Source organism: Amphibalanus amphitrite, unplaced genomic scaffold (assembly GCF_019059575.1).
Source record: "Amphibalanus amphitrite isolate SeventyFive unplaced genomic scaffold, NRLGWU_Aamphi_draft 000039F_arrow, whole genome shotgun sequence".
Taxonomy (NCBI): Eukaryota; Metazoa; Arthropoda; class Thecostraca; order Balanomorpha; family Balanidae; genus Amphibalanus; species Amphibalanus amphitrite.
The window spans coordinates 698,356-836,339 of NW_024881535.1; the positions used below are offsets into that span (position 1 = coordinate 698,356).

General features: G+C 47.6%; 14 protein-coding genes, 2 long non-coding RNA genes and 1 other non-coding gene across 27 annotated transcripts; 9 read left to right on the forward strand and 8 right to left on the reverse strand.

Annotated features, from left to right (window-relative positions):
* Positions 1-471: 471 nt before the first annotated feature.
* Positions 472-1,389, forward strand: LOC122374010 (histone H1-like). Its single transcript, XM_043352510.1, has one exon. It carries the CDS (start codon positions 571-573, stop codon positions 1,171-1,173), a length of 603 nt encoding a protein of 200 aa, XP_043208445.1. The 5' UTR covers positions 472-570; the 3' UTR covers positions 1,174-1,389.
* Positions 1,390-2,526: 1,137 nt separating this feature from the next.
* LOC122374016 (thioredoxin, mitochondrial-like) lies at positions 2,527-6,223 on the reverse strand. Its single transcript, XM_043352523.1, has 3 exons — positions 5,762-6,223; positions 5,385-5,508; positions 2,527-3,820 (listed from the first exon to the last, which is right to left on the reverse strand). The coding sequence occupies exons 1-3, from the start codon at positions 5,965-5,967 to the stop codon at positions 3,704-3,706; spliced, it is 447 nt and encodes a 148-aa protein (XP_043208458.1). The 5' UTR covers positions 5,968-6,223; the 3' UTR covers positions 2,527-3,703.
* A 56-nt stretch (positions 6,224-6,279) lies between these two features.
* LOC122374025 (zinc finger protein 112-like) lies at positions 6,280-12,599 on the forward strand. Its single transcript, XM_043352534.1, has 10 exons — positions 6,280-6,633; positions 6,835-6,980; positions 7,345-7,408; positions 7,810-7,914; positions 8,346-8,424; positions 8,902-8,999; positions 9,361-9,525; positions 9,982-10,371; positions 11,272-11,530; positions 11,900-12,599. Exons 1-10 carry the CDS (start codon positions 6,506-6,508, stop codon positions 12,164-12,166), a joined length of 1,701 nt encoding a protein of 566 aa, XP_043208469.1. The 5' UTR covers positions 6,280-6,505; the 3' UTR covers positions 12,167-12,599.
* A 389-nt stretch (positions 12,600-12,988) lies between these two features.
* On the reverse strand, positions 12,989-34,634 carry LOC122374037 (far upstream element-binding protein 2-like). Of its 5 annotated transcripts, none has more exons than XM_043352551.1 (10): positions 34,474-34,634; positions 31,878-31,953; positions 30,622-31,179; positions 30,203-30,333; positions 20,272-20,394; positions 18,603-18,920; positions 17,979-18,210; positions 16,189-16,532; positions 15,494-15,695; positions 12,989-15,089 (listed from the first exon to the last, which is right to left on the reverse strand). In XM_043352551.1, the coding sequence occupies exons 1-9, from the start codon at positions 34,561-34,563 to the stop codon at positions 15,525-15,527; spliced, it is 2,043 nt and encodes a 680-aa protein (XP_043208486.1). In that variant the 5' UTR covers positions 34,564-34,634; the 3' UTR covers positions 12,989-15,089; positions 15,494-15,524. The 5 variants fall into 5 exon arrangements, with proteins under 5 accessions (XP_043208486.1, XP_043208502.1, XP_043208479.1 ...); XM_043352567.1 differs by having other exon boundaries at positions 18,081-18,210; positions 34,474-34,632; XM_043352544.1 differs by having other exon boundaries at positions 15,494-15,698; positions 34,474-34,632.
* Positions 19,060-19,131, reverse strand: Trnae-uuc. The gene has a single exon. It is a non-coding gene; the product is annotated as a tRNA-Glu (tRNA).
* A 551-nt stretch (positions 34,635-35,185) lies between the features above and the next one.
* Positions 35,186-38,819, forward strand: LOC122374066 (zinc finger protein 354A-like). Of its 2 annotated transcripts, none has more exons than XM_043352585.1 (4): positions 35,186-35,228; positions 35,758-36,468; positions 36,662-36,723; positions 36,891-38,819. In XM_043352585.1, exons 2-4 carry the CDS (start codon positions 35,805-35,807, stop codon positions 38,367-38,369), a joined length of 2,205 nt encoding a protein of 734 aa, XP_043208520.1. In that variant the 5' UTR covers positions 35,186-35,228; positions 35,758-35,804; the 3' UTR covers positions 38,370-38,819. The 2 variants fall into 2 exon arrangements, with proteins under 2 accessions (XP_043208520.1, XP_043208529.1); XM_043352594.1 differs by having other exon boundaries at positions 35,197-35,228; positions 36,264-36,468.
* Positions 38,820-39,515: 696 nt separating this feature from the next.
* Positions 39,516-41,481, forward strand: LOC122374497 (ras-related protein RABF2b-like). Its single transcript, XM_043353296.1, has 4 exons — positions 39,516-39,710; positions 40,038-40,162; positions 40,489-40,621; positions 41,459-41,481. Exons 1-4 carry the CDS (start codon positions 39,668-39,670, stop codon positions 41,479-41,481), a joined length of 324 nt encoding a protein of 107 aa, XP_043209231.1. The 5' UTR covers positions 39,516-39,667.
* A 598-nt stretch (positions 41,482-42,079) lies between these two features.
* LOC122374508 lies at positions 42,080-43,306 on the forward strand. Its single transcript, XM_043353306.1, has one exon. It carries the CDS (start codon positions 42,080-42,082, stop codon positions 43,304-43,306), a length of 1,227 nt encoding a protein of 408 aa, XP_043209241.1.
* Positions 43,307-43,569: 263 nt separating this feature from the next.
* LOC122374519 (ras-related protein RABE1d-like) lies at positions 43,570-46,490 on the forward strand. Its single transcript, XM_043353317.1, has 4 exons — positions 43,570-43,577; positions 43,918-43,931; positions 44,540-44,695; positions 45,220-46,490. The coding sequence occupies exons 1-4, from the start codon at positions 43,570-43,572 to the stop codon at positions 45,414-45,416; spliced, it is 375 nt and encodes a 124-aa protein (XP_043209252.1). The 3' UTR covers positions 45,417-46,490.
* LOC122374077 (FAS-associated factor 2-like) lies at positions 46,152-59,272 on the reverse strand. Of its 6 annotated transcripts, none has more exons than XM_043352607.1 (11): positions 59,220-59,272; positions 52,811-52,916; positions 52,511-52,645; positions 51,378-51,537; positions 50,818-50,975; positions 50,270-50,445; positions 49,870-49,926; positions 49,507-49,593; positions 49,086-49,227; positions 48,541-48,684; positions 46,152-48,025 (listed from the first exon to the last, which is right to left on the reverse strand). In XM_043352607.1, exons 2-11 carry the CDS (start codon positions 52,898-52,900, stop codon positions 47,849-47,851), a joined length of 1,326 nt encoding a protein of 441 aa, XP_043208542.1. In that variant the 5' UTR covers positions 52,901-52,916; positions 59,220-59,272; the 3' UTR covers positions 46,152-47,848. The 6 variants fall into 6 exon arrangements, with proteins under 6 accessions (XP_043208542.1, XP_043208552.1, XP_043208566.1 ...); XM_043352617.1 differs by lacking the exon at positions 59,220-59,272 and adding an exon at positions 58,539-58,623; XM_043352631.1 differs by lacking the exon at positions 59,220-59,272 and adding an exon at positions 58,413-58,623.
* Positions 59,273-59,404: 132 nt separating this feature from the next.
* Positions 59,405-63,484, forward strand: LOC122374104 (single-strand selective monofunctional uracil DNA glycosylase-like). Its single transcript, XM_043352658.1, has 3 exons — positions 59,405-60,132; positions 60,367-60,705; positions 63,254-63,484. Exons 1-3 carry the CDS (start codon positions 59,452-59,454, stop codon positions 63,326-63,328), a joined length of 1,095 nt encoding a protein of 364 aa, XP_043208593.1. The 5' UTR covers positions 59,405-59,451; the 3' UTR covers positions 63,329-63,484.
* Positions 63,485-69,698: 6,214 nt separating this feature from the next.
* On the forward strand, positions 69,699-75,882 carry LOC122374108 (single-strand selective monofunctional uracil DNA glycosylase-like). The gene is made up of 3 exons (XM_043352667.1): positions 69,699-70,133; positions 70,349-70,675; positions 74,573-75,882. The coding sequence occupies exons 1-3, from the start codon at positions 69,762-69,764 to the stop codon at positions 74,645-74,647; spliced, it is 774 nt and encodes a 257-aa protein (XP_043208602.1). The 5' UTR covers positions 69,699-69,761; the 3' UTR covers positions 74,648-75,882.
* Positions 75,883-76,406: 524 nt separating this feature from the next.
* LOC122374115 (apolipoprotein D-like) lies at positions 76,407-84,384 on the forward strand. The gene is made up of 6 exons (XM_043352680.1): positions 76,407-76,568; positions 78,185-78,336; positions 79,412-79,628; positions 80,109-80,278; positions 82,017-82,136; positions 82,647-84,384. Exons 2-6 carry the CDS (start codon positions 78,214-78,216, stop codon positions 82,785-82,787), a joined length of 771 nt encoding a protein of 256 aa, XP_043208615.1. The 5' UTR covers positions 76,407-76,568; positions 78,185-78,213; the 3' UTR covers positions 82,788-84,384.
* Positions 84,385-87,125: 2,741 nt separating this feature from the next.
* On the reverse strand, positions 87,126-90,336 carry LOC122374119. The gene is made up of 2 exons (XR_006255158.1): positions 90,249-90,336; positions 87,126-87,914 (listed from the first exon to the last, which is right to left on the reverse strand). It is a non-coding gene; the product is annotated as an uncharacterized LOC122374119 (long non-coding RNA).
* Positions 90,337-92,387: 2,051 nt separating this feature from the next.
* Positions 92,388-100,027, reverse strand: LOC122374144. Its single transcript, XM_043352732.1, has 4 exons — positions 99,916-100,027; positions 97,323-99,344; positions 94,556-94,731; positions 92,388-93,139 (listed from the first exon to the last, which is right to left on the reverse strand). Exons 2-4 carry the CDS (start codon positions 98,040-98,042, stop codon positions 93,094-93,096), a joined length of 942 nt encoding a protein of 313 aa, XP_043208667.1. The 5' UTR covers positions 98,043-99,344; positions 99,916-100,027; the 3' UTR covers positions 92,388-93,093.
* A 10,090-nt stretch (positions 100,028-110,117) lies between these two features.
* Positions 110,118-129,487, reverse strand: LOC122374135 (stress response protein NST1-like). Its single transcript, XM_043352720.1, has 5 exons — positions 129,256-129,487; positions 123,764-124,056; positions 118,726-120,319; positions 117,870-118,045; positions 110,118-110,898 (listed from the first exon to the last, which is right to left on the reverse strand). Exons 3-5 carry the CDS (start codon positions 120,151-120,153, stop codon positions 110,670-110,672), a joined length of 1,833 nt encoding a protein of 610 aa, XP_043208655.1. The 5' UTR covers positions 120,154-120,319; positions 123,764-124,056; positions 129,256-129,487; the 3' UTR covers positions 110,118-110,669.
* A 1,440-nt stretch (positions 129,488-130,927) lies between these two features.
* Positions 130,928-132,772, reverse strand: LOC122374154. The gene is made up of 2 exons (XR_006255164.1): positions 132,596-132,772; positions 130,928-131,235 (listed from the first exon to the last, which is right to left on the reverse strand). It is a non-coding gene; the product is annotated as an uncharacterized LOC122374154 (long non-coding RNA).
* Positions 132,773-137,984: the final 5,212 nt, after the last annotated feature.

A 137,984-nucleotide genomic window follows, 5' to 3' on the forward strand; every position in this document is an offset into this window, starting at 1 on the left:
CACTTTGGACGGTCTCCAACGGAAAGCGTCAAAATCGGCCCGAATGTGCTTGTGAGAGGGTCAACTTAAACTCGTATACGAAAAGATTGAGGAAGGGTAACATGACGATACTCGGCGATTATATAGATGAATATTTGTTCTTGCACATGGCACCAGTCATTTTCGCCATAAAACCCCATAAGACGTTAATTACACCTTTATCTTCAATGTTATGATTTTTCACCCGCTAACTGCTTGTGTTCAGACCGTCCTTACAGCCGACTCAGGGCACCGCTAGTCTGCAAATTTGGCCCACGTATACCCCAATATTCTGCCAACAATCGTAGGCCCAAAAATCGTATCCCAAATTTCCAATTGGTGCTAAATGGGCGCTTTTCCGTAATCAGAAGCACAGTTGGCAGCGAGCGCCGCCGCCGGCGGCCGGCCCGCCTCTCGCAATCGATGCCTCGTCCGCGCCGTCCGCGCCGAGGTTATAAAGGCCTCCGCCGCCGCGCCGGACGTAAACGTACGCCAGCCGCCGCGGTGAGAGGGTCGAGCTCCGTCCGTGTCGCATCGCTCAGCAAACCAGTCATGTCTGACGACGCTCCTGCTGCAACTGCTGCTGCCGCTGCGCCCGCGGCCACGCCAGCGAAGAAGGGACGCAAGCCCAAGGAGGGAGGTGCCGCCAAGAAGAAGGCGTCCAAGCCGACCCACCCGCCGACGCTGGAGATGATCACCAAGGCGATCGCTCACGAGAAGGACCCCAAAGGTGTATCAGTGATGGCTATCAAGAAGTACATCCTGGCGCAGTACAAGGTGCAGCCGGTGATGCTGCGTCACATGCTGCGGCGTGCCTTCGACGCTGGACTGGCTGCCGGTAAGCTGACCCGACCCAAGGGCCAGGGCGAGTCTCACCTCCTGTCTGGACGCTACCGGCTGGCCGGAAAGGAGCCCAAGGCCAAGAAGGCGGAGGCTGCTCCCAAGCCGAAGAAGGCTCCCAAAGCCAAGTCCCCTGCCAAGAAGCCGGCAGCGGCAAAGAAGCCCAAGGCGAAGACCCCGAAGAAGAAGCCAGCGGCTGCCGCAGCAAAGAAGGCCAAGTCGCCGAAGAAGGCGAAGAAGACGCCCAAGAAGCCAGCTGCAAAGAAGGCTCCCGCCAAGAAGAAGACCCCCAAGAAGGCGGCGAAGAAGGCGTAAAGTGTTTCCCAGTGAGTCTATGTACAAATCCCAGTGTATATATCATCATCATGCTTGGTTTTTATTGCCTCGTTTACCAGTTGCCCAAAGAACGGCGGGCGTTCGGGGCTTGTGGATCTCACCAAAATGGCGAAGAAGCTGCCTGCTTATGTAACGTGCATAGCTCGAGTCAGAGCTGATGTATTCATCAAAGTGTACAATAAATTATGAGGTATGGCCGTGCATTTTTGGGATGATTGGGATCAGATTCGAATCAACTGGAGATGGATTGGCGAGATCGAATTTCACCTCATTCTCAATTGAAATACGGCATGCGGTTTCACATAAAAAGAGTAGCAAGCTTCAATAGACGATAGCACGAGCTATATGAACGCAGAACAGAACCACACGCTTAAAGGGACCCTCCCACCTTAACATTAGTTTTGAGTTGAGATAGCCAAGTTTGCGGCCAGGCTCAGAAACCACCATTTATCCTGGTCGCAACCCCCGCAGCTTTATGGTGTTCAAGAAATTTCTTCCCTTTACTTGCAGGGTGGGACCAGCGTGGTCCCTATCTCTTAACCATTACGGGAATCTGATGACGTCATCAGGATTTCGAACGTCCGTTAAATGTTTGACTAAAACGTTTTGTAGCACGCGGTGGTATATGCTGCGTTGCGCGCAACAAATGCCGCACTTTTAAATAAAGTCGCTAGGAACAGCGGAGATCCCAAAAAGTAAACAAAAGTAAAAGTCTAATATCTTGAAAACCGGTGAATATTTTTCGGTGAAATTTGGTAGATATTCGTTTTCGCTCTTTCTGAACCGAGCGACATCACTTTCATGCCAATTCATAAACTTTTTTGAAGGTGGGAGGGTCCCTTTAACGAAAAACCATCAAGGCTCTGCTGCAAGACAAATCGATAAAGCAATTTAGCACGGTTATTTTCCTACATTAGGTACGCTTTATCGTTTTGCTGTTCATTGTTGTCTTCTTATGAATTTTCGTAAATGTTAGCTCTAAGCAATAGCTCAATTTTTATCAGAATCAGGTAGACAAAATACTGTCATGCATGAGCCACGATGAACACCAGCTGCCTGACCGCAGCTACAGTTTGCAATATGGGTCACAAGGTCACGGAAACTGCACGCTAACGTAGATGGCGCTGGATTTGAACGTTACAGATGGCAATACTAGCAGTCGAGACATCGTAGATGGCAGCACAATCCGGTTAGGTAGGACCGAGGCAATATATACCCGGTGGGACTGAAGAGCCTGCGGCTGCCGAGGATGGGAACCACCCTCAAGCTCTTCCCATTCTACTCACTCTGGTCTTCCCAAAATTATTTTTCTATTCTAGAAACGCTTCCAACTCAATTCCAGTGGCTGTATTGACCCAAAAGGGCGAGCAGGCCACTTCACACACCGACTCGTCCAACCCCGTCCTGGCGAAACTCGCGGACCAGTCGATACAGCGAACCACGCAAACACCGGCGTTTGATATACACGCTCCTTAAGACGATCACTGGCAACGTGACATCCGCTCATCCCACATACGCTCCTATAGACACTCTGCATTGGCGATTCCTTATCAGTTCTCCACGGGGTAAAGTCTATGTGATAGTGCATGGGTGACCCAGCCGCCCGCCGCTGTGCAGTCAGAACATCAGGGGTCGCTGCAGTCTCCGAACGTGGACTCCTCCCAAGGGGTGCGATGGGTGAGACGCCGCTGGGGGAAATCACGAACGGGACCTCGAGCACCTCAACACTGGCCATAGCTGTGTAATGACCCCTTCCCAGGCACCAGCACTAACGCGCGCACTAGTCCAAAGGGCGTTAGAGAGTTAGACTCTTCTCTTCTGACTCCTGACTGAGTCAGGAGTTTGAATCAGGAGTCAGACGAGTCACCTTAGCTAGATTCGAGACTTCCGGGATCGGTTCAACTCAAAATCAATCATGCGAGTCCGGAGTCACTTCCCGACGAACAAATCGCTTTTCTCTGACCTTCTCATGAACCTAGGCGAGTCATTCCGAAAGACTCAAAGCCAGAACGGCTCAACATTCTCCGTTCCTAACCCTGTTTGTTTCGTTCACCTCTCCTGCGCGGAGGCCGTAACTCCCAATCCTTCCCAAACGTCCCTTACCATCAGGGCAGTGCAGAGGACCACACCGCCCCTCCTGAGACCCGATACAACCCTCGGTAGGCCGCCCCAGTATACCCAAAAGACGCAACTGCTCGGCTATAGGTCATTGCACAAGGGATGTGACGCTGCTCGGTAATATGAAGTGAAAAGCCTCAAATGTAGGTATGTAGCAAGAAGGCCTCTGAGCTAGACAAAAATATACACTGTACGTATTGTTAAATGCCCTCATTCTCCCAAAAACCTACCAAGCTCTCTTTTAATTGAACCCATTCTTTCCCTACTGTGCCATCATACTTCACATACTTCACACACACACACACATCATCACCATTGACCACACAGTACACAGACCGCACAGATGACGTCACTGGCCGTTTGTGACGTCACCTGAGTGTACAGACGGCGCCTACTTGTCGAGCAGACTGCGGATGAAGGAGGTGATTCTGTCCAGTTCCTGCAGGCCGATGAACTTGTCGGCAACGTTGCCGCCCTTGACGGCGAATACCACCGGCACGGCACTCACCTGTGAGCGAACGATGACGTCAGAAATGGAGTCATGGTGCAGCGATGCTGGAGTTACAGTGTGGGAAACGGGAGTCAATGCGATGGAAATGGGGCAACAGAATGAGAACCAAGTTACGGTGTAGAGAAACGGTAGTTACGGGAAGGGAAACGAGAATCACGAGATGAAAATAGCACATTACTGAGAAGATAATAAGAGAGGAATTTCGATTAAGCTTGCCTAGCGACAAGGGATGTGGGAAAGGAGCGACACAACTTGGAGACGATTAAGTCACAATGTGGAAGAGGTGCAACATGCAATGAGGATTGGGTAATGGGTGTAAAATGTAACGTAACGTAAAAGGAAGCACTTAAAAGGACATCAGAGCACGGTAACGGGGTGTATGCGTCGGCCCGGAAAGAGCCGGAGCACATGGAGAAACCGAACGAGGCGCTACAACGTCAATTAGTAGATCGACAAGTTTTTCGTTCTCATTTAAAAACGATGGCCCCCTGCAAATGCATCGCTGCTCTTTATCTTGTCTTAGGTCAGAACAGCACGCCTCAAAGCGCAGATATACGGTGAGAACTTAACGTCGTAGAAGCGTACTGACATTTTATCAAGGTTATTAGGTATATCACAGAAGAGTAACGTAAACAGAACAGAAATGCACGGGCCGGGCGAGGTCGCCGGGTACTCTGTGAGACCGCGAGGGTCCAGCCGTTTGGCAGAGGCCGGTGCGGCAGCCCTTGTCTGTTCCCAAGGCCGTGAGACATAACTGAGCCATAACCGTGGGCATAAACGAGCCGTAACCGGGGAGGGCTGCGGAGGAACGACCATATCAACACTGAACAGAGACCAGGAGGAAAACATAGCACTGGTCAGAAATAGGGTGGCATGCGGCCTTCTATTAGGTTGGTTAAATTGTGAATCTGAACTTTCGTATGGCGTTAGCGCGGTGAATGGTATCAGCACGGTGAAGACGAATCCAACCAGCAGGACATATTCTTCTGCTTTCGGGACTTGGGGAGATGATGTACCGAGCAGAAGTAATTGGTATTTGGTTATGATAAGGGAGAACCTTGGCTAAAATATATTATTTGTTAATAAGAGATAAACAATTTATGATCCAGGAGCTATGCAATTAAATACCAATATCAATATCCAGCATATCAGACAGCTTACGTTTTAAAGGCAATGTTGCATTTTACAGGATGTCAGGTTTTATTAACTTGATATGCATTTTAGAATGCAGAACATTCATTCCTGAATTAATATATATAAATGCAATGAAAACCATAAGCCTCATGCTAATAATTGTATTCAAAATAGGGCCAAGAAAATGAGACAACTGTTTCGTGTTTCGTGCACTGTTTCGTGCAATTGCTAATACAATTATTAGCATGAGGCTTAGGGGTTTCATTGCATTTATATATATAATCATGAGCCTTAAAAACGCACTTTCTTTCATCATTCCTGAAATAAGTCTAATTCTGCTTGATCCACATTGTAATCCTTAAGTCCTTAATCTTTTTTTCTGGCATTTCTTGTGTCCTGACTCCCACCTTCACCACCAAGGGCTTACCATGTACTCCATAGCCAGGTCATCATTCTCATCAATGTCAACCTTTGCCAGGTGAACGTCATCCTTGAACTGCTGCAGGGCAGTCTCCAGCCGTGGCGTCAGCTGCTTGCATGGGCCACACCACCTGGAATCAGGAATGAACATTTCAATGATTATTCAGGATAAGGAAATAATGCAAGCAACTGTTCGGTAGGTAGCTCGACAAATCTACATATTAGCCTATGAGAGGGAAACGAGAAAAAGAGCAAGATTCATGAGAGGCTGAAGAGTAACTTGAATGAATATAATAGTTTATTCATGCTTCAAATCATTTGAATTAGGTAGGCATCTATTCATTAAAAGTCAAAACCATTGGTTGACTGGAGACATCAACATACTTGGCATGAAAGTCGATCAATACAGGTTTGTCACTGTTAAGAACACGCTGCTTGAAATCTTCCTTGTCTTGAATGTTAAAAATATCTTGTTTTACTCCAGTTGCGTGCAGATTCCGGTGAAGCTCACCAACAGCCCTTGAGGACGTATTTGAGAACAGTGTGGTGGCCCGTGCAAAGTGGCGAAGATTCAGATAAAGTTTACTCATTTTGGTACAATATCTTCAGAAAATCAAGTTCCAATATTTCGCCACCAGTCCACACAGCGCTGAAGAGTGCGCAAGAATGCTTACGACACACGCTCTTCCAGCGTTGAAAGCTTTTTTGTAATTGTATTCGAAGTCTAATGCTTAAATCAGCTATTTTAGATCAGTCTCTGGTTGCTAGGCAACCACATTCCATTAACACTATTTCTGCGTTATGGAGTGAGACTGCCATCTCGTGAGTAAATTTTAAGCTCATCAGTGAACAGGGTATGTGATGATTTTTTCCTTCAAGTTTGAAGCAAAAGCGTCGAAACTGACTTCTTAAGAAAAGATAAAATTTTTGTTCAATAGCAGAAATTATCGAAAATTTATCTCCTTGCAACGAATCACTGTATAGACTACCCGCAAAAAAGGCTGAGCCTGCTCTTCGTTTTTCACCCCTGAACAAGAGGAAAATTTACTTTGCATTCAGCATATGAAGCCGAGTTCCTTGGCCGAGTTGAATGATCGCTAAAGTATAAGAGTTATTAGTACAGCAATTATGAGAAAACTATTGGCGCAATTGCTTGGAAATAATTTTACGAAGTGGCAGAGACTGAAAATAGCTACTGGTGTGGTCAGCGATGAAGATCTTCTAATAAATTTGATTGATTTTTATGCTGAATCAAAGTGAGTGGCTCACACCTTAGAAGTACAATAGAACCCACCTACCTCCTAGAGAATCCATTTTTTTCTAGTTTCACTGTTGCATGACTCTTTTTTCATTTTTCATCATTTTCTTTTTTTGCTTTGCTACCGTGGATCTTCTTTGCCCTGAAAAATAAGTTCAGCAGCCCTCCCTTTTACAACTGCCTACCGTCTTTTCCACAGAGGCATCAGACTGACGGAGCCCGCATTTCCACCTCTGGCGCCTGTCAATACACAGCTTGTGAATGTGCAACTGCGACCGAAGAAGAAGGATGACACCAGCTCCTACATTGTCATCCACCAGGAGGAGATACAAACAGAGGGTGAAAGTGAGTTCATCTGAGGAGGAAGGACTGGTTGGCCTGTTTTGTTGGGTGATATCTTTTTCATCTCTTTCTTTGGACAGTTTGAATTGTGAATGCCCTGTGGGCCCTTGTGTCTTGTGTGTGCTCAGCCCTGGTGACAACAGCTAAAGTCAATGAGCTGCAAAAACAACCACCTTGGATGGAATTCACACCATTGGCCAGTTGGAGCTGTGGATCAAAGTTCAAATGAGTTCCTACACATGACTATCGTTTTTTTTTTTTTTTTAGTGGCACTGACATTTCAACATGGGATACGATTTAGGAAGGAAATGATGAATTAGATGAATGGCAAAAGCGTGCCATAACAGCATTAAACCGTCTTTTTCAGACCAGATGGACAACATCTATGTTGTGGAGGAATCAGCCGAACAGCAGACCAGCGGTCAAACATGGTAAGCCACGTATTTATTCCGTTTCCAGGTAAAGCGAGCCGGGTTCGAGTTGCTCCTGCCCTGGATCCTATTGAACTCCTGACGGGGATAGTCTGCCGTTGGGTGGCAACTGCGGCCAGGTGGTTAATAGGGTGGATCGTGCCGAGATTCGATGGGCGCGCCAAACTTTGACATCTGAATAAGTCTGACGCAATCGGGGATTGCACGGATTCCGACTTTTTCGGAAGAGCCTTTCTAGCTTGTAATCGGTCCTAAAATGAAATATTCAATGATTTTGATATCAGGCAAGCATACCTTCCCATTTTCACACAGCATATGTTGTATTTCAAGTATATGGATTTGTCTATGGTCGGTGGGTTTGCATTCAGCATGTTTATGCCGATGTTTCTGACTCTCGCCAGCTATCCCATGATGATGCTGCGTGAAGACGAAGAGGAGGCAGAAGAGGATGACGGCGAGAAGTACGACCCGACTGCTGATGACTATAAACCCGAGTTCTTTGACAGGTATGCTATTGTTTCACTGAGGGGTGGAGAGTGGTCGTATCCTTATAGTCTTATGAATTTGTGTTCTGTCAATCATTGATCAATGATTTCTTGGCTTGCCGTTACGGACTGTGAAGGTTGTTTTCATTTGAATGAAAAAAACTGCAAGTTATTTGTAATTTCAATGTTTGCCTGCTGTTGAAAAACGATGCCTTTACTGTAGTGTGGCTGATGGCTATCCCACTTAAAATTACGGTACTTTTTTACCGGTTCTTATTGTTTTTAGCAATTACCGTCCCAAATTCACGCAGAAAATTACGCTAGGACGTATTACGCATTCCATTCAACCCTCTTGTGCACAAGTGCAGTGGTAGTAGTGGTATCCACCCGTTGCGTCTGAACGATGCGCCGAGTCCATGGTTCTCATCTCTATGCGTTTGGCATGTTTGCAGGCCTGTGGACGAGTCCAAGGGAGTGTTTTTCCGTGAACCAGTTCGTCCCAGGATGAGATTCCGATGCCCCTTCTCTGCGGTAAGTTCACTAGGTTAATTGTCAATGTGAGCAATGCAATGAGCATATACATGTTAGCTGCAGCCTGCAGCTGTTGGAAAAATGGTACGTTTCATTATGAAATGATAAGGTGGATAAGCAAGACAAATTATTTCACGTTTCGCGTTTAATTTCATATGTTACATGATAAGTGTCACGTTATTGACGGTATGTTTCGGCTATGCCTGCACCCCTTGCTATATAGTTGCTAGTCTTTCATGGCTGATGTATCATTCAGCGCGGTACGTTTCAAGTTGTAGCCTGTAGTTTGTCGTACGATTGCGCGGTCCCCGGCACGATCACTTGCGGGCTGTGTGCGACTGATGTACGTTTCACGTCTCATTGTGGTTCTGTAGTCCCCAGGACGAGCAGTGAGTCGCATGTATTTGACTAGATGCTGTGCGTTTCACGTCTGTCAGTGGTTCTTTCGCGTCTGACGGTCGTTCTTTGATCCCCTAGGACGGAGACTCGCGTGTTGTAGACGGTATGCTGTGGAGGGAGGCCGTGCTTCGCCTACAGACGATGCCGCTCGAAGGTGTCCGCCTGGTCAACTTCTGGTGAGAAGGGAACGAAACGGCGGGATAATCCGAAAAAGGAGAAAACGTTGTCTGGCTGGTCATTGGACGGTTATGAAAAATTGGAATTTTCTCACTTGTCTGTGTAGATAGGAAAAACGAATTGTTAGATCTATCAGGTTCACATAAAAATAACACTTCCCTCGACAGTTGTTCAATTAACTAAAAATCGCACTGTAGGCTTATTCGTACTCACCATTACCAAACATGACTCAATCTGTCCTTTGCGTATCCCCGTTGATGATTATAGGAAAAAAATATATTTCTTTCTGGCGATGCCTCGCCCTCACCTGACTGGTGACCCCTCTGTGACCCTCTCTGGCCTCTCTCCGCTCCCCCGCAGTGATCGGCCCGAGTCGATCGCGCCGGCCCCTCTGCCGTGGGACGAGGTGTCCCCGATACCCGACGTACCCTCCGAGGCGCCCCTGCTGAAGGAATGCGGCTGCGCCCTCTGTGATAAGATAGGATTCAGCAGCAGGACGGAGGTGGCCGCCCACTTCTGGCTGGAGTGAGTAACCCAGTGGGGAGTTTCAATGTGGCCAATGTGGGTGCTGGGTAGAGGCTAGCAGAAGTGGAAAGGCTTACTGGTGTGCTGATGTCGGGTTTCTGAGAAGAGAATCTGTGAATAAGCGATGCGGTTAATTATCGTAGTTAGTGTGCGTATAAATATTTACATCGTCTGCGATAGATTCAGGACAACATTTGTCTTGTAGACAAGCGAGAAGGCTGAATTTTATTAGTAGGTATGATGAATGAATGACTTCTGAATGACTTCATCCGTCATTGGGTGTGTGCCTATGGATGATTGATGGAATAAACAAAGAAACAAAAGGTACACTACATGACTGAACTACAAATAGGTAACATAGGTTTAACCATTGCGCTGACTATGGTCGAAATTCGACAACGAACCGCTTTTTTTGCTCACAGCTCGCTCCCCGCTCTTTCTCTCTCCTCCCCACAGGCACCCAGACACCCGTCAGCGCTCTCCTACCGCATGCATCACCACCAAGCGCGAGCCAGACTTCGCACACTGCTCACTCTGCCAAAGCGTGGGCTCCGTGAACGAAAACGCCAAACGTAACAAACTGACGCTGCACGTGGCACGTGCGCACGCCACGTGCCGGGAAGGTTCGGAGCGGGCGCCGCACGTGTGCGACGTGTGTGGCGCGGAGCTGCCGTCGGTGCTGGAGCTGGAGTGTCACGTGACAGAGAAACACCCCGGCTCGATAATGCCCAGCTTTGAGTGTCCGGTGTGTGAACTTGATGTGCGGGGACAGCAGGTGTATATCAGACACCTGATGATACACTACACGGAGTACGTGTACGCGTGCAACGTCTGTCCTAACTTCAGGTGAGAAGAGTGGGGGTTGATCGAGGTGAGCGGGCCTTGTAGGTGGGTTGGATGGTTGAGACGTTAAGGTTCTGTGGGTGTGACGCATTCCCAAACCGGCGAACGGGCGCCACGAGACGTTAGTCATGACGCTTCCGTGTAATTATAGATCGTCGTTTTTTCTGACATGTCCCGAACCCGGTCCCCGCCCCTTCTGTCCCACACAAAGCTCCATTCTTCTCCGCCTCACCTGTCCCCCCCCCCCCCCCATCCCTCCCATCTATCGCCGCCCATGACGCCCGCTGGCAGCCTGCCACCGCCGTCCGACCGACCGGTCCATGTGTGTTATGGACAGCTACTGACGGGACGCCAAATGGCCGTTGACCCGCGCTGCCGGGGTCACCGGAGTTGTTTGGGCTTGGAGGGAGTGTTGATAAGATAGCCTATCTGAGACTGCGGTGAGTAAGGAGGAAGTTTGCGTCAGAACAAAGCCAGGATTTCGTTTGGGAAGCCATGCGGCCTTTGTTGAATGAAGAGATTGAACGTTATTGGACAGCTGAGGTACTTTCATTTCACGTAGTTTTTTTTTTTTGTCTACACCCGTAGAGTGTTGGTCTGGCGAATCCTCCACGCCGTATGGGCATCTGGTTGGCACCATGTGTTTCGGTAGCTGCGCTATGTGTTTGTCCGTCGTATGAGTGTCTACTGAACGCAGCGTGCTAATGTGGCTAACTACAACAAGAGGCCGTGTAGAACAATATTGACCGGTGTGCTGTGCTTGATTTTAATGGCATCCCGCTGCAACAATCGAAAGCTGACCTCCATGTGCATCCGAATATCTTACTCTCCCTCTGGTAACTCATTTGTCGGGTGTGGATGTGTGTATAAATTTGACCCGTCATCTCCCCTCCCCTGCCTCAGGACCCGCGACGCGCAGTCGATGGCGGAACACACCGAGCGCCACGACCGGCGCACGTTCCGATGTGGCCAGTGCGAGCTGCGCACCAGCACCTTCCGCACACTCGTGGATCACGTCAGGGGCCACCTGAAGCTGCCCAGCCACGTGTGTTCGATCTGTGGCTACAAGGCGTACACGAGCAGCCGGTACCATAACCACATGGACAGTCATGGAGGGAGGCGGCACCGGTGTGAACTGTGCGGCTTGGAGTTCAAAAGTTTGGTGAGTGGAACGGACAGGAAGAGTGAAGGGTTGGAGGTCAGGGGAGGGCAGGCACCTGCGGATGCCTACCATCAAACCTACGGATGGTTTGAGGTTACGAGGGGATAAATCGCTATAACAAGTTGTGATTAAATATTGCTTTTGCCGCTTTTTGTTCTCGACTTTTTCGATTTATCACGTAGCCCAGCGTAGTAGATAGAAGTAAAATATTTGTTCGGCCAATGTTTCAGTAGCCTGAGATTGCAATGGTTTTCGATACATCACTAGTGTCAGTAATTTTAATGAGCATTGTACTTTTACGCGGTGCTAGCCGTGTATTTTCTGTCTCGCACTCGGCATTACCTGTCCTCCATCCCACCCTGTCCCCAGCTCAAGAAGTCCCAGCACAAGATCGTGGTACACCGTCGCCCGGCCAAGTTCACCTGCGAGCGCTGTGACGTCACCTTCAAGAGCAGCAGCCGGCTGCGGCGCCATCAGGCCAGTCATACCGGCTACAAACCGTTCAAATGTGTCATGTGCGGCAAGGGACTGAGCAGCAAACAGTCGCTGAGGAACCACTCGAAAATCTGTCCCGAGGGAGAGGTGTATCCCGCGGTGGCGGGGGGTGTGGTGCAGTGGGGAGACATGCTGGTGTAACGGGGAGGGGAGGGCTTTCAAGGGGGGGGGGCAGACGTGTGATGTAGGGAAGTGTGCTGATAATGGCATCCCCCACAAAAGAGCGAGCGGTTGTTGGAACGTGTCCCCAACCAGTGTGTAGCTCTGCCGATCGTCTTGAGGCATGGATGCTTGTGCGCCCCCGTCCACTCCTGATCAGTTACCTGACGCGTCAACCAATTGGTGTTCGTGTACCACGTGTGTGGAATATTAAGTGCATGTACCGGCGTACCGATACGGCGGCACGGTTAAGTACCGGCGGCACAAACATTTACGGCGGCAGCCGCCGTCAGGGCATTGTCGTTCCGCGATACGTGTTCATCTGGGTCATCATGATCAAACAGTTTACATGAGCCAGTCATTGTGTTTTGTTCTCAAAAGCATGTAGGAAATGAATACATCGTTCATTGTCATCGCACGGGATTGTTGAAGGGCTACGAGCACCCATGAAGCAACGCCGCTACTTGGCACTAATTTTGAACTCGCATTTAGCAGAATAGCGGTATTTCCCTGAAACTAAATTTGACGCGGAAGAGTATTCGCCTTGTCCGATGCCCAAAGCTTGAAATGATTCCCGCCCTTCCTCATGGATATCACCCGTTGCTAGCTACCGCCGGCTTTGATCTTCGTTCACGAACAGAGCTCCAAGCCCCCCCCCCTCCCCTCAAAGGAAAGCAGATGGTCTCACCTCTGCTCACTCTTCGGATGGAACCAAAAACACGCATTAGCTCTTCACAAGTGTATTGATATATTACAGTGCCAATGACAACGCACGGTCGCCTTCTCAGTCACGAAAACTCGGAATATTGTCGTGATGGAGCTTTATTACCAAAGAACCTCCTGTATTTCCGCGCAAGGCAAACCCTACCCAGCAACGACCAACATAAACAGGCAATTACAATTTCCGTGTATGAAAGACTCCAAATAAACGGTCGAAAACATACGCAAGATGCATGAAGCGACGACAATGGTTGTTACACTGATTAAACGAACACGCCAATTACATTCCAAGAGACACGAATTCGAGCTAAGACCGTAGAAAACCTCGTCTGAGCGTGGTTGTCAGGTGCCAAGCATGTCATCCTCACCCCAGGTCACACATCGGGATCAGGTCAGGTCAGGTCACGGGACACAATATACACGGCTGATTACATACACAGGAGCGACACAAGTCCAACGAACCCTGGGACGGCAGGAGGCGGAGTTAGGGACAGTCGGTCCGTTTTACCTGACCGGGCGACGGGTGCAGGGTGCCTGCCGGTGGCCACTGCGCCCCTGGCTCTCTCTCGCGCTCTCTGTGCCGCGGGCGGGCGCTCTCTCTCTCTCCGGAGATGTGCTCGGCGTCGGTTATCGGTCAACAGACAGACAGACAAACGGCGGAGTTCAGACAGTGAGCCAGGCTCGGAGCTAGCCGTGCCCGTGCGGCACACACCCACACCGGAGCCAGGATCGAGGGGGCATGCAGCGAGGGACTACGTACACGGGAGAGGAGCAATTACAGAGCCAGAGAAGGGGACAATGCAAGTACCTGACTATAGAGGAAACCAGCGAGTTTGGAATACAGCAGAGAGTATGAACAGTAGCGAACAGTGGCGAACCTGAACACTAGTGAACAGTAGCGAATTTGGACACTAGCGAACAGTAGCAAATCTGAACACCAGTGGACAGTAGGCAAGTTGGGACAATGGCAAACAATAGCGATTTTGAACCCATTAACAGTGGCGATTTGCGATTGGCAAACGGACGACTTTTGGACACGAGATCAGTGGCGAATTTGGACACCAGTGAACAGTGGCGAATAGGGGCAGGCAGCAGCGATTTTGGAAATCAGCAAACAGTGGCGATTGGACACCAGCAACAGTTCATGGCATGGCGAACACTGGCGATTTTCAAATATTCAGCAACCATGGAAAACACTGTCGTGTTTCAACGTCAGATAGCGAGGCAAGCAGACGACTTTCAGACGAGCAGGGGGGCATTTTGGATGAGCAGTGACGGTTTTTATGAGTGACGTGTCATTCAGATGGAACAATGCGACGTGACATACTTTACCGGGCCCTGCCGTCGACCAGCCCGGAGTTCTGGAACAGACGGACGAGTGGACACGATATACGGCACTCCACCAGACATGTCGGGGACCGTCCAGCACCCGTGTACCTCTCTGAGTAGGGCAGGGGGTGGGGATTCTGTCCAACAAGGCCTGGGACGGGCGAATGTCTGATCCCCACACCCCCTGGCCACCCGGAACCCGATACGAGTCCGGCGGCCGTCCTGCTGACGATTCACAAAGTCTGGGAGGGCGGGAGATGGCCCAGGCGACGCCTCGGAATTGTCGGGATGTCGGGGCCGAGGCCGGTCGGTCCACACCAAAGGACACACACGGGTGACATGCCTGACGCCCCCCAACACCCCGCACCGACCTCCACCCTGGCAGAGGACGGCATCCTGCACAGTCGACAATCGAGCAGCACTCACTCCAAACCAGTCAAACGATAATAGCTAGCGGCGGCACCCGACAACCACGCTGGAACTTCGTCGCTCGGCGCGCGGCGGTCCCTCAGTCTGTGGCCGGCTGGGACACCCCTTCTCTCCCGTGGCGCAGGGCAGCCGCAGCCGCCGCGCCGAAGGTTCTGCTCCGCTCCCGAGTGGGCGACAAGTTAAACAAAAACGGAACATTGCGGCGATCAGTAGCAGAGCAGCGACATAGCAGCAGCGTACGCGCGGCGTCCAGACACTCAGTTGTACAGTTTGATACACACACGCATGTGACGATGGGAGGCGGCCGGTGACGCTGCCGGCCGGCCGGCCGGCCGTCTGTCCTTCTCAGCGGCACACACCAACAATGACACCTCAGCAGAGACAAGTGAACGCACGCTCATTTCGATCAGGGCTACACGTGGCAAATCTGAAAGCAGAGTGAACAGGGTTTATAGCGGCGCCGCCGGGCCTGGAACGCCTGGAAGAGGAGGGTCAGAGCCGCGCCGCGGCGGGCGGCGGTCACTTACCGATAGGCCGGCGGCGGTGCCCGACTCTGCTGCGCCAGAGGAGGCCGGAGGACGGACGGCGCCGGCCGCTGTGGCTGTCCCTCCCGCCCGCACACACAAATACGAACAGTTCATTCGCGACGAGAAACCCCTGAAGATATCAAGCAAAGCGTGGCCTCATGACTGCCAATCCCACCCCTAATTCCCATCCAATTACTCTAACAAGGCCCACGCTGCACGTAAACTTCCCTCATCCGCCTCTTGTTACGTTACTTTCCTCCCCGTTACGTTACCTTTCCACCCATCCCACCCCATCATCACTCACCGTCACAAAGTCACGGTCTCGGTCCGGGCGCCTAGTTGTCTCCTGCGCCGGGGTACCCGCCGTACTGTCCGCCGTAGCCGCCCGCTCCGCCGTAGCCACCGCCGTAGGCGCCGTACTGTTGGGGCTGGCCGTAGCCGCCGCCGGCCGGAGCGCCGGCTGGCTGCTGCGGCTGCTGGGGCTGCTGCGGCGCACCGCCCTGAGCCTGCTGGAAACGGAGGGGAGAGACGTTATAACGGCGCGCAGAATACAGCAACAAGACAGAGGAACCGCATGGAACAAAACACAAGGCAATCAGTTCAAATCGTCCACAAACACCCATAAAATCTGCCCCAACATAACATACTATGCTAATCGATGGTTATCAAACATCTGGAGAACAATCGTAAGACTTCAATTTGTGGTAGCTATGTTCTGATTAGATTTCCGGCATCCGCTGTGACGCAGAAACCAGCGAGTTCAACCAGAGTTAATATAGCAGGGGTAGAGTACCAGAAATCCTGTGGTCAGAAGCCTGGCTCTATATTCTGCATAGGGGACATAGGGGCGGGAGAAAATAGAAAGCAAGGAGGGAGGGAGAGGTGAGAGAGAGAGAGAGGGAGAGAGAGAGAGAGAGAGAGAGAGAGAGAGAGAGAGAGAGAGAGAGAGAGAGAGAGAGAGGCGAAAGACCGGACGTGCATTCCGCCGCTCCCACTCACCTTTGACGATTTGATTTGCTGTTCGAGTTTCTCGGCCTCGGCGATCATGCCCTGTGAGCGGTAGTACTCCACCCACTGTGCGCTGTAGTCGGGCTGGCCGCCGCCGGCCCCGTTGGCGGCCGGCTGCGCCTGCGGCTGCTGCTGCTGCTGCGGCTGCTGGGGCTGCGGCTGGGGCTGCTGGCCGGGCATCGGGCCGCCGCCGGCCGCCTTGGCCTTGCTCTGCTGTTCGATGGCGTCCGCCTCGCGGTGCATGCCCATGCTGCGGTAGTACTCGGCCCACTGTGCGCTGTAGTCGGGCTGTCCGCCGCCGGGCGCGCCGCCGCCAGGGTTCATCGGCTGGTTCACTGCCGGGGTGCGGAGAGAGAGCCGAGTTAGAGGAGGGAGGGGGGAGAGGGAGGTGTGCGTAAACTGAGAGAAAATGAGAGCGATTCAGGTCACTGACTTGAGCGTCAACGGCGAAGGCTGAACGAAATATAAATACTACGCATGCAAATCAGTAAAACGAAACAAAACTAAAAGCTTACAAAGCGGGACAGATTTACAAGTGCAACGCCGATGAATGAATGTAGGAGCGGAGACAGATAAATTAAGCATGAGGACAAACCCTTGTAAAACATCCTTAGAACACAATAATACACGACAACAAAAATCGAATGCCGGATACACGCGTGCATGCACTTACTTTCTGCCGCGACACGAACGCCAAGAACAGGTCACAGTACACTGAAACGTCATTGAAAGAACTGACCTTTTTGGAGGCCTCAGCAGCCGACGATACCCAGTCGATACTGGTGGAAGATGAGCCGACATTTTACACTTACCTCAATGATGCAATAAGGCCCATGCCGCCACTCCAACCCACCAACCCAGTTCGGTGTGGAAAGGTGACCGAAGATGTTGTAACCCCACGCCAGCCGGAACACCAGAAAATGCCCGAAGAAACGGCTATTTGCCCCTTCATCCACTAGCCACGGTGTAAATCGCCCGAGGCCCCACGCCAGCCTTCTGATCTTCTTAGATTGTAGGCTGAATCGTCCAACTGAGACAGCATCGACAATGCTATAGCCGAGAAGGAGAAGAGAAATAGAGGCCTCAACTAGCTGGACTACAAGACTGGCGCTACATAAAGCAGTTTTTGCGTACTGTTAGAGCGTGGGGGAGAAATTGACTAGTGTTATTCGGGTGAACTATTTACGGTTAGGCAATATTGCTGTACATTTTTTTTTTTGACTTGTTCGATTTATGTACATGTACATTCTATCGCATGCCATTAAATGAATATGGAATTGGTGCGTCTGTACTGTGCACTGTGTATATGACCTTTCGGACAAAAAAAAAACTTAACTTTTTTCCTTTTATTCTCAACTTTTTTTACGAAAGAGGGCAAGGTAAAGCTTCTATTAATTGAACGTTGTTGACCTTGCTTTGTGTTTTTGTGCATTTTACGGACGGAACAGTGGGAAAGTATTCAGCAAAGTTGAAAAATGTCGAAAATCGCTTCAGGCTGCTCCCTACGACTGTCATTCCTCTGAACGATTATTTTGTCCCTACAACTTTTAAGTGTATCCTAAATTTGCATCCATATGTCACTGCAGCTGTCTATCGTTTGTGTTTTTATATGTATCTGTGCGCCCGGCGCGGCTAGCATCTGTGGTACCAGTTAGCCACGTCGGCCTGCCTGCCCGTCTGCGTAAGTGTCGTGTGCCTGTCTATGTCTGTCCTGTGTATCTCTGTATCTGCGTCTGCCTGTGTATCTGTCAGTGCATGTGAGTGCGCCCGGCGCGTCTAACCTGTCCCGCTCTGGGAGTGCGGGGTGGCCCCTGCTCCGCCGTAGTACTGAGATCCGTAGTAGCTGTTCCAGCCGCCGGTGTCGGCGCCGGCGCCCTGTTTACCCGGATCCGGCTGCTGCGGCTGGCCCCAGACGCCCGGCTGGTGGAAGTTGCCGCCCCAGCCCTGTGGCGGGTACGGTCCGCCCGGGCCCGGGCCGCCCGGCCCTCCGAACGGCGGCCCGCCGGGACCCATCTGCCGGCACCGAGAGGAGCGGTCACACAGCGGACCGGGAGCGGGCACCAGGCAGTGTTCACATCACTCATAGTGACAGCATCTTACGATAGTTGTTCTTAAACGACAGCTAAGCTATCTAAGCGACAGCTATAGCCTATTCATGTTATCTACCAAAGTCGAATAAGGAGCTACGAAATTGACAGACGTAACGCGCGGTATAAGAAGGGTAATGTACTGGCTTCACTCTCAGGTATTCGAGCCCAAGCTCGTATACACGCGAGATTCACATCAGTTTGATATAGCAGGGGTAGAGTACCAGAAGACTTGTGGTCGGAAATCTGGCTCTATATTCTGCAGCGCTCCGAACACTGCCAACACTCAACCCCTTCACCGTCGCGTGTTATACTCACGTCTGGTTTTCCGTCGCGGCCCATGGGACCGCCTGGTCCGCGGCCGTAGCCCCCCGGTCCACCGGGGCCGCCCCAGCCGCCGCCGCCGCCGCGGCCTCCCATCTGGTCCCGCTTCATCACACTCTCGATCAGGTCGTTGATGATGACCTTAGCGTGCTCGATCTGGTCCGGCGTGCCGGTGACCGTGGCTAGACGCTCGTTACGGCCAGAGATGTTCTGCTGAAACTGGATGTTGGCGCCGGTGTCGTTTTGGACTTTCTTGATCATTTCGCCGCCTTTGCCGATGACGACGCCGACAGCCGCCTGGGGCACGGTCACCTGAGGGGAAAGAGGTCAGGTCAGAGGTCGGATTACGGTGATCTGAAGGCGTGTGAGGTCATGAGCCGGTGGCGATGCGTCGGGCCGTCCAGGAAAGCAGTCATTTTCGGTGAAAGGGTTGAGAGTACAGCGAAAATGACTCCCGCGCCGGGAATCGAACCCGGGCCTTCTGGGTGAAAGCCAGATATCCTAGCCACTAGACCACGCGGGACCACGCCACCCATCCCTCGATCAAACGTTCACCCTAGTGGTCAGTGGAGTGAGCGGAGCTATGAAACTGATGACGCATACCACGGTATAGCCGACTACATAATGATGTTCCACTTTCCACTGGCAATTATTTGCCTGGAGTGGCAGGCTGTGCCGCATCACACGGGCTGAGTTCACAAATTATAGCTATGTCCCAATGCTCACAATCGACAGTCGACACGCTTAATTGCGTGATAAACGGCACAACTTAGCGCTCCGGTCAACTGACAGCTTCTGAGGAGTGGAACATCATTCTGTAGTCGACTATACATAAATGATAAATCGTAATGTACTGAATCCACTCTCAGGTATTCGAGCCCAAGCTCGTACACACGCGAGATTCATATCAGGTTGATATAGCAGGGGTAGAGTACCAGAAGACTTGTGGTCGGAAATCTGGCTCTATCTGCATTACAAATATCAGGCATCTACATTTATGGGGAGGGAGGGGGGGGGGGGGCTTCAGTAGACCGCGCAAGTTCCAGGCCGAAAACCTGATCTTGCTCCACACAGATCCCTTACACTAAGCAGTTTAACGTGCTCTCCCATACTTCCCTTCCCCGCCGCTCGCGTTCAGCTCCCACCATCCCCCCCCCCCTAATAAGGACCGGTTGCAGGTGTCAACGACCGCTCTGCTCCACCGGAGCCATAACTGGTCCTGGGGGGCCGGTCCTCCGCCGCCGCGGAGCGTCCGTTTCACCTCGGTCCGTCCCTCTCTCCTCCTCCCATCCCCTCTAGCCGACCGAGGCGGGAGGCGGTAGGGAGGGGAGAGATAATATCGGCCGTCCGACCGGACCGAGACAGCCCCGGCAGACCAAAATGGTGGCACACAGAGTTCAGAAGGGAGGGAGAGTAGAAAGGCAGCGAACGAAAAGCGCTGAGGAAGTAGAATGCCAGCTGTGATTTCACTATTTTTACCTCATCAAATTGAACAATACTACGCAAAATGCTTAGCTTATGACATCAGACTGTTAAACAACACAATCTGATTCCAAAACGTCAGCCTGACTCCACTGCACCCTTCTCCTCCAGCCGGACACCCAGAACTCAGACGGTTCCCCATCTCCCTCCCCAAATCTCCCACACCTTCCCCGACCCGTACCTCCTGCGAGGTGGTGCCGAAGCCGCCGCCTCGGCCGAAGTTGCGTCCGCCACCGCCGCCGCCGCCACCGGGACCGTAGTTGTCCTTTTCGGCCATCAGGTCGAACACGAGCTGCTTGGCACGCTGTGGGACAAACGAGGGGGCACGTTATTTTTCTCCTGCTATGTGGGTGATCAAAAATAATGAGGAATGTTGGAGGCTGGAGCTTATAAACGTTATGCAAAATGTTAAAACGGGAAGAAAGGTTGGGAGTGAATGCAGGTTGGAATGTCCATTTTAACCCTCGCCCGCACATGCCATTTTCCCATCCTGGAACGCACATGGGGGGGGGGGGGGTTGCCACCCCCCCCCCCGCGCCATTTCGTTCCTGTTGGAGATAGAGCTTAGCGGTAAAGACCAAAAAGATTCTTTGGGAAGAGACAAATCCAATGATACCCAGTTTTACCTTCTCAGGTCAGTCCTTGAACTTCCAGGTCAGGTCAAACTAAAAAATGGTGCTGTTTTGGGTCACCGTTGGATATCAAGTGCACTGCTTATCATATACCGATGACGATGCCGTATTCTGGTGCCAAGCCAGCTAGAACCTCTTCGTCACACTACCCGACCAGGTTTTTGCTGCTGAGGTCATTTCAGGTCAAGTTAGGTCAAGGTCAATTATATGTGTTTGTATGTCTGTGTGTGTCTGTCTGTATACTGATGTGTGCACCGATTGTTTGTGTCCATATTGCATGAAATCATGATCTGAGAACAGGGTTGGCAACAGACATGTGCTTGGATCCGGAAAAATGGATCTGAGATCCGATCCCATGGATCCCGATCCGAGATCCATTCAGATCATAGATCCAACCCCTCAATTTTGTCGAGAGATCTACTGGGATCATAGATCTGACCCTTCAATTTTGTCGCTAGATCCACTCGGATCATAGATCTGGCTCCCCAATTTTGTCGTGAGATCCATTGGGATCATAGCTCATAGGTGCTCAAAATGTTAACAACTTTCTTTCATAAGAAGTTATGAATACCAAAGTATGGTTAGAAACAAACAATCTTATACAAAGGCCATATTAGTAAAGGCATCCAGTTTCATTATACAGAATACAAAATAAAGGAGGCTCATGACGGTCACAACTTGAGAGAATTGAGTGACATGAAGATTGTTCACATACCAACAGAAAAGTTTGCATTAACAATTAACATAGAGGTAAGTCAAAGTAATGACTAATGAACAATACATTACTAATTACCTACCACATCACAATTTATGTTAGAATCTACATAATGATATTGATAAGACAATCTTGCATTAGACAACCATGAGGGCCTCATGGTTGTCTAATGTGAGGCTTTCCAGTTTCCAGCTAACACAATTGATTGATAAACAATAAAAGATGATACTGACACATGTGGCTTGGTTAGTTAAAGGCATTTCAATCTATTGAAAGAAATATTTGATAAAATAAACTGAGATATACCCCGCGTTCGATGTCTCTCAGACGACGAAGATTCTACGCCGTCCGGCCAATCACGTTCCATAACCGCAGCCGAGCCCCCGCTGACCTTGGACGGGATTGGCCAGACGACGTAGAATCTTCGTCGTCCGAGAGACATCGAACGCGGGGATAAACAAAAGTATAAAAATATTCAACAGCCTGCGGAAGCGATGGGAAGCGAAACATCAATTGTAATTGCCTTGGATATTTACCGTAAAATGATTATTCAGTATCTAAATAGAACTCGTGACGTCATTTCAAACAACAAATGAGCTAAGCGTTCTACCTTCGAGTATAATGAAAATAAATAAAAAATCAAACTGGAAATTCAAAAGTCTGGAGTTTCTTCAAAAGTATGTTCATTTTTTTCTGCCTCACATAATTTTACGATACGATTGTTTGTGAATATCATCTTTGTAGCGTTGAATTTAATGACGTAAACGTAAGCTGAAACGGTATTATATGGCCCTGAGCCGGTTGTGTGCCTTGCATCTTTATTTTATTCACTTTTCAAAAGAATCACAATATCTTACGTCATTAGTTTGAAGGGCCTATTACGGGGAATCTTTAGAAATCATTACGGTTTTAGTCAAATTAAGATTTTTCATTGGTCAAACGATAATGACGTAATAAAACAATATTACCAAAACGTGGGCTGTGAATTTCGTTTGTCTTTTTTGGGAGGCTCTCTCATAACGAAAGCACAGCATGGCACCACACGTGGCACGATGCCAAAAGCGCCAAAAGTAGGTAATCTGAAGACGTTGATGCCATTTTTGAACTTGTAATTTTTTTAGGTAAGTATTAGAGGTTGGTTGCTATTCTTACTAAATCGAAATTGTGTTGCACATACTCATTTCAACATTCTGGATTGGGATTTCATACCTGGCAAAATTGGATTGCTGGATTATTTTTAACAAAACTGACCTATTTGGCTTCCAGGTTTGATTTCCTAACATTTGTCCATAGGCGACGGAACAGGGGGGGGGGGGTGGCACCAGGGTACAGTGCCCCCCATAGATTTTGGCATTTTAACATAAGCCCTACTGGCGTTGCATGGAAAGAATGGGACCAAAATGAAAATCTGCAGTGCCCCGCTGCCACTGCATCTGTCTGTACTCTGTACTGTTTGTTCATTGAATTAAAGTGGCTGTAGCTTGTTGATAAGATTGTTATCAGTGCCGTAAACTGGGGTGGCTTTGAACTTCCGGGTGACTTTGAACGCCGTTCACTTCTTGGAGGGAATCACAAATATCTTAAAAATGTTAATTATAAATGCAGCCATGTTTTTTGTTAGATAAGAATGCACATTTTTGAAAATGTACATGACATATTGGAAGATATATACCTTAGTACACAGGAGTAAAAAATCAAAAACTAACTCAATGATTTTAGCTTTTTGAGATATACCCGTAAACTTTCATATGGCATAGGCTAGTCATTATGGTCATGGAACGGAATGACATATTTTTGCCATCCTCGATGGTTGGCCTATATTGCCCCATCATAATTTTTTAGCTTGCTTGAGCATGGCCAATGCTGTGAAGGGATTTGTAAAAGCATGACATTTTTGGAACTTCGCTGGGGTGACTTTGAACGTGTTCAATGTAGCCCCGGTGACATGCATGCCTGACTTGTTGTTCAAAAGACTTGTTGTTCAAAGTAACCCTACCGAAATACACTGCATACATTCTGCATACACTGCATACATTGGCCAGAGAAGCAAGATAGGGATGTAACAGAGATCGACCAGCTGGTGTGCAGGCTAAGCCAGCCTGACATGGACAGGAGGGGCAGGCTCCACTTCAAGAGTGAGGAGCTCTCACCATACAAACTGATGCTGGGGTAAACTCATGACTGACGTGTTCTGACGCTAGCAGGTGTAACCTAGTGTTAACCCTATTAGTGGCAGGGGGGGTTGTTTTTATCCACCCCTCAGGTTTTTCGGGAATATCTCCGAAACCGCTGAAGCTACGATGCTGAAATTTTCTGACTTTTTCTAAAACTAAATTGGGCACATTCCCTGAAAATTTCAAGTTCATAACTTTACCAGGGGCGGCTCCAGAGCACTGGGAATTGGGGGTCCTATTCGTGAAGCGAGTCATTTGGGCGAAGATCACGATGCTGCACCAGTTTTACGAACAGTGAATGAAAGGTATCATGTGATAACATATACAAAGTTATTGTGCATCCTCTTTTGACACGTTTTTGCTATAATAGGCGGATCCAGGCGTCCAAAAAGGGGGGTTATTTTTTACCTCCCAACATAGGTGCCCTGACACCGCCTATGCATGACCAATACAATTTAAGTCGTTCTCTCATAAGAAAATTGTAACATAACAAGACCATTGCCACCCTTTTTAGAAACAGTACCAACAAAAACCTTATTTACTATACTTTTTGTGTACCCCCAATCTCAATGATCTGTATCCGCCTATGATTTTTGAAAATGCATATTTTTAGGATCCATGTGAATTCCTGGTTCATTCTCTATCGATCGGCAAAAGTTGCGTTAAGATTGGTTCAGAAACCTGGCCGTGATAAACAGTCTAAAATGTATCTGCAATTTGCCCGTTTTTACCCCCCTCTACCCCCCTATTGACATTTTTAATTTTATTTTTTTTAGAAATGTAGATCTCGTTGAGCCAAATCGAATGCCGTTTGAATTTTGAAAATCGGCCGGTTAGATCTCGAGATATCAAGGGGGGGTCGTAAACAGCCCCCCCCCCCCTGCCACTAATATGGGGTAGCCAGGAGCCTGCCACTAATAGGGTTAAGTGTTAGTATTAAGGTGTTAAGTCGGGTGTCAAGTGTTAACTGTGTCCAAGGATACTCTGTACTCAGGTGTTCTCAGGTGTATTTCATGCACAGACCTAGTCGAGTGCATGCATTACACTTGAGTTGAGTTGAATCGAGTGATTTCATATCCTGTGAGTGTTGCTCCACAGTGCCTATGCAAGTGTTAAGGTGAGTAAGTAAGGTGTTTGCCATGAAAGATGCTTCTTTTTACTCACTGTCTGTGTGCTAATTTCTGTGAATATGGTGTTTGATTCATCAGCAGAGACTGTTACAAGAAGTTGTGTTTTTTGCTTGATGAGCTCGCCTTGTTTTGAGTACTACCCCCAGAAGGACTTTTGGAGGTATAAATTGTTTTTGGCCTCTTTTTTAAAAAGCATCAGGGTGTTCAAAGCCACCCCAACCGGCACGAGGAATTGCACACCTAATGAGATAAATGATGAAAAACACAGACTGTTCAAAGTCACCCCATTGCATAGTGACTTTGAACACCAGACATTTTTTTAAAAAATAGGGAAATGGTTATACCTAATTTTTTGTTGACACCATGGATGGATAAGGCCAGACTCAGCCCACAAAATAGTCCATGTTTCACATTTCTATCTACAGTAGTTTTCAAGATATTCACCGATAAGTCTCAAAACTGTCCAAAGTCGCCCCGTTTTACGGTGCTGTCATGAAAAAGTTACAATTGGTCACAAAAAGTAGCAATGTGCATGCTCTTGGTTTATTTTAAATGTAGTACAAATGTTGATTTAAATTCAAATTTAATGATGATACCTAATGATTACAAACTGGTCTTAACCGTGTCCACAAGTGACAATTCTCAATTGTATTGCACTGTAAGGTGTACAATTATGTAGGATAAGGGTTTCATTGGCTACATGTTGTCGTGAGATCCATACAGATCATAGGTCCTCCACAAATCTTTGCCCGCTGGATCCACAGAGATCATAGATCTGACCCCTAAATTTTGTCGAGAGATCCATTCGGATCATAGATCCAATCCCTGAATTTTGTCGAGAGATCCACTCGGATCATAGATCCAACCCCTCTATTTTGTCGAGAGATCCACTGAGATCATAGATCCAGCTCTCGGATCCATGCACATGTCTGGTTGGCAAATTTATGCCAGCAGCCGGTTTAAACCGGTTTAATCCAAGGATTAAACCGGCTGGCATAAACTAATTTAAGCCACCCCGGTTTAAACCAGTGTGCACCAACATAACATACAACATAAATGCCACTTCCGTTAACTTGTCGTAACATCACTTGGGTTAAACTGCTTCTTCTCTTCACATTTTCTATACACACCTTTCAATTATACATGCTAACTTGTAATGTTTTTTCCCCTGGGGGTTAACTTGATGTCATTCATTACTGATCTGTATCACCCTGTATCAAATCTTTATTTTGATTTGCAGTGTTTTACACAACTAGTTGTTTACATGGGTGGTTCATGGAATGAAAAGTCTTGGAGACAGCTTCAATAAAGAAACCAATTTCAATTTTATGAGAAGCTGTAGCAAACATGACCTAATGCCAAATGCATGGTGCAAGGATCAGTGAATGGTAAGGCCTAAGAACTATCATACAGAACATTGCCTATTTACTAGGGAACTGTCTATTGCTTAAGCAGTCAGTGACACTAAACAAAGGAATTGACAGCACGGCAACCATTATAGGCTCCAAAGTTCATGTAAAAACAACAATAAGTGTGATTAGTTAGGGACACTGCTATACCAAGAAAACAACATGCACTACCTGAAAAAAAAAACATAGGAACATTCCAGCAGATTTATAAATGATGAGTTGTTACAATTATTTCCTGTGCAATTAAAAAAATCACAGGAAGGGTGATACCATGAAAAATATTTAACCCGCGCCCGGCTGGGGGTCCTGGATTTCCACGCCCTGCTGGAGGGGGGGGGGGTGTTTGAACACACCCCCCCTTCTAACTCGGCTCCTGGGCCACGTAGCGATACGCGGAAGGCGGCGTTCGAAAGAGCGCCAAAAATAATGAAGAAATCACTTCGGTCACTTTTTTGGTCAGGTCAAAGGTCAGGTCACCAGAGGTCATTGAAGGCAAAATTTCGCCGATTTTCAGGTCGAATGTCGACAATTTCCAGGAAGCCAACGCATAACTCGGGAACCAATAAAGCTACAGCGCCTCGGAAAAGCGCATTCGATAGCCCTATTAACGCCCTTTCTGAGTAATTCTCTCAGATTTGACCTAACGTCAACGGTTTTGCCTGCAGGGGGCAAAAACTGCAAAAATAACCGATTTTTTCGGAAACAGTTTTTCTGCAATAACTTTTGACCCAAGCCTTGTACGAGCTTACTTTTACCGGCATCGTGTTCCTCTCGTCAAGACGCATCGAATGAACTATAACTTGACCTTGAAAGGTCAACTTGAAAATTTGACCTCAGGTCAAGGTCATGACCTGACCGGAAAGGGTCATGTTGCATATCAATCAATCCGTATCGTCAAGCCGAGCACATCTAAGGCGTTTTTACCGCTCTACCATGCCTCTATCAAAAGTTATTTGCGAAAAACTGATAGACACCATTCGTGACCTGAGATGACCTCAGGGGCATAAATAGGGGTCACGGACACCATTTTCATGTTCAGTGTGTCTAAACCACTTGTAATTCAGTGTTTGGGAGTGTTTATAATGTCTTTCGTCCAAAAGAGGCGCATTTTAATTTTCTCCCATTGACTTATAATGGGGAGGTCGCAAAATTGACCTGACCTTAGGTCACCGATATCAAAATTCCGAGATATACATTTGATAGATACTGTTACCCTTATCAATCGCTGAAAGTTTCAATGCGATCGGTCACTCGGTGTAGCTATGGCAGACATTGAAACTTTTTATGAGGTGAGGTCACTTCAAGTGACCTCGTGACCTGACCTTGAATGACCTTGGTCTGAAATTTTCACAACATGTGTAGAATTGATGTATGATAAGGTGTACCAAAAACGGCCCGTTTTTGAGATATTCGCAAAAAAACACAAGGGGGGTGTTCAAACACCCCCCCCCCCAGCAGGGCGCGGGTTAACCCGCGCCCCGTAGGGCTACCGGCGGACCCTACCATCCGTAGGGGGGGGGGGGGCCGTTTCGGCCCCCCCTAAGATCTCGGAAAGTTACCGGCCGATTTTCAAAATTCAAACGGCGTTCGATAGCCCCACCCGGGAACTACCTTGTGACCAAATTTCATTGACCTAGGTCAAACCGATGACGTCACAGGTCAGGTCAAAGGTCAGATTTTCACCGTTCACAGGCAACTCAAGAAATGTGCTGTGAAAGCGAGTAAATTGGTAATTTGTTGAAAACCATCGATGGTACATTGTTCGCCAAACACATACTTTGCTATCTGAGGTCACTGATACCAGGTCAGGTCACAGCGAGGTCAGGTCACCGGGGTCACAATATGAATGTGTCGTGTGATACATGTTTTATGGTCCATTTTACATGACAAATGCAATTATGTGGGTTAGGCAGCCTTTGGGGCCAGCCTAGGTCACGTTTTTGTGAAGGTCAGGTCAAGGTCAGGTCAAATTAGGTCAAATTTCAAAGTTGATATTTTTGCATAAAATGGGTATCGATTCGATGCAGCTCGTCACGGGGAGTCTAATGGTGGTCTTCGTTTTGCTCTACGAGTTTTAGAATTGCCAAAAATTGAGTTTGAAAATTTGACGTCATCATTTTTGAACAGTTTTTTCGCTATAACTTGGCCAAAAAACGAGGTATCGATCTGAAATTTGGTATGTAGATAGAAGATGGTAGGCACTATCACATATATTCCGGTTTTTTCGAAACTCAAAAAACTTTTTGGATTTTTTGGCGAATTTATCCAAAAAAATGTTTTTTTGATTTTTGGGGGTCAAAACTCAAAAATTTCAAAAATTCGAGATAGCAGTTTTGTAGCCCTGTCAATTCTACACCTTTTATGTCTTGATCATTTTTCTGTATCTTCAAAGCTGTAGTCCTGACAGGTCTTCTCGCGAAGGTCTTTTTTCGGTCGAAAATGATAGAACATGACGTCACTCTGACGTCATTTGTGGCCAACCTATCATAGCCTCTGGAAAATTTTTGGTCACAATGTGTAAAATTGATGCCCGGAGGGGTCCTGAAAGTTTGGTGGCGATATCTCCAGCCGTTTAGGAGATATCGACCGAAAAGGACAGGGGGGGGGGCCGTTTCGGCCCCCCCCCTACGGGGCGCGGGTTAAGTTACTGGCCCAGTCCCAAGACGATTGGTCAGAATACATTTTACATGTAAAATAAAGTGAGACTTTCAACTGGTAAACCGAATGTTAAGATTAGAATGTGCTTATGCCTTATACCTACTTTGCTTTTTAGCTTAGTTACCTACTGACCAGATTGTCAACATAATCACATGCCAACATGTTGACATAATACAAAATGACACGGCATTGACTTCCTGCACTCTGCAGTCTGCACAGTCACCAACGAGTACACTGACCCACAAGATAAGTTATAGTAGATGTTTTGACTGAAGGTGGTTTTTATTAATTTAAGCCGGTTTAAGCCGGTTTAAACCACTGGCTGGCATAAATTCAATTTAAGCCGGCTTTTATCCAACCCTGTCTGAGAAGCCCTTACCAAAAATGCAGTCAAAAAACTTCACAAAAAGTAAATTCCGCTTGCCTAAAACGCAATTATCTTAGATGACCTAGGTTGACCTTGACCCTGACCTTGACATATGTACATCGTCAAACAACATGTTCCATGATAGGTGGGAGCTAAGACTGGCAAAAAAGGCCGAAATCAAGGTGCCAAAAGCTCACAAGGCCCATAACCAACGCAAGATGTTGGAAATTGGCTATTTGGGTCATGACATGACCTGAAAAACAAGGTCATATCCCCGAAACCAAAAACCACAGAAACTCGAAATTTTCAGTGGACATCAAGAAAGGATAGAGGAACAGCTATACGAAAAATCAGCCCTCTAGCTCTAAAAATGTTGAGTGCAGAGCAGAAAGACTACCTGGGGGGGGGTGGCACCCCCCCCCCCCATGTGCGGGCGAGGGTTAACACGAACGAGAGAATAACTTAACGGTGAGAGCAATGAATACGAGTAGAGGAACGCGCTGTCCGTGTACTGGAAGACTTAATATGCTGGATTGATAGGATTATGGATTAACGAATTTCAACACACAGCGTTCGTCCCAAAATTCCGGTTGTCGGTGAGGCTACTATCAAACTCCACTCCCGGCCACCCTCACGGGCAGCTTGTGGCGTTAGCGAATCCTCCCGGCTGATAGTCTGGCGCCCATAGAGGGAGCGCGCCGACGGGCATATACAGACGCCGGCCGGCGGCCCGGGCGCGGGAACAAATGCTTGCCTTTTACTTCATAAAAAGTAGGTGCACAAAGTTGGGCTGAGCCTAGTGCGCTCAATGTAGTTGAATGGACTCTCACAACCAATTTTCCCATAAGAGGATTGACTTCACTGAGCCAAGATGAACCCCATGCCATCTATTCCTAACGCAGCCAGATATTTCACAGGCACACAGCATGTCAACCACCCACTCAAACACCCTCACACAGTCAGACTCTCAAACCTCCGTCCACGCTCACGCCCCATCGACCACCCTCACTCGTCGGCTGCAGCTCACCTCGATCTGTTTGGGGTCTCCGGTGATCCTGAGCGGCTTCTCGGGCGCGTTGGCGTACTCGCCGTCCTGCACAACCACCATCTTGGAGCCGCTGTTGTCCTGCAGCTGCTTGATCGTCTCGCCGCCCTTGCCTGTGGTAAATGGAAAACAGCTGTAACAACTGACCGACGAGCGTAAAGGAAAATGTACAATATTGTTGTAATTGAAAAGACGTACAGAAACATGATTTTGTGACGCAGAAGAATAATCTTGCTAAAATGTTTAAAATAATCTACACAAATTTACGAACTCAGCACAATAAATGTCATGAAATATCAACCATTCAGGAGAAAATGGCAGCACCAAGTACTGTTTGTTATTTCTGCTGAGCATATACACACTGTCTGATATCCCGAGTCCACCTGAGCATTATAACTCACCGATGATGAGTCCGACCTTGGAGCTGGGAACCATCATCTCGGAGGTGCTCTGACCAGGCTGCTCGCCCATCATATCGCTGAGCCGGGGGCCTCCTCCTCCTCCTACGCCGCCGCCCATACCCATCCGGTCGCGGCCCGTCTCGTTGGCGCGCGACGCCACGATGGCGTCGATCAGCTCCTTGGCGCGCTCGATGGCCGGCCGGGAGCCGGTCAGTGTGCACGTGCGCTCCACACTGCCGTCCATGGACTGGGGTGACATCTGGATCTTGGCGCCGCTCTCCGTCTGTAGCCGGGAGATGGACTCGCCGCCGCGGCCGATGATCAGTCCCACCATCCGGTCGGGGATCTTGATCTCCTCCGTCTCCACACCGCCCAGGCCCATGTTGGGGATGCCCGCCATGCCGCCCATGCCCATGGGAGGCACGCCGCCGCCGCCCATGCCCATGGGCGGTCCGGCGCCCATGGGCGGCGCGCCGCCGCCGCCCATCGGGGGCATGCCGCCGCCGGGGGCGCCGAACTGGTCGCCGCCCAGGCCTGCCGGACGCTTACCGTCGGGACCTGGCGGAGGCGCGCCGGTCAGAGCTGTCGAGCAGGGGAGGCAAACAGGCATTTCCCACAAACATTTCCAAACCATAGTCACCTGCTAATTCAACATCTGACATTCTTGTTACATCATTGATAGGCGACAATTGACTGACATATATACCAATGTTTTGAAGTAGATTACAAAAGTAGTACGAACCATTCATGCTATTTTTATTCTAGTATTCCTGTCAGAGAAAGAGAAATAAAGGACCACAAAGACAGACCACTTCAGTCCTGCCTCCTGAATGCAGTATAAACTATAAAGCCCAGATTAAGTTTTTTTTTGTATCTGCTATTACATCAGTTGGAAGCAAATGCTATGGTAAAATTCAACATAATCCATCAAAATAATTTCCTACCTTAAACATCAAATGGATGCAATACAGTACTGTAAAATTGACTCCTTCCATATTATCAAACCACAAAACTGTGGTCATCACAGTCCTTACTCCTACTCATCACAAAATATTTATTTTGGGTGAGATGATTGTAGATCAGCAGCATAGAGCATTAATCAACCATGATTGTGCCCATTAAACTGATAGCATACTATTGCAGCAGCAATCAGATGATTGCACCACACAATCAACCATGCATTGCAGCTGCTTGACAATCACAAACCAGCTTGCATATCCATCACCACAGATTACAATGTCACTCTCACTACATACCAAGACCATCCATGTCTCCTTCAAGAGGCCTCTTCTGTCCAACAGGTGAAGCACCAGGGTTGATCTTAGCAGCAATCTGAAATTAAAATAAATCAGTACATGCAGAAAAAGTTGGATTCTACTTTGAAATTATTCTTGCTTGAAACCAATAAAGCCTTACTAAATGCACCTAAAGCAGTAAAAAAAAAATCTTGCAAAAAAGCCAGAAGTCATCAGCAACCATTACTATGGAATTACCATACCATGAAAAGAACCAAAGCTGTTACACTTGCATATGCATGAACAATCCTTCTCTAATCTAAGCCTTACAGAGAAGTCAGATTCCTGCATGTTTTTTTTTATTAAAACTCAGAGCATTCCACCATAGTTCACCTCAGTCCCCAGTAACACCATATACATAGTATGCTAGCCTGATATAAACTGTTTCATATTGGTCTTGTGGTTTCATAACTTTCATTGTATGCATAAAGTGGTAAAAACTGAGTGAAATAAAATGATTTAAAAACTTCATAAATTTACAGCAATACACGTTAACAGAAAGTAACCAGAAGAATGGTAAAGCTACACTGTTGACCTAAACCTGCATAAAAGCAGCAGGCAGGGGTGTGGGAACTGCTTTGAAGTTGTGGGACTGGGAGCAGACCTAAGCATGGATCTAGCTGCATGTGTTGGGTTGGGGTCACCTGACACAAAAAAGTTGTTGAGCAGGTGGGGCAGGGAAGGGGGTGTTCCAATGTAGTAGATTTCTGCCTTTTGGGGAGCCAAATAACTGGCATTTATTTAACAGCTCAATTTTAGGCATTGCGTGCAGCTTCAAGGCTGTATGTTGAATGCATCTCAGTTGGGGAAACTACGAGGAGCCAAACAAAAATTGGATTAGCCAATCAGCGGCTGGAGTGGGCGGGGCGATGACCATATATGGTCATAAAATCAGACAACTTAATCTTTTCAATGAATTTTAGCATTCAAATGAAAAAATAAGGCATAAGAATGTTTTTTAACCACACAAGACCTACACTCACCCGGTGCATAATTAACTGGCGGCTCTAAATTGCAGAGTTACAACGCAAGGTCAAACTGTGATTGGCAAATATGGCGGATTGAAACAGACGCGCCAAAAAATGTAAGCAGTACCGTGGTTTAAAAATGTCATTATTTTTATTATTTTGTTTATGGTTTTTCTAATTGTGGTTAAGTTATTATTTTAGAATTAAATATTTTTGTTTATTGTAGTTAAATTAAATCTTTTAACAATTTTCTTTCATAAAACCAATCCATTTATTGAATGGCCAGCTGATTGTGACGCCCAGAACCTGCAGAAAAGCTGTTTTCCTATCGCCATTTTCGAGTCAATTCGCCAAATTTAATCAAATCACGCTAATTCCTAGTGAAAAATGGAAGCCTTTTCTCTCCAATAAGTGGACGCGATACCGCAAGTACCGGCTTGTTATACCGTTTTTCACCCTTAGTAGCGGGGGCTGTATTTATGCTCATATATGGTCATCAAAAGTCCATTTATTGACCAATCAATTTTTTTGACATTCGCCTCGTAGTTTCCCCAACTGATCTATCAGGCTTGAGCCATCAATTCTGCTAAAATTGCCAATCAAAGGAGATGATAAATTGGTTATCCATAATTTTTCATTCAGTTTTTTTTTTCAATTAAAAAATATGCATACTCAGTCACATATTTAAATGATGCAAAGTACCTATGTAATACTTTCCGAGCAGCGCCACCATGACAACAAGCACGCTGCCCCTTAAAGTGACCATCCCACCTTAACATTAGTTTTGAGTTGAGATAGCCAAATTGGTGGCCATGGCCTGAAAATACCGGTTTGGGCACTCACAACATCGAAAAATGCTTTAATTCGGAGATATGGAATTTCAAACTTGCAGTTTTCGGATTCTAAGGGGCTAATGCATTGGTATGCCCCCTTAGAATTTGTGACATCAGCGGAGGTCTAACAGTTTTTAAATCTTTTACTAAAACGTTTGGTAGCACGCGGTGGTATATGCTGCTTTGCGCGCAACAAATGCCGCACTTTCAAATAAAGTCGCTAGGAACAGCGGAGATCCCAAAAAGTAAACAAAAGTAAAAGTCTAATATCTTCAAATCCGGTGAATATTTTTCGATGAAATTTGGTACAAATTCGTTTTCGCTCTTTCTGAACCGAGCGACATCACTTTCATGCCAATTCATTAACTTTTTTGAAGGTGGGAGGGTCCCTTTAAAGCCCTCACACTTCCCAAAATCATGACAACAGGCGTGCATATAATTAACAAGAAAAATATTGTTTAGACACAACAGGCAACAATAAGCATAAGCATAAAGCTGCAACATGATTCCGCGCCATTTATGGCGCAAAAAATTGAAGCATGTTTTAACCATTTTGAGGGGCATGCCACAGCAAATCCGTTATTTTTACATTGCTGACAACACGCAAATAATATTTACTAGCAAACAAATAAAAAACAACCGCAATAAAAGGGCAACTCAAACCGGAAGCAGCCGGCGTCCAGATCGCGCCATTCATGACCGGTCTTTGTTTTCTATCGAAAAATCAAACAAATGAGCCATGAAATTAATACTCACTTGCTTGGCTCTCTGAAGAGCGTCAGCGAACGCGGGACTCTGAGAAAAGTTACCGGAGTTTTGCAGCGGTTGTGCAGCCAAGTCAGACATAATGCAAAATGGACGACGCCGGCAGCACGCACGCGCGAAACGCGTCACTGCACCGGATGTGACGATTTTTTTCGGTTCTAGTGCTGGCTTCTCTATTTGTACTGGGAAAATAGATATAAAGATTCAAACACAGAAAACTTGTTCCGATATTTTGTTTTCCAAATGATGCTGTTTTACAAGTGACCTAATAATTTTGTTGCAAATCCCTCCACATTTTTGATTTGTGTGCCTTGCACAGTTTTGTCATCTCGTGAGAGGTGAAATCACAATGGAAATTGAAACGGTAAGTGATGAATTTATTTTTTACCATTTTTTTTCCTTTTTTGACTTTTTGACAAGTTCATTTATTATTTTATCTGTTCATCATCCAGATAGAAATAGATTATGATATATATTTTATACATATATGGCGCACTAGCGTCAAAAAAATTGGAAACTTTGCGTTCGATGTCTCTCGGACGACGAAGATTGTATGCCGTCCAGCCAATCACGCTCCATAACTGCAGCCGAGCCCCCACTAACCTTGAACGGGATTGGCTGGACGGCGTATAATCTTCGTCGTCCGAGAATTATCGAACGCAGGAAAATGTGAGAAAAATGCAAAGCTACATCAACATAGCCTAGCTAGATACAAACAAACCATGAGGAATAGCACCATTATCATAGTTCTCTAGATACCGTGATTATCATTATGTTAACTTATTAAGTACACTGTGATATCATTCAAACATGGAAATTAATCGCTTTGGTCCACTCTGACTTTTGTTCAGCTTGTTTTCAAACTATCTGCAGTTTTTTTTATAAATTTAGTCCGAACCTTTTTGATGGGAAGGATTCACAAGGACAGAGCCACCACTAATCGAAGCTTGTTGCGATGACCCTGCCCTCGACCCTCCGATCGCGCAATTCCGATTCTATGGCAGAATTTAGAGTCCAAAGTTTAACGTGCGCACAAAGCCGCGCACGGCCGGTCCCCTCGCTGACTTCGCCTGGCTACGGCCTGCCACCAACCGCAACCATACCTGTCAGGAGGCCCATAAATGTCAAGCGCCCGTCGCGCTTCGAACCCGGACTGTCATAACCGGGAACGCGTGCTCTCACCACGCGGAGTCCAACGCTCTAACCAACTGAGCTACGGGACCGGCAGTTGAATATTATTGCTGCTTTACTCCTTTTTGTTTTCCTTTTCCACAGGTTTTGTGAAGCTCATAGTGATAGCATGCCAAGATAGTCAACACACCATGGACTGCTCTGTATCAGCTGCTGTGGGGTCAGCAGCATACCCAGAGTCACTGGAATTCAGCTCATGTGATGTTTACAAACCATGTGACACAGCAACCCTTTGTCTAGTGTGCCTGTCTGCGGTAGACAGTCCCCACCTTGACCTTGTGAATTACGACAAACCACTGCGACACTCTGGTGTCCCAATGCTGACACGGCTTCAGCAACTGCTTCCACTTGTTGTGGGTGATGAAGCCTGCTCAGTCTGTTCCACCTGTATTGGTCTGGTGGTGAGCATTGATGAGCTGGAGCTGCAGCTTTCTGAACAGCTCTCTCAGCTGCAGAGGAGGCATGTCCAGAAGGCTGCTCAGCAGGACTGGCAGCGGGCAGCGGAACAGGTGATCTGCGCCCCTGTGGATGAAGTGCAGAACCCCTGCACCTCAGCGCAGGATGTTGATGATCCATGTCCAAGTGAGCAGGATGCTGGACTTGGGCAGAGTGGAGAGCTCATAAAGTGTGAGGTGGCTAGGCTTGCTGCTCCTGTCACAGATGATGAACATCAAGATAATTTGATCATTGAAAGTGGAGGAGAGGAGATGAAACATTCAGGGGGATCACTTGATCATGCAGATCAAGATGAATCAGTACCTGCTACTGATCTTTTGGAGAATGTCACAGAAACAGGTATGTGCATTTGTTCAGCTCTCTTTTTCATTTCAAATAACTTATATCCAACTTTAGTTCTAGTTCAACCATCATTTTTACCTAGCATTTCTTTGTCACTATGTGACAGCATAGGCTTTTATTTAAATGTTGAAAGAAATTGCTGCCTATGAAAATGTTTTATGAAATAGTGAAGTTTTGAATTATGTTCCAGATTCCTCACCTCTCAGGGCAACAGGAGATGCTGCAGCACAGAAGTATGCCTCAGAGGAAGAAGTAAGCAATTAGCATCAAAATGCATGTCATCTCACCTAACTTAGATATGGTACAGACTGATTATGCTTTTAACAAGATGTTGACACTGTTGTTAACAGCATGCCATCTGCTCTTGCATATTTTTTAGTGCTACTCAGACGTTCATATCATTGTGCCGTTCCCCACAGGATGAGCTTTCTGACACGGACGATCCACTGCCGCCGACCGGTACCGCAGCGCCTCTGGTGTCCACCGCGGGAGACACTAGTTCGCCGTCCCGCCGCCAGGCGAATCTACACCGTCGCAGCCTGGACTCTCTTACCGTAGACCGCGCTCAGGATCGTCCGTACCAGTGTCAGATCTGCGAGCGGCGACTGCGGGACCGCACCACCGCCCTGCGGCACGTCATGTCGCACCTGACCGACCGTCCATTCACCTGCCCGCACTGCCCGAGAGGGTTTGTGCGCCGGTCGTACCTCCAGGCACATCTGAACCGACACGCCGGACGGAGGCCGTTCGTCTGCCACTGCGGGCACGCGGCGGTTTCGGCCGCGGCGCTGGCCTCCCACAGAAAGGCGCACACCGCCGTGAAACCCGTGCGGTGCTTGCAGTGTGATAAACGGTTCCGGAAACGGAGTGATTTGGTGATCCATCAGAGGGCGCACACAGGCGAGCGGCCATACCGCTGCGAGACGTGTAAGAAAACTTTCTCCAGCGCTAGCAGCCTGAACGCTCACGCCAGGAAACATTCCACCGCCTGGCTGCGCTGTGACCGGTGCTCTAAGGCGTTTGAGGACGAGGCCCGGCTGCAGGCACACAGACGGGCACACGACACAAAGCCATTCTGCTGCGACCAGTGCGGCCTGCAGTTCACGCGCGCCACCACTCTCCGCCGCCACCAGACCCGTCACGCCGGCCCCAGCGCGCCCGCGCACCGCTGTCCAGTGTGTCGGCGCTCGTTCCGTCTGGCGTCCGCTCTGAGAGATCACCAGAGAGTCCACACGGGCGAGAAGCCGTTCGAGTGTGATGAATGTGGGCAGAGGTTTTCCCTGCAGACGACTCTAACGACTCATAAGAGGAGACATACGGGAGAGAAGCCGTTTCGGTGTTCGATATGTCCGAGAGCTTTCGCGCAGGCCACGCCGTTGAAGCGACATATGAAGACGCATCGGGTCGAGGCTCAACCGCCCCCTCCCCCTCCCCCGCCGCCGCCCCCACCGCTTCAGCCGCCTCCGCCTCCGCCTCCGCCGCCTCAAAGAGCCGAAAGTGGTCCGCGTGTGACACAGACAATAACTGTTTTGAGTGAGCAAGACACCTCTCCTCGGCCGCCACATCAGACATCTCTACAACAGGCACAACCGTCGACGACCAACCTGGTAACTGTGATTGAGTCTTTCACACCGCTACCTGGTGAGCGAGGGGAGAGAGGTACACTCAGTGAGGAAGGTGGGGCCGTTGAGGGTAGTGTGAACGGTGGCGCTGCTTTGGACGATGACGGCGGAGGTATGTTTCACGAGCTACAGCCGTTGGCTCCGACGGAGACGCACCGATGCCCGTTCTGTTCCCTGGAGGCCGCCTCCAGGGAAGAGGTGGATCGTCATGTGAAAACCCACCTGATGGAGGAAACTGGTAAGCAGCAGCAGCCGGGTCTTGCCGAGTGGCGGTAGGTCTTATCATGTGATAGGTAGCAGAAGTGCACGGAGGTTTCGATGGAGTTCTATTGATGTTCAGGGAGATTTATTGCGGTACTTTAATTGGGTCATTAAATGACGTGGTCAGGGAGGTTTTACATATCTGTTTTAGCTAATGTCTGACGAGGATTTTTCTTCTTTTCCGATGATAAAACCAACAACATCTTGTGATGGTGGTTTTGGCTGTGAAGTGTTCCACATTCGTGGTAGGCAGGTCAATGGTTTTAACGATTGCGTCCATTTACTTCGAAGCAGTGTAATTGGTGTTGTTATGATGTCACGTCATAATGCTAAATGTCGGCTTTTACTGGCCAGTGGCCACATTACTTTTGTGAGAGCTTGTTGTCTTTTTCTGGAGAGCTAGCTTTCTGCTATTTATGTTAATCGAGCCCGTGTTTTTACTCAAAATATACCAACCTACTTTTATAATATTTAATTTGTCTCTCTATGCGCACCGACATATATTTCCAGCTTGCTATTTAATGTATTCAAATCTCCATCGCGTTCGACGCAATGCAATTCACGATTGATTTCAATTAGAATAATGTCAGCGCGTTTCTCGTCATTTTAGAAATGTCTCTCGATCGGTAAGGCTATAAACACCATCCAATATCATTAATTCTAGATGAGATAGTTTCTATCTCCTCCCTCTCGCTACCTCTCACTCCCTCTTTCTCTCTTTTTTCCTCTTTCCGCCCCCTTTCGCCGCTGTGTGGTATATGTAACCTGACCCAACAGTGCGCGGTCTCGGTCGCGGTTTGTGGCTGAGGGTTTTGTACACCTCGGTGCGTTCGGAGGATATTTGACACGGGTAGCGTGCAACACACGGGGTGGGCCGGAGCAGGGTGGTAAGACTAAGATTCATTCGTAGTAGTGACAGTGGCGTTAGTGCAGGCATTGGGCGTGCGGTAGTGCAGCTTCAGGTGGAGCTTGGTGTTTGAGAATCTAGATTCCAGGATCTGTAGATGTAGAAAGTCGATGGGGTAGCAGTGCTGACTCGAAGAATTTCAGGCGGTTCCTGATTACTTTTGAATCGGTGTGGAGTAGAATAGGAATGTATCGGTAAGCCACCTCCTCTAAATGCTCCTGGTTGAGTCCTGAGTGGTGTTCCTACCAAAAGGTGGCAGCTAGGTCATCTGATGTGTCGACTGCTTGGATTCGGCGCTGTAACTGAATGCCGACGTGAAGAAAAGTGCCGTACGAGGTGACGGGGTCGGCGAGTGGATGCCCGTGACGGAGTCTGGTCGTCACACGCCTCTTCTGGCCGGCGAAGGATGAGACTCGTCAACGGAAAAATTGTGGTACTCGGAGCTGAGGGTGAGTGCTTGGGAATGACTGGGGAAGGACCCAGCTGATGCATCGATTTATGTTTGATCAGGTGTCGTCGTTGCCTTGATGTTTGATCATTTACCTAAAATATGCTACATTTGCCATTACGCTCGCTCCCTAAGTGTTGTTTTGTACGAACTACCACATTCCAAATAGCCGTTTTGTGTTGGTTCCGTGCTTGTCAGGTGACGTGTAGTTTTGATACCGCATTTGTAATCCTGTAAAAGTCGTCTGTCGTAGGTCTGCACGGTCTCAGTCTCCCTGCTCCGGCAGTTCGGCTGACTTCCCTCCCCCCCCCCCGCCCCACATCCACAGGTGTGGGTAAGACGTCCCTGATGCTGAGGATGGTGGAGAGACAGCCGCCCGTGCCGGCCCCCACTATCGGCGCCGCCTTCTTCACCTTCAAGATTAAGATCGGCACCTTCCTCGTCAACCTGCAGGTCAGGCTGGTGAACTGCTCGCTGTAGACGACATTGTTGTGATTTCTCAAATAGTAAAGCATGCAAGTTATCGTCGGTAATTATTGTCTGTTGGTCGTTTTTATTCGCTAGCGAGGTGTAGGCCGAATGACAGAACTATTTTTCGGTGACGTTTTCCTGTTGAGCTGAGACGTGCTGGTTACAACATCCTAAGCATCATTCTCAATCTAATGGGCCGGTTCATCACTTCCAACGGCAGTAACATGAACCCGGCTTTATCCCCAGGACAACCGCCACAATCCACAGCAGTGACATCAAACCCACTTTGGCCCGGTTCCCACCGTCAGGTTTGGGACACGGCCGGTCAGGAGCGGTTTGGCGCGATGGCGCCGCTCTACTACAGGCACGCCAACGCCGCCCTGGTGGTGTTTGACGTAACTAACTACGATAGCTTCTCGGCAGTGCAGCGCTGGATTGACGGTGGGTGGTGAGAAAGCTGAGGAGAGGAGTTGATTAGAAATGTCACAAAACAGGATTGCTGCCAGAATTTCCGGTACAACCGTCTCACTAAAATAAAAGTCGAACTAAATACATTTTGAACAATTTGCGTCAAGTCCTTTTGGGTGATTGCTCCTGATTTGACTGTCAATCAGACCGTTATTCTGCACAATGCACTTTGTCCAACGTCATTGTTGTATGCACTACCACTATGCATACTGCTTAGCGATAATCTAACTCATGCACCTCGGGTTTTCTCAGCGAAACCCGATTGTAATAGAGTTCCACTTTCTTTCATGACTCGCACGTTTACAAGGACAACTGAGCTGTTTAGAAAAGTGCCGACTCATGTCAACCCGTTCCATGGCGCCCCTCTCACACTTAGAGAGACTCTCACGACTAACGGTCGCCTTGATAAGTGTGACGGTACTCCACTCCAAGGCCAGACATGACTGATCAGTAAATAGAGGCCGTGGAGTGTTTAGGGCCAATGACCTCCACTTATCATATCTATGCTGTGTTTGTTTGATTTTGGCGTTGGGTATTTATTCTGGGTTGTTGGTTCTCTGCAGCTTTACTTTTAGCACCAATTGACTTTTTTATAGTAGACTCTTCCTACGTGGGCCTGCCCAATGCATAGCATTGTCTTTGTATCGTCCGGCCCCTTGTTTTTTTTTTTTGTATTTTTTTTGCCTTTGTTTCCCATGAGCTGGCGTTCCACATGACTGACGCCCTACGCCCGTCCTGCTGATTGACTAAAAAACGGACCCATCCCTGACCTACTCTCGCTGGTGACCCTCTCCCCGCACCTTTTTACAGCTCAGCTATCTGCCGGTCGTTGACCCCGAGCCGCGGTCGATGACCTCAATCTATCCAACAGACGATACCGGCACCCCACTCCTCCCCCTCCCCTCTCCCGGTGCGCCCGTGCTGAGTGAAAGTGAGGCTGGGGCGACCGACGCCGGGGGTGGGGGCGACGCGACGCGGGCCAGGGGCCCGAGGCAGGCAGTCGGAGATAGACGTTCATTGGGGACGGATGTAACCAGTCGCTCTACTTGATAGTGACCTTGGACATTGCTTGCTTGCCCTGCCGACAAGAGAGAGTTGAGGCGTGGATGGTGTCCTAGACTCGTTGGAAGTTATTTTATTTGTGCTGACCGTGTTTAGATCCAGGGGCAGTGAACGGTCGTCGGTGGCAGTGGCGGGGCGACGGCTTTCGGTGCACATGTACCTGTGTGCCTATTGTGAGATCTTCAGTCTTTCGGCTCATCACCAGAACAGTGGCCGTCGGTGCTGCACCGGGTTCCAAGATCCGAGACGCTGTGGGCAAATCAAGCGAACGTGGTTGCTACCGGGCTGCCGCAGGTGGTTATCGCTGAGAGATCCTGGAAGATTTTCGCTGAATCGTGACCGAATTCTGACGGAGTTTTGAATTTAAACATGGCGCTGCCCATTCCCAGTGGTCCCGATGACGTCACAGACGAGTGGCTCGAAAAACTGCTGCGGCGTTACCATGGCGACGAGTACCGCCTCAGTTCGGTGACGCCCACCTCCATAGTCGCTAATCAGGTGTCCTACTGCAGCGAGATGCGTGTCCTTGACTGTACTGGTCGACTGGCGTCGAGGTCACTCACCGATCACCTCCTGGTGAAGCTTCTGCCGAAGGAGGCCAACATTCGAGCTCTGGTGACCCAGCTGAAGCTGGTGCAGTGTGAGACAAACGTGTACAAGGACTTGTTGCCGCAGTTGTGTCACTTTGAGCGCAGTCGCGGACGGAGCGCCGTGGCATCCATGATAGTACGATGTTTGTGCGTTGAGATTGACGATTCAGGTCATCCGGACGGTCTCCGGTATGTGATCGTGCTCGAAAACCTCCAGCCGGCCGGCTTTTGGACACCAGAGCCGCTGAATCTGCCCGAGGATGTGCTGCCAGAGGCTGTACGTCAGCTGGCGCAGCTGGCAGCGACATCTAACGCGTGGCTCCGGAACTGCAGCTTACAAGATCCGCCGTACGTGCTGACGACGCGCCTCCCGAAGGATCATCCCACCTCACAGCTAATCCGTATCGGTATACAGAATGTGGAGCCTGGCCTGCGCCGGCAGAATCATCTGAAGCTGCTGGAGAAACTTCACCGAGTGGAAGAGCGTGCTACAGAGCTTATCAGCGCCGGTCTTCAGCCTCGAGAGCCGAAACTGCGGGTGGTTACCCACGGCGACTACAGGGACGGCAACCTGCTGCTGCGTCGGGTGGAAGGGAAAGAAAATGGCGAAGAAAATGGTGAAGGACATGATCAAGGAAGCCGGAGCACTGAAGGAGCCCGCTGGGAAGTACGGGTTGTTGACTGGCAGGCGACTATGATTGCCCACCCGGCCGTGGACCTCATCTATCTCCTGATGCTGTCCGTACCCCGGAACGTGATGAAGCGGGTGGAGGAGCGAGTGCAGGACATCTACTGGGAGGAGTTTTCGGCCAGCTGCCGCGCGCTCGGCGCCGACTGCCCGCTGACCAGGCGCGAGCTGGCGGAGGATTTCCGCCAGGCCAAGCTGCTGGGGCTGATGTGGTGTCTGTGCATGGTGACCCTCTGGGGGAAGCAGACGCTGTGGCCGGATCACTGTATTGATGTGGCCGTGGAGGTGGACGAGCTGGGCCTGCTCGAAGGACTGTAGCTGCCAGCTGCACTTGCTAAGTGTGTGCAGATGGGAAAATGAATTGGTGATGTGATTCGTGTGATCATAACGCTTGTGATTTTGAAGTGGACACGTGTTGTGCGCCTATGAAGTGATCTGTGAGTCTTTTATGTGCCTCTGAGTTCTGACTCTTCTATGTGCTTCAGTCTGGCAGTTATCGGTAGATTCTACTGTGACCTTAGTTGGTGATTCTGAGAGTCCTAACTCCTAGACGATCGTGTCAAGTGTCTTGCATGGTAGCGATGTTTCGGTAAGATACCGGAGTACAACCGGCATAGTCGGTCTCGGTACACGTTTAGCCCTTTTGGGTCCCGTCTTTTTGAGTGCTTGTGGTTGACGTGTGGTGTCATCACAGTATGTAATTGCCCTTCAACTGTTCCGAATTTGCGAAGGTGCGTAATATGGATCAATAAATCATACAGATAAGCAGAAAAGGGCCTCTTCACCACCTTTGGTAACCCTCGGAGTTGTTCCGTAAGCAGTAAGCTGAGTCCTGACCTCGGCACCCGTTACCCATCTGCTGACCCACGGAGCTCAGTACCGCGGTAGACACTGACCCGACCTTACCATCCCTATCCCTTAACCCACAGAGCTCACTTCCGCCGTAGACAGTGACCTTAAGTTAGGCCATCCCTCTGCTAGTGGACAGTAGACGCCAGACGGTGACCTGACCTTAGGTCATCTCTCCGATAACCCTCAGAGCTCAGCTCGGCGGTGGACAGTGACCTGACCCAGTGCTGGAAATGAGGCCGCTTTCTGGTCCCGGCGTTTTATTCTCCGGGTGGGTTAGCCCCGTCTAACGCTTAGCCTTTCGGGACCCTCTCAGAGCCGCGGTTGTTTTCGCCGCTCGGCCCTTTCGAGATGCAAAGTTGATAGTCACACGAAGTTTATTTGGGGCCTCTGAATGTACGACTTCGAAATTAATCGATTCCACAAAACCTTTTTCTTGCATCTATATGCATACATTTAACAGTAAATCCAGACTAGGCTGCTTTGGCTGGCCCGAAATAAGCTTCGTGTGACTATTAACTATGCATCTCGACTGGGGTGAGCGGCGAAAACAACCGCGACCCTGAGTGGGTCCCGAAAGGCTAAACGCTAGACGGGATTAACCCGTCCGGAGAATAAAACGCCGGGACCAGAAAGCGGCCTCATTTCCAGCACTGGACCTGACCTGACCTCACGTGACTCCCGACCCCTCCGGTGACCCAGAGCTCAGCTCCGCGGTGGAAAGTGACCTGGTGCTGGTGGTGGTCGGAAATAAGGCCGACCTCGGCTCGGAGCGCGCCGTGCCGGAGGCCGTGGCCCGCACCCTGGCGGCCGCGCGCGGCGCCCACTACTACGAGACGTCGGCGCGCAACAATCTCGGTAAGAAACTCACTGGGGAACGTGAGCATTCATCCCTGTAAGAAACTCACACTAGGGAAAGTGAACACCGATCTCTGTAAGAAGCTCGAACTTACCACTTACCTTAGTTAGAAACTTATATTATTGGAGAGAATAGATGAGCACCAATCTTGGTAAGAAGCTCACAGCTCTGGAAGATACTCAAACGGGGGGAGGGGGTAAGTATTAATCTGGGTGAGAAACTCTTGCGTCTGCGACTGGGAGAGAGATGATGAATATCCGTGGGGAATTAATAAAAACTACGACTACCCCACAGCCAGTAGGGTTCGCAGTCCGTTCTTTACCAATACATCGCAGTGATCGACCAATCGAAAATACAGTCTTTCTGGAATAACCATTGATCGCACCGTTCCTCTGGTATTAGCCGTTGATCGTTCCGCCCCTCTGTAATCAATCATTGATCGTTCAGTCCCTCTTGGGTCAACCATTGCACGCACCGTCTCTCCAGGATCAACCAACCACTGATATTATCTCCCTTCCCACAGGTGTTGATAACGTGTTCTACCACACGGCCCTGCAGCTCGGCCAGAGGATGATCTGCTCGTGCGCTACCCCCGGCGACTCGAGGGTCCCGGGACAGGGCGGCAGTACCAGCTACGGCACACTGAGTCTGGGAGGGGAGAGTTACCGCACTGTGAGCAGTGAGCTACTGAGGCTACAGCACGGCTCCTGCTGCTACTGAGGGTACAACAAGGCTACACTAAGCTGCTAGCTGCTACTGAGACTGCAACAGGGCTACAGCTGCTCCTGAGGTTACAGCACGGCTCCTGCTGCTACTGAGACTGCAAACAGCTGCTACTGAGGCTGCAGCACGGCTCCTGCTGCTACTGAGACTGCAACACGGCTCCTGCTGCTACTGAGGGTACATGAGACACCCTGCTACTTATGAGACTGCGGCACGGTTTCTGATGTTACTGAGGCTACAGCTGCAGAGATCCTGCTATTACTGAGGCTCCAACAGGGCTCATGCTACTACTGAGACAGCATGTCACCTGCTGCTGAGTACTAACTAAGGCTAAAGCACGACTCCTGCTGCTTCTAAGTACCTTACTGCGGATACAGTACGGTCTACAGCGTGGTTCCTGCCATCCTGCCTACAGCAGGACTCCTCGTACCACGGAGTATTTAGCAGGGCTCCTGCTGCCACTGCAGTTTTTTCAGTGGTATTATTCTTCATGCTTTTATTTGTTGTTACCTTGCTTTAAAACTAGCGAATGCTGTTATAGTGTGACGCTGGTCTCGAAGTTTGAACATTTCTACAAGGATGGTGTGTGTGCTCCGTATGGCGCTGCAATCAGTGTTTGTTTTGTAGACTTGAAATTGACTAGCTGAACAGCGTTGAAACTTCCCACTAAAGTCACATTCTTGTGAGTTGTGACGTATTTCGTCTAAGTTAGTTAAAAGTAAAACACCCAACTTGCCATCACTCTACACATATATTTTCCCGTCTCACACTCAAAGCCCCATCATACCACCCTCGAATTTTACACCCCGCACGCCTGAATAGGAAAATCTGACACCTGTCCGGGCCGCTAGTTCGGGTCCCCATGCCACGTACATATAAACCAGCGGCGCTCTAAGTTCTATCTATGCGACAGAGTCTGAACTGTGCAACAATTAGCGTGACCGCGATATCATCCTTTCGGAATATCACAACAAGCCGTGGCGGAAATAGAGAGCATCCGTTACGAGACGCCGTAGTGAGAGCCGTTATGTGGTGTTGAATCTCAACGTAAGAGAAATGGTTTGGTGCTGCGATGATACAATGTTAGTTCCCGATTAGTGTGTTATTTTGTGTGGGTTACAGCGGACACCATTTTGTTCTATACGTTCACACACGAATCGCTCTATTTTTTATAAGTTCTATTGTAAAAATTATAGGCGATGGCTAATGCCGTGACAATAACGTGTTAATATCATTTCAAACAATTATAATGTCCCCTAAACAAAACATGCGTATAATTCGGCGGGGCAGTGCAGTGGAGTGGACCGCCAACAGCGATAAACTGTAAGGTACCAACCCGCCACAAACCCCCATTGGAGGTTAATGCATAGCTAGCACACTGCACCCCCTAACTCACTGGAGCGATGCACAAAAGGAAAACATGGCCGTAGCACAAGAAACAACTCATTCCCGATGATTTGCTATGCCAGTCACACATGATATGACTAATCCGTGGCAAAACAACTGACCCAAATCGCACCTCTTACTATCCAGTATCGCTGCCCGTTACGGATCGATTCGAATCTCGCACATTCGCTAGCAGCGCAAAGAGCTTCGGATCGCCGAAGACTGAAACTGAACGGAGGAGTTCGTATCACATCATCGTTCTAGTCCAGTTCACTGGAGGGACCTCATCGTCTTCTTGTCCAGCCGAAGTCCTTACAAATTGCCAGTTAGACTGTCTCTTGCATGGGCTGAAACTTGGCATGCACAGAAGTCCCTATTTTCATGGGCTCTCCTGGGCTGAAGTTTGCCGAGTCGCTCTCCCGTACTATGATGTAGTTCCGAGCTTCGAACTTCTTGTAAAGACCTATGCGGCCCCGATCGGACCCGATGCCTGCAGCTGTAGGTCCTTGAAGCTCGACTGCATCTCGCACGGAAAGTCAACTGTGCCTCGATTCCCGCGTGCTGCCTTCACTGCGCGGCGCACGTTAGGATACGAGCGGGCACACCCGTTCAAACGTATCTGCTGGCTATACGATTTACTGCACTCCCTAGGAGCACAAACGTACACCTCGCTGGTCCCTACCTCAGACCCCGCAGGGGGCGCAATACCTTACGCTTCGTGAGGCTCGTTACACTTCGTGACGGTTCGTTAGAGTTCGTGACGGATACACCGCCGTTCGACACCCGTTGTTCCTCACTCGTGAGCAAATCTCCGCGACCTCACTGTCTTGCCGCGCCTTCTAGGATCCTCCGCCATGCCCCTGGTCCACGTCTCGCAGTCTCTCCAGGTCGCAACCACTAGCCTGTAGCTGTATCACTTTTTAGACCACTCCCTAGCTTTTTCTAGATCACTCATATAACCATTCTCGTTTCGCAGCGCGTCGCTCGCACTCCGCGCGTACTCACGCAACCCACGAGGTCCGGCTCATCCCACGGGGGCGCGCTCAGGCGTCCAAATCCCTAACGTAGAGCAGCTCAGATTTCCCCAGACCGGCCTCTGCCAGTGTAGGTGGGTCGAGCTCGGCGCCGGGCCGGCAGGGTAGGACCCGGCGAGGGTAGTTCTGGGTGATCTCGAACCGTTCGGGGGAGTCCGGGTGGCAGAACACCACGTAGTAGAGCACCTGGAGACGGAGAGATGGAAGTGAGCGGCGGTAAGGAGAGGGAGGGTAGAAAGGCAATGCTATTGCCCTGCCGTTCTAACCTCGTTTAATTACATGCAATGCTGTTGTGTTGAGTTAATTATTTGATTGAGGTTGGTAAAGACCCCTTTCTCGAATACTAGTTGGGGATATTTGTTACTAGCCAAATTCCCACTGCAAAACACAAGCCATTCGTGGCTACGAACGAGCTATGGTAACATGATGGCGAAGTGCCACGTCAATTTCTTTGTTACCTAAAACACATCGAATGAACGTAATAAAAAACTCGACTTTCATTTACATACAGCTACGATACGACGCAAGTCATAATGTTCCACACAACGAAAGATCTCCACGCTAAACCTCCACCCCCTCCCCCGCCAAAGACCACGAAAAACCTCCTTCCCACACCAGTCCACACTCCACTCCACTTCACTTCACTTCACTCCACTCCACTCCACTCCACTCCACTCCACTCCACTCCATTCCACACTCACCTTGAGCGAGTGTGACGTGCTGAATCGCCGCTCGATGCGCGAGCCGTCGGGCAGTTTGATGGATATGCGCACACAGTCGGGCTGGTCCAAGGCGGGCTCGTCGGGAATCTCAGAGGCCAGCTCGATCTTCTGACGCGCTATCTCCTGGCGGGGGTGGAAGGAGGAGGACTGAGGGTGATTGTCGAGTTGATTACGGTGGATAGTGGATAATGACCGAGTTTCAGGTCTTGGTACATCCGGTGATCAACAAAACAAGTAGAGCACAGTCAACTACAGCTCATAGTTAGGCAATCTAAAGAGCATTTTCACACGTTCGCTGTCATTTTACTTGGACTCTTGGTTATACTTGTTATACTCTTGATGGACCCAAAACATAAACCCATATCTTGATTTAGGTACTTTAAAAGCGAGTTCCTTTATCGTTGCATTGCTTACATACACAAATTCTCATCACATATTTAAACATCGAAGCTCCCTACTACAACCCCGCGTCTCCCAATAAAAACCTGCACAGTCCCTCTCCGATCCTGACTGCGTCTGCGTACCTCCTTTTTGAGCTGCCTCTGCCGCTCGTGTTCCTGTCGCTCCCGCTCCTCCTGCTCCTGTCTCTCGCGCTCCTGCTGCCGCCTCCTCTCCTTCTCCTGGTCTGCCCGCAGAGACTCCTGGTAGGCGGCATCCTGCTGCTGCCTGAAATCGGGACAGGAGACGGGGTATGGTGAGGGACGGAAACACATGAATGGAGAGACATTTGACGGTTCACAGCAGACGGTGGTAGGACGAAACGTTCGCACGCACATTGCCAATGGGCGTATATTACTCAGCTTACTTGGATCAGGCCCATCTAATCTCCTCGATTCAGGTTACTGGTTCAGCGTCTTCTCGTCCTTTCTAAGATCATTGCGGTTTCCACCCTCGTCCCCACCCGAGCAGCAGTCCTGCCCGGTTCAAGTTCCTCTGGTTTCTTACCTGAGTTCCTGGTTGAGGTTCCGCTCGTTCCGTTCCAGTCGCGCCGCCACCAGTGATGCTTCGTTATCACTGACTATCCGTTGTAACCTAGACCAGAAGGAAACAGGTCAGTGTCGGCTATAGCGTCCGTAAAAAATCGACGACCGAATATGTGCTAGAGTCTACGAAATTAATAATTTTCATACCAGAAATGCAAAAAGTACCCACTGACAAGCGTAACAACGTGTGATAATTTTTCAGTCAAAGAAAGACATTGGATTATTAAAAGCCCAAAGCTAACAATAACGGTGTTTGAGCTACCGTAAGTAATCACAAGTCGCACCGTATAAATCATACGAGCCGTACCGGGCTACGCATACGTACCGTTGGAGGAAGTCGTTGGGTTGGCAGGGGCCCTCCAGCCGGCCGACCACCGTCATCCTGTGAAATACAGACGCATTGTAATGATGTAGCGATATGGCTCCGTAGCTGATTCGCAATAATATCAACGAATCATTACCATCATAATCGTCGCTACGAATTTACCAAATGACGTATAAGCGTTTCGTCACAACATATTTGCATAAAAACTGCCGATCGATACCGGATGGACCTTCATAAAAAATGCAAGTTCGGCTGTGATTGAAAAATCGCGAACTGACGCATCATAGTTTATATCGCATTGTTGAATTGTTACGCATTTCATCAATGCTCTTACATGGCTCCCCACCCCAACTGCACATTTGTCCATCCCTTTCACTCCAGCTCCTCCCCACGCCCTCACCTGTTCTCTTTGAGCACTATGACCGCCACGAACGGATACCCGTTCTCTCTGAGCGCCTGGGACACCCGGTACCCCTCTGGCCGGTCCACGGAGCATGCCCAGAACAGCAGCGTCCGCTCGGCCCACTCGGCCAGCGGCGGGTGGCGCAGAGCGCCGGCGCAAAACTCGGCCGTGTCCTGTCCACGACGGGAGGGGTAAATAAGGGAGGGAGGTCTGAAGGTTGGAGGTGTGAAATTCGTGGTATAGTTCGACCAACTGTTCGAAAGCAAAAAGGACGAAAACTTATCGACTGTTTAAGTATGAAATTACGTCTACAATAAAATCGAGAAACTAATCTATGATAGTTTGGTATGGAGTACCCTTTTTTAATCACATATTGAAGGATTCGTCATCCAAGTCCGCAACCTATCCCAAAACTTGAGGCTCTGGTACGAAAGTACAACTATCCACTATCCACAAACCTCAACTACCCACGCCACAATATCCACCACCTATTCACATCCCCGTTCACTATCCATTAACTACCCCTCCCCCACCCGCCGGCTGACCTGATGGTCGGAGCAGTGCAGGTACACGATGAGCGGCTTGAGCTGCTGTTTGGCCGCCGACAGAGCCTGGCTGTAGGAGCCGCGCAGAAACGCCGGGTGCTCGGGCCCGTACGTGGCCTCAAACTCGGCTATAAACTCACTGACGTCCTGCACAGGGTCTGTCGGAGGCGGGGGAGGATAGGGCGATAAATGACGGGATAAAAACGAAACCATGATACCAAATGAACACTTAGGAAAACATCCCACAAAGATATTGCATCACGATCACAGACCAAAAAAGGAACTGTTCAGAATCTGACAATACCAGCAGCTTAGCATAACCCATAACCTCAAAAGAGTCTACTTTCCGTCAAGCTATGGAAAAGCAGCACAAAAAAAAACGACAACGATCACGCCACTCCTACCTAGTCTCTCCCCGTTCCCGCTCTGTCCATACCGTGAGCAGTCCCTCTTTCCCTCCTCCCTCCCTCTTTCCCTCCCCTCCTTTACCATTTATCCCTTCTCTCCCCCTCCCATCCTTTCCTTCCAAGAGCCGTCTCTCACCCCCTCCCCTCCTTTACCGTGCGGCCCTCCGCCTCGTATGATGCTGAGGCAGATGTTGATGATGCCGCCCAGTGTGGACACCAGATAGCGCAGCGGCAGGGTGGCCAGGCTGAAGAGCCATGAGAGCAGGCCGCCGGGCTGGGCGGGCACCACTGCGCCGCCGGGCCGTGGCGCGGCCTGCCGGGAGCGGGGGGGGGGGGTCAGTGAGGGGTGGAGGGGACATACTCGGAGTGTGAGATGAGGGGGAGTGACTGAGGTCCACAGAGCATCCAACAAAGGGGGAGGTCAGTGTGTAAGTTGTTGCATCCAGTATGGTGCCGATGTGTTACGAGAATGCTTTCTTTTAGACTTTAAAGTGACCATCCCACCTTGACATTAGTTTTGAGTTGAGATAGTCAAATTGGTGGCCATGGCCTGCAAATACCGGTTTGGGCACTCACAACATCGAAAAATGCTTTAATTCGGAGATATAGAATTTCAAACTTGCAGTTTTCGGATTCTAAGGGGCTAATGCATTGAGATGCCCCCTTGGCCCTTAGAATTTGTGACGTCAGCGGTGATCTAACGATTTTAAAACCTTATACTAACATCTTTGTAAAGCAGTGGTGGCATATGCCATTTGCGCGCAACATCTGCCGCGAACGCCGCACTTCCAAAATGAAGTCGCTAGGAACAGGGGAGATCCAAAAAAGTAAACAAAAGTAAAAGTATAATATCTTGAAAACCGGTGAATATTTTTCGGTGAAATTTGGTAGATATTCGTTATTGCTCTTTCTGAATCGAGCGACATCACTTTCATGTCAATTCATTAACTTTTTTGAAGGTGGGAGGGTCCCTTTAACAAATTTCCATACGTTTCATTCACCAAATACTAACCTGTTATTTCAGATGTCCATTTTTTGTAAACCTCAACACTGAACATATTATTACCATACAAATACAAAACCCCAGTCCCTAATCATGTATAATAACCCTAGTCCCTAATCACTATAATCAGAAGTGCCACTCAGCAGTCAGCACTTTTCTAGCCTATCAAGTCTCACTTACTCATCTTCAATTCCCATGCTAACATCCTGCTCACCCCATGGCCCCACCCACACCACTCATCCCCTCGCTCCCTCCCCTCCCTCAGCTGAACCCGGACGCTCACCGCCGCTGGTGGCGCAGGCCGGTCCACCTCTGCAGGTGGCATGTTCAGAGCACTCCTCGCAGCAGAGTCCAGATCCCAGGCGTGCTCCTCCAGCGTCCTTCGGCACCAACCCAGGCTCTCTGCCCCCGTCAGGTCCTGGGTGACACCGGAAGGAGAATGAAGATCACATCAAATCCTGGGTGACATCGGAATGAGAATGAGGTTCACATCAAATTAAGCAAGCACCTATCACATTAGGCAGGTCATAAATCATTTATCATCCACATATGCTGGTAGGCCCTAGCACTATCTCCGGCATACCTGAAACTGCAGCAGCATTTCATGCTGTGCATCTGATAGACCATCAAAGAGGTTTGGGTCCTGGTGTTCGGCTTGATTGTTGCCCTCCATTGCTGCTGGACACTACCTAGGTAAATGTGAAAAGCTGTTAGCAGTCCACCAGCGGGGTACCTAGTTATAATAAGCATCTAGGTAACCACCTGGTGGCTGGTACCATGCCAGGCCCACCCCATTCTGCAAAGCATGACAATTTTGATGAGATCTCGTCAGTGCAGGCTTGTTTTGCTGGTGCTGATTTGGCTTGGTGCAGTGCAGCTTTAGTGTAGTGCAGTGCGGATTTGGCTTGGTGATGGACATGACGGACCAGATGAGATATATGAGGAAAATTGAAAAACATTGCTGGAGCTTGGACATGTTGGACACAGGCTACGTGGAGGATGCTCGGAAACTCGAACGTGTCCAGAGGCAATGGACTAAGCGCGTGGAGTCACTATCAGACTTAACTTATGCAGAGAGACTGAACAGGCTAGGGCTCTACTCTGTACAGGGAAGGCTGACTAGGGCTGATCTCATCCAGTACTGGAAGATTGTGAATGGTCACAGCTGTATAAGTCCAGACTCCATGTTCACTCTAACCGACTGCAGCGTCACCAGAGGTCACAGTCGTAAGATTTATGTGACCCGTTCGTGCACTGATGTACGTAAGCGCTTTTTCTCCATACGATGTGTTAACCTCTGGAACAGCCTCCCTGAATCTGTTGTTACTGCTCCGAACACCAGTCCTTCAAGAGGGGTCTGGAGCAGCATATCCCAGACAAACTCGTAGAATATTTGTAAAATCGCTCGTTATATTGGTATTCTCTGTATGTATTTATTGCCAACATGAAATGTATCTATTGCCTGTCACACTGCAGACACACATTTCCAGTTCTCATTCTTATGACCTACGTTGCCAAACTGGAACTACTGTATAGCATATGTTTTGAACTGGCGTGTCTTGTGAGACAGGGTTCCTATCCTTCCTTACCAGCCCTTTTTCCTAAGACTACCAAGTGAAGGGAACTCAACCAGGTAAGTAAACCAGGTAAATGTATTTCACTTGTCAGTGTGCTCTCGGGTCTAAATGAGTGTGTAGTAATCATTTTTGAGTTTGGTGCTTTTTTGTACTCTCAGCCCGCTTCGAGTTTGGTGCAGATTTTCCGGCTCTGTTTGAAGGGTTGATGCGGATTTTGAATGTGGGCCGGTGCGCCTTATTGACATGCAAGCCAACTTTGCAGTTTAGCGCAAACCTTTATCCCACCCTGAGAACTGCAAGAATTAGCAAAATAAAAACATAACAGGAAAGAACACACTTTTTCATTACCGTAAACCGGGGTGAGTTGATATGGATTTTGAGGTTTTTCTAATTTTCTTCAAAAGCCACATTCATTTACGGAATTCTTTTTGTGCCAGTTTCATGGCACATGCCTTGGGCAGGCAATCAGCAAAACTGAATAAAAAATGTATATATTAAGCCCCTTTTTTAAAACGCCAAAGTTCATATCAACTCACCCCCTGGGGGGTGGTGAGTTGATATGGTTTTGGATTTTTCAAAATTTCTCGGCTAAAGAAGCTCAGAGGTGAGTTGATAAATGCCAGTGTTTAAAGAAAAGGATGAGAGAACACATCCCGAAAGAAACCATCAGAAAAATGGTAGTAGTTTGGCAGCAGACCTCACATTCATGAAAACGCAATCATGTCCAAAACAGCGCTATTAAAATGGCTTGATTTTAGCAGCATCATTTTTTCGCTTTATGATACTTAGTTTTACTAAGAACATTCTGAACTTGACTAGTCACTTGTCCTCAAGCCAACGGTATCAAAACTGGCAATATATTTTGGAATTACAAGTGTATTTTCTTGTAATTAAAACACATTGTCAGTTGCGGGTCGCGGTTGATATGCGTCTGACAGAGATCATGGAAATAAAATGAAAGCACACATATTCTGCAGGTACTTCTGAGCTGAACTCGGGATAAGTCATTCTGGAGTCTGGATGTTCCTCGTCATCACTGAGAGAAATATTTATTCCCTTTGGGGGAGTTATCGAGAGTTACCAAGAGTTACCAAAAATGATCCTTTCGATTGCCCCAGGGAGCTGCTCCCCCTTCTCTCCCTCACAACGCTCACTGAAACTCTTCATCACTCACGTCCATTACTCTTCATAACTCTCCCGACCAATCATTACTCCCCTCCACTACTCCCCTAGAACTCCTTGTTACTCCCCATTACTCCCCACGTAACTGCCTAGTAAACCCCCCATTACACCTCCACGCAACTCCCCAGTAAAAACCCAATTACTCCGCCACGGACCACTCCATTAGCCCCTCCTCCGCAACCCTCCTATAGACCCTCGTTCGCACCTCGGCCAAAAACTCATACAAAACAGACTTTGTAGAAATCACATACAAATGTATTGACATTTTCAACCTCAATCTGACGAATTACTCCTTCGACAAAAAAAAAACAAAAAAAACATGAAGCATGTACCAAACAAACTGGCAAAATTAAGCGACAAGAAGCACAAACGCGCTTGTGTCATTCTTGTCAACGCCTTCATGACCACTTGTGTCAGCCTGTGTCATCTCGACATCACTCGCACAGAGTGCTGTCATCTTCAGCGTCATCATCTCCAGTGTCACCTGCACCTGTTACGCTCTTTCCTGCTACAACTTTCAGCCGAGTTCGCCGCTGCCGGACGGGAGTTTGAGCCTGTAGACCACCACGAGAATCGCGGAGGAACTCCAGGAACGCCGAGTCCACCTGGCCTTCCACGTCGTTGTCATCAGAGCCGCCAGGCAGCTGACTGAGGACCTCGTTCCTGCACATCGGTACGATTCCACACTTCCTGAACCCGTTTCGGATGTTGTCACCCATGTTGTCTGCCACCGTGTTGAGGAGCCTCTTGAGCAGGCCAGGGAAGGACGTCTTGCTGATGGTGGTGACATTGTTCGTCTGCTTGTGGTCCCCCACAATCTTCCTCCAGTGCCGTTTCATTGGACGGAACACGCTGACATCCAGAGGCTGAGTCAAGTGCGTGCTGTTGGGTGGTAGGAGTATGAACTTGATGCTGTGCTTTTCACACATGTCTATCACTGCTGTTGTGACGTGAGATGCCAGGTTATCACCAATGATGGCTTTTGGCTCTGAAGCAGGCTGCTTCTTGAAGTATGGCAGGGCCACCGTGGTGAACCAGTCCTGGAATATCACCGAGTCAAACCAGCCACTCTTGGAACGATTGTATCTCGTGTTTGGAGGCCCACCAACAGTCCATGTATCGTAGACGTGCTCAGCCTTATATACGACGTAGGGCGGGAGGAGCTGTCCGTCAGCTGAGCAGGACATCATCACTGAGGTCGCCGACTTGCTTTGGTCCATGACACGCTCTGGACGCTTCATACCCCGTCGTACAAGACCCAGCTTTCGTCCGGGGTCGTCGCTAAAGTTCGTCTCGTCGTAGTTGACGATGTTTTTTGCAGATACACCGTCCAACGACTCCTCCAGGTTGTCGAAGTACTCGTTGACGGTGTCCCGAGATACGGAGGCTCGGCTCTTCTTTATGTTTTCACACATCCTGAGTGACAGCCTGGCGCTGTTACGCCTCAAGAACAGTTTTGCCCACTCCTCGCCTGGACAGTTGTTCTTGAAACGCTTGCACGTCCTTCCACTGCGATCAAGGTAAGTCTTAACCACCAGCCTGATATCAAACAGGTCCAATGGGAAGCCCCAGGAAGCCCCAGTCTGGACACAACATACTCCTCTTCTGCAGGTGACAGGCATGGCTGCCCTCCTGATGACTTCTGCTGTTGTCCTTTCACTGCCCTGTAGATTTTCATCTTGTCAATTCCATATGTTTCTGCCGCCTTCTCATATGGCATGCCCTTTTCTACCGCCTGAACAGCAGCCTTCACTCTTTGTGGGTCGTACTTTGCCCGTTTAATTGGCCCTTCTTTGGGCTTGTAATATCTGGGCATCTTGAGGGCCGTGTCAGAGTAGGAGTGTCACCGCGCGCGCCTCCCTCCTTCTACACGCAGGGAGCCCGTGCAACGTGTCGCCCCTATTATACGGAACTGACCCGCGGCCGACCGCCGGCCGCCGACCCACGACCAGACGGTCACGTGACCGGTGACCGGCGGCCGGCCCAATCAAATCGCACGCTGTAGGCCGCCCAGACACGGCTCCCGGCGCCGCCAGGCCAGCGACCGAGCGTTTGGCCTGACAATGAGTTCGTCAGGTTGAGGGATTGAATGGAAAGCAAAGATCACCTGGAAAAGGATTGCACAAATAGGAAAGTGTGGTGGAAAAAGCGTGATGGGAACGAATGAAACAACAGGAATGGGGCAGGTTTGGGAATAGATAGGTGTTTTCAACATTAAACGAAGCAAATCTTATTCGGACTGTATTCTATCGGGTCAAATAAGCGACATAATACAAAATTTGGCATGAAAAGCCAAAATTAAAGCACCATTCAATTGCTTCATACCTATTGTTTGCTCTATTTCATTGTGTCACCCTCTCTCTCAGTTGGCAACTGCCAAGCAGAAAAATAACCGGTTTCACGAGATCAGAAATCTCAGGCTGTTAGCCATACAGAAACGACAGTTCTGCCATTTTCGAAACGACAGATAGTTAAGCATTACAATTTTCTAATCTGTAATTTGAGGTCAAATGAACATCTTAGTGCTCCTTTGTAGCTTGTAGGCAGCCGTCTTGAGACTTGGCAGGGAGTTTTCCCCTTTGCATGTTAGGTATGCCCACAGAAAAAAAAACTTTTGGGGTTGATGGGGTGATGTGGGGAGAGAAAAGTAACAGAGAATTGGTTGTATTGATTTTGTCTTACCTGCAGACCCATAATTCATGTTGATTTGCATGCATTCCAGCTTGGTATCAGCCCTTATCATTCATATCAACTCACCACTTGATGGCATATCAACTCACCACCTGCCACTTTTTTTAAAAGTATAAAAAAATGTTGTTATAGGCGAGACCGAAAACTACCTGGGATCAACAGTAAATTGATGGTAGTTTCTTTCCCAGTACATGTTGTTCCATGAATATCGACCGTCTTTGCTGTAGGGTGGGGACTTTTCCTTAGTTTCAAAATCATAGAAATAAAAGGACTTTGAAAAAAGTGCTGTGTTAAGTAGGCACTGCACCAAATTCATGCCTTTCTCAGCAGTATGCATCACTAATTGATTACTTCACTTCACAGAGAAATAAAACTCAAAATTGGTATACAAATGGATGAGCAGCACACATTTTAACATTTTTCTAGCATTTTATATCAACTCACCACCCCATATCAACTCACCCCGGTTTACGGTACCACAATAGCCTTATGAAGGGAACTGATAAGAAAACCAGAAAATTACACACATCTCGGACGCCGGTGAAAACAGGGCGCCGGAGGGCATATTAGTCACGTGACATTTGGAACTTCTCCCGCTCCAAGGGCCTTCTATATGCCAAACGTCACGTGTAAATTTCACGAACCTTGATCAAATCGCCCCAGGCGCCCTGTTTTCACCGTCGTCCCACATCTCGCCCACAACAAATGACAATTTTTCTCAGATCCAATTTTTACCTACATTAAGTAAAAGTAGCAAATTAAAAAAATAATTTTTAAACAATTTCACCCTAATAAATTTCAATCAATCAAGTCAACAATATGATTGCAATAATGATAAAAGCTAAAGGTCCATAAACAAACCGTCGGGTGTCCCAAGGCCGTATATAGGGGTGTCCTAACAAATGAATGCAAGGCAGTTCAAGATATACAGCACGAGAGAATTTTGGGGCTTCGGTAAAAACTGGATTGCGTCAGCTGGCTGGCCAGCTGGCGACGTACGATAGGTATTTAATATAGATATAAGCGAGGTATTAGGTTGGACATAAATATTTTGAATGGCTTTAAATGAAAAATTGATAGGTAGATATTTATTCTTTTATATCTAGCCTAAATATGTAAGAAGCATTGCTAGCGCCACCATACGGCGCCAGCTGGCAAATAATCCAGTTAATACTAGAGCCCGAATTTTGCTCATAAGCCTCATGCTTTGTCTTCAAGGTAAAAGTACAACAAATTATTACGTCATAGAAAAAATCTGTTAAACTGCCCAAACCGTGCCAATTTCCTTTTTCACGATTTATTTTAAATTTAAAATGGTATGTTTGATCCAGCACTTTTGCCATAGAAAAACAACTGACATGTTTTTTAGTAGTTAGCAAGTATTTTAAACTTAGAACATTTCCCTATTAGCACGACTGAAGTCTGACGTCATCAAACGGATAAGCTAGGAACATTATTGTAAACGCATGCCCTTGCATCCGAGAAATCTCATAATCCAATGCCGATCCTCGAGGGCCGAGGGGTACCTTACCTCGTCTTGACCTCGTCGTGCAATTTTTTTGGGGTGTTGTGATGTTGGGAGGATGGGAAGGGATTGCAGTTCCACGATTTTAAGCTTTTTTTGAAGAAGAGTGTGATTTTATAAAGCGATCATCTTCGATCATGACGAAGATGACAATTCAAAACAGATTTCAGGTTTCTAAGGTTCAGTCTCGGACGTAACTCAAACCCGAGTAACTTTACCGTGTCGCTTTTCTTGACATCGGAAAAGAAAATGAAGAGACTGCTGCGAAGCTCATTCAGCAACTCTCTGTCACAGTGGCAGACTGCAGAGGATGGAAGTCAGTCATCTGTTAACGGTGAGAATTGCTCACCGCATATATACCGTGGCTCACCGTTTGGTCGGCGTGATACCATAACCACTACTCCAACGAACGATAAGCTGGCTACTCGTATCGAAACCGGGATAGTGCATAGCATTACTGAGCCGCCCCATAAAAGCCGGCGCTCGGGCGAAGCACCCGGTTTTCTTCCGAGCGACGAGCGGGGCGACATCTCCAGGACCAGCCAGATCGCGTCACCGGCGGTCACGATGGCGTTCGCTCCGGACACTCCCGGTCTCGCTTCAGAGGTGCTCCGTATAGAGCACGAGATGTGCTCGCAACTGGAGCACCGGTCCTTCATCTCCGGGAAGGTCACGCACGTGTACAACCCGCTGGAGTACGCCGCGGAGCCGCACGCCGACTACGTGCGCCGGTGCCTCCGCCAAGGCTGGCCCGTGCCGTTCTTGCTGGTTGGTATGAACCCCGGACCGTGGGGGATGTCCCAGACGGGCGTGCCGTTTGGAGAGATCGCCGCCGTCCGAGACTGGATGGAAGTCAGCGGGGAGGTGGTGCCTCCTGAGAACCAGAACCCTCACCGGCCCATCGCCGGCTTCAGCTGCACTAGGAGCGAGGTACGAGACCGGGCAGGGTAGGTATTCCGGCTCGGGAGGGGTCGGGGTGGAAATAATGGCATTGGTGTTATAGTGGGCATGCCTAATTTAATTATTTTCCGTCGTATTAATCGCATAGCATTTCACTCAATGCGTACCGTATTCGTGTTTGTAGCCCGTGGCAAGCTGGAATGTTACACCGCGTGAAAGGTGGTCCATTGCGTCCATATTTACGACGTGTTTGATTGTTGACAGGTGAGCGGCCGCCGTTTCTGGGGTCTCTGGCAGCGCCTGAGTGGTACTCCGGACAGGCTGTTTCGGCACGTGTACGTCCACAACTTCTGTCCGCTGGCCTTCATGGAGAGCTCGGGTAGGAATGTCACTCCTGATAAACTGAGCGGGCCACTGCGGCAGCAGCTGGAGCCCATCTGCCAGCAGGCGCTGGTCGACATTATAATGGTGCTGGGAGCGCGCACGGTTATCGGCGTTGGGAAGTACGCCGAAGACCAGGCCAAGAGAGCGCTAGCTGCCGCCGATCTGGGGGATCAGGTGCAGGTGCACTATCTCATGCACCCCAGCCCCTGTAACCCACAGGTAAGCCTGTCATAAAAAAGATATTGATAAAGATATCGTTTAACCCTCGCCGGCCGAGGGGGGGCGGGTGCCGCCCCCCCCCCCCCATAGGGTTTTTTCGCGATAGCTCCGAACACGCTGGCGATAGAGAGCTGAAACTTGGCATACTTGACCTTTGATCCAAGCCGGATCTTTTGACACCAACCGCATTTTTGGGTCAGGTCAGGTCACTGACCTATGACGTCATAAGTGAACCTCTGCACGGTCTTCAGATGTCGCAACTTCGCAACGCCCTCACTGCCAGAGGAGATGTCACAGGGAAATGAAACTTGCAGGATCTAGTATCCATTATGAGAGTCACAACTTGTATATCTCGGATTTTTCCTAAAGGTCATATGAGGTCAGGTCATTTTCGTGACCTCACCATTATAAGTCAATGGGGAAAAATGAAAACTGCTATTCTGGCGCCGGGAACGATCTCCAACTATCTCAAGCACACAGAATCGTGATTCGATGCACTCTTTGCAAGGTTAGATGCGTCACTTTTGCAATGTTGACCTTGCGTGACGTCATGTATGACGTCATCAAGGTCATATTAGTTTTTCGTCAATAACTCTTGATCACATTGAGCTAGCGAGTCGGGAAAGCCACCAATGGACTCAGGAAGGCCTGCCGAATCGAATGATATGCGACATGACCTCTTTCGACCAACTTCGTGACCTGGGGGTGCTGACCTGACCTTGACCTGAGGTCAACACCCCAAGTTGACCTGACCCGGACAAAAAGTATATCATTCGACGCGCCTGAGCGAGGCAAACACGATGCTGCCAAAATCGGCGCTCTGCGGCCGTTTTTTTGCGAAGTTATTCACCAAAAACTGAACTGTACCTTGGGGCACTTGGCCTGACCTCAGAGGTCACCGGTTGACCTAGGACCTTAAAATCGGGTACCAATCTCTGCGTCTTGTAACGGCGCACACGCTCGTTTTTTCCGCGACGCGCTAGCTCCACCAAGGGCGAAACGGCGAGGGGGGGTCGTACCCGCCCCCCCCCCCTCGGCCGGCGCATATGTAGAAAACCAATAGGTCCGGCGAGGGAACCCGCGCCCCGTAGGGGGGGGGGGCCGAAACGCCACCCCCCCCCCTCCCTGTCCTTTTCGGTCGATATCTCCTAAACGGCTGGAGATATCGCCACCAAACTTTCAGGACCCCTCCGGGCATCAATTTTACACATTGTGACCAAAAATTTTTCCAGAGGCTATGATAGGTTGGCCACAAATGACGTCAGAATGACGTCATGTTTTGTCATTTTCGACCGAAAAAAGACCTTCGCGAGAAGACCTGTCAGGCCTACAGCTTTGAAGATACAGAAAAATGATCAAGACATAAAAGGTGTAGAATTGACAGGGCTACAAAACTGCTATCTCGGATTTTTGAAATTTTTGAGTTTTGACCCCCAAAAATCAAAAAAGCATTTTTTGGATATATTAGCCAAAATCAAAAAAGTTTTTTGAGTTACGAAAAAACCGGAATATATGTGATAGTACCTACCGTCTTCTATCTACATACCAAATTTCAGATCGATATCTCGTTTTTTGGCCAAGTTATAGCGAAAAAACTGTTCAAAAATGATGACGTCAAATTTTCAAACTCAATTTTTGGCAATTCTAGACCTCGTAGAGCAAAACAAAGACCACCATTAGACTCCCCGTGACGAGCTGCATCGAATCGATATCCATTTTATGCAAAAATATCAACTTTAAAATTTGACCTAATTTGACCTGACCTTGACCTGACCTTCACCAAAACGTGACCTAGGCTGGCCCCAAAGGCTGCCTAACCCACATAATCGCATTTGTCATGTAAAATGGACCATAAAACATGTATCACACGACACTTTCATATTGTGACCCCCGGTGACCTGACCTCGCTGTGACCTGACCTGGTATCAGTGACCTCAGATAGCAAAGTATGTGTTTGACGAACAATGTACCATCGATGGTTTTAAATAAATTACCAATTTACTCGATTTCACAACACATTTCTTGAAATGCCTGTGAACGGTGAAAATCTGACCTTTGACCTGACCTGTGACGTCATCGGTTTGACCTAGGTCAATGAAATTTGGTCACAAGGTAGTTCCCGGGTGGGGCTATCGAACGCCGTTTGCGTTTTGAAAATCGGCCGGTAACTTTTCGAGATCTTGGCACCCCCCCCCCCCCTACGGGTGGTAGGGTCCGCCGGTAGCCCTACGGGGCGCGGGTTAACTGTCTTTTGCAGATGTGATTAGATTGGATGTTACAGCGTGCAGTTCTCAGGCGCTGTCAGTTCCCCTACAGATGGTTTGGGCACTTATTGTTTTTTAATGTTACAAGCGTTTTAGTTGGAGATTTTCCGACATCGACCGCGCTACTGGTTCTTTTTTTGTAATTTAATGTGGAGCTTAGCCATTTGCTCATTAGTCAAACAGAAACCATTGTCCGATAGTGTCACATCTAGACTAGCTAAGCCGTCGCAACTCGCAAACATGTGCTGATCAGTCTGTTCTAACTCTCTGGCTCTGCTCGGCAGGCGAACAAGGACTGGGACGGGCAAGCTGTCGCTCAACTGACTCAGGCTGGCGTGCTGCCTTTGCCCCCATTGTGAACTGGAAGAGCCTGGCGAACTACAATGTTTCCGATAATCGGAAATGCTGGTTAGTGGTATGCTAGTAGCGCATGCCTTGTGCTCAACCCCTTGCATATTTTATTATCACATATCCATGTTGTGTATGATTGAAATATACATACCTAATAATGATGATTATTGCAATTACTTTTGTGATATGTTTTAGAAAGACTTATGGTGCCGATTTTCTTCGCTGCGATGCTTTTGACGGTAATATTCCGTTTTCTGCTGTAAACATGATACATTCCTTGAGAGTAAGTTTTTTTGAACCGTTTTGCTACCGGAAGAGCTATGCGAACATTTTTTTCCTACGGCCGAGTCTAATTCTAGTAAAAGTCTTTAGTAAATGTCATTAATATTGAGTAGCGTAGCTCCACGCCGGGGTAGGTTACCAAACCGCGTGTGCCGCCAAACTGTAGTCATTCGCATGAACCACGAAGCAACGTAACCTATTGATATAAATGTAGCTGCCTAAAGAATTTTAGATTTTTGAGTGAGAGTGGACCTGGTGGCAGACGGGTAAAGGCTGGGAGACGCTCGCCTACCACTGCCATGTAGAGAATACCGATCAGGGGAAGTACCGAAAGGCTAACAAAACAACCCCGAGTTTCTTCTGCATAAATGGTGCATCGGCCTGGAAACGTTTTTTTTTTTAAGCGAATTTCGACTGAACGACGATTTTCATGTTAACCCGCGCCGTGCTGAGGGGGGGGGGGGGGCGTTTTCATGCCCCATTTCCCAGGTTTTTCGCGAATATCTAAAAAAAACAGCGGCGCGCAGTTTATGCATCTTTTCCGCACATGTGAAAATTTCAGACCCGGGTCATTCAAGGTTAGGTCACCAGGTCACTTTAAGTGACCTCACCTCATAAAAAGTTAAATGTCTGCCATAGCTACACCGTACGAGCGACCGATCGCTTTGAAAGATTGGTAAGAGCAATAGTATGTACAAAATCTCTCGGAATTTAGATATCGGTGACCTATGGCCAGGTCAATTTTGCGACCTCCCCATTACCTATAAGTCAATGGAAGAAAATTGAAATGCACCTCCTTTGGACGGACGTCGTTCTAAACACTCAAAAACATAGTTTTACATGTAAACATGACACACTAAATCGGAAACTCGCACCCATGACCCCTGTTTGTGCCCCTGAGGTCATCTTAGGTCATGGCAGGTCCACAACAGTTTTTTGACGATAACTTTTGATAGACATGCTAGAGCGATGGAAACACCTCAGATGTGTTCAGCTTGACGATACGGATCGACTGTTATGCAACCGGACCTCTTTCGGTCAGGTTATTGCCTTGACCTGAGGTCAAAATTTGAAACTGATCTTCGAAGGTCAAATTATAGTTCATTCGACGCGTCTCGACGAGTGGAATACGTTAAATCCAAAACTAATGTCGAGACTCTCTTGAGTCAAAAGTTATAACAGAAAAAAACGTTGTTTGCCAAAACCGCTATTTTTCAGAAAGGCCTTTGAAAGAGCTATCGAATGCGATTTTCCGCGGCGCTGTAGAGCTAGTGGTTTCCGAGTTATGCGTCAGGTGTTAACCCTCCAGAGGTGAATAAAACCCAAAAGCTGTCACCTACGCGATGTCTAGCTGTCACGAATTTTTTACAAGTCATCTTGAAACAGAAGGTACCTTTTTTACGTTTTCTCATCACCTTTGAAGGCCAAATTTCGGCCTCTGAGCATTACAACGCATCACCACATTTCAGTGACACAACAACAAAAAATCAATCACTTTCTTCCAACTTACCTAAAGGTCTGATCGACTTCCTAGCTCCTCCTGGCTCCTGGCTTCCAGATCCATTTCAATCAGAACTCACGAAAGGATTGTCAGCTTTGTCACTGATTCACTTGCCTTTGCTTCAGTAGTCAGAACCAATTATCAACACTCCTACCAAGTTTCTGGGACCGATGGCCATGGACCTCACCCCAGTTGTGGCCCAGATGTGACGTCCCCCGTCCCAGTCGTCCGGTCCTCCCCTACTCCAGCGGCGGCCAAGGCCGCGCCGGTCCCCGCCACCGCTCAACCGGCGACGAGCGGGGACGAGCTGTCGCGCTGTCGCCGTTTTTCCTCCGTTGTCTATGGCGATTCACAACGCACCGGTTGTCGCACCGGCGGGATTTTTCAGCCCCAGCTGTCTACAAAGAGATGACGCTGTTAAATTTTTGTGCCGTGGTCCATAGTGGCTCTCTATGGGAAGACAGCTCTGATTTTAGCGGAAACGGCCTAGTTATCAATTTTAGATGCATTAACTAAGATGCTCGAATCTGTCCCCTTATTCCTATGGCTGTCACCCACGCACGCAGGCGAGTAGCAGGTTTTTTCACCTCTGTAACCCTCGCCGGCACAGGGGTTGATGCACCCCCCTAAGGTTTTTCGCGAATAACTCGCGTAAAAAGCGGCCGATCGCGACGAAACTTTCAGTACCCTCGCATTAATCAATTTTACACCTACCCTGAAAATTTCATGACCCTGAACCAAATGACCTTTCACCTGTGACCTCTTTTCCGAGACCATGTTTGGCCGGAATCGCGATTCGGCGTATGTCGGCTCGCATTAGCCGCACGTTTGCAAGCTTTTCGTGGTTTCAAACGTTCAAACATGTGATTTGATGTTGCTCCCATACATTAGGGTGGGTGTCAAGGTCACCTGAAGGTCAGGTCAGGTCATTGACCTTTGGTGACCTCGGGTGACCTCGGTTCACTTTTTCGAGTTTTACATGTTTCTGGGCTAGTTTTTGGAGCTGAATTCGAATTAAGCAACCATGTGAATTTTGAACATTTACGAAGTAGTTTTGGTGCCTTCGTAACATGTTACGAAGCTGTCCGAGGCGGTTGACACGTATTACGAATACCCGTCACAACCCCTACCGGTTGACCTGACCTGACCTGACCCGACCTGGTCTAAATGCTTAAAAACATCATTTCTGATCAAAACTAACACGATATTCGTGATCAGCACCCCGGAAAACCACATAACAGCCACACTTTACGACTTTCTAACAGGTCCCGATTTTCCCGGTTTTCGGGTCATTGACCTGACCTGGAAGGTCACTCGATGACCTAGGACCTTAAAATTGGGTCTCATCGGCTTCCTCTCGTGACGGGCAACACGCTCGTTTTTTCCGCGAAGCTCTAGCTCAATCAGGGGCCAAATGCGAGGGGGGTCGTAACCCCTTGTGCCGTCGAAGGACGCAAAATGGCCTGTGCCGGCGAGGGTTAAGAAAAATGTTGAAATAGGCAACATTTTACCTTTAATGACCTCTGGTGACCTGACCTGAAAAAATGACCGAAATGTTTTGGTCCTGTTTTTGGACGCCCTTTCGATTGCCGCTTACCGCGTGTCGTTACGTGGCTCAGGAGCCGAGTTAGACGGGGGGCGTGAAAACTCCCCCCCCCCCAGCACGACACGGAAACTTAGCCACCAGCACGGCGCGTGTAAAGTTAGGCGCGCCGAAGCGTAAGCCTTTAAATGCTTAACTTAGATCCCCTGCTATTTAATCCGGTATCGCGTGTTACTATATGGATTAGTAAATCGTTAACTGCTTGAACGTCAAACATTAAGTCGTCAAAACGTTTTTTAAATGTTTGCTGTGTGGGTCACGATACAGTAAATTCGGTGTGCTTTTTCAGTACGAGATTTTGTACGTCTATAGGCTGTCAGTAAGACGCCGTTACGGAATTCAGCTGGCACGGACGGATGTTGTGGCATTCTAAGTTTATTAAATTTTCTTCGCTCAATATCCGAACTTCAAGGAACAATCGAACCGGTGGCCAGCGTGGAGAGCTGAGTCGGGGTTCAACGCTGAGTCCCGCCTTCATTCCCCGCTGCGGTTACAGGCTTGCCTGAGGCGGATACGCCCTATCACCCGATTTGAGGTTCAACCAATCAGGATAGCAGCGCACTGTGCTGATTATGCTGGCCTCCTTTCTCATTCCGCATGTCAAACGGCATAGACTATTTTTAGGTCAACGTCGTTCATACCTGTCGACCTGAGTAGCCTGTCGGCCGGGTTACCTGCGGCCGCCTCAAACGTCGCTCAAACCACAAACTTACCCGTCGGCCGGGCTGATCCGGGGATATCACAAACGTCGCTCAAAGTCAAAAACATCGGGTCCGGTCACTACCAGGCAGCGATTTGGTTTGGCTCTAGTCCGTTTTGCCCCGGCAACTCCGACATGCCAGTTGGGCCGGTGTAAACGGATCGCCGTCGGAAGAAGGGGGCTGGGTCGAAATGGCTCTTTTCCGGCCAGCCAGTCTTTGCCGTAGGTAGCGCTCCGAAGTTGGTATGGTTTCGAACCGCCAAGTCCGGCTCAAGTCCGGCTCCCTGCCACTGCGTTGCTACGGCCAGTGGCTTACTGTGGCTGAAGTACGGTTGAGGTACGGCACGGCTGATCCGGCAAAGTCCGGCTGTGGTGCGGGGGAGCTCCTGGATCGTGTGTCAGCTCCAGTGGACCTCCAGACCTTGCCCGTACTTCGGCCGGAGTAAAGTGCTGGAGCTAGTCAGAGTAAAACCAGCTGGCCGAGATTGGCCCAGACCAGTTTTGCTGGCTGGGTATATGGTACCTTAACCCGCGCCCTGATGGGTCTGCCGAGCAACGCGGTCTGATGGGGGGGAGGGGCATTTTGGCCCCCTAAGATCTCGAGAACCACGCAACATAGCGACAAACGACAAACGGCGTTGGATAGCCCCAGCGGGGAACTACCTTGTGACCCAATTTCAGTGACCTCGGTCTAACTGATGACGTCACAGGTCAGGTCAAAGGTCGAATTTTCACCGTTTACAGGCATTTCAAGAAATGCGCTGTAAAATCGAGTAAAATGCATTTCATTGAAAATCATCGGTGGGGAAATGTTCGTCAAGCACATATTTTGCTATTTGAGGTCACTGATACCAGGTCAGGTCACAGAGGTCAGGTCACTGAGGGTCACAATATAAAAATATCATGTGATGCATGTTTTATGATCCATTGTATATGCCAAATGCGACTATATGGGACAGGCAGCCCTTGGGGTCAGTTGAGATTATGTTTTGGTGAAGGTCAGGTCAAGGTCTGGTCAAGGTCAGGTCAAGGTCAGGTCAAATTAGGTCAAATTTCAAAGTTGATATTTTTGCATAAAATGGGTATCGATTCGATGCACCTCGTCACGGGGAGTTCAATGGTGGTCTTTGTTTTGCGCTACGGTGTCTAGAATTGCTAAAAATTGAGTTCAAAAATGTGACGCCATCAATTTTGAAGTTTTTTCGATATAACTTGGCCAAAAAAGGAGGCATCGACCTTAAATTTAGTATGCATATCAAAGAGCGCAGGGACTATCACATATATTCCGTTTTTTCGAAGTTCGAATTTTTTGGGAATTTTTAGTTTTTCTAAAAACTAATTTTATTTTTTATTTTGGGGGTCAAAAACCCAAAATTTTGAAATTCCGAGATAGCAGTTTTGCAGCGCCGTTTTTTCTCTACACAACCACATAAAGAACTTAAAAATTGCTTATAAACTGTAGATTTGGTGAGCGTTTTAAGATATGTATTTTGCTCATTTTTACTCCAATATGACCTCAGTTTGACCTCAATAGCTCCTGACCCAAGGTGACCTGTGACTTGAAATTTTGTGTGATGGTGTCAAATTGATGCCCGGGAATGTACCTACTCAAAATTTGGCGGCGCTGCGCGCCGCCGTTTTTGCGCTATTTAAGAAAAACCACAGGGGGGGGCCAAAATTGTCCCCCATCAGGGCGCGGGTTAAACGTCGTTGAAAAAAAGCAAATTTCGGCGAATTTCACGCACTGCGCCGCTTTTCACCAGCCACTTCATCTCAACATAGCATTTCAATGGTTAGGTACTCAAAACAGCAAATATCGGGCCGGCACCTTACACCTGTAAGCTTTTTTAGCAGCAAATGAATTTGATTCGAAGAGTGACCAATGATCGTCTTTGATGAAAGATGACAGCAAAATGGCAAGATCTCTAAAACATCAGGATTTTAGCAAAACAGCGAGATTTTAGGTGTCCAATGTTGCCTTGGACTTAACTCAAACCGGCTATCTACCGAGTCACTTGCAAAGACACCTGAAAATAAAGACTGCTGCGAGGCTCCACCAGCAGCTTTAGGTATGCCACAGTGGCAGGCTGCTGTGCATCAAAGTCGTCATTTGTAAACAGGGAGAATTGCCAAGCAAAGACTGAATCACCACTTTGGCGGGGTGGTGCCGCTGATTGCGATCTGACTGCAACGTACGATAAGGTGGCGACCCGTATCGAGACCGAGATACCGCGTGACATCACGGGGCCGCCGCCCAACAAAAGCCGTCGTCCCGGCGAAGCACCCGCACTCCTTCGGAGCGACGAGCAAGGGGACGTCTTCGTGACCGAGCAGACCGCGACAGGGGCGGACGATATGATGAACGCTCCAGTGCCTCCCGTCTACGTCGACCGCGCCTCTCAAGTGCTCCGTATAGAGCACAATATGTGCTCGCAACTGGAGCACCTGTCCTTCATCTCCGAGAAGGTCACCCACGTGTACAACCCTCTGCAGTACGCCGCGGAGCCGCACGCCAACTACGTCCGCCTCTGCCTCGGCCACGGCGGGCCCGTTCCGGTTTTGTTTCTGGGTATGAACCCCAGCGTTGGAATGTGTCAGACGGGCGTGCCGTTTGGAGAGATCGCCGCCGTCCGAGACTGGATGGGAGTCAGCGGGGAGGTGGTGCCTCCTGAGAACCAGAACCCTCACCGGCCCATCACCGGCTTCAGCTATACAGGCAAGCCAGAGGTACGAGACCGGGCAGGATATTTCGGCTCTGAAAGGGTTGATACTTTATGCGGTAATTAAGTGTCTATCGGTGCTTTAGAAAGGGCATGAAGTTTGAAGGATATCGCCAGTTGCGTAATATAGAACCTTTTTTGTCTTTATAGCCCATAGTTTCTCCCCGTGGGCCGTGACATCCATGATCTTTTTCATCCAAGTTAAATATTGTTTTTTCGCAGGTGAGCGGCAGCCGTTTCTGGCGTTTTTGGCAGAGTCGGGTTGCTACTGCAAACGACGTGTTTGAGCAAGCTTACGTCCACAATTTCTGTCCTCTGGCCTTCATGAGCTCGAGTAGGAATGTCCCCCTGAATAAACTGAGCCTGCCGCTGCGGCGGGAGCTGGAGGCCATCTGCTGGCAGGCGTTGGTCGATATTATAATGGTGCTGGGAGCGCGCACGGTCATCGGCATCGGGAGGTACGCCCAGCAACAGGCCAGTAAGCTGATTGACGCTGGTCTGGTGGATCAGGTGCACTATCTCTTGCACCCCAGCGGTCTCAACCGACAGGTAGGTCTTCCATGAAAAGGTATTGTAATCCCGTGTAGTGCAAATTTGATCGAATTTACATATCTATGCAATCGTGCACAGCGCTGCTCAACAGAAAGCTTTGGTTATTGATGCTATTTTTAGATTAAAGAGTTTTAGTTTGTGACTTTGTATTTTTCCCACATTGAACTTTATTGTTGTTTATTTATTTATTTATTTATTTATTTGTTTATTTATTTATTTATTCATTTATTTATTTATTTATTTATCTATTAATTTGTTTATTTATCTATCTATCTATTTATTTATCCAGAATTGGAGGATCAAAAGCATGCGATAGCATGCTTTTGCATCCGGAAATTCCCATTGGTGGGTCGCTGAAGAAAAGTTCGGCCAAGCCTGTTTGTCAGTGAGTGAGTGAGTATGTGAGTGAGTGAGTTTGTCCAAGCATTTTTGGACCTGGAGTCAAAATGGGTGGACCGATCGGGACGAAAGTGGGACCGTTCGACTCGTCTCCGGCGAGGTAAACTTTTGGTGCTGGTTTTGGGTTGCTCGGTGCTTCGTGGCACATGCTATTCCGCTTCAAAGTTTCGGTGACACGAAATTTTTTGTCAAGGCTACAGGTCAACCCGAGGTCACAGGCAAAGCCATACTGGCGGGACACATCGGTAACACCTTGAACCAGTTTCCAGGGGGGTCACCGTCTGCCAGGGGTGCAGGCTGCACGTGCTGGGGTCGGAAAACCGTTTTGACGTGAGGTCCTCTGGCTCAAAGAAATTTTAAGCTATCAACCTCAAAATCGGTTCAATGATAGTCCCAAGCAAGGCCTCCAAAATAATGCATATTTGGTTGAGCTAAACTCTGTGGTGCATGAGCTATGCACGTGCAAGCCGATTGCACCCCTTCGTACGTTGCCACGCCTGCAGGGTAAACGGCAGCTCTAACTGGTTCAAAACTTGCAGGTCATAAGAAGAATACATTTGATCACGACATTCCGGCGAGATAATATCCGAGGGGTGCAAGCTGCGCGTGCGGGGGGCGGATAACGGTTTTGACTAGGGATCCTCTGATCCCGGGAAACGTCGAGCTAGCGACACAAAAGTCGGTACACTGATAGAACTAGACACACACTACAGGATGTTATGAAAATGACTGCACTGGGGTGCCGGGGACATGAACTATGCACGTGCAGTTAATTCATATCTTACTGTAGGTAGATGTCCACACCAATCTCACGTGCTTCCAAACATTTTTGGGATGTTTCGGTTAGTTTCAGGTTCAGTCCAAGCTCAGTCGGCTCGCTCAGTCCGCTCAGTCTGTGTTTCGGTGGTTTGGCCCGGTGTGTGCCCTCAGTACCGTTCCTCCAATTCTGGCCCAAGGCAACGCAAGAGCGCTGCCGGCATCTAGTTTATCCAGAATTGGAGGATCAAAAGCATGCGATAGCATGCTTTTGCATCCGGAAATTCCCATTGGTGGGTCGCTGAAGAAAAGTTCGGCCAAGCCTGTTTGTCAGTGAGTGAGTGAGTATGTGAGTGAGTGAGTTTGTCCAAGCATTTTTGGACCTGGAGTCAAAATGGGTGGACCGATCGGGACGAAAGTGGGACCGTTCGACTCGTCTCCGGCGAGGTAAACTTTTGGTGCTGGTTTTGGGTTGCTCGGTGCTTCGTGGCACATGCTATTCCGCTTCAAAGTTTCGGTGACACGAAATTTTTTGTCAAGGCTACAGGTCAACCCGAGGTCACAGGCAAAGCCATACTGGCGGGACACATCGGTAACACCTTGAACCAGTTTCCAGGGGGGTCACCGTCTGCGAGGGGTGCAAGCTGCACGTGCTGGGGTCGGAAAACCGTTTTGACGTGATGTCCTCTGGCTCAAAGAAATTTTAAGCTATCAACCTCAAAATCGGTTCAATGGTAGTCCCAAGCAAGGCCTCCAAAATAATGCATATTTGGTTGAGCTAAACTCTGTGGTGCATGAGCTATGCACGTGCAAGCCGATTGCACCCCTTCGTACGTTGCCACGCCTGCAGGGTAAACGGCAGCTCTAACTGGTTCAAAACTTGCAGGTCATAAGAAGAATACATTTGATCACGACATTCCGGCGAGATAATATCCGAGGGGTGCAAGCTGCGCGTGCGGGGGGCGGATAACGGTTTTGACTAGGGATCCTCTGATCCCGGGAAACGTCGAGCTAGCGACACAAAAGTCGGTACACTGATAGAACTAGACACACACTACAGGATGTTATGAAAATGACTGCACTGGGGTGCCGGGGACATGAACTATGCACGTGCAGTTAATTCATATCTTACTGTAGGTAGATGTCCACACTAATCTCACGTGCTTCCAAGCATTTTTTGGATGTTTCGGCTGGTTTCAGGTTCAGTCCAAGCTCAGTCTGGGTTTCGGTCTTCGGTGGTTTGGCCCGGTGTGTGCCCTCAGTCCGTTCCTCCAATTCTGGCCCAAGGCAACGCAAGAGCGCTGCCGGCATCTAGTTTATCTATCTATCTGTCTATTTATTTATCAAGATCGTCGACGGGATCTCCATTCAAAGACGAAGTCAATGCTTAACCCTCGCCGGCCGAGGGGGGTGCCGCCCCCCCCATAAGTTTTTTTTTCGCGATAGCTTCGAACACGCCGGCGATAGAGAGCTGAAACTTGGCATACCTGACATTTGCTTCAAGCCGGATCTTTTGACATCAACCGCATTTTCGGGTCAGGTCAGGTCACTGACCTATGACGTCATAAGTGAACCTCTGCACGGTCTTCAGATGTCGCAACTTCGCAACGCCCTCACTGCCAGAGGAGCTTTCACAGGGAAATGAAACTTGCAGGACCTAGTATTCATTAGGAATCTCACAACTTGCATATCTCGGATTTTTCCTAAAGGTCATATGAGGTCAGGTCAGTTTCGTGACCTCACCATTATACTCGTAAGTCAATGGGAAAAAATGAAAACTGCTATTCTGGCGCCGGGAACGATCTCGAACTATCTCAAGCACACAGAATCGTGATTTCATGCACTCCTTGCAAGGTTCCATGCGTTACTTTTGTAATGTTGACCTTGCGTGACGTCATTTATGACGTCATTAGGGTCATATTAGTTTTTCGTCAATAACTCCCGATCAAATTGAGCTAGCGAGTCGGGAAAGCCCTCAATGGACTCCGGAAGACCTGCCGAAACGAATGATATGCGATATGACCTCATTCGACTAACTACGTGACCTGGGGGCGCTGACCTGACCGTGACCCGAGTTCAACACCCTAAGTTGACCTCACCCAAACAAAAAGTATATCATTCGACGCGTCTGAGCAAGGCAAACACGATGCTGCCAAAATCGCGGCTCTGCGGCCGTTTTTGCGAAGTTATTCACCAAAAACTGAACCGTACCTTGGCCGGCACTTGACCTGACCTCAGAGGTCACCGGTTGACCTAGGACCTTAAAATCGGGTATCAATCTCTGCGTCTTGAAACGGCGCACACACTCGTTTTTTCCGCGACGCGCTAGCTCCACCAGGGGCGAAACGGCGAGGGGGGTCGTACCCGCCCCCCCTCGGCCGGCGCGTATGTAGAAAACCATTAGGTCCGGCGAGGGTTAAGATCACTGCTTGTTAGCTTTTGCGATTCAATACGAAACGTATTCAGCTGCTACTTATTTAGACAATAGGTATAGTGTCACATCCACGGGCGTCACTTCCCGAAATTTATTGGTAGGGCTCCAATGGTTAATTTTAGGATTCCAAAGCCATTCTGACCATACAGTGTTAAAAATTATGAAATTATTGGTAGGGCTCGGGCCTCGAGCCCTACCAAGCCTATACAAAACGACACCCATGATCACATTCAATCCAATGCCATCAAATCCGTCGCGATCACTTGCTGATCAGTGTGCTCTAACCCTGTGGCTCTGGTTGGCAGGCGAACAAGGGCTGGGACGGCGAAGCTTTCGAACAGCTGACTCAGGCCGGCGTGCCGCTGCCCTTTCCCCAGTGAACTGGAAGTCTGGCAATCAACAAAATGCCTCTGATAAACGGAAGTGCTGGTTAGTGGTACGCCAATAGCGCATGCTTTGCCTCGACCACTCGCATGTTTTGAGTGTGATTAACCCGGCGGCTGCTGGGCCTCCGCGCCACCCGCCGGCCGCTGGGGGGGGGGGGGACATATATGTATGTACATAGTTGCCCCCATTTACTTCTGCGACGATATCGTCGCAACGCGAAGAGGTAGAGAAACGAAACTTTGCACACATTTTCCTGAATACCTAGCCGAGGTTGCATCCAAATTTGGTATCGATCCCAGTTAGAATGACGTCACAGTGGCGTCAGAAGTCAAATTATAGATTTGCGTCTCTCAGTTTCCTCACGATATATCCGACATATGAGACCGAATATAAAGGACCGATTAATTATTGGTCAGGAACTAGTTGGAAGTGTACTTAGATGCTTTAGGATGACGGAAGGTGCTGTCCAGTTCATTTACAGTTGAGTTTCATGCTTAGCAGCATCAGAAACGGTCCATATCAGAAAACGACAAAACTTTATAACGTCACTGTGACGTCATCTTAAGTGATATAACCACTAAACTTTCTTCAAACATTGCCTAGGTATTCATTTGAAGCTTTGCCAAGTTTCATATGCCCCCCCCCCTCCCCAGCGGCTCGTGGGTTAATGTTAATACATGCTGATTGTCATCAAAATATAGGTACACACAGCTAATAGCGATGATCATTTTGACTGTTTGTGTCATAACTCATAGATCAGGGAGGCTTGTGATGTCGTCTTTCGTTTTGTGGTGTTTTTAACGGTCAGACTTTATCTTTCTGTTAACATTCTTCCAGAGTGATCTTACTGAACCGTTTTCTTTTGCCAGCGCTAAAGTGGGGCAAATGTTTACTGGCTATGGATTTGTTTTCTTTGTAGCCGAAAACATTGCTTCGAATTAGAATAGTTCTTTGCTTGCATCGCAAATATGGCAGTTATCCTTAAACAAGTTATGTTATTTACCATAAGGTATGTACCTACTATGTACTTACTTACGTATAGCTCATAGGACCGGCTGCAAATTAAGCATAAAGGAAGAAGACATTTTACTTGATTATTCTTTTGCTTCCATTTCTGTGTATATCGTCTGTGGTTAATGGCAATAGCGGTGATGGTGTTTATTATTAATCCCAAACCCAAAAGCTTATGTTCGATAATACACATTAGGTAATACATCTTGGTCGTATACGATTTCTTTGAACTGCATGAAAGAGCCTGGATTTATTTTCGTATAGGTAGTTTATATCCAGACAGAATTGATGTCTGATACTGATTCAACCTCGGAATGCTGAATCACCAGGCAGAAACATATACCAGCCCCCCCCCCCCCACCCCCACCCCCCACCCACACCCACACCCACGCACACTCACACTTATCACTTATCAGTCCATTTCTGGTGTGTCACCGCCCCCCCCCCATTGACCCCAGACACCTACAAATGCTGCTCGAACTTCAGGAACTATTCCATGTTTCTGGGGACGAACGTTTACCAAGGTTATTTCGGCTGGTAGAATGTCGTAACACAGCGACGATAAACCTCTTTCTCTACTGCCCTGGAACAGTGATTCATATTCCATAAACTGCCTAAATTCACTCTCTCCAGCATACCCCCCCCCCCTCGCTCCCCCCCCCGGTGCCGCCACTGACGGCGACTCGTTCGGTAGTCGCCCCATTTCGTCGAATTGGCCTTCCGTGTTTCGCTCCAGCGCTCATCGGTCCGCGAATTCGGCGGTGGGGGAACCCACCACGTTGTGAAAGCCAGAGCCGCTGTGATTGGCGGCGTATCGTGGGGCGGACTGACGGCAGCGCCGTGTTTTGGAGCTGTGCTCGCGGCTGGAGCGGTGCAGTTGAACCGGAGGGCTCCGCTTGAAAGGTATGTGGGATCGACACTGGCGGCAGTGTGGTTGTCGGATGATTGCTTTGGCTTTGATTATTTAAGATGTGTCTGATGTTTTCAAGAATGCCGCACTTCTAACCGTTTACTTTTATTTATTCGTTAGTCTGGTCATGGTGGCTTGGTGGTCATGGCATTAATAAATTAGATATTGAACAATGTTTTTTAAGTTGGAATGTTGGCTGTGTCTATTGCCTAAGCGACTTCCAATTAGCATTTCGTGTAGATATAGGTAGATACCTAAATGATGCACAGAGTAAAAAAAAAATCATGTACCGCTTTTTGCTAGATAAGTCAAATTTATTTGGACTGCTCGTGCCGGTAACTTTAGACCGATGTCGGAAATGGAGACATAATCGTCTATATTTTTATTTGGGTGGTGGAGTCAGCATTGCCGGGTTCGAGGTACGAACTGGTCGTTTACTCGATGCGATTGGCTTTTCCGGCTCTCTATCCGTTATCGTTATTTTTTGTGGCCTTGCTGGTAAATTTGATAGACATGGGACCCGTACCCTCGCCTAAACTCAGTTTAAGCTCTAGAAGATTTTACTGGCTTCTTTGCTTTACAGCTTTGTATAGGTAGTACATAGGTACTGTTAAACGATCAAAGGGCTTATGAGGCTTGCTTGCATGTATATCTTTATGGTAACGCTCGATAGGGAATAGCACCCGATACAAAACCAATAAAGAGCATTTCATTGCACCTTCGCACTCATTGCTCCACGATATGAGGGTCCACATGGTCTAATAAAACACCATGTTACTTACTGAAACGTCGATCAAAGCATCTCAATTCTCCACATAGTTCTAAACCATGACGGGCGAAATGCTGCTGCTATCATTCAAATCATTATTAACCCGATTCTGCTTAGCCTATGGATAACGGTTGTTCGCTCTAGCATGTATGTACGCTCTTCTTTATTTGTCGTGCCTGCCTTCACCAGAGCCGAAGTTGTTCGTCGGTGTGTCGGATGGGTCGCGTGCAAAGCGTCGAGCTGATGCCGGGCACGATTTCTCCATTTGGCGAACGGAATGCCGCTTTCCCTGCATTGTTGACCGGCTCCAAACACGTGTGCGTCATTCCTGGTGATTAGTTTGCGGTGATGACACCGTTTCGGCGTTATCGAACTCTAAGTCATACGCTGCGCACATAAGGGGGTTGTTTGGCTGGATTGACCGGTTTAGTGGCGGTCCGCATCATTGTGATTTCTATGAGAAAGTTGCATCATGTACAGTCTGTCTTAAAAGTACCGTGCAAAGTGACGGTGGATCCATCGAGCCTGACCGAGGAAGGGCCTGCTTTAATTTGAAAGTCACCGAACCAATTGACCTGGGGAATGGACGAGAATGTCAATTGCTACGGTGACTCAAATTTAGCAGTCCTTCATCGGTCAGGCTTGATGGATCCACCGTCACTTTGCGCGGTACTTTTAAGACAGACTGTACTGCTCTTATGTAACGGCCTGGACGAAGTTCATGTAACTCCTGTGTCATATTCACATGAAAGCCTTCACTCCTTTCCCAGAGTATGCATGCCCTTCATTTATGCCACTTCCTATATGACCGTTATCACCGGTCCCGTGTCTCCGTTTCAGAGTTCCCGATCTCTCCCGCTGTCTATACAATGGAGCTGCTGCGTTCGGCGTGTGGGGTGCTGGTGCTGGCAGCGCTGGCGACAGCTCACGTCAACCACCGCTCCTCCTGCCCCATTCCCACGCACCCCATGAAGGGCTTCGTGCCCAACAAGGTACGTGTGCGGGGCCTTGAGAATTATGTCGGTAATTACTTGACTAACTAGTTCCAACCCGGAACATGCAGTGATGATTAATCGTGAATCGTTTTTGGTTCGTATGACCTCGGATACGCGTTATATTTTGTCGGGATCTCCGTCGTGAGATCGGGCCCCCCTCCCCCCCCCCCCCACACACACACACACTTCACATACCTTGTCCTTCGTCTGTGTGGCGATGCATTATAGCTTGCCGCGCAGGCGTCAGCGACTCGCTGTATAGACTATGAACACTCGGATCACAATGAATAGCGATTGTCTGAATGGCCTTGTGGCTGTGTCTACCCGCCCCCCCCCCCCCGACTTCCTGTGCCGTGACTGTCCCCGCGTGACGGGCGGTGGCGAGGGACGCGAGCGTGACGCGTGACGGGAACGACCTAAAACTGCGGAAAACCGCATGGTTCGTGCCGGTTCAGTAGTTAGAACGTGGTCTGCTGCCCACCGCTGAATTTAAAATGAAACTGGTAGCGGTAACCACAAAGGAAATTTTAGCATCAGCTTATGTATTGGATGAAAACCCGTTTTTTTATGATAACTACCTGAGCGTCTTTGCACATCGCGTGCCTCTTATAGGTGAAGGCGTTATGTTTGTTTCGTCGGCGACTTGGTATAGCTGCTTCCCCAAACTGACTTGGATCGTAATTTCTGACGGCTGGTTTTTGACGTTTTTGACTATTCCGTGGACTGAGTTTCAATGAATCGTGCTCTTTCTTTCGATAGGAAACACGTTTTGATTCACTGTTTTTATCGTAAAGTACCCGTTTATCGCTAAGTGCTCACTGGCTTATGTTTCTTGCTCGGCTCATGTTCTGTTGCTGAGCACGTTCTAGGTTTTGTGATTTAAACGTTTAGGCTTAAACTGTACCTATGCGTTCTTGCAGCCAGCTTAGCAAATAGCATATTTCAGAGTTTAGTGCCCACCTACTTTCATGTCAAAACGTCTAAAAGCCACTAGTCGCTTCAGTGGCTGTCTAATGTCTCCGCTGAGCTGAGCTGGTCGCTGACAGTCCCTCTCCCTCGCCCGTCCGTATAGTTTCTCGGCGAATGGTACGTGATGAGAGCATTCGATCCGGACGTCTCGTGCCTCGTCTTCAACTACACCACCTGTGGCGAGGGCTGCCTGCGCGTGGTGGAGACCAAGAAAATCGACCTTATTGACAACATCGGCATCAGCAACGTGTACCAGACGGAGGGCACGCTGAGGATTGACGGATCCGAGCCGTCCGAAATGACGGCTTCCTTCACCACAAGTAAGCGAAATCGGGGCGTAAAACGTACCGTAATAAATTTGAACGGGGCGATTTGGTGAGGCGAGCATCAGGCATGTGTTGTGCATAAGCATTTGTGTTTTTATATTTTTTTTCTTTTAGATTGATGCGTATTGTATGCATAGTGTATGGGCCGTTTCATTCCGTTCTGGGGGGTTAAAGTCGTGCTTTGGCTCTAAGTCAAGATTTCACCGAAGTTAATATCACGTCGCACAAACAGTTGAACTGACTACCTGGCCGTGGCCCCGGTCTACTCTCTAATCTCCGTACATGTCCGGCCAAGTATTTTCTATGTACTCTGACCTCCTCGCCTGTCTCTTCAGACTTTCTATGTACTCTAACCTCTCCCTCCACCCGACAGAGCCCGCACCCTCCCCACCCACCCACGCTCTAGTCTCTAGCTACCCGCCTGTCTCCTCAGGCCTTTTATCCCCACCCTAACCCCCCTCTCTCTCTCTTCAGACCCCCGCTCGGCTCTCTACACCGTGCTAGCTACCGACTACACCTCCTTTGCCGCCGTCTACACGTGTCAGAACGTCGGTCTCGACGCGCTGCCGCTCTACCACCGACGGGACGTCTATCTGCTGGCCAGGGACCGGAACACCCCAGTCACACCGGAGGTGGTCGAGCAGGTGAGGCGCGCTCCCTGGGCGCGGACGGGTGACGGTTGTGGGGGATTCGTGTTTGATGAGGGTGGTGGGGACGGTTGATAACATGGTGGGGACGGTTGATAACATGGTGGGATAGATGTCGGGCGATGAATGTGGTTGTAGGCAGGGCTGCGGAGTCGGAGTCGGAGTCGTCCGGAGTCGACAGTTCTGCCCGGAGTCGGAGTCGGAGTCGGAGTCTCCAAAATCTTACCGACTCCGACTCCGGAGTTGGAGTTAACGCTGCATGTCTCAACGTCATGCCCTGCACCTGTCTGCTTGGCGATCCTACGCTCGTTGACGTTTCGAAATCAGCTTTTGTCGAAAAAAGATCATATTCCTGTTATGAACGAGAGCTTTCAGCTGAAAGAAGCAGAAGAAGGCGAATTTTCCGGAACCTGCTTTTAATGCTGCATGTTGTTTATAAGGCATTTATTGCAATGTAAGCCTTTAGAACGCGCAAAATATCGTTTCGGGCAAAATAAAAGATATTTCCACTAGGATATTAAGAATAACGTCCGGAGTCGGACCTGGAGTCGGAGTCAGAATGAGAGTCGATTTTGGAAGCAGGAGTCGGAGTTGGAGACACCCGAAAATCGATCAACTCCGCATTCCTGGTTGTAGGTCTCAAATACTCCTTGCGGTCTTGTGCTTTGGAGCGCTGCGAACTGATGCAATGGGCACAGGGCTACGCAGTCGTCTTTGTGTCTTCAGGATATTTCTTATCATTTCTATGAGCGTTGGATTTGTACCTACCGATCGCGAGTTATCAAAATCCGCAGTGGCCAAAGCTTTTAACCCCCTCACTCTCTGATATCTGAAAGCCACAATAAAATTGTGTCAGCGAGAGTCTAATAACTAGCAATAAATTGTCCGCCCTCACTCGCCTTGCGGAGCGATATTTCAGCGATACCATATCTCCCGACGAATACAGCCCGCGTGAATTTTATTGCCGCTGGGTTACTCACACCGTAAACCCAATCGCATAATCCTCAAGGGTTACCGTTGTTGCCTGAGTCACAGCTGAACTGGTGCGCAGTTGTCTGGCACTTTCCGATAGGCCAAGAACGAGGTAAAACTGAAAAATAAACGGGTATTTTAATTTTTTAGGTGAGCTGGTACCTTCTTTTGGTACAGCTGCGTAGAGCATCCCTCAGCTTAGCCGACTGTCAGAGATAATGAGCGGGTGGTTCGAGCCGTTTCACCGCCCGGAATTTGCCGCCCACGGGCAATTTGCTGTGCCATTAGCCAGTAGCGGCGGAACACCTTCAATTAAGGGGGGGGGGGCACTGCCTACTTTTGGTCCCATTTTTCCATGCAACACCCATAGGGCTAATGTGAAAATGCCCAAATCAAAGGGGGGCACGGTGCCCCGGTGCCCTCCCCGTTCCGCCGCCTATGCCATTAGCAGTTTCATTAGCAGTGGGTGCATAGCAGTCGATGTTAGATACCATCGTTCTGTCGGTCTGTCTGTCTGTTTATCCGTCTGCCTGCCAGCATCTGTCTGTTTGTTTCCGTCCGTTTGTCTGTCTGTCTGTCTGTCTGTCTGTCATCACATCTGTCACCTGTCGGATACATCTATTACCACATTTTCACGTAGGTATACATCACCTGTCTGTAAGTCACTTATCTATACTTGTCACCCGTCATCACCTAGCATTCTCTCACCTCTGTGTGATAATCACCTATGTGTTAGTCACCTGTCTATGTAACCCATTGCCAGGTGAGTGCCGCCATGGTGGCCAATATGATCGAGGACGAGTTCGCCCCTCTGGACCACAACAGTTGCCAGTCGGCTGAGGAGGCTGATGTCAGCGTCAATGTCAGCAAGATCGGCCAGCGGGTGAGTCTGCTGACGGAGGGCGTTTAAAGTCAGCGTCAGCCGGGGCTGGGTTGCGTGACGTGTGTGTCCCACGGATTGGGAGGGCTTAGTCGGGGACACAGTTAGTTAGGATAGAGGGTATGCTTGGATTGGGATGTGCTAGGTATGTCTGCAGTGGTGACGGGAGATTTGACATCAAACCAAAGTGTGCATTGTTCGTGGAAGATTTCTTTACGTTCTTGGACTGCCGTATACCTACCTAGTTGTAAGTAGGTAAATGCTTCCCCGAAATGTCTTGCATGACACTTTTGTGGTGGCACTGATAGCTTATTGATAATTAAATTTGCTGATTTACTTAGATGTCACTTGTTCAGCTCCTACAGGCTTGGTTTCAGTTGTTTTCAAAAGGCTGGAGGACGTTGCATTCATGCAGGTCTTCGTCGCAGTCGCTGCCTGTGAAATGTCGCAACCGCAGCGCCGCCTTTGTTTGCGGCAGCTCTGCTAACCTGTGCTTCCATTCCTTGCCGCCAGGTGTCTAGTGTGGCCAGCACGGTGACTGAAGGTCTGAGCAAATTCGCCTCCAGCATCGCCGGGATTTTTTCGAGCAGCGACCCGGACCCGGCCTCTGGATCGGTCAGCCCGCTGAGGCGCCGCCGCGGGGCGCACTTCTGAGTGGGCTGCTCAGCGGTGACAGCGTGTGTAATGTGTATCCTCTCATCGGGATAAGTATCTAACATCGGCACAGGATGGAGCGTGTGGACAAAGCATGCCGATAGTCCGGGCGCACCTTCGGTTGTCTGTGCGTTATCAGATTCATATTTAAGACCCGGTGGCACAGCTAGTGTGATGTAAATAGTACAGTGGAGAGCATTTTGAAGCATGTGTCCTCCACTGTCCACATTGAATAAATTAAAACAGAGTCTTTTGGATCATGGGTAAAAGAACTTCAGGAGACTGGTGTCAGTGTCATGGTGTTGAGCCGTGGACTCGGGAACCGTGGGGGCAATGGGGGCAAGCTGCCCCCACAACTTGAAGGCTGTGGGGGCGACAAGGCGTGGGGGCGACGCCGCCCCCACAAGTCACAACTTAACTGAAAATTTCTGCTAAATATTTTGTTTTTGTTTTAGCTATAAAATGTAATATTGGTACTTTTCAAAATGTAGTGGCCCAAATGCGGAAATAAGAAATGGGGTAGCTTGGTTTTGGGGACCCAAGCTGCCCTTCCTTCCACGGTTGGATAAAATGGAATGAAGGCAAGAATAAGTGAGCCGACAAAATTTACTTGGCGTAAAAAAATCATTGGTAGCAGTCTGATATGGTGGCGTTCTTCTCATTTCCATTAAAGTGACCATCCTACCGAACATTAGTTTTGAATTGAGATAGCCAAAATGGGGTCCCTAGCTTGCAATTACCGAATTGGGCACTCGTCAACGAGAAATGTTTTAATTCGGAAATATTTAATTTTAAATTCTGTAGTTTCCGGAAATATTTAATTTTCAAGTCTGCAGTTTTCAAATTTTAAGGAGCAAATGCATTTTAATGCCCCCTTCGACGGCGCAGAGGTGAATTCCGCCGCAGTAATTCTAATATTGTTTACGTTTTTTTTCAAATTTATTTGATTGCGTTATTCGACATTTTGCGAAATGAAGTGGCCAAAATCCGAGAAGAAAATTTAATTTGGGGTACCTTGGTTTTGTCCCCGGAATCGGTCTCCGCCACAGCCATGACCCTTGCCCCCACAACTTCAAACTAGTTCCCGCATCCCTGTTGAGCCCTTTAATTGTGTAGTGTGGCGCGACATATAACTTGTGTAGTTAATGCTTGCTTCACTGCTGATAGGCGTTCACAGATAAAGGCAACTGACGTGGGCTGCCCCGCTCCTAAAATAGCACCTTCAAGTCTCGCTGTTCAACAAGTGTTGAAATCACGACGAAGAAGTGTTATGATGCGCGGTTCACCAAGGTATTATGTAGCCCAAGACGATAAGCGCAGATATTGAACATGCTCTCTATATTGACTGTCTTATCTTGCAGGATATGTAATGAACCGACACTGCTGCAGTGGTGCAAATACAGCAGGTAACCGCAGGTTGTTGTTTCATTAGACAAACACTATTCGTTAGAATTGTGTTTTTCTATTGAAAAACAACCGGAGCGGTCCTTCTCCGGGCTATGTTTTGCATGGCTGGCCGCGAATTTATTGTGCGGGAGTGATATTGAGCGTACCGCTGTTTGATCCATGTCAGGTGAAATATACTGCGAATAGTTTCTCCTTCATTGTTTATTGAACTGTAAGAAAAAAGGTTTGAACTCTGGAACAAGGGTACCTAAATGGTGTAGGCTCTACACTCATATGTATATTGTCTCCGGTACGTCGCCTCACTCATCAGTCATAAATATTATTATTAAAAAAATGATGTCGATGCAATCCTCCTGATATTTGCTGCCGATATGCCGATATTTGCTCCATTGATAGGTCTCGTCGATCTTAACCAGGCATTAAGTAGAGGTTCATTTATTTGTGTCAACTTCGTAATGATATTACACTCTGATACCGTTATCAATTATCATGCACACGGTTGAAGAAGAACAGCACCACAGATGAGTACATATGTACAGTACAAAATACAAATACAAACATTGTCATTGTCATAGACCTTCCGACCCAAAGAGATCTCCGATCTATAACCAACTGTGCTCATCTGACCTTATCGATCAATTTAAATTGTATCAGTTCCGGTGACCGCTCGTGTCGCGGAGCAGACCCCACGACCCGTATCGACGTTTTTTTCAAACCCCACAGCTGTTCTCTCATACATTTCTTGGAGGCATGATGATGAAAAATCCCTTTTAAAAAGTGTCCAGTCATCCATTCCTCCTCAAATATGTGTGTTCGTAGGCTTGTTGTGTTTGTAGGGCTGCAGCCTGCAACTTGCAAGGTCTGAGTCGTAGTCGAAGTCAGAGTCGGTCGGAGTCGACAGTTCCGTCCGGAGTCGGAGTCGGAGTTGTAGTCGCCAAACTCTTACCCACTCCGACTCCGGATTCGGACTTAACATTGCATACCTCAAAGTCATGCCCAACACCCGTTTACTCGACCCTATTTTGCTCGTTGACCTTTAAACCTATTACTGGTGTGTGTGTGTGGGGGGGGGGGCGAATCGGCCCCGACTTAGTTTTTTTTTTTGCTCTCGACGGAAAACCGCTCAAATCAAAACCGCTAGGGGTTCAAAATTTGGTGACTTCCTTGCTATTCATTGGGCACATTGTGTCAAATTTTTAGTTTCTAGCTTGCCCAGAGGCGTCTCCAGGGCGAGTTTCTCGGGGGTAGTTTAACCCTCGCATGTGTGCGGCGTTTGCCAGCTTCTAATGTGTAGGGTTGGACCCTCCCCCCTTGCCGTTTGGCCCCTGATCAAGCTAGAGCTTCGCGGAAAAAACGAGCGTGTTGCCCGTGACGAGAGGAAGCCGATGATACCCAATTTTAAGGTCCTAGGTCATTGGTTGACCTTCCAGGTCAGGCCAATGACCAAAAGTCGGGAAAATCGGGACCTGTTAGAAAGTCGGAAAGTGTGGCTGCTAAGGGGTTTTTCGGGGTGCTGATCACGAATATCGTGTTAGTTTTGATCACAGATGATGTCTTGAAGCATTTAGACCAGGTCGGGTCAGGTCAGGTCAGGTCAACCAGTAGGCGTCGTGACGGGTATTCGTAGTACGTGTCAACCGCCTCTGACAGCTTCGTAACATGTTACGAAGTCACCAAAACTACTTCTTAAATGTTCAAATGGTTGCTAAATTCGAATTCAGCTCCAAAAACTAGCCTAGAAACATGTAAAACTCGAAAAAGTGACCCGAGGTCACCCGAGGTCACCAAAGGTCAATGACCTGACCTGACCTTCAGGTGACCTTGACACACACGGGAGTAACATCAAATCACATGTTTGAACGTTTGAAACCACGAAAAGCTTGCAAACACGCGGCTAGTGCGAGCCGACATACGCGAAATCGCGATTCCGGCCAAACATGGTCTCGGAAAAGAGGTCACAGGTCAAAGGTCATTTGGGTCAGGGTCATGAAACTTTCAGGGTAGGTGTGAAATTGATCAATGCGAGGGTACTGAAAGTTTCGTCGCGATCGGCCGCTTTTTACGCGAGTTATTCGCGAAAAACCATGGGGGGGTCCATCCGACCCCCCCCCCTACACATGCGAGGGTTAAGCCCAGCTTTGACTGTTCCGACATTTGCCGCTAACCAGCGACTTACTTAGGTTTGTATTGGTGATCAGTGGCACCACCCGTCATACGTATGCACCTAAAGACTATGTGACGTCATTTTACAATGAAAATATTGGAATAGGCGGATCCAAGTACCTGTAAAAGGGTACTTCAATATCAATGTATTGCCCCCGTCTTACTGTGCCTGAATCCACCAATGCTTAACAAAAACGTGTATTTAGTGCTCACGTTGCATATTTGACATGATATATGACACATCTTGTCATAAGACACATGATATACCATAACAAAAAATCCTAAGTTAGCTTACCTGTGTCCGCCTATGATTTTTGAAATATCCAAAATACCGGAATATATATAATGGCCCAGTTCATGAAGAAGAGTCTCTATATAGAAGTTTCATCGGAATCGGTCAAAAAAGGAAGAAGGTATAACATTATTAGTGATGAGGTGTAAAATGCGATTTTTTTCGAAAATTTCTGCTTCCAGGACCCCAATTTTGATTTGTTTTGACTTTTTATTGTCAATCTGAAAGTTAACGATCAGAGCAATCGAGTGGCGTTTGTCCCATTATGACCAGACATTTACTGGCGGCGGCGGCCGAACTGCCCCCCCCCCCGCCAGTTTTCGAGATATCAAAGGGGGGCCGAACTGCCCCCCGCCCCCCACCTGTTAACGTAGTCCAGAAAGCCCACCGGTAATAGGGTTAAAGATAAAATTTCGCCGAAGCTAAGGCCATACCCTTGTGGTGGAGAAGCGTTTTCATTAAAAAAAAAGGCAGAAAATGGCCGGCTGCACCAGAATCTGTTTTATTTTCGCGTGCTATTTAAAAATATATTTCCGATGTAAAGTCTTGGAGTACTCAAAGGGCAAAATAAACAGATATCCGACATGAGCTTTTTAACAATATGGACTTGAGGATCAATGTCCGGAGAATGAGCTGGAGTCGCAGTCGGAGTCAGAGTCACCAAAAAATCCACCGTCTCCGCAGCCCTGGATGGGAGGTCCCTGATGTAGCCTCTCCGACCGCTCCCGCCATCACCATATTAGTATCTTCTACTTGTTCCTGCACCTCTCTTTGATACCTTTGGATCTCTTCTCTGAGGGTCTGGCGTTCCCTTTCAAATTCTTCTTGCATCTTACGCATCGTCTCTTGAGATTTTAGATGTGCGTCCTGATTAGCTCTGGCCATCATCATGATCATGTCTTGCATTTCTTGAACTTTCCTTTCGAGGTCTGCTCTTGCTTTTCTCTCTCTTTCTAGTTCATGTTGCACTTGTGGCACCTCCTCTTCCCGTTGTTCCTGCGCCTCACGCTGCTCCGCCCCGGCCGTGTCATCTCGTCTACTAGCATCGTACCAGTCTCTTACGATTTGAACGACTGCGGGAAGGAGGTCGGCAGCAACTGAAGCGACTGCGACTGCCATGTTTTCTTGTGGCTGCCCGACAACAGCAGGTCTTCGCTGTGTGCCTCTCCCTCGCCTAGGCATCCCAGAGTTGATCTGTCCAATGGACGATGTCTAGTTGTGCTCGCCTGACAGCGCCGAATTAATTTGGTTCCATCTGAGGTAACCTGAAAAGGAAACGATCACGTTAAAAGGCCGGGCAAGTCTTTTGTCATTTCCGCGAATGATGATATATGTATCGATATATGCATTCAAATACAGAAAATGAAACTTTATAAAAAAAAATTGGGAAAGGATAAGTAGATAGGTTTCATGTCTCAGGCGAGTCTTTTAAAAATTGCTTCTATTACAATTTATAGGTTATAAAATGACAATTATGATCATCTTTATTTCGGTGGAGTAGCGTTAGACAATACAAGCCACGTAATTATTTTAGATCAACGGCCGTTTATTATCGGAAAAGTTAGTGATAGGTGAGCTCATTTTCTTAGGTTCGCAATAGAAAATTTGAGTTAAAATGATGTTTCACATGCGTCTTTTAACCTTCGCCCCAGTGGGGGGGGGGGCATATGTTACCATCCTGTCGCGTTTTTTTCGTATAAATAAAAAACCGCGGCGCGTAGCGCCGCGCCGCTTGGGGTAGCTTTTGGTACATCAATTTTGGACAATGTGTGAAATTTTTGACCCCAGGTCATGTCAGGTCAGGTCACTAGGTCAAGTTAACTGACCAAGCCTAAAAAAGTTTGCAATCATGTCCAGCCTGCAGTGTTTGTCAGAGAGGTTTCAAACTTGGTGGATTACATGATGTTATGGGTGCCTACAATTTGTATATCTCGGATTTTTTATATGCGTGACCTAAGGTCAGGTCAGTGGCGTGACCTTTCCAATTATAAGTCAATGGAGAAAAACGAAAATGCCTCTAGATCCGTGTGTACGCATAGGAACAGTCCAAATATTTCAGGATAACAATGATTTGGACCACCCGTGACGACCAAGGTGTCTTTTTTGCTGATAGCCTCTTGAAAGGTCATCCGAGGTCATTTGAGGCTACAAACAGTTTTTTGCCAATAACACTCGATTGGAAAGAGATAGAACGCTGGGGTTGGCCTCATTGTGTTTGTCTTGCCGAGACGCATCGACTGATATGCAGCATGACCTTTTCCGGTCAGGTCATGACCTTGACCTGAGGTCAAATTTTGAAGTTGACCTTTCAAGGTCAAATTATAGTTTATTCGACGCGTCTCGGCGAGAGGAACACGATTCTGGCATTAGAAATGACCTAGCTTTTTTAAGTCAAAAGTTATTGTCGAAAAACACTTTTCTTAAAAACAGCTATTTTTGGAGTTTTTGCCCTCTGGAGGCTAAACCGTTGACCTGAGGTCATTTTTGATGATGATCTTATCAAAAGAAGAGTTCAAAAGCTATCGATTGCTTTTCCCAACGTCTTTCTAGCTATCATAGTTCCTGAGATAATGGCATGTTTTCTGAAAAATATAATGACAATTCGCAAATTTTGACCTTTGATGACCTCCAGTGACCCCAATTTTGCTCTAAGATGAAAAATGATCGAAATACTTTCAAACGTACGCATCAAGAGCTATCGACTGCTTTTTACCGCGTCTTTCTAGCCCTCTTAGTTTTTGAGCTAGAGGTGGGTGGTAACATATGCCCCCCCCCCCCCCACTAGGGCGAAGTTGGCGGAGACCGCCACTGGGGCGCGGGTTAATATAATCGTACAGACATATTTATTTTCCATAGTACAGGGTGACACAAAAAAAGCGGTCATCACCAAAATTCGAATAACTTCGGAAGTTTTATTCAGATCATCACCAAACTTCGGTCACTTTAGGTCACACCTATGTAGCAGACATCCACCAAGTTTCAAGTCTTCACTACGAATACTTTTAGTACAGTGTGTGTTTTACGGACGCTCCATAATGTGCTCCAGGTGAGCGCCCCGGCGCTGCAGGGCGTAGGCACACCTGCATCCGGCGGGCAAAGTTGCCGATAACCCGATAAGAATAACGTTTCAGGGGTAGCACACCCCCTGAGCACTGTCTCCAGAGGCCATTGCACTCTGTAAAGTGCACAGCCGTCGGGTTATCGACAACTTTGCCCGCCGGATGCAAGTGTGCCTACGCCCTGCAGCGCCGTGGCGCTCACCTGGAGCACATTGTGGAGCGTCAGTAAAACACACACTGTACTAAAAGTATTCGTAGTGAAGACTTGAAACTTGGTGGATGTATGCTACATAGGTGTGACCTTAAGTGGCCGAAGTTTGGTGATGATCTGAATAAAACTTCCGAAGTTATTCGAAATTTGGTGATGACCGTTTTTTTTTGTGTCACCCTGTACTACTTAGCCAGGCCAGGCAAAAGACAGCCATTTCAGAAGTTCTCCAAAATTGTAGCCTTTGCAGCTTGCATCGCTAAGCATATACATACATATACAACGCGCTCAGCGTGCGGTCCCGTTCCAGTTTCAAACGTGATCGTTCTTACCTTAGTCTGACCGGTCAGCCGGGTGGGGCTAGCGGTTGGCCCGGTGGAGACGTCTCTCGGTGCCACTTCTGCCCGGTGAATGTCGTGCCCTGGGCTTCCGGTCGGCCAGCAGACCTGCTCTCTGACGCTATCACCGAGCTGATAAGTGGTGTCATCTCAAACAATATGGGCGCCAGGTATCGTCCCGGGGTCCCCCGCCGCGCAGATCACTCAGCCAGTGATGTCATATATACGATAGTGACCGGTTAATGTCTTCCATATCAAGCCTGCGACTGAAGTGCCATGCTGAAAGCATTACAGAGGTAGATGTATACGCATAGATCTTACACAAAAGACGCAAGTTATTGAGTAAGGGAGAGCATTGCCGAGGTTGACTTCAAGCTTGACATTGTAAAGAATAGGGGGTGCTGACATGTGAATTCGATATTTTTTTCAAAGCCGTTTCGCTAGCATGCCATCATTGACCTCAGGTTAACGCTTTAGCCCGCAGAGAGCAAAGACCACCAAGATATCCGGATGTTGCAGAAACAATTTTCCCAATGATAGTTGTAATGAATTTGACGGCAATAGAATGTCATTTATGTTTGCTTCGATAGTGTTCATCTTGTCGAAATGCTGATGGCGATGCACTGAAAAAAACTATAAATATATCTGAAAAGATCAACATCAAAATTGGACCTCATCCCAAGGTCATGAACTGACCGGAACAGGTCATGTTGCACATCAATCTATTCATCGTATTGATCGTATTGAACAATACGTATCGTATTGAGAGTATCTTATTGATTGATCGTATCGTATTGAGCCATCGGTTATTGATGGCCTGAACATATTTCAGATAAGTCAATGGCCCTGCCATGTCGTCTCCATCAAAAGTTATGGTCGCAAAATATGTGACATTTATTGTGATTTGAAGTATCTGTTCAAAGGAGGAGGCATTTGCTTTTAGGAAACACTTTAAAAGGCGTAAGGCATTTGAGTTTCTCTTCCTTGCCTGTCGAGTTTATAGGTGGTTTATAGTGGTGAAGTCCCAGGGTCAGATCAAATTGTGACTTCACCATTGCATATAACCTCCACAAGAAAGAAAAGCTTGTAATTGACACCGTTATGCAATTTACCAACTTAAAAACTAAGAACAGATGAGCTGTAGGAATGACCGGATCTCATTGCAAGAGACAGGGTTTCAAAGCTGGACCTAGTAGAGGCGACCTGACCTCAAGTGATGTCAGTAAAAATAAGATAAAATTAACACGATACCTAAAAATTTGATTAATGATAAGCATAAGCTACATTATGTTTTGCAGCACCACATGCCGCGTTCATTCTTACCAGTAACAACGCAAAAATTGTGACTAAAAACGTCATTTCCCCATCCCAGCGAAAGCTAATTGTTTGGCAATGCATCAATCATGATCAAAAGGTATGGCACCAGCAAAAGTGGTCGTTGGTCAGAGTACATGACAGGCTTGCAATGGCTCAGATAATGATTGGCCTTGTGGTCTTATCCTTTCTGTCCATCTCAGCGACATGATCTTTGATAAACAGATATGATTCACCTGCACGATGCGTTGCTGCACTACCATGGGTTGTTACCATTGGGTGTTCATCCATGTGTACCATTGCTTGTTAATCCATGATTGCCATTATGTGTTAATTCATGATTACCATTGCGTGTTAATACATGATTACCATTGCCCGTGGCAGATGGTAGGCATATACTGCTAATAGTTCCTTTGTTGTTTTATTTGAAATGTAAAGTCTGAACTCTTGAATAGTAAGTATTAGCCGTTTTACGGCGGCCATCTTGTACAAATTTGGTGCAGATTAGGTGCAAATTTTGGTGCAGCTTTGGTGCAATTAGGTGCACCTTAAAAGTTATCAGTTTGGACTGCACAGGTACCTATATGCCTCATTTTTTTTCACATTATCAGACATTATTTTCGACTGAAACACTGAAATAAATTCATAGTATGAAGATATTTGTTATAAAAGAGATTAGGTGCAATCACCAGATAGCTCGTCTGAATAAGGTTTTTAGGTTTCCGTTTCATACCTATGCACTGTCGTCTTTTATTCCCGCAAAGTTTCGATAAGTAAAATCATTTCATTGCAAGTGTTCAGTCATTTTCAAACACCTGCCAGGCAGCGCGGATTCATTTATTGGCTTTATTTAACTCCGCATACTTACACGCGACACTTGATACGGTTATCATGCACAGTAAAAGCACCACAGATGAGTACATACGGCATAGATATATAATGCATTGTAATAGTTCGTCTCTCGAAAACATAAGTCTGCTCTAAACCCAGCTACATCCAACACTATCGATCAGTTTATCTCTGTCAGTTTCGTCGATTGCTCGGGTCTCGGGGCTGACCTCACGACTCACATGCTCCAGTCACTGTACACCTACAGGTCAAAGGTCATCACTAACGATGGATCCTGTTTCCCAGCGATGGACACGACAGGGCAGAAAATCTGGTGGCCGGATCGGAGGCCCTATGACTGATACGGATTAATTAGGACTCGGCTTCGAAATTCAAATGGATGCTTACGAAAAAAGACGCCTCACCAATGACAGCATGACCGTCTTCCATGAGTGCTCCACTTTTTTTTAAACGGAGGGTTCATACTTCATCGCTCGGCGGCGCAGGCGCTTTGACATATCCACCTTTCTTTGTGGCAGATTCGGCGTTCTTTGCGGCAGGTCCTCATTCCTTGGAGCTCTTGGCGCCCCTCTGGGTGACCCTGGCATACAGCAGGTTCAGGAGGGCTCGGTCGCTCATGTCCACTGCCTTGTAGAGCCCCAGAACGTTGTTGTTGTGCGGTGATCGCAGCACGTGACTAAATCGGCAGCCCTCTGGATGTGAGCAGGTTCCGGTGACAGTCTCTGAAGAAACAAGGGGAAAACTCGCTGTAAAATGATGAAGAATACCCCTGACGAAATTATTCTGACTGCACCGTTTGAAGACACTGGACAGGTTTCTGATGGCTGCATTTGGTGATTGGTTGCAATTGGTGATTGGTTAACCGCCCCTCCCCCCTGAGGTTTTTCGTGAATAGCGGGAAAACTGCGACGTGGTAGCGCCGCGAAATTTGAGATGGCTATTTCCCCATCAATTTTACACATGGGAGCAACTTTCAACGTCCTACCTTTCAAGGTCAGGTCACCAGGTCACTTCGAATGACCCAACCTCAAACCACTTTTTTGCAACTTGAATATCGCAGGATGTCATGAGGTTATTAGTAGCTACAATTTGTTATTAATCTTGGAATTTTGATATCGATTACCTAAGGTCAGGTCAATTTTTTTCCTCCCCATTATAAGTCAATGGGGCAAAATCAATCCCCTTTTTTTCTCACTAAAACGCGCCGGAATGGCCCAATATACCTACCTACCATAAATGACTTGAGATATGATCAACCTTGATTATCTTAAGGCCTGCTGTGCTATTGGGCAACTGTAAGGTCATGTGACGTCATCAAAGGTCACCAATGGGTTTTTTGGTAATAACTCCTTAGGAACAAGATACAGTCGCGCGGATGGTCTCATTGTGTTCAACTCGTCAAGGCGCATCGAATGATATGCATGATGACCTTGAGGTCACGTACCTATGGTCAACCTGGCTTTGACCTTGACCTTTTGAGGTTAACTTATATATGATTCGATGCGGATTGACAAGAGGATCACGATGGTGCCATTAGTGTGTTCTTAGCTTCACTACTTCGAAAGTTATTTGAGAAAAACTTTCCTCATATCTAGCGTCACCATTTTGACTTTTGTGATTCCTGTGACGTCATCTTTGACCTGACCTGAAAATGAATTTGTAAAAATTGTAGACCGTGTCCGTGCGTATGTACCCCATGCCCATTACCACTTGTCCCTATCTTGCTTCGTTCTCGCGATCTCAGGGGGGGGAGTCAACCGCCCCCCTCTAAGTTGTATCTAAGTTGGCACCGATCCCCCTCGGTGCGCGGGTTAATGGCTGGTCTGCTCTAATGATGTTATGTTATTTCGTAAAAAGCTCGCCTTTATGTGGTTCGGGACCCGAACAAAATCTCAGAGATCATTTTTCCATTTCAAAATAATCAAGAAAAAGTATGAAAGACGGGCTAAGATACTGAGCTGCTTACATGCTTGTAGCCTGTAGGTATATATATGTATATTCGTATGCAACCTTACGATTTATATGTATCTAGCCCGACGAAAACTCACAGGATTTATGTAAGTTTTAAGTTGCAGAAAAAATGTTTGATGAGGTTTCACGTTACAAAGGCAATAACTGCGCAACCGTAAGTTACTCACCGACAGATGTGCACTCGGATGCAGTCATGAATTCGACAGGATTCGGCCTGATTGGGGCATATCTCGATATGGGAGCGATAGAACTTCTGGTCAGCGAAGCCCTCCTCCGCAAAACGCCGTCGCAGCTCCGCGATAAGCTGCTCCTCGCTCCGGGATGCCTCTTCAGTGCACACAACCTGAAACGTGTTCATTTGGTGTTCATGTTAGCTATGCTAGTCATCATTGATTGAGAGGTTTAACCCGCGCCCGGCTGGGGGTCCTGGATTTCCACGCCCTGCTGGGGGGGTGTTTGAACACCCCCCCTTGTAACTCGGCTCCTGGGCCACGTAGCGATACGCGGAAGGCGGCGTTCGAAAGAGCGTCAAAAATAATGACGAAATCACTTCGGTCAATTTTTTGGTCAGGTCAAAGGTCAGGTCACCAGAGGTCATGGAAGGCAAAATTTCGCCGATTTCCAGGTCGAATGTCGAAAATTTCCAAGAAGCCAACGCATAACTCGGGAACCAATAGAGCTACAGCGCCGCGGAAAAGCGCATTCGATAGCCCTATTAACGCCCTTTCTGAGTAATTCTCTCAGATTTGACCTAACTTCAACGGTTTTGCCTGCAGGGGGCAAAAACTGCAAAAATAGCCGATTTTTTCGGAAACAGTTTTTCTGCAATAACTTTTGACCCAAGCCCTGTACGAGCTTACTTTTACCGTCATCGTGTTCCTCTCGTCAAGACGCATCGAATGAACTATAACTTGACCTTGAAAGGTCAACTTGAAAATTTGACCTCAGGTCAAGGTCATGACCTGACCGGAAAGGGTCATGTTGCATATCAGTCGATCCGTATCGTCGAGCTGAACACATCTAAGGCGTTTTCATCGCTCTAGCATGCCTCTATCAAAAGTTATTTGCGAAAAACTGTTAGATACCATTCGTGACCTAAGATGACCTCAGGGCATAAACAAGGGTCACGGACGCCATTTTCATGTTCAGTGTGTCTAAAACACTTGCAATTCGGTGTTTAGGAGTGTTTATAATGTCTTTCGTCCAAAAGAGGCGCATTTCAATTTTCTCCCATTGACTTATAATGGGGAGGTCGCAAAATTGACCTGACCTTAGGTCATCGATATCAAAATTCTGAGATATACATTTTGTACATGCTATTGCTCTTAGCAATCGCTGAAAGTTTCAAAGCGATCGGTTACTCGGTGTAGCTATGACAGACATTGAAACTTTTTATGAGGTGAGGTCACTTCAAGTGACTTGGTGACCTGACCTTGAATGACCTTGGTCTGAAATTTTCACAACATGTGTAGAATTGATGTATGATAAGGTGTACCAAAAACGGCGGCGCTCCGCGCCGCCGTTTTTGAGATATTCGCGAAAAACCACAAGGGGGGGTGTTCAAACACCCCCCCCCCAGCTGGGCGCGGGTTAACCCTCGCAGGCCGAGGGGGGGGGGCGGGTGCCGCCCCCCCATAGGGTTTTTTCGCGATAGCTCCGAACACGTTGGCGATAGAGAGCTGAAACTTGGCATACCTGACCTTTGATCCAAGTCGCATCTTTTGACACCAACCGCATTTTTGGGTCAGGTCAGGTCACTGACCTATGACGTCATAAGTGAACCTCTGCACGGTCTTCAGATGTCGCAACTTCGCAACGCCCTCACTGCCAGAGGAGATGTCACAGGGAAATGAAACTTGCAGGATCTAGTATCCATTATGAGTCCCACAACTTGTATATCTCGGATTTTTCCTAAAGGTCATATGAGGTCAGGTCATTTTCGTGACCTCACCATTATAAGTCAATGGGGAAAAATGAAAACTGCTATTCTGGCGCCGGGAACGATCTCCAACTATCTCAAGCACACAGAATCGTGATTTTATGCACTCCTTGCAAGGTCAGATGCGTCACTTTTGCAATGTTGACCTTGCGTGACGTCATTTATGACGTCATCAAGGTCATATTAGTTTTTCGTCAATAACTCTTGATCAAATTGAGCTAGCGAGTCGGGAAAGCCACCAATGGATTCAGGAAGACCTGCCGAATCGAATGATATGCGACATGACCTCTTTCGACCAGCTTCGTGACCTGGGGTGCTGACCTGACCTTGACCTGAGGTCAACACCCCAAGTTGACCTGACCCGGACAAAAAGTATATCATTCGACGCGCCTGAGCGAGACGAACACGATGCTTCCAAAATCGGCGCTCTGCGGCCGTTTTTTGCGAAGTTATTCACCAAAAACTGAACCGTACCTTGGGGCACTTGACCTGACCTCAGAGGTCACCGGTTGACCTAGGACCTTAAAATTGGGTACCAATCTCTGCGTCTCGTAACGGCGCACACGCTCGTTTTTTCCGCGACGCGCTAGCTCCACCAGGGGCGAAACGGCGAGGGGGGGTCGTACCCGCCCCCCCCCCCCCTCGGCCGGCGCGTATGTAGAAAACCAATAGGTCCGGCGAGGGTTAAAATGCAGCAAGGATCTCAACAAAGTCATTGCTTAACAGACTATATGTAGTACTAAGTAGTAAGTACCTGACCCTAGAAACAGGATAACGTATCATTTAGGGACGAGAGAGCTATCACAATGCCCCTAACTTGAGCCAGGGAAACATACTTGTGCCCTGCACATACACCGGTACGGGCACAAAATGACTGACCCCATCTACTTAAAACCATCGCACACTTCCGTCTACATTGTGCAGTTTACCCATTCCATTCATATTAAAGTCAGGACGATATTGACAGTACAGGCATTCAGTGTTCACTAACTTACCTTGTTATGTTCGGACTGGAGTGAGTGCTCGTTGCGGCACATGTGTCCAAATTTGCAGATTCCGGCCAGGAAGAGTTTGCAGAGGTGCACCTGGCCGCACGCCCCCTTCCTGCATCCGTTTCTGGTCCAGTACTGTTGACAGAGCGCCGGCAGGGGGGCGGTGGTCTGCCGAACGGACTCCGCAGGGGCCGGCTCACGAGTCGCCGCCCGCTCCCCAGCGGTCGGCGCTGCTTCGGTGGAGGGTGCGATCTGACCCCCGCTGGCCGACCCTGTCTGACCGCTGACCGCCGCTGTCTGGCCGCTGACAGCCGCTGTGTGACTGCTGACCGCCGCTGTCTGACCGCTGACCGACCCTGTGTGACCGCTGACTGCCACCGTCTGACTTCTGACCGCCGCTGTCTGGCCGCTGACCGCCGTAGTGTGACTGCTGACCGACCCTGTCTGACTGCTGACCGCCCCTGTCTGACTGCTGGCTGATCCTGTGTGACTGCCGACTGCCCCTCTTGTATCCCCACCGACCGCCCCTGTTGTATCTCCTGCTTCTGTTCCCGCCGTCACCCTGTTCGTGTCTTCTTTTACACTTTGTACTTGGTTCAGCAATTGAGTCTGATTCCTTTGGATCTCTTCTGTCTGGGCTTGAAGTGCCCTTTCAAATTCTTTTTGCATCCTATTCATAGCCTCTTGGGATGTTTGACGTGCCTTCTCATTGGCTCTGGCCATTCTTGTTACGGAGCGAGCGAAGCGAGCGGAGTCTTACGTAGAATAACGGAAATTTTTTAGTATGAGCGGCCGGCCGGCCGGCCGTGGTCACGATTCTACGACGCTTATATCTCAGCAACCACTTGACCGATTTACATGCGGTAATTTTTGTAGGGTAGCTTCATTCCTTCTACCAAGTATTGGACTATTCCCGATACATGTGGGTGACCCCTTATGCACGTGCCACGTGCAAAACAAAGAGGTGTCACTTTTGTAATAGTTGCAATATCTCGGTAACTACTGGGCCGATTGCGCTGAAAGTTAGCATGTAGGTAGGCACCCACTAGGCAATGCATATCCATGTCCCAGAGTTGGGGTGCTGCTGCACGTGCGCACGTGCAGGGGTCGATTCCAGATCTCGAGAACGGCTGGACCGATTGCGCTCAAATTTGGTACACAGTTACGGAGCAGTTAGTAGGGTGCGTGCACAAGTCAGTTGGGACTCATTTTGCACGTGCGCACGTGCAGGGTGCCGCTTCCAGATCTCGAGAACGGCTGGGCCGATTGTGCTCAAATTTGGCACATCGCTAGAGACCGGTTAGTAGGGTGCCGTGCACAAGTCAGTTGGAGGTACCTCCTCGCAATTTTGCACGTGCAAGGCCCACCCTCTCGCTCGCTCCGTTAGTCGCCCCAAAAGGCGTTATACTGGTTACCATTTCTTGCATTTCTTTAATTCTCCTTTCAGAGTCTTCTCGTGCTGTTCTCTCTCTTTCTAATTCACGTTGCATCTCCTTTTCTCGTTGTTCCCGCGCTTCTTGTATTTCTTGAATTCTGCTTTCAGAGGCTTCTCGTGCTGTTCTCTCTCTTTCTAATTCATGTTGCATCTCCTCTAACCGTTGTTCCAGCTCTCCTATCATTTCTTCAATTATCCTTACAAAGTCTTCTCGTGCTTTTCTCCCTCTTTCAGATTCATGTTGCTCCTCTTCTCGTTGTTCCTGCGCCTCACGCTGCTCCCTCCCGGCTGGGCTCTCTCGGCTTTCGGCTTGGCTCGGCTGGGCTCTCTCGGCTCTGCGTCTAGCACCGAACCATTTTCCTGCGATTTGTATGACTGTGGGAAGGAGGCCGCTGGCAGCAACGGCAGCGGCTGTGGCTGCCATCGTGTTCAGTCTTGTCCTTGAGGCTGCCTGGAGTCGGCCGATCTTTGCAGTGTGCTACTGAAGCCTCTGCCACCCCTAGGTATCCCAGTGCTGAGCTGTCCAATGAATGGTGGCTAGTTGTGCTCGACTGACAGCGCCGAATTAATTTGGTTCCATCTGAGGTAACCTGAAAAGAAAACATCACGTTAAAAGGCCCGGGGCAAGTCTTTTGCCATTTCCACGAATGATGATATATCGATATAAGCATTCAAAGTTCAAATACAAAAAAAAAATATCAAAAAATGTTTGGAAAGGATAAGTAGATAGGTTTTATGTCTCATGCGAATCTTTTAAAATTGCTTTTATTGTAATTGTGTAGGTAATAAAATGATAAAACGTTTTATGATCATGTTTATTTCGATGAAGTAGAGTTAGACAATACACGCCACGTAATTATTTTAGATCAAAGGCCGTTTATTATCGAAAAGTTAGTGATAGGTGAGCTCATTTTCTTATGTTCGCGATATAAAATTTGAGTTAAAAGGATGTTTCACATGCGTCTTTTAATATAATCGCACAGACATATTTATTTTCCCTAGTACTACTTAACCAGGCCAGGCAAAAGACAGCTATATCAGCACTTCTCCAAAATTGTAGCCTTTGCAGCTTGCATCGCTAAGCATTTAGCATATTCATTATTCATATATAACGCGCTCAGCGTGCGGTCCCGTCCCAGTTTCAAACGTGATCGTTCTTACCTTAGTCTGACCGGTCAGCCGGTTGGGGTTAGCGGTTGGCCCGGTGGAGACGTCTCTCGGTGCCACTTCTGCCCGGTGAATGTCGTGCCCTCGACCTCCGGTCGGCAAGCAGACCTGCTCCCTGACGCTATCACCGAGCTGATAGGTGGTGTCATCTCAAACAATATGGGCGCCAGGTATCATCCCGTGGTCCCCCGCCGCGCAGATCACTCCGCCAGTAACGTCTCTGCCCGCGCCGGGCCGGTGCTCTGAGATTCCGCGCCGGGCCGGGGGGTGTCTGAACACCCCCCTTCTTACTCGGCTCCTGGGCCACGAAGCGACACGCGGTAAGCGGCAATCGAAAGAACGTTCAAAATAAGGACGAAAACACTTCGTTCATTTTTTGGGTCAGGTCAAAGGTCAGGTCACCAGAGGTCACCAAAGGTAAAATGTTGACTAATTTCAACATTTTTGAAACTGCCAACGGCTATCTCGGGAACCGATAGAGCTACAGCGCCGCGGGAAAGCGCATTCGATATCCCTTTTACAGACCTTTCTGAGGAATGTTCTTAGCTTCGACCTCATTTCAACGGTTTAGCCTCCAGAGGGCAAAAACTCCAAAAATAGCCGTTTTTACTAAAAGCGTTTGTTTCGGCAATAACTTTTGACTCAAAAGAGCCATGGGAATACTTTTGCCAGCATCGTGTTCCTCTCGTCGAGACGCGTTGAATGAACTATAATGTGACCTTGAAAGGTCAACTTGAAAATTTGACCTCAGGTCAAGCTCAAGGTCATGACCTGACCGGAAAAGGTCATGTTGCATATCAGTCGTTCTGCAACGTCGAGCCAAACACATCTAAGGCGTTTTCAGCGCTCTAGCACGCCTCTATCAGAAGTTATTTGCGAAAAACTGTTAGATTCTGTTCGTGACCTGAGATGACCTCGGGGACATAACGAGGGGTCACAGATGCCATTTGCCGGTTCAGTGTGTCAATTTTACCTACATCTCGATGCAGGCGCGGATACAAGGGGGGGGGGCATAGGGGCCATGGCCCCCCCCCCCTTGGCCGATTTTTTTTCAAAAATAAAATAAAAAGTTAAAAAGCTGAAAAGGGGGCCTCCTGAAAATAAAGTGGCTATTCATGTTGAGATGTTGCCTGAACAGCTAGATAAGCTCAATAGACGCAGTTTTTTTGGGGGGGGCCAACAAGTGGGAAGATGGGGCCTCCAACAGGTGGGATTATGGGGGCCTCCTGGTTTCTAATGGCCCCTCCCTTGGAGATTTTCTGGATCCGCCCCTGTCTCGATGTTTGAGAGTGTCTGAATGGCGTTCGTGCAAACCAGACGCTTTTCAATTTTCTCCCATTGACTTATAATGGAGAGGCCGCAAAATTGACCTGTCCCTAGGTCATCGATATCAAAATTCCGAGATATACATTTTATAGATAATGTTGCTCTTATCAATCGCTGAAATTTTCCAGGCAATCGATCAATCGGTGTAGCTATGACGAGCATTCTTATTTTTTTCTCAGGTGAGGTCACTTGGCGTGACCTGCTGACCTGACCTAAGGCGACCTGGGTCTGAAATTTTTACAACATGTGCGGAAAAGATGCACGAACAGTGTGCCAAAAACGGCGGCGCGGAGCGCCGCCGTTTTTCAGATATCTGCGAAAAACTGCAGGGGGGTGTTCAAACACCCCCCCCCGGCCCGGCGCGGGTAAAAAAAAAACTAAGAACAGATGAGCTGTAGGAATGACCGGATCTCATTGCAAGAGACAGGGTTTCAAAGCTGGATCTAGTAGAAGCGACCTGACCTGAAGTGATGTCAGTAAAAATAAGATAAAATTAACACGATACCTAAAAATTTGATTAATGATAAGCTTAAGCTACATTATGTTTTGCGGTACCGCATGCCGCGGTCATTCTTACCAGTAACAACGCAAAAAATGAGAGTGTGGCTAAAAACGCCATTTCCCCATCCCAGCGAAAGCTGATTTTTTGGCATCAACCATGATCAAAAGGTATGGTACCATCAAAAGTGGTCGTTGATCAGAGCACATGACAGGCTTGCAATGTCAGAAAATGATTGGCCTTGTGGTCTTATCCTTTCTGTTCATCTCAGCAACATGAACTTTGATAAACAGATATGACTCACCTGCACGATGTGTTGCTGCACTACCATGGGTTGTTACCATTGGGTGTTCATCCATGGGTACCATTGCGTGTTAACCCTCGCCGGCCGAGGGGGGGGGGCGGGTGCCGCCCCCCAATAGGTTTTTTTCCCGATAGCATGGGCGCCGCCACCGGGGGGGACGGGGGGGACGCGTCCCCCCCAGTCTCAGAATGGAAGGGGGACGTCCCCCCCAAACTCATTACGGAGCGAGCGAAGCGAGCTTAGTCTTTCGTAGATAACGGAAATTTTTTAGTATGAGCGGCCGGCACGCTTTTGCGAGGCTTATATCTCAGGAGCCACTTGACCGAATTACATGCCATAATTTTCGGTAGGGTAGCTTTATTCCTTCTAACAAGTGTTGGACTATTCCCGATGCATGTGGTTGACCCCTTATGCACGTGCCACGTGAAAAATGAAGAGGTGTCAGTTTTGTAACCATTGCAATATCTCGGTAACTACTGGGCCGATTGCGCTGAAAGTTGGCATGTATAGGTAGGTACCCACTAGGCAATGCAAATTAATGTGCTAGTTGGGGTGCTGCTGCACGTGCGCACGTGCAGGGGTCGATTCCAGATCTCGAGAACGGCTGAACCGATTGTGCTGAAATTTGATACATGGTTAGGGACCGGTTAGTTGGGTACCGTGCAAAAGTCAGTTGGGACACATTTTGCACGTGCGCACGTGCAGGGTGCCGCTTCCAGACCAGAGCTCGAGAACGGCTAGGCCGATTGCGCTCAAAATTGGCACATCGTTAGAGACCGGTTAGTAGGGTGCAGTGCACAAGTTAGTTGGAGGTACCCCCTTGCAATTTCGCACGTGCAAGGCCCACCCTCTCGCTCGCTCCGTTGGTCGCCCCAAAAGGCGTTTTACTGGTTGTTATCCATACTCGAAATTTGCTTAGGCCCTTCTGTCCAATGAGACCATTTCAGAGCCGGAAGGATGAAAGAATTAGTGGGAGACATTGGTCTGGGCAGCCATCCCAGTGAGCCACAATTTGGCTGAACCCGACCAATTGAACAGGCAGCCCAGCCCACTGGCATTCACTGCGCCCGGCAAAGGACTATAGCTCCAGTGGAGCCATTCCTGCATGGGATAGTTGCCCGTCCAGCCCGGAGCAGGGGGATTGCGGCGTGGAGGAGAAGGATTTGACTGTCCTGAGGATGGAAGAGATAGAACGGTGCCGAATCTGAGAGGGTCCAGGAGGTTTACATACTCAGTATATGGGGCGTGGGCCTACATGCATTGGTCTGACCCCTGACACCTCGGCCAACAAAATCTCCAGCTCTTGTCCGACCTGTCATCGCGGAACTGCCGATTTTTGATATCATCAACGTGTGTCGTATAACACGACTGGCCGAAAATGGGCCTAATATATTTCGTCAAACCAGCCAAGAGAGCATGACTTTAAGCCAATCCGACATCGGAGTCAAAATCCGAACAATTTCGAAGACTTCAACTCCGACTCTAGCCAAAACTATCAACTCCGACTGATTCCGGCTCCGACCCCACAGTTCTGCAGTCACACGACACTAAATTTCCAGCTTCTAAGAAATAAGCTATGCGGTTGAGAGGACAACAAAACTTTGAGACGACTTGACGACTACTTCACTTGGTGACCTGACCTAAGGTTTTCTGGTATCAAGCTTGTTACACGGGCTGCAAAATCCGTATTTTGGAGCAGTTTTGCCCGATTTTTTTTTTGCCAATTTTCGCGGCGCTTCGCGCCGATTCATGCATAACCCAAAAAGAGAGATTGTTACTTTACAACGCCCCCTCCCCCACGCGGGTATGCAATATGCATTTCCTATGCAATATGCATTACCGATCAGATTAGTGGCATACATCAGCAATTATAGCCTGATAGAGCACTGGAGGTTTTGCCGTGTCAAATTGAATCGGACATCGGATGTGTACATAGGTAGGTACTTGGTGGGTAAACGGTCTAATAGCCATACCTAAACTACTTTCCTCAAACCAGTTGTTTTGCCATAGTTATGAGTTTTTATGCTTAAAATGGTCAGAAAATAACATAATGAATATTTGCAAAGAGGATTTTATTTTATTTTTACATAAGAACTGTTTTCCATCTTTCGTAGAGGCTTCCTATATTGCAGCGGAAGCTGATTACGCGTTGACCAAGCATACTCGTATTACGTAGTTCAAACCAGCTGAATGCTGATTGGCTAGCATTTTTCCGTAAGGGAATGGATTCCTCGGTAATGGAATGACAAAAAGTAGTCTATATATGGGAATGACTTCAGACTTTAAACCTAAAATCAATACCGATATCTTTGGCTAGGGTGATCGTTGGGCCATAAAAGCTCTTGATTTGTTAATTCTTGTCTCAGCTCAAGCTACAAAACAGTTACTTCAGTTTAAAACCCTTTGTTAAAAGTGGCATATTTGCTTTAAACGTTCAATACATCGGACCGAAAAAGCCACGGGTCGGTACGAATGTCTATTTTTGGGTTTTCAGTCGGTCAGTCCGTCCCCCCCAGTCAAAAATCCGTGGCGGCGCCCCTGCCCGATAGCTCCGACCACTCTGGCGAAAGAGAGCTGACACTTGGCATACCTGAACTTTGATTAAAGCCGGATCTTTTGACACCAACCGCATTTTCGGGTCTATGACGTCATAAGTAAACCTCTGCACGGTCTTCAGATGTCGCAACTTAGCAACGCCCTTACTGCCAGAGGAGCTTTCACAGGGAAATGAAACTTGCAGGATCTAATATCCGTTATGAAGCTCACAACTTGTTTATCTCTTTTTCCTAAAGGTCATATGAGGTCAGGCCACTTTCGTGACCTCAAATAAAAACTGCAATTCTGGCGCCGGGAACGATCTCCAACTATCTTAAGCACACAGAATCGTGATTTGATGCACTCCTTGCAACGTTAGATGCGTCACTTTTGCAATGTTGACCTTGCGTGACGTCATTTATGACGTCATCAAGTTCATATTCGTTTTTCGTCAATAACTCCCGATCAAATTGAGCTAGCGAGTCGGAAAAGCCACCAATGGACTCAGGAAGACCTGCCGAATCGAAAGATATGCAACATGACCTCTTTCGACCAACTTAGTGACCTGGGGGCGTTGACCTGACCGTGACCTGAGGTCAACACCCTTAGTTGACCTGACCCAAACAAAAAGTATATCATTCGACGCGCCTGAGCGAGGCGAACACGATGCTGCTAAAATCGCGGCTCTGCGGCCGTTTTTTGCGAAGTTATTCACCAAAAACTGAACCGTTCCTTGGCGCACTTGACGTGACCTCAGAGATCACCGGTTGACCTAGGACCTTAACCCGTGCCCAAGTGTGGGGGGATGTTTGAACACCCCCCCCCCTGCGGTTTTTCGCAGCTATCTCAAAAACCGTGGCGCGGAGCGCCGCCGTTTTTGGTACACCTTATCCCTATTCCTGGCGGGGGGGGGGGCCTCAGGAGCCCCCCCTGAGGTTTTTTGGTTATTTCTCCCAAACGCGCTGAGCTAGGAAGCTCAAATTTGCTGACTTTTCCTATAAGGCTTCTACGCAACATGTCTGAAAATTTTGAGTTGATCTGACCTCAGGTCAGGTCACCAGAGGCGGTTTGGTGACCCTACCTCAGAAAAGTTTGCAATCACGCCAGAGCTAGAGTTTTTGACCGATCAATTTCTTCTCTTCAGGCTTTAGTTAGGGTACCAGTATGTGCAATTTGTATATCTCGGAATTTTGATATCGGTGACCTAAGGTCAGGTCAGTTTCGCGACCTCCCCATTATAAGTCAATGGGGGAAAAATCAACTCCCTGTTTTTACCACTAAAACGGGTCGGAATGGCCCCATATACCATACATGACTTCATATACGATCAACCTTCACTACCTTGAGGTCTGTTTTGCTGTTGGGCAGCTGTGAGGTCATGTGACGTCATCAAATGTCACCAAAGGGTTTTGGCCAATAACTCCGCACAGGAACAAGATACAGACGCGTGGATGGTCTCATTGTGTTCAGCTCGTCAAGACGCATCGAATGATATACATGATGACCTCGAGGTCACGTGACCGGAGGTCAACCTTTGACCTTGACCTTTCGAGGTCAACATATATATCATTCGATGCGGATTGACGAGAGGATCACGATGATGCCCTTAGTTTGTTCCTATCTTGACTAATTCGAAAGTTATTCGAGAAAAACTCTCCATATCTAGCACCGCCATTTTGACTTTTTCGACCCCTGTGACGTCATCTTTGACCTGACCTGAAAATGACCTTAGTAAAAATTGTAGACCTTGTCCATGCGTATCCGATGCCGTTTACCGCTTGTCGCTATCTTGCTTCGTTCTCGAGATCTCAGGGGGGGGGCCGAATCGGCCCCCCCCCCCGCCAGTTTCTTGTCCCGGCGGAGCCCGCCAGGAATAGGGAGAGAGCTGACACTTGGCATACCTGACCTTTGATTCAAGCCGGATCTTTTGACACCAACCGCATTTTCGGGTCTATGACGTCATAAGTAAACCTCTGCACGGTCTTCAGATGTCGCAACTTAGCAACGCCCTTACTGCCAGAGGAGCTTTCACAGGGAAATGAAACTTGCAGGATCTAATATCCGTTATGAAGCTCACAACTTGTTTATCTCTTTTTCCTAAAGGTCATATGAGGTCAGGCCACTTTCGTGACCTCAAATAAAAACTGCAATTCTGGCGCCGGGAACGATCTCCAACTATCTTAAGCACACAGAATCGTGATTTGATGCACTCCTTGCAACGTTAGATGCGTCACTTTTGCAATGTTGACCTTGCGTGACGTCATTTATGACGTCATCAAGTTCATATTCGTTTTTCGTCAATAACTCCCGATCAAATTGAGCTAGCGAGTCGGAAAAGCCACCAATGGACTCAGGAAGACCTGCCGAATCGAAAGATATGCAACATGACCTCTTTCGACCAACTTAGTGACCTGGGGGCGTTGACCTGACCGTGACCTGAGGTCAACACCCTTAGTTGACCTGACCCAAACAAAAAGTATATCATTCGACGCGCCTGAGCGAGGCGAACACGATGCTGCTAAAATCGCGGCTCTGCGGCCGTTTTTTGCGAAGTTATTCACCAAAAACTGAACCGTTCCTTGGCGCACTTGACGTGACCTCAGAGATCACCGGTTGACCTAGGACCTTAACCCGTGCCCAAGTGTGTGGGGGGATGTTTGAACACCCCCCCCCCCTGCGGTTTTTCGCAGCTATCTCAAAAACCGTGGCGCGGAGCGCCGCCGTTTTTGGTACACCTTATCATACATCAATTCTACACATGTGAAAATTTCAGACCAAGGTCATTCAAGGTCAGGTCACCAGGTCACTTGAAGTGACCTTACCTCATAAAAAGTTTCAATGTCTGCCATAGCTACACCGAGTGATCGATCACTTTGAAGCTTTCAGCGATTGATAAGGGTAACAGTATCTATAAAATGTATATCTCGGAATTTTGATATCGGTGACCTAAGGTCAGGTCAATTTTGCGGCCTCTCCATTATAAGTCAATGGGAGAAAATTGAAAAGCGTCTGTTTTGCACGAACGCTATTCTAGACACTCTCTAACATCGAGATGTAGGTAAAATTGACACACTGAACCGGAAAATGGCAACTGTGACCCCTCGTTATGTCCCCGAGGTCATCTCATGTCACGAACAGAATCTAACAGTTTTTCGCTAATAACTTCTGATAGAGGCGTGCTAGAGCGCTGAAAACGCCTTAGATGTGTTTGGCTCGACGTTGCGGATCGACTGATATGCAACATGACCTTTTCCGGTCAGGTCATGACCTTGACCTGAGGTCAAATTTTCAAGTTGACCTTTCAAGGTCAACTTATAGTTCATTCGACGCGTCTCGTCGAGAGGAACATGATGCTGGCAAAAGTAATGTCATGGCTTTTTTAGTCAAAAGTTATCGCCGAAAAACCGATTTTCGTAAAAACGGCTATTTTGGAGTTTTTGTCCTCTGGAGGCTAAACCGTTGACCTGAGGTCAAATCTGAGACCATTACTCAGAAAGGTCTGTAAAAGGGCTATCGAATGCACTTTTCTGCGGCGCTGTAGCTCTATCGGTTCCCGAGATAGCCGTGGGCAGTTTCCAAAATGTTGAAATAGTCAACATTTTACCTTTGGTGACCTCTGGTGACCTGACCTTTGACCTGACCCAAAAAAATGACCGAAGTGTTTTCGTCCTTATTTTTGACGTTCTTTCGATTGTCGCTTACCGCGTGTCGCTACGTGGCCCAGGAGCCGAGATAGAAGGGGGGTGTTCAAACACCCCCCACACCAGGTCGTGGAAAATCCAGACTGACACTGGGGCGCGGGTTAAAATCGGGTACCAATCTCTGCGTCTCGTAACGGCGAATGAAATTCATGATTACCATTGCGGTTTAATCCATGATTTCCATGGTGTGACCCATGGCAGATGGTAGGTATGTAGTGCTAATAGTTTCTTTCTTTGTTGTCTATTGAAATGTTAACCCGCGCGGGGCTGGGGTCTCCAGCCGAACGCACGGGGCTGGGGGGGGGGGGGTAAATTTTACCCCCCCCCCCCTGCTATCTCCCGAACTAACGGTCCGATTTGGAAAATTCAAACGCCAATCGAAAGCTCTCATCACGAACTACTAAAAACATGTACTTAATTTAAAGTTTGAGGTCAAGGTCAAGGTCAGGTCAAGGGTACAAATTGCAAGTTTCTACAGTATCGGCCTTGCACCGTAGTTGCCGAAGAATGGAGTCATGGACTGAGACTGATCGCCCAAAACGTGTTCTTAGGCTACCAAGACAATATTCGTTGCATACAATATCATTCAGAGGTCAAGGTCAAGGTCAGGTCAGGTCAGGTCAGGTCACCAAAAAACAAAATATAGAAAAAGGCATGTGCGACACATGTTTTATGGGTCATTTTACTCATAGAATTCAATAGGCACACTCAATAAGTGATACGGACCACCTCTGGATGAATTTCAGGTCGAGGTCAGGTCAAGGTCAGGTCAAGTGAGGTCAACTTTTGAAGTTGGTTGTTAAGGCCTAAAAAGGTGTCTATCTGATGCAGTTTTTCACGGCGAATCGAATGGTGCTATTTTTATTTCCGTACGAGGTCTAGAACTTCCAAAAAAGTCATTTTTCAAAAAATTTGTGTGTCGTGACGTCATAAAATTTTGAATAACTCCCACATTTTTGAGCCGATTCTTCTAAAATTTGGAATGTAGGTGCACATAGACCACTTCTCTGACACATATTCCGGTTTTTTCGATAGACTCAAAACTTTGGATTTTATAATGATTTTCCCAAAAAAGTCAGTTTTTTGAAAAAATGTAGGCCAAAATCCAAAATTTTCAAAAAACCGAGATAGCCATTTGATAGACAAAGTAAAATTACGTATAACCTTTTTTGTTACGTCTTGATTCCTTTAAAAATGAAGATGTTAGCGGCGTTTGAACTTTTGCCGTTTTTGAGGCGAAAATGGCGAACATGACGTCACTAAAACGTCAATTTCTCAAAAATTTTCCGACGGATTTCGCTCAAATTTTCAGGGAACGTGTCAAATTGATGTAAGAAAAGGTACTGAAAGTTTGGCGGCGCTGCGCGCCGCCGTTTTTGAGATATCGCAAAAATTCGCGAGGGGGGGTAAAATTTACCCCCCCCAGCCCCGCGCGGGTTAAGCCTGGACTTTTGGATAGTAAGTATTAGCCGTTCACGGCGGCCATCTTGTACAAATTTGGTACAGATTAGGTGCAAATTTGGTGCAGCTTTGGTCAAATTAGGTGCACCTTAAAAGTTATCAGTTTGGGCTGCACAGATACCTATATGTCTCATTTTTCACATTATCAGACATTATTTTTGACTGAAACACTGAAATAAATTCATAGTATGAAGATATTTGTTATGAAAAAGATTAGGTGCAGATTTGGTTAAATTAGGTACAATCGCCAGATAGTTCGTCTGAAAAAGGTTTATATCATACCTATGCACAGTCGACTTTTATCCCCGCAAAGTTTCGATAAGCAAAATCATTTCATTGCAAGCGCTCAGTCATTTTCAAAAACTTGACAGGCAGCGCGGACTCATTTATTGGCATTATTTAACTCCATACTTACACGTGACACTTGATATGGTTATCACTGCACAGTAAAAGCACCATAGATGAGTACATACGGCACAACTATATAATGCATTGTCATAGATCGTCTCTCGAAAACATACTATAAGGCTGATCTAAACCCAGCTACACACAGCACTATCGATCAGTTTATCTCTGTCAGTTTCGGTGATTGCTGGGGTCTCGGGGCTGACCTCACGACTCACATGCTCCAGTCACTGTACAGTGTACATACACCTACAGGTCAAAGGTCAACACTAACGACGGATCCTGTTTCCCAGCGATGGACACGGCAGGGCAGACAATCTGGCGGCCGGATCGGAGGCCCTTCGACTGATACGGATTAATTAGGGCTCGACTTAGAAATTCGAATGGATGCTTACGAGTACGAGACGCCTCACCAATGACAGTATGACCGTCTTCCATGAGTGCTCAACTTTTTAAAGCGGAGGATTCATCGTTCGGCTGCGAAGGCGCCTTTTTTGACATATTGATATTATTAATATTATCCATCCTTCTTTGTGGCAGGTCCGACTTTCTTTACGGCAGGTCCCCCTTTCTTGGAGCTCTTGGCGTCCCTCTGGGTGACCCTGGCATACAGCAGGGTCAGGAGGGCTCGGTCGCTCATGTCCACTGCCTTGTAGAGTCCCAGAACGTTGTTGTTGTGCGGTGACCGCAGCACGTGGCTGAATCGGCAGCTCTCCGGGCTCGAGCAGGTTCCTGTGACATAGTCTCTGAAGAAACAAACGAAAAACTCGCTGTAAAATGATGAAGAATACCCCTGACAAAATTATTCTGACTGCACCGTTTGAAGACACTGGACAGGTTTCTGATGGCTGCATTTGATGATTGGTTGCATTTGGTGATTGGTTAACCGCCCCTCCCCCCCCCCGGAGGTTTTTCGTGAATAGCGGGAAAACTGCGACGTGGTAGCGCCGCGAAATTTGAGATGGCTATTTCCCCATCAATTTTACACATGGGAGCAACTTTCAACCTCCTACCTTTCAAGGTCAGGTCACCAGGTCACTTTGAATGACCCAACCTCAAACCACTTTTTTGCAACTTGAATATCGCAGGATGTCATGAGGTTATTAGTAGCTACAATTTGTTATTAATCTTGGAATTTTGATATCGATTACCTAAGGTCAGGTCAATTTTTTTACCTCCCCATTATAAGTCAATGGGGGAAAAATCAATCCCCTGTTTTTTTCACTTAAACGCGCCGGAATGGCCCAATATAGGGGAAGCCGGGGGAAGCCCGGCATAGTAAGCTCTTTTTCATTTTTATTACATACCATACATGCTGTATAAAATGTTGATATCCTGCTAGCTACCTAAGTTCATTGGCCGTGTTTTCCCAAAAATTCGGTTTTGTGGAATAAGTATAAGGTTGAGAAAATAGAGTTTTAAAAAAGTGTTGATTTTTCTGGGGTAAGCCCGGCATAGGGGTAACGCCGGCCACCTCCCTAGCGCTTTACAACAAGTTGATGAAACCATTATGTGTTTTCCAAATATTAACGGAAAGTGAAATATTAAGGTACTGATTAGCTCTGGACATCTTAGAGTTTATGTCACCACTGGCATTTTAGCTAGCGTCTACTACATATACAATACAGGTCGATGAAAATCGTGATGCAAAATTGACAAAAAATGTGTATTTTAAAATTCCTTAAAATTTATTTTTCTTTTTACCTTAATGCATCATATTGCATGTCATTCGACTCGGCTGATGAAGAAGAACACAACGACTCCATTTTGAAGCTCTAGCTTCATTGTCTGTCGCGTTATCTGCAAAAACGTAGTTTGACCCTAGTTGACCTTAAGTGACATGACTGGCTTTGTCTCTGATAACATGTTTATTTTCGAAATTTATCTTTGATCTAGGTGTAAACCAAACCTGCTCAGTACCTATTATCTCATGGAAAACAGTGGTTTAGTGGCATTGCTCTCGGTTGGGGGTAAGCTTGGCCACTCGCCCGGGGTTACCCCAATGTGCTAATTTTTATTTTAGAACAGCGATATTCGAAAAAATGTCATACTTAAGCCAGCCTGCCTCGTCACCCCTCACTACAAACACTTAAACTGTCCTTACATAACATTCGTATAAATATTAGTACTGTATAGTATAACATTAACAGTGCAAGATATCTCACTTTTTAGCTAAAAACCATTAAAATATCATTTTTGCGCTATAACTTTAACAATATGCAATTTTTGTCAGCCTTAACTTTTTTGCTGTCGTTACCTTAGCTGCCACGCTGAAAGGACAAACAGTTGAGCATTTTATTGTGAATAATTTAGCCGGAAACGGGGTGGCCGGGCTTCCCCCGCGCCCGGGCTTCCCCCGGCTTCCCCTACCTACCTATCATAAATGACTTGAGATATGATCAACCTTGATTATCTTAAGGCCTGCTGTACTATTGGGCAACTGTAAGGTCATGTGACGTCATCAAAGGTCACCAATGGGTTTTTTGGTAATAACTCCTTAGGAACAAGATACAGTCGCGCGGATGGTCTCATTGTGTTCAACTCGTCAAGGCGCATCGAATGATATGCATGATGACCTTGAGGTCACGTACCTATGGTCAACCTTTGACCTTGACCTTTCGAGGTTAACTTATATATGATTCGATGCGGATTGACAAGAGGATCACGATGGTGACATTAGTGTGTTCTTAGCTTCACTACTTCGAAAGTTATTTGAGAAAAACTTTCCTCATATCTAGCGTCACCATTTTGACTTTTGTGATTCCTGTGACGTCATCTTTGACCTGACCTGAAAATGCATTTGTAAAAATTGTAGACCGTGTCCGTGCGTATGTAACCCATGCCCATTACCACTTGTCCCTATCTTGCTTCGTTCTCGCGATCTCGGGGGGGGGGGAGTCAACCGCCCCCTCTAAGTTGTATCTAAGCTGGCACCGACCCTCCTCGGTGCGCGGGTTAATGGCTGATCTGCTCTAATGATGTTATGTTATTTCGTAAAAAGCTCGCCTTTACGTGGTTCGGGACCCGAACAAAATCTCAGAGATCATTTTTCCATTTCAAAATAATCAAGAAAAAGTATGAAAGACGGGCTAAGATACTGAGCTGCTTACATGCTTGTAGCCTGTAGGTAGGGGAGAGTGGGGCACATTCGTGCATGGGGCACATTCGTTTTCAGCAGTTTATGGGAACACGAGTGACTGCACGAGCTCAAGGTAAATTATGGAAATATGTCTATCATTGCCGCCCTTCGTTCACCGTAGAAGACAACACTGTACCTGCTGTCATGCTTGATAAAAACGCAAATTTGTAATATTCGTGAGCTTTCCAAACTTTTCTCATATCATCCATTTTCGTGATCCTGACTCGGAAATGTGGTTCAGCTTTTCAAAATTGGGGGTGAAGAAGCCCACTCTATTCACGGAACTGCTGCAAACTTGTTTGTTGAAAAAGTGTCATTTTTTCAAAAAGAAATTTTGAAATATATTACTAATATCGTTGTGGGGCAGGTTCGTGTACGCACTGCCTGGGGGCACATTCGTGCATATTTTTTTAGTTTTTGCGATTTATGACTTTATCTGTAGTAGGTTTCTCTAATGACGCTCGCCTGACTCAGTCTCGACTGCTTGCGACGTCGTGACGAGCAATTCACGCGAACTTGGCGAGGTCACGGAGGCCGGCAGTTGGCACATTCTTGTTGGCCAGCCCATTCTTTCTACATTTGTTGTGCAATGCATTCTTGTCGAAAGGAATCAAGTGAAATGACCCCCTGCCAATTTCCTTTGGTAAATTTCTGGTAATGCCCGGTAATTTCTCGAATTTTGCCGGGTGAACGGAAGTGCCCCATCTCTTGAACGAATGTGCCCCATAGGTGGGGCAGTTTCGTGCAAATGTTCAGAGTTAATAAAAGTCATTTTTTCTAATGGAAGCAATAATTTTATAGGATAACTTTTAAAGAGGAAAACTATCTGCAATAGTTCCTTTCCATACTACAATCAACAATTTTGCCATTGCACTAACCAAAGAACAGATATATGGGTTTATCCATTTTTTGCACGAATGTGCCCCACTCTCCCCTATATTTATGTATATTCGTATGCAACCTTACGATTTACATGTATCTAGCCCGACGAAAACTCACACGATTTATGTAAGTTTTAAGTTATTAATGTTTATGTTTTTTCGGAGTTGTTCAAGAGGATAAGTACAAATATTACATTTATTCAGATATTTCGGTACTCGTTGTGGTACCTTCATCGGTGAAATGGCGCACAAAGTTTCGGTTCGTAGTTCGACAATCACATACAATACAAAACACGCGACAACGTCATCTAAAAACCTACACTTTAAATATGCCTGAGAAGACCTAATTACCTAAACCTAATTTAGCACCAAGCATGTTACAGGCAATCTACCAACTGTTGGTGACTTCTTTTTTTTATAATAAAACTACAACTGTTGGGGACAAACTTGTAATGTAAGGTTCACAATGGGCGTAATTGTAGGACAAAATATACGAAAAAACGATATGAGAAAAGATGGCGGCCGCTGGGTAAATACTAGAGGTTCTATAAGCTAGCGGTTTGAAGACGACGATACTATGTATGCTGTGGGTCTAGGTTAAGAGAATGTCCCATATGGGGCTCAAACGGACGCCGCCCTCGTCAAGGTTCATAGTGGCCTGTGGCGTTAGCTTGACCTCTATGGCTTCTCGGACCTTGCGCCTCTTCCAGTGACCTTCAGTGGCTAGCGTCTTGGCGGTGAGTGGGTTCAAGTCACCCCTGCAGGTGCTGAAGTGTCTTGCTGTAGCAGACTTGTCCAGCCGTGCGTGCTTGATGTCCGCGACATGTTCTTTGAGTCGGACATCCTTTGGCCTTCCCGATTCGCCGATGTAGACTGAGCCACAGGAACAGGATATCTGGTAGACTACTCCTTTTTTCTTTTCGGGTTTGGGGGCGTCTTTGGCTTTGACTAGGCGGCTTCTTAGGCGGTTCGATGAGTGTGCCACTTGGATTCCAATGGGACGGAGGACTTTAGCTAGTTTTTCACTAACGCCCCTCACGTATGGTAGCTTGACGAATGTTTTTTCTTGCGCGTTATCTTCAGCTTGCTGCCCGATCTGTTTTCTTTTCTTCATCGATTTTTCGATGAAACTTTTTGGGTAGCCATTACTTTGTAGAAGGTCACAGAGGTGCGCCCTCTCTTCGTGCCGGCTTGATGGCTCACTGCAGATGACCTGGGCTCTCGTGTCCAAACATCTTACAATGCCAGCTTTTATGCACGCCGGATGATTGGAGTCGTACTTCAGGTACAGATTAGATGCTGTTGGCTTCGAATACACTGATGTTTTCAGCCTTGCCCTGTCGCGACGAACGAGGACGTCAAGGAACGGGAGCTGCTGGTCTTGTTCCCTCTCTACTGTGAACTGAATGGCTGGGCTGAAGCTGTTCAGCTCCTTGTGAAATTGTTCAAGTGCCTCATTCCCATGTTTCCACAGAATGAATGTGTCGTCGACATACCTTCTCCAGATGACTGGCTGACTGGATGCTGTGCCTAATACCGACTCCTCAAGGTGCTCCATGTAGGCATTAGCGAGGACTACGGACAGGCTCAGACCCATCGGTGCACCTTCGGTCTGTTCGTAGAATGACCCCTGGCATTGGAAGTAGCGGCAGTTCAGGCACGCCAGCATTAGCCTTCGGATTTGTTCTACGCTCAGTCCGGTTCGGTCTTGCAGGCTGTCATCTGCTGTTAGTTTCGAACAAATCACGTTGACTGCATCATCCACCGGCACCTTGGTGAACAATGAGACTACATCGAAACTGATCATTTCTTCTGTTCCGTCTAAGGTAAGATTTCTAATCTCCTCTACAAATGACTTCGAGTTCGGCACGGTGTACTCTGTTTTCCCAAGCACTGGGCTTATGATCTTGGTGAGATGAGCTGCCAAATCATACGCCGGTGACCCTATCATACTGGTGATTGGTCTCAGAGGCACACCATCTTTATGGATTTTTGGTACACCGTAGAGCCTGGGTGGTGAAGAGTGACTAGGCTTCAGTCGTTTTGCTAGTCCTTCAGATATGCTTCCACTCCGGAAGCATATCTGAGCCTGTCCGTAGCCTGTCCGTAGTCCTCGCTAATGCCTGTCCGTAGTCCTCGCTAATGCCTACATGGAGCACCTTGAGGAATCGGTATTAGGCACAGCATCCAGTCAGCCAGTCATCTGGAGAAGGTATGTCGACGACACATTCATTCTGTGGAAACATGGGAATGAGGCACTTGAACAATTTCACAGGGAGCTGAACAGCTTCAGCCCAGCCATTCAGTTCACAGTAGAGAGGGAACAAGACCAGCAGCTCCCGTTCCTTGACGTCCTCGTTCGTCGCGACAGGGCAAGGCTGAAAACATCAGTGTATTCGAAGCCAACAGCATCTAATCTGTACCTGAAGTACGACTCCAATCATCCGGCGTGCATAAAAGCTGGCATTGTAAGATGTTTGGACACGAGAGCCCAGGTCATCTGCAGTGAGCCATCAAGCCGGCACGAAGAGAGGGCGCACCTCTGTGACCTTCTACAAAGTAATGGCTACCCAAAAAGTTTCATCGAAAAATCGATGAAGAAAAGAAAACAGATCGGGCAGCAAGCTGAAGATAACGCGCAAGAAAAAACATTCGTCAAGCTACCATACGTGAGGGGCGTTAGTGAAAAACTAGCTAAAGTCCTCCGTCCCATTGGAATCCAAGTGGCACACTCATCGAACCGCCTAAGAAGCCGCCTAGTCAAAGCCAAAGACGCCCCCAAACCCGAAAAGAAAAAAGGAGTAGTCTACCAGATATCCTGTTCCTGTGGCTCAGTCTACATCGGCGAATCGGGAAGGCCAAAGGATGTCCGACTCAAAGAACATGTCGCGGACATCAAGCACGCACGGCTGGACAAGTCTGCTACAGCAAGACACTTCAGCACCTGCAGGGGTGACTTGAACCCACTCACCGCCAAGACGCTAGCCACTGAAGGTCACTGGAAGAGGCGCAAGGTCCGAGAAGCCATAGAGGTCAAGCTAACGCCACAGGCCACTATGAACCTTGACGAGGGCGGCGTCCGTTTGAGCCCCATATGGGACATTCTCTTAACCTAGACCCACAGCATACATAGTATCGTCGTCTTCAAACCGCTAGCTTATAGAACCTCTAGTATTTACCCAGCGGCCGCCATCTTTTCTCATATCGTTTTTTCGTATATTTTGTCCTACAATTACGCCCATTGTGAACCTTACATTACAAGTTTGTCCCCAACAGTTGTAGTTTTATTATAAAAAAAGAAGTCACCAACAGTTGGTAGATTGCCTGTAACATGCTTGGTGCTAAATTAGGTTTAGGTAATTAGGTCTTCTCAGGCATATTTAAAGTGTAGGTTTTTAGATGACGTTGTCGCGTGTTTTGTATTGTATGTGATTGTCGAACTACGAACCGAAACTTTGTGCGCCATTTCACCGATGAAGGTACCACAACGAGTACCGAAATATCTGAATAAATGTAATATTTGTACTTATCCTCTTGAACAACTCCGAAAAAACATAAACATTAATTACATATAGTCCTGAGGAAAAGTTTTTTAATCATGACACTCAAGTCATATCTCAGTTTTAAGTTGCAGAAAAAATATTTGATGAGGTTTCACGTTACAAAGGCAATAACTGCGCAACCGTAAGTTACTCACCGACAGATGTGCACTCGGATGCAGTCATGAATTCGACAGGATTCGGCCTGATTGGGGCATATCTCGATATGGGAGCGATAGAACTTCTGGTCAGCAAAGCCCTCCTCCGCAAAACGCCGTCGCAGCTCCGCGATAAGCTGCTCCTCGCTCCGGGATATCTCTTCAGTGCACACAACCTGAAACGTGTTCATTTTATGTTCATGTTAGCTATGCTAGTCATCATTGATTGGGAGGTTTAAAATGCAGCAAGGATCTCAACAAAGTCATTGCTTAACAGACTATATGTAGTACTAAGTAGTAAGTACCTGTCCCTAGAAACAGGATAACGTATCATTTAGGGACGAGAGAGCTATCACAATGCCCCTAACTTGAGCCAGGGAAACATACTTGTGCCCTGCACATACACCGGTACGGGCACAAAATGACTGACCCCATCTAGATTATCAGGAGTATGAAAAATAACCTCTTGCTCATATCTGAAGGAATTAAAAAATTAAAGACCAATATATATTCGGGCGTGGCCCTTCCTCAGTGGTACAGTGTTACAATGGAACAAGAGAGACGTATGTCACATACGTCTCTCTTGTTCCATTGTAACACTGTACCACTGAGGAAGGGCCACGCCCGAATATATATTGGTCTTTAATTTTTTAATTCCTTCAGATATGAGCAAGAGGTTATTTTTCATACTCCTGATAATCTTATCAACAATGCTCAACTCAACGTTTCAATACCTGAGACCCCATCTAGTTAAAACCATCGCACACTTCCGTCTACATTGTGCAGTTTACCCATTCTATTCATATTAAAGCAGGACGATATTGACAGTACAGGCATTCAATGTTCACCAACTTACCTTGTTATGTTCGGACTGGAGTGAGTGCTCGTTGCGGCACATGTCTCCAAACTTGCAGATTCCGGCCAGGAACAGTTTGCAGAGGTGCACCTGGCCGCATGCCTCCTTCTTGCAGCCGGCCCAGTACTGTTGACAGAGCGCCGGCAGGGGGGCGGCGGCCTGCCGAACGGACTCCGCAGGGGCCGGCTCACGAGTCGCCACCGGTTCTCCAGCGGTCGGCGCTGCTTCGTTGGAGGGTGGGGTCTGAACCCCGCTGGCCGACCCTGTCTGACCGCTGACTGCCACCGTCTGACTTCTGACTGCCCCTGTCTGACTACTGACCGCCCCTGTCTGACTACTGACAGCCGCTGTGTGACTGCTGGCCGACCCTGTCTGACTGCCGACCGCCCCTGTCTGACTGCTGGCCGCCCCTGTCTGACTACTGACCGCCCCTGTCTGACTACTGACCGCCCCCGTCTGACTGCCGACCGCCCCTGTCTGACTACTGACCGCCCCTGTCTGACTGCTGGCTGATCCTGTGTGACTGGTGACCGGCATTGTCTGACTGCTGACTGCCCCTCTTGTATCCCCACCGACCGCCCCTGCTGTACCCCCTGCGTCTGTTCCCGCCGTCACCCTGTTAGTGTCTTCTTTTACTTGGTTCAGCAATTGAGTCTGATTCCTTTGGATCTCTTCTCTCTGGGCTTGAAGTGCCCTTTCAAATTCTTCTTGCATCCTATTCATAGCCTCTTGGGATGTTTGACGTGCCTTCTCATTGGCTCTGGCCATTCTTGTTACCATTTCTTGCATTTCTTGAATTCTACTTTCAGAGTCTTCTCGTGCTGTTCTCTCTCGTTCTAATTCATGTTGCATCTCCTCTTCTCGTTGTTCCTGCGCTTCTTGTATTTCTTTAATTCTCCTTTCAGAGTCTTCTCGTGCTGTTCTCTCTCTTTCTAATTCATGTTGCATCTCCTCTTCTCGATGTTCCTGCCCTTCTAGTATTTCTTGAATTCTCCTTTCAGAGTCTTCTCGTGCTGTTCTCTCTCTTTCTAATTCATGTCGCATCTCCTCTTCTCGTTGTTCCTGCGCTTCTTGTATGTCTTGAATTCTCCTTTCAGAGGCTTCTCGTGCTGTTCTCTCTCTTTCCAACTCATGTCGCATCTCCTCTTCTCGTTGTTCCTGCGCTTCTTGAATTTCTTGAATTCTCCTTTCAGAGGCTTCTCGTGCAGTTCTCTCTCTTTCTAATTCATGTTGCATCTCCTCTTCTCGCTGTTCCTGCGCTTCTTGTATTTCTTGAATTCTCCTTTCAGAGGCTTCTCGTGCTGTTCTCTCTCTTTCTAATTCATGTTGCATATCCTCGGCTCTGCGTCTAGCACCATACCAATCTCCTGCGATTTGTATGGCTGTGGGAATGAGGTATGCAGCAACGGTAGCGGCTCTGGCTGCCATCGTGTTCCGTCTTGTCCTTGTGGCTGCCCGGAGCCGGCCGATCTTCGCGGTGTGCTACTGACGCTTCTGCCACGCCTAGGTATCTCAGTGCTGATCTGTCCAATGAATGGTGGCTAGGTGTGCTCGACTGACAGCGCCTAATTAATTTGTTTCCATCTGAGGTAACCTGAAAAGGAAACATCACGTTAAAAGGCCGGGGGCAAGTCTTTTGCCATTTCCACGAATGATGATATAATATATATCGATATTAAGCATTCAAATACAAAAACAAATATCAAAAAAATATTTGGAAAGGATAAGTAGATAGGTTTTATGTCTCATGCGAGTCTTTTAAAATTGCTTTTATTGTAATTGTGTAGGTAATAAAATAATAAAACGTTTTATGATCAACTTTATTACGGAGCGAGCGAAGCGAGCGTAGTCTTTCCTTAGATTAACGGATATTTCTGAGTATTGAGCGGCCGGCCGGCCGGCCGGCCGGCCATGCGGACGCTTTTGCGAGGCTTATATCTCAGCAACCACTTGACCGATTTACATGCGGTAATTTTTGTAGGGTAGCTTCATTCCTTCTACCAAGTATTGGACTATTCTCGATGCATGTGGGTGACCCCTTATGCACGTGCCACGTGCAAAACGAAGAGGTGTCAGTTTTGTAATTGTTGCAATATCTCGGTAACTACTTGGCTGATTGCGCTGAAAGTTGGCATGTAGGTAGGCACCCACTAGGCACTGCATATCCATGTGCCAGAGTTGGGGTGCTGCTGCACGTGCGCACGTGCAGGGGTCGTTTCCAGATCTCGAGAACGGCTCGACCGATTGCGCTCAAATTTGGTACACAGTTAGGGACCGGTTAGTAGGGTGCCGTGCACAAGTCAGTCGGGACCCATTTTGCACGTGCGCACGTGCAGGGTGTCGCTTCCAGATCTTGAGAGCGTCTGGGCCGATTGTGCTCAAATTTGGCACATCGCTAGAGACCGGTTAGTAGAGTGCCGTGCACAAGTCAGTTGGAGGCACCCCCTCGCAATTTCGCACGTGCAAGGCCCACACTCTCGCTCGCTCCGTTAGTCGCCCCAAAAGGCGTTATACTGGTTTCAATGAAGTAGAGTTAGACAATACACCCCACGTAATTATTTTAGATCAAGGCCGTTTATTATCGAAAAGTTAGTGATAGGTGAGCTCATTTTCTTATGTTCGCAATATAAAATTGAGTTAAAAGGATGTTTCACATGCGTCTTTTAACCCTATTCCTGGCGGGCTCCGCCGGGACAAGAAACTGGCGGGGGGGGCCGATCGGCCCCCCTTCAGATATCAAAAACTACACATCGCAGCGACAAACGGCAAACGGCGTTTGATAGGTCGTTTAAAGATCTACAACCTTTACATAAAACATTTTCAGGTCAGGTCAATATTGAGGTCACCAGAGGTCATCAACGATAAAATGTTTTGGAATTAGTTACCTATATAACTTTTAAACTAAGAAACATAGAGACATAAAACCAATACATTTTTTGTTGCTCTCGCCAAGGCGATGCGAAATAAGTATGTGATGACCTTCACAGGTCAATTTGAAATTTGACCTGAGGTCAAGGTCAGGTCATTCATCAATGAGGTTGTGGGGTATGGTCATGCTGCATACCAAACGACGCGCCTTGACCAGGCGAGGAGTTTAGTACCACTTACAAGTCTTTAGCACCATCATGTCGTGATTTGTTGACAGAAAAACGAGTTATGACGTCACATGACCTCAGATGACATTTGCCGGCGCCCCTGTCAATTAGCGGCACCAGGATCATCACCGATGAGATAATCTTCCAAATACTGAAAGAATTGGGTGGTTTTGACTCGTTTACACGAAGCAGGAGGCGTTTCAATATTTTCCCATAGGCTTGCAATGTAAAGGTCACGAGTCTGGCCTGACCTCAGGTCAGGTCACAGATATGAAAATTCTGAGATATACAAATTGCACATACTGGTACCCTAAATAAAACCTGAAGAGAAGAAATTGATCGGTCAAAAACTCTAGCTCTGGCGTGATTGCAAACTTTTCTGAGGTGGGGTCACCAAACCGCCTCTGGTGACCTGACCTGACCTGACCCGGCAACTTTTTTTTTGTCAAAATGTGCGCAATGAATGTTAGAAAAAGTCACCGAGTATGAGCTTTCAGTCTTGCGGCGCTTGGCAATGGCACAAGAAAAACCTGAAGGGGGGGCCTTAAAGGCCCCCCGCCAGGAATAGGGTTAACCCGCCCGCGCCCGGGGGGGGGGGGGGGTAATCCCAACCACCGCAGCCCGGGGGGGGCGTTTTTCGCCCCCCCCCCTGTCTAACTCCGTAAATAAGGGAGCTACGGAAACAAAAGCGATACCAAACGAAAGGTCCTTACCAGACGATTCTATGGCACCTAAATTTTTTGCCTCAGGTCAATTTTCAAGATCAGAGGTCAAGGTCAAAGGCAAAAACCGGCACATGTGTAGTGTTCTCAAAGTAAGCCTTCTAGAGGACGGCAGGATGCATCAACCCGGCAAAATTGGGTGTCAAACGAAAGAAGAGAATCTGAGGATTCCGAAAATGTGCCGAAAATCAAAGGTCAAGGTCAAGGTCACGCCCAAAACTGACCTCAAACTTTGCACTTTTTCGTACATCCTGCGTGCTAACTTCCAAAATGTATTGAAATGTTTTGAGGCTTATCAGTTCCCTATTTGTGGTTCATCTTACGATACAAGGCTGCTCAAAGGTCAAGGTCACAGAAGAGTATCCTTGCTACAGGCTATTTCACTGATTGAAGCTAGTAATAATAAATAAGACAATTCTGCCATCCGGAAGCTCTAAATGAAGACTTAGAGGAAAATAGATGCCAGATTCGTGACCAGCGGGTACAAATTCATCATAAACGACCTTTCATGTGTCAAGGTCAACCAAAGGTCATTCGAGGTCACATGAGGTCAACATAAAAGTTGAACTTTTCCTAACAAAATATATATCATTCGACGCGGCTTGACAAGGCAAATGCGATGGTACCACTGCTGTAGCTCTAGGACCATTTTTGTCGAAGTTATTTGCGAAAAACTAAAACCACATTTCGGGGTCGTTGACCTGACCTCTGACCTCAGGTCATCCAAACTATTTTTCTATTTTTTTCTAGGTCAAACGCTACACAACCGTGCTCGTAATTTGTCTTTATCTCTAAAACTCTATTTTTAGCAGCTATTTGAAATTCGCGTCTGTGACGCCGAAGTTTGCCGTGCAGGGATCTAGAAAATCGACCTTATGACGTCATCACGGGGGCTAGGTCCAAATTTTTACTTTAGAAGATGTCAAATTGATGGGAGAAAAGGTACTGAAAGTTTCGCTTTCCTATCCCTAGGCGTTAGGGAGCTATCGCAAATATTCGCCAGGGGGGGGCGAAAAAACGCCCCCCCGGGCCCGCGAGGGTTAATATAATCGCACAGACATATTTATTTTCCCTATTAGTACTTAACCAGGCCAGGCAAAAGACAATTATTTCAGCACTTCTCCAAAATTGTAGCCTTCGTAGCTTGCATCGCTAAGCATATTCATATATAACGCGCTCAGCGTGCGGTCCCGTCCCAGTTTCAAACGTGATCGTTCTTACCTTAGTTTGACTGGTCAGCCGGTTGGGGTTAGCGGTTGGCCCGGTGGAGACGTCTCTCGGTGTCCCTTCCGCCCGGTGAATGTCGTGCCCTCGACCTCCGGTCGGCCAGCAAACCTGCTCTCTGACGCTATCACCGAGCTGATAGCTGCTCCGGCGGTGTCATCTCAAACAGTGTCGGCGCCAGGTGTCGTCCCGGGGTCCCCCGCCGCGCAGATCACTCAGCCAGTGATGTCATATATACGATAGTGGCCGGTTAATGTCCTCCATATCAAGCCTGCGACTGAAGTGCCATGCTGAAAGCATTACAGAGGTAGTTTGTATACGCATAGATCTTACACATTTAAAGACAGCAAGTTATTGAGTAAGGGAGAGCATTGCCGAGGTTGGCTTCAAGCTTGACATGGAAAAGAATAGGGGGTGCTGACATGTCAATTCGATAGTTTTTTTTTCAAAGCCGTTTCGCTAGCATGCCATAATTGACCTCAGGTCAACATTTTGGCCCGCAGAGAGCAAAGACCACCAAGATATCCGGATGTTGCAGAAACAATTTTCCCAATGATAGTTGTAATGAATTTGGCGGCAATAGAATGCCACTAGGGTTACCCGCGTGCTCCGCAACGCGAAGGGGGGATTTTTTGACCCGTGGGTATTGGGTTGGTCTGTGTCGATTTGTAGATATCCATTTCGTTCGATTGCTTTTTGACGGCCAAGCATTTTGTAAGAAAACAAAAGATACATCGCATCGAGGTGCCCGTGTCGTATTATCATGCGTTCTACTTTAGAATGATTCGAAAACTGGCGTGAAGTCTTTTGAGGGCCATCGATGAATTTCGCTAAAAATGACAATGTAATGGTTTGGAACATTTACATTTTTAAGGATACTGTTGCTAATCATGCAAAAATGAAGAGTGAATATTGGACAGAATTGAATGCTCTATCCAATGGTACCATATTCAATTGCCAAAGGTATCAGGTTATGCAGCAAACCCCGTGTGATTAATAAAGTGGCACAAAATTGACAAACACCATTTTCTCCTGTGATTTGCACCACCTTGATTTGGATCAATCAGCTTTTCACAATTTTTAAATGAGAGGCGGTACCTTTCTCTTGCAAATAGGCGTTGATTCAACTCGCTCCATTTAACGGTCACCTAAAAATAAAATTAATTCAAAAATCCCTCAAAAACCGCAATTTTTCAAATAAAAGTGCCCTCTCCGGTGCACGTGGCGCGTGCTATCCTCTGCATTGCACACCATTCAATAGCCCGTTCAATTCTGTACACGATGCTGTTTTCCCCGTGCCGGTCGGACCCCTGGTCACCAAGATATTGCACGTGAACTGGACCCGTGTCGGCCAAAATTAGCCGTTTTCGCCCGATTTCGCACGCCGATTTATACATGTAAAGTCTATGACGCGAATTTGCACTTTTTGAGCACGTGCCACGCGCTCCCTACCAATCCCATCGAGCTGAGACCCCTCAAAGGCACGTCGCGCATCCTTGATCTATAAGTTGTGCAAATTTCACCGGGCTAGGTGCAACGGTCTGGCCTGTAGTCCACGCAAAGCACCACCAAGTCGGGACCTCGGTAACGGACAGACGCACCCTCCTCAAATAGTAATATAGACTAGGGGATCCTGGCTTGCTTCGCGGCGCAAAAGGTTATAAAATGATGAGGCATGAAATTTGGGATCGAATGGTGTTTGTCCGTGTCGATCGGCTTTCTAGAAGCTAAGATAATCGCAAAAAACCTGTTCGACTTGCAAAAGTACTTGGTACTTGCTTGGTACTTGCAAAAGTACTTGGTACTTGCTTGGTATTGGCAAAAGTACTTGGTACTTGCTTGATATCTGGAACATGCAAAAAAAGTACTTGGTACTGGCTTGGTACTTGCAAAGGTACTTGGTACTTGCTTGGTACCGGGTTCGCCGGGTAGGAAAAGTTGCCACTCTACTCCCGACCCCCCCCCCAGTCCCCAGTCCCCCCCCCAGATTTGGTATCGATCGGTGTTTGTCCGGTGTGAATCGGTCGTGAATAAGTCGAGATACGCACGGTGAATTATTTCCATCGGCGCTGATCAGAATCTTTAAAACGGAGGACCCCCACGCTCATTAACTGCACGTCAATCGGCCGTGTTTCACTTTTCCCAGATCTACGTCAAACTTTACGTATTTAAAACTACAGATTCTACAGCCGAATCTTCAAACTGGGGGTACCCTCGCTCATTACAGCGCGTGAATTAAGGCGTCTGTAACGCTAATGCTAAGTGAATGCGTCTGTCACGTCCTATCTCGCAAGCCCCAAGAGAAAAACCTCGCTGCAAAAACTGAGCACTTCAAAAAACCCGCAATCCTACTCAAATAGTATATTAACTAGGGGATCCTGGCTTGCTTCGCGGCGCAAAAGGTTATAAAATGATGAGGCATGAAATTTGGGATCGAATGGTGTTTGTCCCGTGTCGATCGGCTTTCTAGAAGCTAAGATAATCGCAAAAAACCTGTTCGACTTGCAAAAGTACTTGGTACTGGCTTGGTACTTGCAAAAGTACTTGGTACTTGCTTGGTATTGGCAAAAGTACTTGGTACTTGCTTGGTATCTGGAACATGCAAAAAGTACTTGGTACTGGCTTGGTACTTGCAAAGGTACTTGGTACTTGCTTGGTACCGGGTTCGCCGGGTAGGAAAACTTGCCACTCTACTCCCGACCCCCCCCAGTTCCCAGTCCCCCCCCAGATTTGGTATCGATCGGTGTTTGTCCGGTGTGAATCGGTCGTGAATAAGTCGAGATTCGCACGGTGAATTATTTCCATCGGCGCTGATCAGAATCTTTAAAACGGAGGACCCCACGCTCATTAACTGCACGTCAATCGGCCGTGTTTCACTTTTCCCAGATCTACGTCAAACTATACGTATTTAAAACTACGGATTCTACAGCCAAATCTTCAAACTGGGGGTACCCTCGCTCATTACAGCGCGTGAATTAAGGCGTCTGTAACGCTAATGCTAAGTGAATGCGTCTGTCACGTCCTATCTCGCAAGCCCCAAGAGAAAAACCTCGCTGCAAAAACTGAGCACTTCAAAAAACCCGCAATCCTACTCAAATAGTATATTAACTAGGGGATCCTGGCTTGCTTCGCGGCGCAAAAGGTTATAAAATGATGAGGCATGAAATTTGGGATCGAATGGTGTTTGTCCCGTGTCGATCGGCTTTCTAGAAGCTAAGATAATCGCAAAAAACCTGTTCGACTTGCAAAAGTACTTGGTACTGGCTTGGTACTTGCAAAGTACTTGGTACTTGTTTGGTATTGGCAAAAGTACTTGGTACTTGCTTGGTATCAGGAACATGCAAAAAGTACTTGGTACTGGCTTGGTACTTGCAAAGGTACTTGGTACTTGCTTGGTACCGGGTTCGCCGGGTAGGAAAACTTGCCACTCTACTCCCGACCCCCCCCCCCCCCAGTTCCCAGTCCCCCCCCAGATTTGGTATCGATCGGTGTTTGTCCGGTGTGAATCGGTCGTGAATAAGTCGAGATACGCACGGTGAATTATTTCCATCGGCGCTGATCAGAATCTTTAAAACGGAGGACCCCACGCTCATTAACTGCACGTCAATCGGCCGTGTTTCACTTTTCCCAGATCTACGTCAAACTATACGTATTTAAAACTACAGATTCTACAGCCGAATCTTCAAACTGGGGGTACCCTCGCTCATTACAGCGCGTGAATTAAGGCGTCTGTAACGCTAATGCTAAGTGAATGCGTCTGTCACGTCCTATCTCGCAAGCCCCAAGAGAAAAACCTCGCTGCAAAAACTGACCGCTTCAAAAAACCCGCAATCCTACTCAAATAGTATATTAACTAGGGGATCCTGGCTTGCTTCGCGGCGCAAAAGGTTAAAAAATGATGAGGCATGAAATTTGGGATCGAATGGTGTTTGTCCCGTGTCGATCGGCTTTCTAGAAGCTAAGATAATCGCAAAAAACCTGTTCGACTTGCAAAAGTACTTGGTACTTGCAAAAGTACTTGGTACTTGCTTGGTATTGGCAAAAGTACTTGGTACTTGCTTGATATCTGGAACATGCAAAAAAGTACTTGGTACTGGCTTGGTACTTGCAAAGGTACTTGGTACTTGCTTGGTACCGCGTTCGCCGGGTAGGAAAACTTGCCACTCTACTCCCGACCCCCCCCCCCAGTCCCCAGTCCCCCCAGATTTGGTATCGATCGGTGTTTGTCCGGTGTGAATCGGTCGTGAATAAGTCGAGATACGCACGGTGAATTATTTCCATCGGCGCTGATCAGAATCTTTAAAACGGAGGACCCCACGCTCATTAACTGCACGTCAATCGGCCGTGTTTCACTTTTCCCAGATCTACGTCAAACTATACGTATTTAAAACTACAGATTCTACAGCCGAATCTTCAAACTGGGGGTACCCTCGCTCACTACAGCGCGTGAATTAAGGCGTCTGTAACGCTAATGCTAAGTGAATGCGTCTGTCACGTCCTATCTCGCAAGCCCCAAGAGAAAAAGCTCGCTGCAAAAACTGACCACTTAAAAAAACCGCAATCCTACTCAAATAGTATATTAACAAGCGGCTTCGCCGCTCGCTTTGCGTCGCGGAGATTTGGTTTGCGCAAAATTCGCCAGTTCGAAAAGTGAAGGTTTCACGTTAGAGTGACTTCTAGAAGTCTAGATATGCGCAAAAGAGTGTTAAAGTGGTTAATTTGAGGTCGTAAGGGTCATTTGAGGTCACAGGGGTCAAATAAGGTCACCTTGGGTCGTGCAGTGTCAGAAAAGTGGTTTGGGGATCTAAGTTCGCAGACTAAAATTTCGAAAAGGTCGCAGAACAAAGTTGGAACTTAGCTATGGTTCCAAATTTCTAATGAAGCTACTGCATTATATCAGTTTCTTTTTAGCATAATGGGCAGAGATTGTTGAAATGCAGCACATATCAAAGTGAAACACCTGCACATGACCAACATACAATGGTAATCATTAAGCACGCACCTCACGAGATGCCAGATCTGTCTACGATAGCAATGTAGGTTGTAGGTTGTAGGTGTTAGGCTTGTAGGTTGTAGGCTAGTAGGTAAGATTAGGTCAGGTTAGATTATGTTTCAGATCTGGCATCTCGTGAGACGCCTGCTTAATGAATCCCCATGCAATCTTGTATCTACTTAATAGGCAGGTAGCCTACATTGCCATTGCTCAAGTATAATGATGCATACCTATATAAATATTAATATTCACATTTGCCTAATTTTAACAAGGGAAATCCGAGAACATATCATAACTAAATGCAAGAAAACAATCTGAACCCACCAGAAGGCTACTAATGTGAAAGCAGCTACCCTTGGATATCACTTTCTTAGCCTAGGTAGAAGTGAAGGTATAATCAAGAAGGGGAGAAGTTAAGACAAACTGAAACACATGGTTTATGTTAAGTATTACCATTACCTGAGCTTGTTACAAAAAAAGACATGAACAATCCCACCTCAGATTGAGATTCCTTGAACGAAGATGGTCGAAGTCGAATGCATCTCAGTATCTCAGCCTTTAAACAAAAATCATATTGTTGAGTATGAAAAAACGAGAAAAATTGCACATAAACATTTAACTAATTACCCCACAAAATTATACTTCTTTACAATAACTTATAGAGTTCAGTGACAATAACTCACGCAAATTGCGAGACAAACCCGGCGCAGTTGCGTAAAAGCGCGCGAGACACGCCAGACAGCGCTGCCTAGTCTGAGAATGTATTTATTTTTTAAAAAGTATTTGTTGCTAGTTAAGTTCATTGCCGAATGACAAAAACGATTTTGATGTTCAATTTATTTTAATACAAAATTTAATGAATAATATGCAGCACAAAATAATGCCTTCGGTCGATTTATTACAAATTAAGATATCTTACTGCCATGAGTTCGAGAAAAATAAAAAAGTCATTTTTTGTGTAATTCAGATGGGAAAAGGGCATCAAAAAGACAATAACTGTTTATTTTGTTCATTTTGATATCATTCACAAAAATTTTGCCATAAATTCGTCCAAGTTCTCTTATGCCGGCACCAAAAAGGTGATACCTCAAAAGACGCTGTCACTTATTATCCCCATACGCATTTTTTTGCTCATTTTTACGAAACAAAAACTATTCTATAACTTTTTCCAATCAATTTCCATTCTAGCCATACCTTGTTTTGCAATGAATGATGTCTAGGTGTCTTAAACGATCCAAGTGAAGCTGACCTTAGCAGGCACGGAACGACCCCGCAGACTATCGTAAAATATGGGCATCACACGTTATAAAATTGCTAAATTTTGACATTTTTGAAAAGAAAAATCTTTTTTACATCTATTGATATCATTTTTTCATACTTTACTGCAATTGGGAACTTTTACCAGGGGATAGTCTGCCACCACGGAAACACCAAATATGTTCTGCGAGAACTCAGAAAAAGTTTGCGCCCGGTTGCGTTGTGAAGGGAGCCGGGCGGGGAGCGAGCTTGTTGGTGCGGTGATGGCAGTGTTTTAGACGTCAAAAGGCCAAGGCTTATGACTCGTCTCCCATGACTCGCGTGTTATTTTTGTGATTTGTTTGGTACCTTCGTTTGATTTGTGTGAGAATGTGATTTTAAAGGTAGAATAGGTTGTGCTGATATATGTATTATGGGTAATATGTTTATCCAGTACCCATAATTTTCTGATAGCATTTAGGTACTACTCACTAGCTTGGTATGTGTCATTTCTCAGAACAGTGTACATGTAAATTAATCAAGCTGAGCTTTTCAGGTTTATCTCACCTGACTACGTGAAGTTTGCATATCCATTTGGGGCATTGCCCATTTACCTACTACTCACTAGCTTGGTAGTGTTGTTTCTCAGACCAGTGTACGTGTAAATTAATCAAGCTTTTCAGGTTTATCTCACCTGACTACGTTATCAACTTGAACTGCTGTTGCCTGTCAGTTAATTTTTTTTTAAATCATTCACTACTTTGTAGGCACTGCATGCTAATATGGATATGAAATCAAGCTTTTCAGGTTTATCTCACCTGATTACGTTAAGTTTGCATATCCATTGGGGCATTGCCCATTTCCAGCTCCTGCATGCTGTGTAGTCCTTCATTCATATCATACGTGTTGAACCAGATGTTAAAAGAGGGACAAAATTTTCAACATTTGTATTATAAAATACAGGATTAATTGTTAATGCACACACTGTGTGATCACAATTCACAGATCACCTGTTCATAACACATCACAGTTGATGGGCTTCAGGCTGCCGATCAAATACCAGTTATATCTATCAATCTAATACCAGTGAAAGTTTTGCCAACAGCTGTCAGCTGGTGAACCAAAAGTAGCAGGCGGTGCTGGTTCTTGGGAGTAGGTCAGTAGTTTGTACTGCATTCTATTCAGGAGTCCAGGTCTTCATTCAGTAGCCATGGAGACTGGAGAGAGATGACTTAATCTGCTGAAGAAGAAAAATCAGTCAAAATGGGTAGGCAGTTGGGTTTTTATTAAGTGACCCATTGTGAAATGCTCCATCAAGCCTAATAATGCTGACATAGATGGGTAGAGGTACTTTGTTGCACAGAAATCATCTGTTTAGGGAACGTTTGCTCACAGAACAAAAATTGCTTTTCTTTAGTCCAGACTTTTCGCAGAACAAATCTTCCGAGTTCAAGAAAACTTAGAAACGGGCCACTTTTCTGACACTGGGGTCGTGTCAGGTCAGGTCAGGTCACGATAGGTCATGCCAGGTCACAGGGGTAGCTCAGGTAACGATAGGTCACCCCAGGTCACGATAGGTCAGGTCAGGTCACAAAAGGTCACCCCAGGTCACGATAGGTCACCCCAGGTCACGAAAGGTCAGGTCAGGTCACGATAGGTCATGCCAGGTCACAGGGGTTGCTTAGGTCACCCCAGGTCACGATAGGTCACGTCAGGTCACCATGGGTCATGCCAGGTCACGATGGGTCAGGTCAGGTCTCCGGTTAACTCGGATCATGCAAGGTCACAGGGGTCGCTTAGGTCACAATAGGTCACCCCAGGTCACGGGTCACGATGGGTCAGGCCAGGTCACAGGTCACCTTAGGTCATGATAGGTAAATGCAGGTCAAACTGGTCACATTAGGTTAGGGCAGGTCAATTAGGTCACGATGGGCCAGGTCAGGTCACTGGGTTGACCTCAGGTCACGATGGGTATGGCCACGGCACAGAGGTCACCTAGGGTCACGATATGTCAAGTCCAGATCAAGCTGGTCACGTTAGGCACGGTCAGGCCATTTGGGTCATATGAGGTCACGATGGGTCAGGGTAGGTCACAAAGGTTTCATGAGTTGGGCATTGAATCTGGAATGCATCACTTTTTGTTCCATGCCGATCTGACGTTCAGAAGTTGAGATATTGGAGAAACACCGCATAAGTACTTGGTAGGTACTTTGTATAAGTACTTGGTAATTGTCAGAGTACTTTAATTGTCAGAGTACTTGGTACTTGGAACTTGGCAGGGCATAAGATTTGGAATCGATTAGTGTTGGTCCCGTGTAAATCCGACTTTGTGTCCCCGCCCGCTGCTTGCAAACCTAGGCCAGCCTCCAATGACGTCACTCGAGGCCGCTGGACAAACCGCCTATGGAGATTCGTGGCGTTACGCTGTGCAGCAATTGAAAACAAATCAAAGAGTCAATATGCGCTGAAAATAAGCCTTACTCGCTACTTTATCTTTTCAATTCAAGAAAACATAAGCTGCTACCACAGGCCCACACATAAAACCTTGTCCTAACCACCCGTCTAGTACTCGCGCCACTTACTGCTAAGTAGGTACCTACCTAACCATGCTGAGAAATGAATTCAGATTGCATTCGGCTTATTTCAGCACAATTTCTTCGTCTTCGTCTTCGTCTTCGTCTTCGTCTTCGTCTTCGTCTTCGTCTTCGTCTTCGTCTTCGTCTTCGTCTTCGTCTTCGTCTTCGTCTTCGTCTTCGTCTTCGTCTTCGTCTTCGTCTTCGTCTTCGTCTTCGTCTTCGTCTTCGTCTTCGTCTTCGTCTTCGTCTTCGTCTTCGTCTTCGTCTTCGTCTTCGTCTTCGTCTTCGTCTTCGTCTTCGTCTTCGTCTTCGTCTTCGTCGTCGTCGTCTTCGTCTTCGTCTTCGTCTTCGTCTTCGTCTTCGTCTTCGTCTTCGTCTTCGTCTTCGTCTTCGTCTCGGCTCGGCTCGGATTTCTACAATTATATTTATATAAATTTATACGTATATATAGACAATTTTGAGCTTACCCCGAAAAAATGATGCAGGTATCCATTTAAAAGCATTTCAGAAAAATACGCTTCTCAGTTTGTAATGTTTTATAACCAAGCTCAATTTAGCATCATTTTATGATAATATTTTCAAAAATCTTGCCCACATACCTTTCTATATCCACGTGCAACAATATTTGAAAACTTGGGAACACCGGCGCTTGACACTTAAATACTAAAACTGCGACGTTGGAGCCAGTCATCATCGGAGCCAAATATCAACTGTCATAGTAAAAAGAGGACAAACGCCATACTTGAAAGTTAAATAATTAATTAAAGCAAAATATAATCTACATTTCATCTCCTTACCGCACGAAAATCTTGAAAACTTTATCCTATCCACACTCCAGGGGGTGTCGAAGTCTAGTAGGAAAATCTGGCAAATTCCCTGCGTGACGTCACGTCGGGACTGACCGACGGCACTTTGCACTGAAGGATACGGCGGATTGGCTATTTTTGAAAAATGCTAAAAAATACTTTTGTGCTGTTATGACATATAAAACGCTTATCAGCATGTTCCTCATCATGTGATAAAGCCATATCCGTGGTCGAAAACAGCTGAGCCCCTCCCAATTTCCAACCACCGACCTCATAAGCAAAGGATGTAAGCGTAATCCTTAAGGGCGACTTTCCTATACATATCCGTACAAATGCGTCCTTATGGAAATCGGTAGTGTGGCGATTGGCGACGCGCGCGACATCTGTGTGGCGACCAAGTGGCGACTGTGGCGACACCTGGTGGCTGCTTTTCTGCTGTGTGAAGGCATTGGGGTTTTGCCAGATATGGTTCCTACTGCTACACAACTATGTTGACCCAATACTAGAAAGTTATTTTGCCAGTAAAAGGCAAGCAAATTGAAAGTCAATTTATAAAATTGCTTATAAATGATAACGAGAAAATAATAAAGAAGTTTTGATTGAAGAGTTATTAAAATACCCAACCGTGAAACTATATTCTGGTAGGTTTAGTAGAAAATAGTCCGTGCAACCTTGTATTTAGGGCCTTGTCCACACTCTACTGATCTTCTATTTATGTCCTTTCCGAGATCAACATTGCACAAAACAAACAACCGCGTCGCCATGACAACCAAATCAAAGTGATAATTTTATTGCACGAAAAAGCCATACCCAATTATTCAAACTTGATAATTAAATTACAGAAATGTTTTCAACTACATTTAACATTTTTTTTTACTTTGAAAAGTATTTATTTCGCTCTTTATAAGTCTCGTCCCCTTCATGACGGCCAATCAGCGCGCTTGGACGAATGACGTCACATGTGCAGCCCGCCTATGCCGGCGGCGCGCTTTGGCTGTGGCGACACCAGTGGCGGTACGCGACTCTCTTACCAATGAATTTCTGTCAATTTCAACGAACCGATTGTCACGAAAACTATCCCACAGCATTCACGACACTCACTTTTACGTCGTCGATTACTTTTCTGGACACTTGCACTTGATTTTCTATTTATTTGCGAATTTTCAAAATCGCGTCCCTTTCGCTTGATTCGCCGGCCGCGCAAACGGCAATGGTGGCCGGCCGGCCGTGCCTCTCCATCACATCGAAATGATTACTTTACTGCACAAATTGGCCTGGCCCGTTAATTTAAACTTGATTATTTAATTAGAGGAATGTTTTAAACTACATTTAACGTGGTTGCAAGCAGACTTGTAAACGACTCTGAGTTGATTCGTGAATCGACTCAGAATCAAACCGTTTTTCGATGAGTCATGAGTTGATTCGAATCACTTCATCGAGGAGCTTGATGAGTCATGAGTTGATTCGAATCAATTAAATTTAACATCATGAGTCATTTGATGAATCGATTCAAATTTTCAGACTCAAACAAAGAATCGACTCAAAAAAAATTGAGTCGTTTACAAGTCACCATCAACACCCTAATAATCAATGCTAGATCACCCCCTCAGCTTTAGCCATCACTTAACTCCATATTTCAGACTTACAAGAGCCTCAGAGGCTCAGGCACAGGCGCCTAATGAGCCAAAAGCATTTGGCAGTTGGTACCTAGGTACTAGAGGTGGCAAAACTGGAAAATTTTGGGACCCGGACCCAGTCTGACTAGCACATTTCCAGAACCGGTCAGACCCGGTGTAGGTCAGCATTGGAACCAGATGGACCCGTTCCCGAAATTCATTTGGAAAATTGTGTACTGTGCAAGAAGAAAATATTTTCTTTCCAATTGAGCAACCTTGTGTTGCAAAGTAAAACACTCATGCCATGGTCATTTCACTTCGCTTCACAGTTTGTATTTTAGAACCAGATTCAGGTCATATTTAATAATATAAGGCGTAAGAAGAACAATGAATTTCATGCTCACCTAAGCCCCTTTTACTACAGCTGCTAAAAATGATGTGAACCAAGGCTATAGAACTCCAGGTAAGGACACCAGCCGTTTGACCTTGAACGCCGCCGGCCGGCCGATGACGTCATTGGAGGCAAGCCGGCGCGGCGGACGCATCGAGCGAGCGTATAACGGAGGAGCGTTGGACGTTGCGGGAGCCGGGGAGAGATTTTGTTTGCATACCACCATTGTTATGTCGATTGATCTAGACTGCATTCTTATAAAGCTCGACGCATCTTAGGCCTGGATGGTGCGTACATTCGTAGAACGGTCCGACCTACGTGGTCGAAGCTGTCTACTCTACATGTACCAAAAGACGCTAAGACCGGTGCAATAACGGCGACCCGATCCCGTCCCTGGCGATTCTAGGACTCGTTAGGACCCAGGCCGAGTCTGACCCGACTATTTTTAGGGAAGCAGGGTGGGTGAATTGACAACCGAGTACCGATGGTTAGAATTGATCCCGTCGTCGAGCGATGGTTGATTGACAGACAACACATGTTGTAGTGGGCGGATAAGCATCAGGGATAATGCCTGAACGTAGGCAAGCATAATTGGTCAGCCATATTGTTTAGGAATATAAAATCGTAACGGAGGTCATTGAGGATATTATCTCTACATTACGAGGATTCACCACCAGTGAAAATTAGTACTGTTAAACCCTCGGTCCCGGGCAACTCCGGGGAGCTGCAGTATCCGGCGGCCACCTCGTCGACTCGCAGGTCCTGTGGGCTTCCGTGATGCTTCAGTGCTTCACCCAGAGGCACGGTTAGAGCAGTAGGATGTGGGGTGATCGGTTTCTGTACGCCTCTTCATTGTAGGTACGACGCATACAGCGCCCAGTCCCGTCGAAGCTCGATAATCGACCGTGACATATTCTTAATTGGCGGATCCAGGAAGCGGTCTTGAACACATCGGGGGGCATATACCCTATAAAAGGTTTCTGTGCATTAAAAAAAAACATCGGATTTCGATTCCTTGCGCACTACTGTGCACTTCGATCAATACACTTTTCCTCATAAAAGTTGTGAAGTTTTCGTTTTATTCTTGAAAAACGATTTCGGACGCTGCCCCGGATGTGGGCCTGTGGGGGATAACATTTGTCCCAAATGCCTTCCCTTGCATCCGCCAGCGGGTTGCCCCACCCTGAGCTTAACTAAAAACGTCTTAAAATCCCACCAGAGAGCCGAATCCGATAACTCATCTCTGTCTGCCCGTCTAAATTACTACGCACCGTACGGCGCCCAGCCCCGTCGGAGCACTGAACCGACCGTGATATTTTTGGTTTTCCCCCATCCCCAGCTCCATTAGAAACGTTATCTCTCCCCATCCAATTGCTCATGATGTAATTTCAAATTCAATACCTACCTCATCTCTGTCTGCCCGCCCATTCATTGCACACCTTACGGCGCCCGGCCCCGCCAGAAGGATCCTAGCGCGCTGAGTGGTTGCCTCCAGCCGCGTCATCGCGAGGCCCCGCGGGGCCCGCAAATGAATACATTGCGTGAATAGCCGTGTCGCCCCCCTGATGTGAACTGGGGATCCATGGAGCAGTGACTTCATCAGTCAGAACCTAACATCAAACATGGAACAAGATAAATATACTGATACCTTTGCTAATATTCTTGGTAAAAGATATTCGTTTTTAGAATGGAATACATAAGTCCTTCAAATATCAACTATATAACGTCCCAAACCAGAAAATCAAAATCAAAATAGAGAAACATAAAACCAAGGCCATAAAACTGTAAGGTCCGCCAGAAATGTCGACACCAGCAGGCGTTAAAACACTGCAAAATTTTGTTGGCGTTAAAGTACTGCAAAATCGAAATGGCATTAACCCTCGCACGACCAGGGACCGATTCGCGTTGGCGCACTAAGGCCCTAGTGACACTTGATTTCAAGCGTCACTATGCGATTTCGGTTCGCGCTGAGCCACTAGCCGATTGGTGTAAAATACCGCTTAGTGTCACTACATTCAAGTGTCACTTGGCCGCCTAGTCTTACTAGCTTCCTAGTGCGCCATCTCGAATCGGCCCCAGGCCATTTCTCATAACACGAACGACCAAGGGGGGGTTGTTACGACCCCCCCCTGGCGTTTCGAAACGGAAGGTCGTAGAGCTTAGCGGAAAAAACCAACGGATTGCTCTCAACGAGATCTCGCGATTGGTGGTATATTTTTTGGTCCTAGGTCAACATTTGACCTACTTTTGACCGGTCAAAGGTCAAATTTTCGGAAAAATATACTTTTTTCAATTTTCGGCGGCGATTGCGGCAAAACGGTATGAGATATCGACTTGAAACCTTCACTATCGTGTTCCTTGATCAATTCTCTATCGTTTGGTATGTATTTCGTTTCCCTAGCTCTAAAAATGGCGCGTTGGGAGCGCCGGAAGTCGGCAAGGTCACAGTCGGCGGCAGAAATTCGAAAAATCAAAATTTAAATTTTTGAAATCTGATTGTATTTTTGGATTTGGGAGGTCCATTTGCTCCCTATAGAAGCTAATATTGCTGCATATTCCCATTGAGGTGACAAGAATTAGCAAAATAGTGGTTCGGGCGC

What these genes read in the sequence shown, in the direction of transcription:
- LOC122374010 (XM_043352510.1), top strand. Translation starts at nt 571, where the DNA reads ATGTCTGACGACGCTCCTGCTGCAACTGCTGCTGCCGCTGCGCCCGCG.
- LOC122374016 (XM_043352523.1), bottom strand. Translation starts at nt 5,967, where the DNA reads ATGAGTAAACTTTATCTGAATCTTCGCCACTTTGCACGGGCCACCACA. An exon ending in TTGATCGACTTTCATGCCAA is followed by an intron (nt 5,509 to 5,761) that starts GTATGTTGATGT and finishes TCCTGATTCCAG; the next exon opens with GTGGTGTGGCCCATGCAAGC. An exon ending in ACCTGGCTATGGAGTACATG is followed by an intron (nt 3,821 to 5,384) that starts GTAAGCCCTTGG and finishes GTTCGCTCACAG; the next exon opens with GTGAGTGCCGTGCCGGTGGT.
- LOC122374025 (XM_043352534.1), top strand. Translation starts at nt 6,506, where the DNA reads ATGAGAAAACTATTGGCGCAATTGCTTGGAAATAATTTTACGAAGTGG. An exon ending in CAGACCAGCGGTCAAACATG is followed by an intron (nt 7,409 to 7,809) that starts GTAAGCCACGTA and finishes GACTCTCGCCAG; the next exon opens with CTATCCCATGATGATGCTGC. An exon ending in GCCGCCCACTTCTGGCTGGA is followed by an intron (nt 9,526 to 9,981) that starts GTGAGTAACCCA and finishes TCCTCCCCACAG; the next exon opens with GCACCCAGACACCCGTCAGC.
- LOC122374037 (XM_043352544.1), bottom strand. Translation starts at nt 34,563, where the DNA reads ATGTCTGACTTGGCTGCACAACCGCTGCAAAACTCCGGTAACTTTTCT. An exon ending in GAGACCCCAAACAGATCGAG is followed by an intron (nt 20,395 to 30,202) that starts GTGAGCTGCAGC and finishes TTTGTCCCACAG; the next exon opens with CGTGCCAAGCAGCTCGTGTT. An exon ending in TCGGCACCACCTCGCAGGAG is followed by an intron (nt 18,921 to 20,271) that starts GTACGGGTCGGG and finishes CTTTCCCCTCAG; the next exon opens with GTGACCGTGCCCCAGGCGGC.
- LOC122374066 (XM_043352585.1), top strand. Translation starts at nt 35,805, where the DNA reads ATGGACTGCTCTGTATCAGCTGCTGTGGGGTCAGCAGCATACCCAGAG. An exon ending in GGAGAATGTCACAGAAACAG is followed by an intron (nt 36,469 to 36,661) that starts GTATGTGCATTT and finishes ATTATGTTCCAG; the next exon opens with ATTCCTCACCTCTCAGGGCA. An exon ending in AGTATGCCTCAGAGGAAGAA is followed by an intron (nt 36,724 to 36,890) that starts GTAAGCAATTAG and finishes CGTTCCCCACAG; the next exon opens with GATGAGCTTTCTGACACGGA.
- LOC122374497 (XM_043353296.1), top strand. Translation starts at nt 39,668, where the DNA reads ATGAGACTCGTCAACGGAAAAATTGTGGTACTCGGAGCTGAGG. An exon ending in TGTGGTACTCGGAGCTGAGG is followed by an intron (nt 39,711 to 40,037) that starts GTGAGTGCTTGG and finishes CCACATCCACAG; the next exon opens with GTGTGGGTAAGACGTCCCTG. An exon ending in CCTTCCTCGTCAACCTGCAG is followed by an intron (nt 40,163 to 40,488) that starts GTCAGGCTGGTG and finishes TCCCACCGTCAG; the next exon opens with GTTTGGGACACGGCCGGTCA.
- LOC122374508 (XM_043353306.1), top strand. Translation starts at nt 42,080, where the DNA reads ATGGCGCTGCCCATTCCCAGTGGTCCCGATGACGTCACAGACGAGTGG.
- LOC122374519 (XM_043353317.1), top strand. An exon ending in GTCGGCGCGCAACAATCTCG is followed by an intron (nt 44,696 to 45,219) that starts GTAAGAAACTCA and finishes CCCTTCCCACAG; the next exon opens with GTGTTGATAACGTGTTCTAC.
- LOC122374077 (XM_043352607.1), bottom strand. Translation starts at nt 52,900, where the DNA reads ATGGAGGGCAACAATCAAGCCGAACACCAGGACCCAAACCTCTTTGAT. An exon ending in GGCCTGCGCCACCAGCGGCG is followed by an intron (nt 51,538 to 52,510) that starts GTGAGCGTCCGG and finishes CGCTCCCGGCAG; the next exon opens with GCCGCGCCACGGCCCGGCGG. An exon ending in GCACGTCACACTCGCTCAAG is followed by an intron (nt 48,026 to 48,540) that starts GTGAGTGTGGAA and finishes CTCCGTCTCCAG; the next exon opens with GTGCTCTACTACGTGGTGTT.
- LOC122374104 (XM_043352658.1), top strand. Translation starts at nt 59,452, where the DNA reads ATGAAGAGACTGCTGCGAAGCTCATTCAGCAACTCTCTGTCACAGTGG. An exon ending in TCAGCTGCACTAGGAGCGAG is followed by an intron (nt 60,133 to 60,366) that starts GTACGAGACCGG and finishes GATTGTTGACAG; the next exon opens with GTGAGCGGCCGCCGTTTCTG. An exon ending in CCAGCCCCTGTAACCCACAG is followed by an intron (nt 60,706 to 63,253) that starts GTAAGCCTGTCA and finishes TCTGCTCGGCAG; the next exon opens with GCGAACAAGGACTGGGACGG.
- LOC122374108 (XM_043352667.1), top strand. Translation starts at nt 69,762, where the DNA reads ATGATGAACGCTCCAGTGCCTCCCGTCTACGTCGACCGCGCCTCTCAA. An exon ending in GCTATACAGGCAAGCCAGAG is followed by an intron (nt 70,134 to 70,348) that starts GTACGAGACCGG and finishes GTTTTTTCGCAG; the next exon opens with GTGAGCGGCAGCCGTTTCTG. An exon ending in CCAGCGGTCTCAACCGACAG is followed by an intron (nt 70,676 to 74,572) that starts GTAGGTCTTCCA and finishes TCTGGTTGGCAG; the next exon opens with GCGAACAAGGGCTGGGACGG.
- LOC122374115 (XM_043352680.1), top strand. Translation starts at nt 78,214, where the DNA reads ATGGAGCTGCTGCGTTCGGCGTGTGGGGTGCTGGTGCTGGCAGCGCTG. An exon ending in GACGGCTTCCTTCACCACAA is followed by an intron (nt 79,629 to 80,108) that starts GTAAGCGAAATC and finishes CTCTCTCTTCAG; the next exon opens with ACCCCCGCTCGGCTCTCTAC. An exon ending in CACCGGAGGTGGTCGAGCAG is followed by an intron (nt 80,279 to 82,016) that starts GTGAGGCGCGCT and finishes ACCCATTGCCAG; the next exon opens with GTGAGTGCCGCCATGGTGGC.
- LOC122374144 (XM_043352732.1), bottom strand. Translation starts at nt 98,042, where the DNA reads ATGGCCAGAGCCAATGAGAAGGCACGTCAAACATCCCAAGAGGCTATG. An exon ending in TCCAGTCCGAACATAACAAG is followed by an intron (nt 94,732 to 97,322) that starts GTAAGTTAGTGA and finishes AACACGTTTCAG; the next exon opens with GTTGTGTGCACTGAAGAGGC. An exon ending in ATCCGAGTGCACATCTGTCG is followed by an intron (nt 93,140 to 94,555) that starts GTGAGTAACTTA and finishes TTGTTTCTTCAG; the next exon opens with AGACTGTCACCGGAACCTGC.
- LOC122374135 (XM_043352720.1), bottom strand. Translation starts at nt 120,153, where the DNA reads ATGGCAGCCAGAGCCGCTACCGTTGCTGCATACCTCATTCCCACAGCC. An exon ending in TCCAGTCCGAACATAACAAG is followed by an intron (nt 118,046 to 118,725) that starts GTAAGTTGGTGA and finishes AACACGTTTCAG; the next exon opens with GTTGTGTGCACTGAAGAGAT. An exon ending in ATCCGAGTGCACATCTGTCG is followed by an intron (nt 110,899 to 117,869) that starts GTGAGTAACTTA and finishes TTGTTTCTTCAG; the next exon opens with AGACTATGTCACAGGAACCT.